Here is a 137,597-nt window from a genome sequence, read left to right on the forward strand (position 1 = left end):
TAATTACTAAAACCTTCATTTAAAAAGGTTTTAGTAATTAAGTATTGCTCGAAGTTTGATAATGAGAAAGATATTATCTTAGATAACATAACAAAATTGTTGTTGTTATTTAGGTAGTCGGTTAACGAAAGAAACGATTTTAGTCGCAATTTAAGAGATCGGATTTAGTAGAGAGCTACGCGAAAAATTGGCCCAACACAAACTAAGAACACGACATACCTTTGGAGCCACGCTCAGTAATCCATTCATGATTTCTTCTTAAGATGATCCAAGTTCGTATGGTTCTGTTTCTAGCATAAAGGGGCATCAATAATGAAGCGGAAATTTTTTGAAAGTACAATTTTTATTATGACGTGCTTTCTACACTGTATATACATTTTAAAACCTTGTGACAATTGCGATATTCTGCTACTTCTTCTCAGGTCGGTTTTTGGAGAAAATATATGTTGTTTTCAATTGTTATAAAGAAATATATTTCTTCTTCTTCTTCCTGCTGTGTATAGGCATCATTGCCTGTTTTTCTTCACATCATTGCCTCTGCTCAGTCACTCTTTCTTTTCCTAGGTCTTCCAAGGCTTCTTTGTCCTGCTGGTGATTTGTCCCTTGATATTTTCTCAATGTCCTCATTCCATTTTATATTTCTATCCAGTACCCAGACATTAATGTTGTCTATCCCGCATGTTCATCTTATGTTTTCACTTCTTTCTCTATCCATTAGTGTCCTTCCCGCTATTCTTCGAACTATTTTCATTTCTGTGGTCTTGTTTTCAAAATGTCAAGGTTGTTCATAACAATTGGAAAACTATTTTTAATCTAACTTGGTTTTATCACACTATCCTTTATTCATTATACTCTTAGCGATGTTTCATTATCGAAGAGATCACCTTGTAAGCGAACTAGCTACCTTTTATCTGCAAACGTGTTTTTAATGGAACACTTCGATATAAAAATCTCGTTTAGGAAAGTTTCACATCTTCTAATTACACGTCTAGCGAAAATATTCGTAAAAAAATAATTATTACTCCACCTAGGAAACATATATAAATCACAAGAAAACAATAACAAAAATGTTTGTTTTCAATATTTAGATATTGTACAGTTTGTAGCTGCTGGATTTCTATGTTTCAAATATATATTGATACGGTTTTCGGTATAGCGGTATTGCATTCTCTAATATGAACGATAATTCCATATATCTTGTAGAACTTATTGGTTTCCTATACCAAACAATTAAAATTTTAATATTTTCGTTTCTAATAAATTAGGTGTCACGAAAAGGTAAAGATTATTCAGCATTTTCTCTTTATATAGTAAATTCTATACGAGGGTCGAAACTTTTGAAGTAAAATAGCAAATTGTCAATTTCATTGTATGGAAAGGTTATAATTATCATATTCTTTAATGAAGAATAATTTAAAGGGTAAAACAGTTTCATTTATTCTAAAGGAGTCTTTAATATAATAATCATTGTTATAGTTATAAGAATTTCTCAAAATTTTAGTTAACCAAACAGTAAAAGGTTCAATTGGAGTGTAAATGCTACCTACTATTGGTCTAGCTGATAATGTAGGTTTATGAATACTTTATAAACAATAGAACTTAGCAGAAGTCCTGTTATAGTTTGTCAATTTATTTTAATTTTCAACAAAATCTTATAACAATAACAATGATTATTATATCAGACTAGCTATTACCCGCGGCTTCGCTCGCATCGACTCCATTAAATAAGTATCAAAAATCATTAACCGATTTAAGTGTTCAACAACTCAAAAGAAAGAGGGTGTTTCAGAGAGTGTTTTTAAACCAAAACGAACTGTGTAGCTATATTAGAACCTGAGATATAGATCTTTGAATGTAGAAAAATTGCACAAAAACCTACAAAAATCCATAACTCCACATATCCGCGCCTAGCTCCTCTCCAACTCAATCGATTTAAGTGTTCAAAAACTCAAAAGAAAGAAAGTGTTTCAGCGAGTGTTCTTAAACCAAAACGAATTCTGTAGCTATATTAGAACCTGAGATACAGATCTTTGAATGTAGAAAAATTGCTAAAAACCTACAAAAATCCATAACTCAACATTGAATGTCCGCGCCTAGCTCCTCTCCAACTCAACCGTTTTAGGTGTTCAAAACTCAAAAGAAAGAAGGTGTTTCAGAGAGTGTTCTTAAACCAAAACGAATTCTGTAGCTATATTAGAACCTGAGATACAGATCTTTGAATGTAGAAAAATTGCTAAAAAGCTACAAAAATCCATAACTCCACATATCCGCGCCTAGCTCCTCTCCAACTCAATCGATTCAAGTGTTCAAAAACTCAAAAGAAAGAAAGTGTTTCAGCGAGTGTTCTTAAACCAAAACGAATTCTGTAGCTATATTAGAACCTGAGATACAGATCTTTGAATGTAGAAAAATTGCTAAAAAGCTACAAAAATCCATAACTCCACATATCCGCGCCTAGCTCCTCTCCAACTCAATCGATTTAAGTGTTCAAAAACTCAAAAGAAAGAAAGTGTTTCAGCGAGTGTTCTTAAACCAAAACTAATTCTGTAGCTATATTAGAACCTGAGATATAGATCTTTGAATGTAAAAATATTGCCAAAAACCTACAAAAATCCATAACTCCACATATCCGCGCCTAGCTCCTCTCCAACTCAATCGATTTAAGTGTTCAAAAACTCAAAAGAAAGAAAGTGTTTCAGCGAGTGTTCTTAAACCAAAACTAATTCTGTAGCTATATTAGAACCTGAGATATAGATCTTTGAATGTAAAAATATTGCCAAAAACCTACAAAAATCCATAACTCCACATATCCGCGCCTAGCTCCTCTCCAACTCAATCGATTTAAGTGTTCAAAAACTCAAAAGAAAGAAGGTGTTTCAGCGAGTGTTTTTAAACAAAAAAAAAAGTCTCTATCTTGAATAGAACCTGAGATATTGAGGATAGAACGCGTGTATGTGAAAAACTCCCATAAGTAATGTACAGGGGGAAATCGCATTTGAGTATAACTTGAGAATGGTGAAAATTAGATGAAATCCGATGGTTGATGGCTGATCTGTGCATCAATACCTTTCATTGAAAAAAAAATTAAGCAAATCGGTTGGGTAGAACGCCTGAACGGACTCTGAATGGAAATCATCAATTTTTTTAATATATAAGATAGAGCGTAGAATTAAAAATATATTGATGCTATTTGGTATACTATAGTCTAAAAAATTTAATGTGAAATTAGCTGCATTATCATTACAAAAAATATTCGAATTCAGCGGCGGAAGAATCAAGAATCGCAAATATTAAAGTGTGTTATGAAGAAACCGCACTGTTTACTATTTATTGTTATTTTGATATTTGTGAAACAGCAAAATTTTATTCAAATATTGAAGGAATAATTAATCCCGTTTTCGTTAAGAAAAAAAAAGGTATGTAATTCAATAATACTGTCAAAAAAGCAAAATATATTATTTTACATTAGAATATTATACATAGTTTAGGTCTATCTGCCTCTGGTACAGGTGATGTAGCTAATTTCATTTATAGATTATTAGACTAAACGATGTTGCACCACAATCTCACTTCAAAGCAGAACCAGAGACGATTTAAGAAAAAACACCAACAACATACTACCCCTTTTACACTAAAGATAATATTAAAAACTTTTTTACTAGAAACGTCTCATCATGCAATTGATGGTAACACACGATTTGATCACGATTTGGAAAAGGTGTTAAAGAATTAAATTTCGATTATTGTTAATATAGAGTAAAAAATGATATCCATGAATTATCATTCAAGATCATTTTTATTTTAAATCAATCGATTTCCAACTAAATACTAAAATACGTTCTTAACTTCTCCGCTTCTTTGGACATTTCTTCTGATGACCTGAATAACTGAGCACCATCGGAATCATGTTTTGCTAATTCTAAATAAATATCATCGTTTCGATTGAAATCATTTTGTTTTCTGGGTAAAATGTGTACATGCACTTGAGGTATTGTTTGCCCTGCGTATTTGCCATCTTGAACACAAATTGTCGATGATTCGGCATTATGTTCAAGCTCCATCGCCTTTTGAATTTTGATTACTGTTTGAAATAAATCGGCAATTTCCTCTTGATTTAAATCTACGAGTCGCGGAACGCGTCTCAAAGTGGATACTAGAACATGACCTGGAACTACGCATCGAATATTTGTGAAGGCAAAACAGTACTGAGACTGGTAAAAAACAGTAGAACTAGGTATTAATTTATCTGCAAAATGATACGGTTTGCCGTCGTTCCACGTTTCAACTGTATTAGCCAATAAACTCAAATTGTAGATATCGTGTCTACGATGACTTTGTACAGGCATTTCTTGTTGTATTCTATTGATAGTTTCCAAATCTATTTCAGCTACAGCAACACTCTCATCTGTAGGAAACATTTCATTGTATTTTGGACATTGCGATATAATCTCTCCCCAAGGGTCTATAATCATTGATTGGCCATAAGATGTTCTTTTCTCATTATGTTGACCATATTGAGCGGCAGCAATTACGTAACATTGATTTTCAATTGCTCTTGCCCTTAACAGTATCTCCCAGTGGGCCGCACCTGTAAATTGTCAAATGTTAGAAGAATATAATCCGAAATGATTTGAAAATTTTATCGACAAAGGTATGTAATACACACAATATATTTATAACATAAATTAAAAAAATTTTTGGTGAGTAAACTATGACAAGGTTAATGGTAATTCTACGAAAAATTGGATAATATGACAACATCGATTGCCTGCTACACTTTGTCTACAGTGTATTTATTTACCCTAAAGCCTATTTCCACAGGTCCGTCGTATCACAGTTGCGGTCATAGTTGAAAATAATATTCTTATGGAAGGATTCTCATTAGTCAATGAGTCAAACCAGTTCAGTCATAGTTGAAATAGCAATAACGATATTTTCTCATTTCGAAAGTTGTCAGATTTGTCATTCAACCATGGAAAAAGAACGATTAATAGAATTTGTGAGAGATAAAAAACAAGTTTTATAGGATGTAACCCACCAAAAATACTGAAAACTACAAGAAATACGATAACTTGGCCGTGTGATTGAGCTAAGATGGAATACATTTGTGGCATCAATGGTAAAATACCATAAGCGTTTAATAAGAGTTTTAGAATGAATCTTTCCGATTTAAAATGTGTTTTATGGCTCTAAACTCGTCCTAATCCGAGGTGATTCTATCTACTTGACATAGAAATGGAAAAAAATAATGTTCACGATAATATTTCAATATTACTTGGATAGTTCATCCTGTATTTGGTTTGAGAGGTTCACGACAATGTATTATCCTGACGAATTAATGAATAAATGATAGACGTCTGCGTACTAGGACTTGCACAGTTTGAATTTTAGTTACAAATCCGATTATGACCCTGCCATACTGTTAGTACCAATATCAAAACCGTCAAGTAGTTTTACATTATGGCATTGAAACCGGAAACTAGTTGGCTTAAAGAGATATTCCAGATGCCAGATCAATCGTAAGTAATGTTGAAACAGTGAATAATTATAAAACGAGAGTATAGAAACGGATTCGAGTACAGATAAGGATTCTGATTCTGGTCTTGCAAATAAAACAAGACCAAGTTTAGAGGAAGGTTTGCAAAATCATGAGCAAAGGGAACAAGATTTACGCGAGAATTTTGAGTAAGAGTGTTACGTATGTGATGTCCATAACCATTTAAGTATACCTCATATTTTAATCTTTCATTGCCCTCTTGCAAAATGTACCTAATTATCATTTTTCCCAGAAAACATTTTACAAATCGTTTTCAAATTAACCTGTCTGGTATAGGTAATTTTATAAAGGGCGTGAAATATTTACCTGGCAACATCATTCCTTTCTTAAAATACCCCAAAGGAATTGTTTTGGCCGATAAGTAAACATAGTTGAAAATTTGAACTTGATGCAATAAATTTCTTAGAAAATAAATGTTGGATTCATTTGCTAAAGTTTGATAAAATAAAATAATAAATTGTTCTAAAATGTGACTACGGCTATGGTGGCCAGGAGAGGGATTGATTTATCACTACACTCTTTCCGAGTAGAGTATAGTAAACAAATGTCAAGTAAATTAACACAGCTAAAAAATGGAAAAACTCTATCACAAGACTTGTATGCTATTTCAATGAACAGAAGTGTACTTAAAATGATGAGAAATTATTTCTTCTTAGCAAAACAGACATGAATAGTCAAATAGAGTCAAAGTTGAATTATTATAGCCGATGAAAGTATATGCTCCCCATATAAAACGACCTTCACCGAGCTGGTAATGGAGGAAACATATTTATTATGTAATTTAATATATCAAAAAATATTTTGCATTTGGGTTGCCTAGTAAATTTCATTCCAGGATATTTTTAATTAATTTTAAATTTTTTTTTCAATTTCACCGGTTTGGTTAACAGATAAATTCTATGCCAATCGAAAGTATGCAACCCATAGTATATCCAAAAGTTAAGTTGCCCATTTTTTTCCTGTCACAACTCCTGGGTTGCCAGGTACGAACAGGTAAATCGATACTAGTAATTTGCACCGGTCTGGTTAATAAATGAAAGTTAAATAGAAATAAAGTTTATTTTATTACGAACACGTGCGTTTTACCTGCGAAAAATCAGTCCTGAATCCGGTTGCCGAATTTTAAGAGATTAAATTTTGCTCCGAGTGAATATTTGCGACTGAGAGGTGCTTACCAACCATCTCATGCGATAGAAGAGGACACAACATAACAGCTGTTTGTAGCCCGGCCTTTTTCTGAAATAGAGTACGCATGCTCTCTACTTTTGAAAACAAAAAGGATATCGATAGACGCGTACATGCTGAGCATCATTTTGGAGTAGATTGTTGCTGTAGTTGCATTGGAAAAAAGCTATTTGTTATTGAAAAAATGGCCAAAAAGTGTTTTGTACGTGATTCAGTCAATGGTGTCATAGACTTTAATGATGAAACTTTTAAAAACTGTCATTAATGTTATCTTTTCATAATAGATATTTACGACATAAGTGTCGTAACGATTCAAATTACGAAATGAGATGGGAAATTTGTCAAACGAAGCCGTTATAATTAATGGGTCGACGGTCCGATCGATCAAGTAGTCAAGATCCCACATTTTCGTTCTTTTTTTTATCAAATTATCTTAATTATTCAATACTTCTGGTGGTTAACCAGTCAATAATTTCTTGTTTTCTCCAAGATGAAGTTGGAGCCTTCTTTATGCGCCGAGAATGATAACTTGCATTATCCATAACTGCTACTGAATCAACCGTAAGATATTTTATCATTTCAACAAAATAGTCTTCAAAAACATCCGAATCCATGTCCTCCTGGTAATCTCCCATATGGCACGACTGAAAGGTTAGCAAACCTTCTTTTAAAAATACCTCTTCGCTTCCAATATGAATTATTAGTCTTTTCCCTTTACCTGAAGGTACCTTAATACCCATTGCCAGGCCTTCCATGAGAGCTTGACGACCACTGGTTATATTTTTGTCTTACCACATTTTTGGTACTGTATAACCTTCATTAATCCACGTCTCATCAAGATAAAAGATTTTCTTCTGCTCTGTTCGGTACTGCTTTATACTTCTTAAGTATTTTCGTCGCCAGCAAACAATTTCATTGCTTTCCAGTAAAAGTGCTTTACGGTTATGCTTTTCCTAGGCAAAATCTATATTTCTCAAAGCGGTCCATAAAAGTTTTTTAGTTATAAACGGAATACTGTCATTTTGGCCAAGTTCCATTAAAATCTGATCTAGAGTGGGTATTTCTTTTTTAAAATGAAAAGAGTGAACTTTTCTTCGAATTATACTTTTGGGGGCTTCATCAAGGACTTTTACTGGTCTGCCTCGACTTTTTTTTGGGAGGTTCCACTTGGCCTGCTATCTTTTTCCCCCGCAATAATTTAAAAATGGTGGACCTTCCCATTCCAGTAATTCGGGAATATCAGTCGATAGTTTCTTGTACATTAAATTTCGGGTAATTGTATTTTATGCAATTGTGTACATTTAAAATAATAATTTTTTCATTCACTGATAGTGGAGAATTATTGGAACATCTTTTCGTTGGTGTAAATGTCGCTTAACAGCAAATACTGATGCATTAATCTAAACAAATATACTTATAAAGGTCTAAAAATTTTGGGTAAGGCACCATTGCCCTTACGGCGCATGGTTAAGCCAAATATGAAATAGGGTTGGAATTAGGCAGAGGCACAAATAGAACTTTGAACTGTACCTGTTAAATGCAAAACTGTATCTTCTGTATATTCTACTACCTAAATAATCCCTACACAATATTTCAAGGCCTACACCTATGGCCGACACCGTAAATGAGGCGAACTGGGCGGAATTCCCCATTTTATTACTATATACCTTTCTGAAATAGACTATAGTAAAATATACATACAGAAAAATAAAATAATTAGTCCTATTTATAAAATTAGAGAAAAATTGAAAGCAATTGAATCAGAAAATTAATAAATTCATGAAAATTGAAATTGATTATATATATATATATATATATATATATATATATATATATATATATATATATATATATATATATAACATGAAGCAATAGAAATAATTAATTAAAATTAATTCATTAAAAAAATTTTGAGTATCTCAATACTTACCTGTTGAAGTTGTAAATGCTGAAGGATAAGTCAAAATATGTGCCCCCATTTTTCTTTGGATTAAACTAATTTCTGGAAATCGTACATCATAACATACTGACAATGCTAACATCCCAGCTGGTGTTTCAACTGGCGGAACAATTTCAAATCCAGGTGTACATGATTTGGATTCTTTCAAGTTAATATTTTTTTCTGGTATGCTAACATCAAATAAATGTATTTTCCTATAAACTGATTTGATATTTCCTGTATTATCTATCAAAATATGAGTGTTATACATCTTATTTTCCCCAATTTTTTCGTGGAAACCACCAACCGAAAGCCAAACGTTATATTTCTTAGCAACCGTTTTATATTCGCTTACCAGTTGGCCCTCCAAACTCTCTGCTAGTCGATGTGCTTCGCTTTTATCAGAGGTAATAAAGTCAGTTGCTTCTGGTAGAAAAATCATGTTAGCATTATTTTTTCTTGCTTCATCAATGAGTCTTTTAACAATTATAAGATTCGCGTCCTTACTTCTTGAAGCTGTAAATTGGCAAACAGCAACTGTACATAAACTGTTAGAATTCATTTTTTTAGATATAAATATTGAAAGTCTTTTAAAATTTTTACAAAATATAATCATAATAGCATTCTAGATACTTTTCGACTGGTTCTACCAGATTAGAGTGAGTATCAATTCAATATCTCATTTATTTTTAAAGACTATTAATGTTAATAAAAAATACGAAATTTGAATTGAAATACCAAAGAAGTATAATCTGAATGTAAAATTCTTCTTCTTATTTGCAGTGTACCTTTGTCTTGTGGCGCAAAATACATCCACTTGAAGCAGAACTGTCATTTATTTAGACCACGCTGTTAAACAGTTAAACAGTTTATATTTCAGAAGGTTTACAATCAATTATGAATTTCCACAAATTGTCTTAACTTAACTTAACTGTTTTACTAATACAAAATAATTGATGAATTATTTTATATATTTACATGGACAACTCGAGTTTTATGAAGGGTAATGAAATCATATGTCATATTACATATATGAATGAAATAGGTAAAAATTATTTCGTTTTAATAATTTCAACAGTTCAACATAGGTCAAAAGTTAGTAGTATCTAAGTAGAGTAAAAAAGTAAAAAATTACTTTCATTTATCTAAGATATGCTTACACTATGTTCACAAAATAACTGCAATGAAGCAATGATAAGTTAAAAAGCTGTTAACTTTCCATATTAGGTTTAAGTGAGCTGTAAATAGTCAATTTGTTTGCTTTTATGTCTATGACTTTTTTTAGTCACTTAAGTTGGCACTAAAATAGGTCACGTGACATCGCGTCTTTCCTCCCAACGCTTCGTTAAGGAATAACGATCAAACGTCATTCTCGTACCGCCAACGCCAAACTAACCTTGTCATCGTTTTCCATAATTTATAAATTATCTCTCTGGGTGGTTTTTGAATACAACTGCAACGTAGTAAGTACCTCATATTTGTTATTTATGTATGTATTAAATGTATTAAACTTTTTTCCCTCAACATTCTAGTAATATCAATAGTTGAATAATTCCACCAAAAATAAATAGGTGCCATTATGGTTTGTCATGAGCCGCTGTAAGTTTAAAGTTCGCTAATATTTGGAATATAGTCTCCCAGATTTCGATTATTCTTCAATTTATTAATTATTTCTATGTATCACTTAATTATTTTGTTTTTTTTTTCTGTGCTGTAAAGCCGGATATTAATTATGCCTAATAATTCCACCAAAGAATAGTCCGAAAAACGTGTTCTAAAGGAATTAATTGAATAATTAAATCAGTATGACATTTTTAAATGACCATTCTACCAAAAATAAAATAATTCTAATGCAATGTACACTATTAATTTTAAATAATATCTTTATCTACAATTGTCCCAACAAACAAAACTGATCACAAGTCTTATAATCAAAGAAACTGTTTCAATTATAAAAAGGTATTTAATATCTTATTCAACATATGATTTTACATATATTTTATTTGTATCCTAGCATCTTGTTATTTTATTTTTTGATTATATCTTTTATTTATGCAAATAGCTTGAAGATGAAGTATCATATCATATAAATACTACAAGTAGTGTGGCTTTCTTAAGGGATTCACTTCATTAATAATTTACAGGTTACTGTGGTCTAAATAGAATTGTCTATTTAATTAAATTCTTATAGATGGTTATATCTCTGAAATAATTGGAAAAGTAGCACTGATATTCCTTGACTTGTGTTTTTTGATTTCAGTACTATTAACAAGTAAATCAAAGAAGTAAGAAATATGAAAAGTAGAAAAAGTAAAGTGCACCATCAACTGTTTGGACACTTGTTTGGAAATTATTAGAAAATAAGTCAAGAAATAAATTTCTGCCACTAAGGATAGTATTATACTGTCAAGCTCAGAAAATCCTTAAAAAGTAAATAATTTTCTGAAAAGTTAATTTGAGATGAAGATAATTTCTTAAAAAAATAACAAGTCGTAAATTTTATGAATTAGGAAATATCCTTCCATTGCACAATTCTTAATCTTTCATATGCATTTACTTATCCCAGTTCTAACATTGTACAAGTTATTTAGAATATCTTCAAAGTTGATTATGATGTGCTGTCTGTGCTTATGTCATGAATATTTACAGCATTTCCAATGTTAAAAATTTCGTTTTTAGCATTTTTTCAGTTTTTTAGTTTTTTTATTAATACATTTTAGTGGATTTCTATATAACATTGATTTTTGGATTAAAAAAACAACATTAACAATGCAAACCTCCTAAGTCTACTTGCAAAATACACTACATGTAATAGTTATAACCATTTTATGTTAACAAGAAAACAATTTATAAACTTCAATTTCAACCAAATTGTTATATTTCTCTGTTTGTACTATTAAATGTCCATTTGATACTAGATAGTTAAACTTCCATATAGGAAAAATATAGATCATCTTTATTGATATATTTAGTTTCTACAGTGTGGAAAAGCTAATTGGATTAAATTCATCTTTTGGTTATGTATGTGATTATAAAAATTCCACAACATCAAATTCAAGTTAAAAAGTTACTTTGTCCTGTGTAAAAATGATTTTTTTAATTGGGATATGTGGATTTATGTTATATCATTTGAAAAGCCTTTTCATTCTCTCTTAAAAATATCATCAAAGTTTACATTTAACAAAAAATAATCAAATCATGTGATTCTTCAAGTACTTCACAATAAATTCATGTTAGTATTGTAAAAAATTCTCAATGAAATGTATATTCAAGATGACATCTATGAATATCTGCAACACCCTAGTGTATTATACTGAATTTAGGTAATCACATTTAAATTTTTTCTACAAACTCCCAATCCAAAATTATAACACTTAAAAAGCAAATAAAGAGTATATCACAAGTTATTTATAATTTAAATTTCACAAATTTTAAGCTTTTTATTTATATGTACAGTAATTGAATTAATGGATTTATTCTGTTTGGCTTTGCATTGAACAATTTCTTTTACATTGAGACCAATCGACAACTGTAGCATATATTCTACTTAACAATTTTTTGTTTAAATAATACAGAGCAAGTTATTATACAGAATATCTGGCTTATATGGGCTGATTAGAATAAATGTTTATTGGTATACTATATAACTTTTTCTCACTGCAAAAATTTTACTGCCAACATTTGTTTTCAAGTTTTTTTTGTTTATCATAAAGTTTTACTGTTTGTTATTTTTATGTACAGTTTCGAACATTACATTTTTCATCTCGAATGTTTCGAACATAATGTAGTAAATGACATCCTTTATGTATCATTGGTGCTATATTTGAAATATGTGTAGTTATTTGACCAAATGAAGGTGACTTAGCAGACCATTGCATGGATTAGGTGCTGAAAAGATCTAATATCTATAGTATTAGGATTTTTGTTTCTTTTCATTATGTATAATTTTAATGTTATTGCTTTAATTCCTTGGGGTAAATATGAATATGAAATCATTTAGAGTAATTTAGTTAAGGTAAGATATAGCATATCTATTTTGAGATATAGAGTAATTTGAGAAATTTTTCACTTTAATATTGGTATTGTAAAAATAGTTTTGTTTCCTTAAACTTAATAACCAAGATATTTTTCCAATAATATATTAGTCAATGATATTTTCATACATTAAATATTAATATAAAGTGAGATTATTTTCTATATAAAAAATGTCTCTGGTTTAGGGTTGGTTATATTTTGAATAGTTTTTCTCAAAAACTAATCTATTATTATAATAATATTGAAACAGTTCATGACTTTCTATGTATGGATGAATTGAAGAAGTGGTGTATGTTCAACAATTTCAAGTTTACAAAACTTCTAATATATTTCTAGAGTTTTCAACTTTGACTGGTCACTTACCAATTCTACAAATTGCAACTTTTGTAATTGCATTTCAATTTTGAAAAATTGAAGTTCTTAATATGTGAACAAAGACGCTATTAATTTAGAAAAGGCACTTATTTTTGCATCCCTAATAAACTATGAAACATAAAGTCTATAGAGAAGCTCAAAAAAAACAATAACTAATCTGCGATTTTACTGATTTGAAGAATCTTCGAATCAGTAAAAAATTGAACTGGGATAAATTTTACTGGCAAATAGATTTGTTTAGAAGATTGGTTAAAAGACTAGGATCCAGATGGAAACAACTAAAGATAAGAGGAAAGTTTTAATGGAGAAATACGACGTGAAAGCAAAAAGAATTGATTACTTAAGAAAGTTGAAAAAAAAAACAAAAAAGAGGAATAGCCAATTATATATACTGATGAAACATACATTCACAATTAGCATGTGGTTCCAAAAGCATGGGACAATGGCAAAAATGAATGTATAAAAGCACCAATGTAGGTCAGAGGCTCATTATCTTACATGCTGGAGGTGAAGCAGAATTCATACCTAAGGAGCTGAATAAATAAGCCATTTTGGGATTTAAAACAAAAATATTTCAAATTAATAAATGTTCTTCACATATAAACATTCCAGTTACAATTGTAAAAGATATATCAAAGAAAAATGGGACCAAATTCAAACAGACGGACATATATCTAAAGTTGAGTTTATGTAAGTTTGTAAAAACAATACACACTTTGAATTATTTTAAGTTTTAGGAGAAAATATATAAATTGTGTGTTATTGTAACATATTAAGTGTTAAGCGAAATATGCAATCAAAGATCTTGTACAAACTGAAGCAAATTTAACAAAAATATTTTATTCTTTTCTGCCAACTATTCAATTATCATCCTCAAAATCCAGACTAAACGTAATAATAAATTGATTTTTTCTGATATCACACAACACAGATTCAAAAATATGAAAACAGAGTGGTATACTATACCAATTTGGACTTGAAGGTATTTGAACTTCAATGATTTTCAATCAGACTCAAAAAACATTGGTGGATTCTGGATTCAATTGCACAGCTTTTGAAACAGCAAAAGCTGCAAAACGAGGAAACATTGTCTTGAAAAATCATAAAAAAATTCAAAACAATCAATTGAAAAATAGGACAGATAAACACTATCATTACTATATGTACACTATGTCAATAGTTATCAATATACTTAACCAAATTAATAACAAGTTTTAAAATATTTCAGTGGTCTGAAATTTAAAAATCTCATTTGCTGGGAAATAGATAATTTTTGGGGAATTATAAAAATTTCTAATTCTGTTTTATAAATTCTAATGTATCTAATAAGTAACAAGAATAACATTTTTAGATAAAACTTATACTGTCTATATTTTCCAAAATGAAATTATATTTTGAGTTGAATTGATGTTTATATAGTATATTAAAGCTACCAACAGAAAGAGCAATTTCGGAGTTTTTGAGGATTAGTTTATCGCAGTGTCAATTGCACTCGTAAGATCGCTCTTTTTGTAAAAATTATAAACATTTTTTACATGTTTGGGCTTCGGTTGTTTCAGGATTGCATACAGAAAACATACTTCAATTAAGATTAAGAATTTTTGCAAGTTTTAAGAATTAATGCAAGTTTATCCACATCGTTAAGAAATTAGTCAGAGTGTTTGTCTCCATTGTATGAAGTTCAGAAAAGCAACAGTAAATGGATCTCGACATGTCGTCTCATGTTCACTCAAGACTGTACAAAAAGACAAGCACTCTAGACGAACCATTCAAGACAAGTTATCATCTTTGAACGCGATCAAGAAATCTTAAAGGGTTGTTATAACATTGATAAACATTATTTTTGATAGTTTCAATTCTAAATATTGGTGAGTATTGCAATTGCAAGACTTTTTATGACCTTATGTTGATCCTCGTTTATTGTCATAATATAGTGAGAGATACGATATAAGCGAAATTTTGATGCAGTGTCCTGCTAAGTGATGAATATTAAATGAGGTGATTAAGTTGAAATATGCGGAACCGTTGACGATGGAGAACCCTACGCAAGGTGGTGGTTTCAAAACGCATATTTAAGTAACCATATTATCTTGTTTGACTTCCTCATTTTGTTTCAATTTTTATGTAACATTTTTACATTCTGGGTAGTAGAAAGGATATCCTCGCCTGAATCAGTACTGCAAATCATTTTAAAACTTCAATCACTGTAGTTGGGGGCTTTTATTTTTTGGTTTTATAATTTTCTATTTAGTTGATAATAAAGATGAGTACTTTGAAATAAACTTCTTCTGTTCGTTTTATCTGAAGTGTTCTGGAACCATTAATTGCGTTAATAAGGTTATTTTTTTGTACACCAAATAATGTAGTACGTTTATTTCCTTACAGGATGGATGGATTTCTGATTCGAATTAATAGTTTTTCAGGGCAGTTAACTTAGTTCTTATTCCTTATTTCTTCGGCATCAACCTTCTTTAGTTAAATTTGACATTTTAGTACACATTGATTAAAATTAAACCAACACCAAATTTCCTGTTATAATTTTTCTAATGTTTGAACAATTGTTTTAACATGAAGGATTAAGAAACTGGTGTTGGCTATTAATTTACAATATATTGTACTTATAGGAAAGTTAAAATTTGATAAGTCTTATTAAAAAAACTGTAGTTGGAAATCTGGTTTATGATTAATTTGTTGATCACTTAGCAGGCATCTGTTGAAAAATTTACTTATAACGTGATTCCGACTGTGTAAGCATATCAACAATTTGAACTGCTGCAAATATTCCATGATAGTTTCAACCCAGGGAGGAAATAATCTAAAATTTTGGGGCCGTAAAAACTCATTTTAAGACAAAAAAATTTTTGAAATTACATTGTTTAATTCCACGTTATTTTGGAGGTAGTAGAAAATGATCCCATTCACAAAAACACCGCTATTATAGTTTTTTGTCAATTTATATATATAAATGCATCTAAATGTTCTTGATTTTAGGTCTCTTCTGATTCAAAATTAATTTTTTTGATAGTTTTTAAAAGAAAGAAAAATTTTGACGTTTCGACTTTTCTTCAAGTCTTTATCAATATATGATACTGACACTGGCAATTTGCTTATTTATATTGATCTATGTCCTCTAGTATTATTCATATAGGATATAATACATTATCCAAATATTTCACTAAATTAAAATCTAAAACACCAAAAAACAAAAGAAGTAATATTATATATCAAGTGCCTTGTACTAATTGTGATGCTGTCTACATATGACAAACATCTCAGTATTTAGAAAATAGACTAAGAGGTCATCAATACGATAAAAAAAATAGAACTACATTAACGAACCATGCAATATCAAAAAAAGATTCAAAAATTCTTGAAACGGAATCTAATACACGAAAAAGAGAATTTTTAGAAATGGTTCACATTCATAAGAACGAAAAAGCTATAAAAGATAAAAAAGATCTAAATAATTTGAGTAAAATTTATAGCTCTATTTTGTAAATTCTAATAAATTTAATATATTTGAGATGTGGAAACCAAGGAAAAATTAATTTTTCTTATTGAATCAAAGTTGATTTTATCCTTATTTTGATATTTATGATGAAGGTGATCTATAGATCAATATAAATAAGCAAATTGTCAGTGTCAATATTTTGATAAAGTTTAAAGAAAAGTCGAAACGTCAAAATTCATCTTTCTTTTAAAAACTATCAAAAAAAAAAAACTAATTTTAAAACAGAAAAGACCTAAAATCAACATTTAGATGCATTAATATATCAAAAGGTCTAAGAAATAAGAAACTTATATTATTATATTTATTTATATAATATATTTATATATATATATATATATTTATATATATATATTTATATATATATATATATATATATATATATATATATATATATATTTATATATATATATATATATTTATATATATATATATATATATATATATATATATCATAAAATCCATAAAAAATTTATGTATTTTTTGTGTTTTCATTTTCTCACCATGTTTAAGATTTTGATGAAGACCATTGTATGGTGGTTGGAGTGAGTTTAAAATTGTTCACTGTAGTATGTGAGCGAGGTATTTTCTTTGAAATGAATGCAATTGGTTGCCAAACATCTTCAATTAGCGCTCGTGAAGGTTATTAAAAAAATGTTAGCTTTGATTCTGCTCCATTGCGGCACATAAGTGATAAAAGACAGGGGAGAGAAGGACACGACGAAGAAACAAGATATATTAGAAACATTATTAACAAGAAATTTGTCGGATGTTTTTAAGGAATTTGTTTCTCTCATTTTCCGAATAATTTACAAGGTTTGACGTACTTTAGCGTTTTGTTGACACTTTTTGTGATAAGTTGTTTGAGAATGAAAACGACGATGTGAGGCAGAAGCAGATATTTCATCAACTGTTTTTGCAAACTGGCAATAGCATTTAAACGACCACTTTCTGCAACTTTTATTAGGTCTGCATTTAAGCAGAAAGTAGTAAAGTCTATTTGAAATACGATGATGATGAAACTCCATTACTTTATGTGTGATATTACATGGAAACTATGCGTAACAAAATCGTGTGTCAAAAGAGATAATTTACCAGTAATCCGTTACACCGTCAGCCCGTCATGCCGACGACTGGAGACAGTAGTTGTTTGTTCAATGAAATATTTGTAAGTGCCCCGATTTGTTTAATAGTTTTTCGTTTTCCTCGCGTAGATTGGGAAGTTTAACTTTGTTACAAATCATTTTAAACATTACAAATTTCATTACGTTGTGTTTCAGTCAGAGTCATCGATATATGAATAATTGCTTGTAATATATCCTATTAACGATAAATCAGTTTCTTTTATTAACGATTATTGCTTGTCATGAATCCCTTCGACTTCATAATATAAATTGACAAATACAAATTGAAGAATAACTTCCTTCACTAAGCACACGAATTCCCTTAATAACACTTAACAAACCTAAACTAAGTTGCCATATACTACCAAATGAGAAAGTAACATGACCCATATGACCTTAAATGTAATTTTTATCCCTTCCGAGAATATGTAGAGATCATGGTGGTTTCTTAAGTACGATTTAGTAAATCATTTGTTGTGATTTCCTTAAATACCATACTTTTTCAAAACCTCAAAAGACAAAAAATCAAGTGGTATAAGATACGATGATAATGGTAGCCAGACGATTTCACCTTGACAATCCAAAAATCTGAGTTTTAACATATAAAAATGTTTTTTATTGCCCCTCAATTTAAGATTTTTCTTTCGCTGATTGCCCTGTCCCGAGATTCTTGCAAAACCCTGATTAATGATACTTTATCAAACACCACTTCAGTGGAAATTCCGGAGAGTATATAATTATAGATCACTACATGGCTATGATGCAATAATTTTTATTTAGAATTTGAATAGGTTGCCACAACTGAAACCAGAGTGATCATTTTTGAACAATTCATTTTTATCAATGTTAGTTTTTCGTTATTTGAAAAATAACTTCGTTGGTACTAGGTCACATCAAGAAAGGGTAGGGCGTAGAAACAAAAATCAACGCGCAATTAGTTTTTTACGGATTAAAATGAGTAGCTAGTGAAGTAAATATTCTGATTTTTCTTCTGCCTTTTCTTAGTCAATGAATTTTACAGGTATAGTGAGGAACTTTTAAGTTGTAGTATAAGACAAGTGCTGTATCGTTTTTCTTGGCCAATATTTATTAAAAATATGATTCAATTAATTCAAAATAATGATTAAAACGTTCTTCTGAGGCATCTACCATCTATTAACCAACACACTCAATATTGCATGTACGCGTGGCGTGGATTTACGCTTCAATGTTATTCTGGTATGAACGAAAGTCAGTCGATTATTATTTCCATTGTACCTGAGGATCAACGGAACTCTGCGCATGCCATTTGCCAAATTCACGATGGAAATATTTGTGTCAAATCATACATTCAGCTTTCAACGGAAATGTTCACTAATTTAGGGACAACTTAAGTATTTGAAATAAATTATTCAGACAGCATTTCTCACGGAAATTTGCGTTAGCTTAATTTTTCCTTCATGACTTTTTCATGCTTTTGGTCATACAGACTTTGGATCATCATCAAATTAACAAAGACTAGTATGAAATTCGTTATTGTGGAAAGTATGAATCTTTAACGCTTCAGACATGATACTTATAACGACAAGGATTCTAAGGTTTACTTTAAAAATTTGATTACACCATCTATATATCGAAATGTAATGTCATAACATTTACATTAATCATCACTATAAATCTACTCGATTAATAAATTGGTATTTTAAGTTTTGAAAACTAGCGAAATTATTCTATGAACATGGAACAACAATTTACTCTGCCTGGAGCAAAAAAGTATTTAGATGAAATAGATTATTTTGATCCCTTCGGGCTCGTTAATAAAAATATGAAATAAGAAATTACAAGATATTGATAGATGCAGATGGAATTCCCATAGAATCAAGAATTTTCTTAATTGGTGCTTGGCTGTCTTGAATGATTAGAAAAGGGAAATTCAACTTGATGTAAGTAATGATATAATATGCATTATCCTACTTAATTTTTATTTATCTAATATTTTATTAATCATAAAATATGTGGGTAGATTTCTTATGCCATGCCTGGTTTTCAACAAAATCTTTCTGGGCACATACATTTTACAATACTCAAACAAGACCAAACCTCGATATCTCTGAAGTTACAAAATAAATATAAAAGTGACAAAAACAAAGTAGTGGAAATTTGCTAGGTCTGTTTATTTTAATACTATCCTTTTCTGTCGTATTAGGAAGGACGATAAATATTTAGCTACTACATTGATTGCTCTTCGCGATAGTTTTCAGCAATTAACACAAATTACTACTTAGTGTTTAAGCTGGAATCTGAAGTTTGGTATGAAAATACAAATGCTAATCCCGTAGCTCCACCCCACACCCTCTTATAATAAAAAAATGGCAGAGATATTTTTATACGGTCTTCATTAAGGTTAATACATTTTTACATCCATGCTCTGCATTTCTAATGCGCCTCGAAAGAAATATCTTCAAACCTATGCAAACAATTGATTTACCGCCTAGATGATTCCTACACCTGGGGGAAAGAAATTTTTTTACCACGCAAGTGTTTGTTTTGAAAAACCTTGCAATTTCGAGCCATCGGGTAAGATGATATGGACAAAGAGGTTGATGACCATTACGCTCTTCGCATGAGATGTAATTGAATATTAGTCGAGGGGACTGTGGCAATCAAACACTCTTTAATGTATATTCCAAGCTTTCGAATACTTTGTATTCATCATGCTAGCAATTATTAATCGAGAATTGTGTCTTTAATTTCTAAATTCATATGACATTTTAAAAGGTATGAGCCAACTTAGTATGTTGTAGTTCAAATAATAAATATAGATCCTTACATATATTACCTAAACGTTGCATTAGTGTGATTTAGAAACTTAGTTTAGGTAAGTGTCTGGGTTTCAAACAGATAATTTCATAACAAGTATACAAAATTGAGATTGATAATTATTTAATTAAGAGGTCTAGGAAGTGAATGAAAAAATACTCTAGAATGATCCAAATGCTAAATAACTTAAAATAATAATTTCAATGTTTTCGTGTCCAATTATTCAGAAGTAAATATGCAAACACGTTCGATTTTACTGAATCGATCGTTAAAAACTTATAGAATTTGAACGTATTCCTGAACTCTTGGGATATCGTAGGAACTTGTTTTAATTTTTGTTTTGATCTTAATGTTAGTTCTACTAATGCAAACATATCTTATTTTGTTAGTAATAACGGAAATGGAGAGATAATCTATTTATTCCCCGTTCCAGCTTGGATTGTTACTAATATAGTGGATTATTTGTTTCAATTTCCTTTTAATGTATATTTACATTACATTGGCTGGAAATCGCGTTTGAGGTAAAAGCCTAGAAAAATTTTAGGGCTTTATTATTTTTAATGGGTATAGTCATTGAGGTTTTAATTTATAGCTTTTATTTACATTTCATCTTATCTATCAAGTCTTATCATTCTTGTGATGATTGTTTTATATATTAACAATTGTAATTTTTCATAAATTTGATTATTCTTTACGTGAGCTCTTCGTTACTCTTTTCAGAGACGCCACAGAAATTACCATAATTGAATATTTTTTAGTACATGTTCTCGTAGTTAAATGACAACTATTGTTAATTACAAAGAATGGAATCTTATTATTTAAATAATATATTTTATGCAATTAATCTTCATATATGTGATTGTATGATAAAGTAATGTTTTTCTCTGTGGCTGGAAATATACATCCTCGACAGAAAAAAATCTTCAAGTAACTCATAAGTATTTGTATAAGATATGGTGTACATTGCATTTTAATTTGTTGGGATTCTATTTAGTTTTCAATAAATTTCTGTTCGATAAAATTATAAAGTGAATCAATCATACTAAGTTCTAGACATTTTTTTTTTATATTTTAGGTGCCTAACGTGATATGAGCGACAGAGAAGGAAGTCGATCGCCAAAAGCAATGGCCGAACGTGAAGAGTCTCCCAGAAATCATAAGGAAAAAAGCTACTCTCGAAGTCCTAGTCGTAGTCGCAAAATTTACCGCGTCGGTGACAAAGATAGACGTAGAGATGATCGCGAAGATAGAGATAGAAGACACAAATCAAGAAGTCGTTCTCGCTCGAATAGACGTTATAAGTCATCAAAATATTCACGAAGTCGCTCACGCTCAGGAGGTTATGGGCGTAGATCTTACTCACACAGCCCTATGTCGAGTAGAAAACGTCATACTGGCACTAGAGACAATCCTAAACAATCGAGATGTTTGGGAGTATTCGGATTGAGTGTCTATACTACTGAGGACGAATTATATCATCTTATGTCAAAGTATGGTCCCGTAGAAAGGGTGCAAGTAGTAATTGATGCTAAAACCGGACGTTCAAGGGGATTCTCATTTGTGTATTTTGAAAACAGTGATGATGCAAAAGTAGCAAAGGAGCAGTGCACTGGCATGAAACTTAATGGAAAAAGCATCAGAGTTGATTATTCAATTACTGAAAGGGCTCATACGCCTACTCCTGGAATTTACATGGGAAAACCAACATATAAATATTCCGACCGGTACGACAGGCGCAGAAGTGACAGAGATGATTATTATAGAGGATCTCGATACAGTCACCGACGATCACCGTCTCCATATTATAGCAGCCGAAGAAAACGTTATTCAAGATCAAGAAGTTATTCCCCACGTCGTTATTGATTACCTTCTTTCTTTGAATGCACTGTGTCTGATTTAAAATTTAGTTTCCTAGTGTTAATTTTCTGAGTTTATTAATATAAACTCTAGTTTTATACATTTAAGGCATGAATAGCGGACTTGGTTGGAGATTCCACCAAACAAACTGATCACCTTATAGATGATAATATATTAATGCATCTAAAATGATAATATATATTTATAGAGCTAAAACGAATTTAAAATGCGTCTGGAAGTTCTAACAATTTCCTAAATTTGAAATATCTATGTAAAATACATAATTATGATGTTCTGAATATTACTTATCTTGATGAAATAGTGCCAAAACGTTTATTACTAAAAAGTTTTCATTTCATATTTTGGATAAAAAGTAATTGATGAATGCATGGGGAAAAGATAAGTCTCCAAACAATTCAGTTCTGAAAATAGTTTATTTAGAAAAACTATTGTATAACATACAAAAATACGTTTTTAAAATATAATTATTTATTTCTACTAAAATAGTTTTTTACAATAAATTATCAATTTATAATACAGAAGTACAAACTTTTAAGTGGTGTATTCTTTGGATTTGGGTATAGCTATTGGCCAATGATAAGTCAGAATTGAAAACAGAAAACTTTTAAGTAACGAAAGTCTCATTTTTGTTTTATGACACTAGTAGTCTCTACTATTATAGAATATGTGTATCATAAGGGGGTGATTTTCAGTTTCAGTTAATTCACTGACTGGTCTTGTAGGTTATCTACTAGCAATTTTCTCGTCTTGGAAAGGATTTGTTTTTTTTAAGTGATTCAAAATTCCAATCAATTTCCAAGGATAACGAGGTTATTAACCTGGTGAGATTTTTCTTCAAAGTTTATAGTGGATAGTATTCTATACCTGATATATTATCTTTTATTTTGGTACAAAATGGGCGGCGATCTTTTCCCCCTCTGTACATTTCTCAAACAACTTTTTCTATGATACTTCACACTTAAGTAATGTTTTGGATGATCTTTTCCTATTAATTGACTTATTATTTAACCATTTACGTATGAAAGTTTTTTTTTCAGATTATATTATTTATCAAATTGAAAATACTATGTATTAGCTGTCCAAAACGTTAAACAAATACAAGTTTGTGTTACCTTTCTTCTGATGGCACAATCCATTTTCTGAATTGAATTTTGTCGAAACGAATATCCCGTTATTTTGTATAAATTATGTGTCTAGCTAGGCTACTTTAATTTTTGTTTGATGATAACATTATGAAATGCAGAAAGAAATATATTTAATTATTTGAAGTTAATTAAAGTTTAAAATTAATTTATATGTTGGAAAACGAAGCATCATTGCTTGCATTAAATCAATAATTCGATCATTTTCTAGATTTTTTCTAAAATGAAATATTGGATAAGTTAAGGGTCTCCTCAGCCAGTCCGCTAATTGAATGCATTTTTCTTTGTAAAATACTAATTTAGACAGACAGAATTGATCCCATATAATATGTTAAGAATTTTTTAAGATGTGACTTTCAAGTAGTATCCAATAAATTATCGAAAAGTATTTCAAATTCTTAATCTTTTATAGCACAACTTGAAATTACGTGGAATCAATATTTATTAAAACTTGAAAATAGAGAATTGGACGTTAAAGAGGCTACGATCTATTTTTACTTGAAACTTATGTGCTTATTTTATAATAGAAGAGTGATTCCATGGTAGCACACAGCAGACCAGAAAATATTGAAACAATCACTATGTAGAGCACTGTTTCAACACATCCTTAAGTCTAAATTTTTTAATCCCGCATGAATGCCACTTTGGAACAACATCTAATCTAATCGCTGTTTTCAAGCTGGAATTGATTTTTGCCTTAAAGTTCAGCCTGAATTCTGGAGCTTACAGGCACGATATTCTCTTAATTATTTAATTTTAATTAATTTCCAACATGTGAATTTTGCCTCACCCATTCACTGTTGTTTCAATAAATAGAGCTGTTTCATAGTAATATTGAAATATATTAACAAATAATAAAACTTTGGGAGATGATTGATTTTTATTAAAATTTACTTGTATCATTACCATATGTAGGGAAGTTTCAATCTAGATAATAATATTACTTCAGGAGTGATTCTTGACAGGTTTTGGATATATTATGTATGTGAAGTTTTCTCAGGTTATTAGGTGATTCAGATAATGAGAACTGAACGGGACAAGGCACCATTTAACTATAATCTAATAAAAAAGTACTACTTTGTATGAATAATACCTAAAGATGGCAGAAATTTGTTGAAGTATCTGAATAACAATTAATTACTACTAAATTGTTTTAACTAATTATTGTATTACTACAGAAAATAACCTTTTAAATATGTGTAGTTAGAGTTAACAAACCATATATTTAAAATTACTTTTTCTTCTGCTTAGAACGAAACAAATTTTAGCAATTACATTTTGATACTTATGTATTAAGTGAGGTCAATGATAAATAATATAAATAATATTTTGAAAGAACTTTTTATTGAAATATAAATATTATGTGACTTATTTTGTTTTTATATTTTGCAGAAACGATGTCATCTTTATTATCTGCAGAAATATCAGCCACATGCAATGCATTGGGCTACTTCGATGAAAAAACAAATAAGTATTATGCAGACTCCAATACACTTGAAACTGTCAAAGATATAATTCGTTATTTAAGACGTGATGACGAAATGCATTCCATTCGAAGGCAACTCGGCGATACGAAAGTGTTAATAACGGATCTTTTGCCGTTATTGAAACATTATCACGAAGAGAATGATTTATTCGATGTTTTGCTTCGTCTTATTATGAATTTAACTACTCCCCCACTATTGTTATTCAATTTTGAAATACCTACAGATAAAGTTGTTAGGAACTATTACTTAGAAATGGAAGACCATTTGAAGTTTTACAAAGAAGCGTTTGTTGATGAAGCAATATGGGCTGTTTTTAGTACACATTTGAGTAAAGTACTCGAAGTAGATAATTCAGAACGAGCTGAAGAAAACAGTGTGAAAATAGAAAGAATTTTGGTTTTAATGAGAAATGTTCTATTCGTTTCTGATGATTCCATAGATAAAAGGCCTGACAACGACGCCAGTCTACATGATCAAGTTTTGTGGGCGCTTCATCACTCTGGACTATTGGATATTATCTTATATATAACCACAAACCCTGCAGAACAGGGATATTTTGTCTATATATTAGAAATTTTGTTTTTCATGTTAAGAAATCAACAACCCAACGAGCTTGCAAATGCTGCTTTACAAAGGAGTCAAAGGGAAAAAATCAGAGATGAAGCAGAACTAGTAAATATAAGACACTCCGAATTGAACATTAAACACAAGAAAACAAAGATTTACACTGGTACAAGACATTCCAGATTTGGTGGAACCTTTGTTGTACAATCCATGAAAAGTATCAACGATAATAATTTGTTGATTTCTCATAAACCCCTCAATAAATTAGATTCTATAAATTTTGATGCCGATAAAAAGTTGCAAAAGACTGCTAGAAATCGAACCCCACTACTAAGTAACCAAGTAGACCGTAGGTCCGCATTCACCATTCGATTATTTTTGAAAGAATTTTGTATTGAATTTTTAAATGGAGCATATAATAACGTAATGCAGTATATCAAAGGTTTAATAGCTAGACATTCTGGAGACAATCAAGATGAGTCTTATTATTTATGGGCCCTTGGTTTTTTTATGGCTTTTAATAGACATTATAAGTTTGAAGTAAAATTAATCAGTGAAACTTTATCAGTGCAAACTTTTCATTTCGTTCAACAACAGTGTGAAAATTATTTGGATTTAATGAAAACCGATAAAAAAAAGGTTTTAATCTGGTCAAAACGGCTACACACAGCGTTATTAAGCTATAAAGAATTGTTGCTGACTCTTTTTGTAATGGATAAATCAAAGGATGAAGTTGTAACTCAGTCTTCCAAAGTAATAAAAAGCAACATTTTTTACTTACCAGAATACAGAGAATTCATAATAACACTGTTAATAATGTATGATGAATTACAAATGACTGATCTGTACTTGAAAGATTTAATGGAAACCCAACATTTATTTTTAAAAATGTTTGAGGTGTATTGCAAAACTGAAGGTACAATTATTGTGAAGAAAAAATCTAAGTCGAAAATGAAAAATAAGACTGGATATAAAGTTAGAGTAATAGATTTGAACCTGGACGATATGTGGGATGAAGCGAGTCCTCAAATATCCGCAATTTTAGAATCTGGGGGGGAATTTTTAACGGATGTTCCATTTGATGCAGCTTCCGATGTACCACTGGATCAACAGAAGATCATTGCCATGGAAAAAATTCAACACAAGCTAAGACATTCAGAATATGAAAGTGCTATAGGAATAATGAGGGCTGCTAGAGAAGTGTGGCCTGAAAATAATTCATTTGGGAATGATAATTTGTCTTCTGAAGAAGAATTTCTTTGTATAAGAGAAATTTTTTATGCAGATTTAGGAAAAAATAAAGTGGAAAATACAGAACCGATCGAAGAAGATGAGTATGACGAATACGATGATGAAGAAGTAGATCAAGATTTCAGACAACAAGAAATCAGTTTGGATTTTAAAGATTTTGTTAAGAGGTTGGTACATCCAAAAATTGTTAGAGTTTGTGCTCTGGCATTAAAAAATTTTGATACAAACTCTATAAATACAAATCATTCTGTTTTGAAATTAATGCATAGAATTGCTTTTGACTGCAAATATTATGTAATGATGTTCCAACTCAGTTTATTTAGAACTTTTCAAAGGATGTTCACTGTTAAAGACTTGCCGCAATATAACGAGCTTATCAAATTTGCTAGATATGTATTGAGAAACTTTTTCAAATTCGCACAAACCAATCCAAAAGCTTTCATAGAAATTTTATTTTGGACATCCAGAAAAGAAGCATTTGAAATTGAACATGGAGATATACCCATCGATAAAGTTACTGCCAAGAAATGGTCGGAAGAAGAGGAAAATGAATTGCGTACATTGTTTGAAGAGCACAATAGTAAACAAATTAAGGAAGATGTCGTTGATTGGATATTAAGTAATCTTGTGAAACAAACTAGAACAAGACGAATGGTATTGGGAAAACTAAGAGAACTTGACTTAATAGATGATTATAAAAAAGGTAGAATATCGCGATCCACCAATTCTCAGTACTGGTCCGCAGATGAGGAAATTCGATTAAGAGAATTGTATTCAGAATTTAAAAATTCTCCAGACTTACTTAATAGCATAATGAATGGATTGATCACTCCCAAACCAAAAAACAAGGTTATTGAAAAAATGTTATCATTACATTTAATACAAGATAAAAATGAACTAGCGAAAAATAAACCATTGAGAAAGAAAGGAAAAAAGAACACTGACTTTGAATCTGATACAAATAGTTTGTCTATTCCCACTAAACATAGAAATACTCCAAATCAGAAAAATTTGACAATTTCTATTGCTACTAAAAATGATATAATAGAGATACTTCTGGAAAATATAAATGCAGGCAATAAGGAACCAGTTGATTGGTTAAATGAAAGTATTTTTGATGTTATAGAAGATTTTGAGGAAAATCATGGAGGAATTCCATTAGTACCGCTTTCAAATATGGTTGAGAATGCTATGGAAAATGATACTTTTCAAAAGCTGTTATCATCACTAGGGTTCGCAAAACCAGTCGATGAACAAGAAACTTATTGGCGAATACCTGGTTATATCACTCTGGATACTTTGAAAATGTTTCATGATTTAATAACAAAGGCATTAGAAAATAATTTAACTTGTGATGCAGGAACTAAAATTGACATAGACGTTTCTAATACAGGTTTAAGTTTAAGTGAGAATCAAACTGAGGTATTGAACCACGACAGTGATGAAGGCGATCAATTAAACGAGCAAACTACAAAAAGAAGTAGGTCATCATCTGCGGAGATTGATAGCCCTCCGAACAAACGACGTAAAAGTAAAAACGAGAACTGAAGAGATATGCATGAAAGATGTAGTATTTCTTGTATGAATGTTAATAGTAAATTTATTTTAATTTTACTCATTTTTTTATTATTAAATTACCTCATTTACCAAGTATTTTTCATAGTTCATATATCATATTAAATAAATCGCAAATTTTTTAGAGGAATAAATCAAAAATTTAATTCTTTTTAATGATGATACCACAAAAATTATTGCATTTTCTAGCCTCATAAAATAGACTATTTGCCGTGCATGCTCTTAGAACTAGTTCTGTTTGATTGGTACTTTGGCTAATAAAAATAAACGATGAATTATTCAATGAAAGGTGTCGTCAAGCGCGGATCCAGGGGGGCGTCATGACCCACCCTAAACCTTGATTAATTTACTTGGTTTTTTGTTTGAAAGTCAATGAGGAATTGAGGTTTAAAGTAAAAATTGCGTAAAACTCGTCATTATGCTGTTAAAAACAACGTAATTAACTTATATTTTGTGGGTAAAAGGCTTAAAATGCCATGTCTTTGGGGGAGGACTCGTCCTTATACTAATGACCCCTCCCCCTTTTTTGTCAAGAACCTGGATCCGCCCTTGCGTATCGTGTCGTGACCTTAATGTAAAGAGTGGTGTTGAAACGGTGCTTTGTTATTATACGAAAAATACGGCCTAGCTCATTACCATATTTCTTTCCCTATTAAACTCTGTTATATTGAATCGCTACTTTGAACTTTTTCAAATTTTTCCTACTACTTTCAAGGTTACTACGTTTCTACCATGACAGATTTAACAGTTTCTTTGACATGTTTTTTGTTTCATTCAAATTTATACAAAACTGTTACATTGTCCTTTATAATAAAAAAATAATCGAAACTGATTGCATATTTGAAAAATAAATCAGTTGGCTGTAGACCTGTGAAGAAATTAATAAGTTTCTGTTGCAAACTCCAGACGATCATTATCTCAGAATAAGATTTGTTTCTGCATTGTCAATTGTTAAAAATTCATTTTCAATAATTCTCCGTAGAACAAACTCGGATTTATTAATTGTAAATTGATTATGTGAAGGGGGTAAAGAAGTTGTTCCTGGAAAATCCTATCAATAGTTGTCGTTGATATGTTAAATTGTAGTGACATTTTGCATATGCTACTTATGGGATCAGCATTAGCTGCATCTAATGCATTTTGCTCTAAAGCTGTTGTTCGTCATTTTTTTTGGTAGGACATTTCCTAAAAGATCATTTTATAAAAAATGGAACTAATTTACTTAATTTATGTAGACAAGTGGATTCGTCGGGGAGGTCCATTTGTATGGTCACCACGTTCCCTTTAATTAAATACAATGGACTCATTATTTAGAAATATTTTCAAAGCTTGGTGTATGAAACAACGGTAAACGCAAAGATCAAAATGATTCATAGAATAAATTTCCATTGTAAGGCTATAAGGCAGAATCTTCAAATGCTTTTCCAAGTTCAAAGAAATATCCACCGTAGACTAAAGATGTATGTAAAGATGCAAGGTGTCCACTTCGAACATTTATTTTTGTTTTTATTTGATAAGTTGTAGGTTAACCAACTAAATTTTATCATAGAAAAATGAAAAAACAAATGTAAGAGTTATGTAACTGTAAAGTTTCTAAACAGAATACAATCAATAAGTGCAGACGAATTATGTCATCACCTTATATAGATTCCCATAAGAAGATGGTGATTGCATATATCCCACGATTTGACATCCATATATGTAATCCTCCTGTATGGAAAAAAAGTCCCTATATATTAATTTTCTCTCGTTCAAGACACTTTATCTGTACTGCGCGTGCTTGAGAATGGGCAGAACTGAGCTAAAGCTTCGGAGGATAGAGAAATCATTGCCATTCTGTCTTCCTTAGTCGGAACAGCTTCCACTTATAGAAACTGTCCATATAAAAGTATTACTTATATGTTGATATCTATGTACAAACATTTCTATATCCAGTGTTTAAACTATAAAAACTTAGCAAGATCGCCGATATTCCTAAAAGAAGCCAAGGACTCACTTTTCACCTATTTTTTGTACCATCAGAACATATATTATTATTGTCGTAAAATCTTATTAATCGTAATAATATTAGTTTGAAAAGCTATTTTGTGCTATAAAATTATTTCTGCAAGTTCTTAGAAGAGATTCAAATTTGTAATTTATCTCTGGGAATTATATTGTTCCTAAAAATTTTAGATGTTTGTCAGTCCGTAATGACAAGTGTCAATAAGTCAAACTGATATTGACAATTGACAAGTGTTTGAAGTTACATAAAGTTAATACATCTGCAATTTTTAAAATTTGGAATTAGTATTTGTTCCAAATATGTCTACTTTTGTCAGAGTGGGCTGGAATCGATTTAATCAAGGTGTAACTCGCAATCTGAATAAATCCCGAAATGTAACTTTAATTAGAACAATTACTAGTAAGTCCACAAGAAGCGGAGAAGACCACCCGACTAAGCCTGCACCTTGGCCCTATCAAGAAAAGGGTTTCAACTTATTTCATTATTTATATGACAAAACTACATCTAGGTTTGATGAGAACTCTAAGGTAAGTGGAGAGGGTTGCTCAAAAGAACCACTAAATACCGAGTAAAGTTTTGGACTAAGTGAAACTACTAACAAAATATGAAACATCTTTTTACAGAGACTTCCACCATTTATCAATTTTTTCCTTTTTTAGTGGCAGAACAAATTTATATATTATAGGGTGATTTATTTCCAAAAGATTTTTTTGGTGCTTAAGCAAAATATTAATCTGCATATAGAAAAAAAATTCTCCCCAAGTTTGAACTCTTAATATCAATTTTAGGTACTTACAATATAAATATAAAGTTTTACCATTTACAATGCATGTTAAAAAATTTCAAATTTCTAATACTTACTCTTTACAATAATGCAAATCAGTTTGATGGACCTTGTAGGGAATTTTATGCTCTTTGAAATTGTTTTAGAGTTTTTTTGAGAAACAATTTTTTAAAAAACTGTTCTTTAACGACTCCTATTTAGACTGTCCTTTACTTTTGATACCACCTAAGTATTTTGTCATTTTAGATTATTGTTGTTGAAGGTCTGCCCGCAACGGGCAAATCAAAATTTGCTAAAAAAATAGCAGAAGAATTTGAGATGCTTTATTTACCAGAAGCTAATTTAGATATGACTTATATCAATAGCTATGGTTTTGATTTAAGAAAGCTAGATGTTCAGTTACCAGATAGCTGCAAGAGTTGGGACGTTATGGATTTTTTAAGGAATCCCAATCACAGACATACTCTAAGATTTCAAATTCAGCAATATATTGTTAGGTGAGTAACTTTTCATAATATCATTAAGTATTACCTACCAATTTTTGCTAGTAGGAAAAATTTGATTTGGATATTTCACACTTGAACAAGTCTATTACAAATATTTCTAGTGTTAATGATCAGAGAATTGTTGAAATTTTGCAAAGTTATTCAAAAATTTTTATTTAGCATTCCCATGTATTCTTAAGTTTATTATGTTTCTGATCATTCATTTAATTATCATAATTTTTTTTTCAATTTTATAGTTAGAAGTAATAATTTATATCATTTCACCAGATTGATTATGTGATTATGTGCTTTCTTGGTTAAATGGTTACTACTTAATATTATTGCATGGAAGCTTTTCCATTGATTAATAAAAGTTAAAAATGATAACTAGTGGAAAATTTCACTGAGAAAATGAACTGTTTTCATTAAAAGGAAGGTTATATTTTTTGGCAGAATATTATATTGTATTCAATTAGTACAATGTATTAAAGCTATAGATTCTTTGGTAATTCTGTAGGTTATAAACTATAAAAACACATTTCTAGAGAGCAGTGTCTATTTAGAAGTTTAGAATATTGAATAGTTGACATTTTGGGTTGAAATTAAAAATAGGGATAACTTTTTTTTGTTTGATTCAATGATTGACCTAGAAATTGCTTAAAATTGTCGCTAATATGTTGACCAATAACTCTTTTTCATGAACGTATAGTTGTTATATTACTGTATTTTCTTCTTTCTTGCATTTTTCTATCATTGCATTAACATTGTGGGCACTAATTAAAGGTGAAATTGGTACCCTAATGTTTACCTCACATGTAACTCACTATTTGTTTGAATGACTTGAGGAACCTAAATCATATCTTTTTTAAGATTAAGAAGTATGTTTAAACTAAATTAAACTGTACCTTATTTCAAGTGCCATTGTACAAATAGTCTTTTATAGCCAATAATTCACTATGAGAAAACAATATTTTTTTTCAAACTAAAAATGTTTGTTATTATATTATATGTAAAATATCTATTTTAATGGTACCTGGTACCCAGGTGTTTGGTACCTTAGTTTTATAACGTTGTAACTGCAACACCAGTCAATAAGTTTTTCATATTTATATTTAATTTTTTATTTATTTATTTATAATATTTAAGGAAGCAAATACTACTATTGACATGTATGTAACTTTGTACATTTATACATTGACAAAACATAAATTCTTCTATAAACCAAACCGGTATAGTAATGTATATAAATTAAATTTTTGGGCTTTTATTTATTTTATTGTGTGATATTATGAACATCTATTTACTTTAACTAAGTGCAACTTGGTAATTTGACTTGCTCATATTCAAAATGTGAACTATTCTATTTCACTCAATGACAAAAAATATTGGCTAGTTATAAATGCAATGCTATTTGATAATAGGATCAAAACTAAAACATTGTCAATAAAGTAAAATCTTTATTTTACAGACTATCTCAATACGTCGATGCATTAGCTCATGTATTCAGCACAGGTCAGGGCGTAGTTTTAGACCGATGTGTCTATTCCGATTTTGTATTTGCTGAAGCTATGTATAGCCAGTGTTATATAAATAAATTGGGTGAGTATTTTTTTGTTCTATGAACAAATCCAATATTCTAGTTTTTTTATTTTTTAACAATCAAATGGTAATTAATAAAGAGAAAGAAGTAAAATATTGAGAGAAAAAAATTTAACATTCTGCAACATCATATCACAATGAAAAAGGTCATTGAAAAACGTGAGATTTATCTGAGAAAATGATGGTCATCATCTGAAGGAACTAGAAATTTATTGTGACAACCTTTATTCTACAATGAATTAGTAGAAATTTGTTCAATACTTCATTTTAAGTTCCAAATCTTGTTCACAAACATGGCCAAATGGAATGAATTCAACAAGTTACCTTAAGAATAATATTATTGAAAAACTTGTGGCAGATTGACAGGGTCTATTAAGAAAACTCATTGACTTGACTAAGATGCCTCACCCCAAAAGTAAATATTTTAGATATTTGTACATATAATTTCCAAAAATAAATTTTGTTATGGTAATATATTGAATAAATGTATTCATATGTTGACATTTAATACCAAATCATTATTTTTTATTGTTTTCACATCCACCCTTTCCCAAAGGTTTGACCTCTTGATGACTTAAAATATGTTAAAAAGTTTTTGATAAATTAATATTGGAATTGAAGCATTCTTGGATTGAAAAACCTAGGTAAACTATATGAATTTAGACAAACAAAAAAGCAGTCTGGTAAATGAACATATTATTCACTGGTATGTTCCTGAATGAATTCGAAATATTTTTCTGTAAGATAGAAATAAATCCAATACTTTCAGCACCAATCACCAAGAAATCAACAATTGATACTGGAATAACAAAACTTTTGTTCGAAAATGTGAACATTTTTTCATATCACTTTATTTTAGGTCGCAAAAAGTATTATGAATTCCGTGATTGCACTATTGGTGAACTTCTACGACCACATTTAGTAATATATTTGGATGTGCCGGTACCCAAAGTAATAGAGAATATAAAGAAACGTGCAATTAGTTATGAGAAAGATTCACCTGTTTTAACTACAAAGTATTTGGAAGTTATGGAAAAACAATACAAACAAAATTATTTAAGAGAAATTGGGTATGTAATATATATCCTTTGATTTTTAGCAAATTGATAGTGTGGGAAAATACTACTTTCTTGCTGATGCCTTGGCGAATATTAAATTAAATCTCCTAGGAAAGTGATGCTGATCGATTTTTCTATCAAAATCGTCATCTTAATAACTTTACGATAAAATACTTGAGCTAGAACAATCTCCCTATGAACCATTCCATGTTTTTTTTCTTTAAAGAATCAAATGAGTATTGTTTTTACCTTCGACTTGCTCCCGTGAACTTTTTTGGTTTTGGTTCATGTTACTGAAAAAATCAACTTTCACTACTCATAATAATGTGATCGAGTAACATTACTTTCTGTCTGTTCCAAACATTTTTTTGAGATTGACTTTTCAAGTTATTTTTCCTTCCATACTATTATTGATCGATTGATATTGATTCAATATTTGAATATTGAAGTCGAAACATCAAAATTAATAGGCAGTTGGCTGATGGCGCGCCACGCATGCTTCTCCCGGAGTATTAGCTAAAATATATATATATATATATATATATATATATATATATATATATATATATATATATATATATATATTTATATATATTGCTTTTAGGAACATTTTTTACAATTTAGCAAGGGTAGCTAAATGCTAAATAGTTATTTTTTGTCTACTTTTATTAATATTTTTTAAAAGTTTTTATTGCTATTTTAGTAAACATGCTGAGTTGTTAATATATGATTGGACTAATGAAGGAGATGTGGAAATAGTGGTTGAAGACATTGAAAGAATAGATTTCAATAAATATGATTCCCAAGACCCAAATTTGAAAGATTGGGTTTACAGATTGGAAGAAGAATGGGCATTATTGAGACATAAGTAAGAAAGAGAAAGTTATTGATAATGATATTTGAGGAATGTTTGACTTTTGGTAATTTAACTATCTACAGTTACTTATTTCTATGAATCAATATTCATAATAATTTTTTCATTCAATATTTTAGATATGCTGATAAGAAAGATAAAATTATGAATTATTGTAATATCCCTTGTTTCGAAATTCCGGAGTTATGCGTAGAAGCTTCAGAAGCAGACACTTATCATAAAGTCATGAGCGAGGTGAGTTACAGAAAAAATAAATTATATTATTTATCGTCTGTAAATAAAATATAATAAGAGATAAAATTAGATAGAAGAGTGCAACAACTTATTTCTCGGCATTATAAGAAATAAACAGTAACTATATGAAATTACTGAATTACTGAAAAGTGACTGTGTACAAGTGTACTATCTCTAATATATTTCCGCGCTTTCGATTCATTGTCTGGGACTGAAATTATAGTCAAGTACAATATAATAATATATATAAAATTATTACTTGTATTAATTATTTTCGGATTATTGATTGTTGATGAATTTTATTATATTTAATAATAAATTTCAAAAATCAATATTCAAATTGACTCTGACATCAATATTAAAATATTTATTCTGATCGCTATCCAAATTTGTAAGAATTTTCAGTGGTTAAATTATGACAGACATTGAATTTTTTTAGATAAGATTAGTTTAGGTCGTTATCAATGCAATTTATATATAAAATCAGTTACTCCTAAACTTTCTGGAATCTTACAACACAATATTAAGATAACTTACAGTCAATATATATATATATATATATATATATATATATATATATATATATAAATATCTTTAATTTCTTATTTCCTTTTGATATATTAAGGCATCTAAATGTTCTTGATTTTAGGTCTCTTCTGAACATTTAGATGCATTTATATATACATAATATATATGTCGCTGAAAACTCTTTTTCGAATCTGGACCTTAAAGCAAACATAAGATCGATGGGGATATTTCACCATTTCATTATAATGGTATTTCAAATATTTATTTAGAATTCAGCTTCTTGGGAATCCACGTAATATTTTATAAGATAACTTGACTAAGATAAACTGAAATTTGTAGTGTTGCCAGATCGAGTCCATATTAAATAGGCAAATGTAATTAAGCCTAGAATTATAATAAATTTTTGTATTATAATTATGCGAGCATACATTGTTTGCAAATAGGCATTTTACAATATTTTTGGAGAATATTAACTTGCAAATCAGGGTATAGTTGTGTACTTTTTATACTATTTATCTCTTGGTTTTCATCTAATTCATATTTTTTCTTTTTTTAAGGCTCCAGGTGAAAAATATGAAAAAGGTTACAACGTTAATGTAGGCGACGGGGGTCTTTTATTTAAAATCAAAAGTCCTCATCGAGAAACTTTACCCTTAACCGAGAGAAGGTAGGATACTGTTATAATAAAATTATAGAAAAAAGCGGATATCATTATATCTTCTTCAAAATACTTAGTTTTATCAAATCCATTATAAACTAATTATTGAATTTTAAAAAGTTTTGTCGATATTATAGTAAAGTTTAAAGATGATTGTGTTAACTATCATGTTTTTAAATCAAACATCAATATTACATAATAGTATGCAGGTAATTTATAAAGGTACAGTTACTGGTCATATTAATATATTGTTCCCATAACATAAATTCAAGAAATCTAGGAATTTCAAACTTCTATATTTTGATGATCATTTTGTATTTTTTGGCTCTAGCAGGTGCTTTTGTTTGAATATATATTACGGTTTAAAACAAAATAATTGATATAAAAAAATATAATATAACTATTAAAACTTGCAAACATATTGCAAATTGCTTAATAGTGTCAATGTTCACTGTACACTGACCTCTGTAATCTGTAATTATAAGCAAGTAAAAGATCACTTCTGCTTTTTACTATACTAAAAAATGGACATATGATAATTTGCTCGAAGAAAATAACAAATTGTAATGAAGATTGTAAATTAGATTTAAATAACTATTACATTGACCCTACCTGGATAGGATCCAATGAAACATTCAATCAAGAATGTCCTTGCCTCAAGGAATCATCGATATCAAGAATCTATACTTAGAAGATCAAAATGAGCTGCTACCTCACTTTTGAGAATCAAATTTGTTGACTGTAAAAGTTCATTAGAGCCAGAGTTTCATTTTAATACTTTTACTATTTCTACATCGGAGAGGGAGAAGTCATAAAATAATATTGCGGACATAACAGTTCCCACATACTTTAGAGTGTTTAACCACATTATCAGTAGACATGTGTTGATATCTCCTTTTATACTTCTTAGCATTCTTGTTCCACTTTATTTATTTTTTATTTAGTCTTTGTTCTATCTTCAACTGTTATAGTCATCAAGTTTAAAATTAAATGAAATAAAAATATTTTTTAAAAAGTAAATCTTTACTTTAGACAGTTTGATTGTGAATGTTGATATAATAGAAGCAGTAAACAGCGTGTTCAGTATTCCTCTGAAATATTCATACAATTTTTCTCCATAATTATGTTTACAGTTTTTAGTTTATAGTTAATTTTTAATATTTTTCGGGAAAGTGTTTGAAAAAAAGTTTATTGGAATAATAATCAAGAGAATTTTCGAGTAGTGAGGTATAACTAAATTTAATAATAGATTTTTACAATTGTTAAACGCCGAGATAAAATTCTGATCATATGTAACTTAAGCATTATTTTTTAGATATACGGTTAAACTACTAACAAAATGTAATTTCCCTTTGAGGTAATTTTTTATTTTACTTGTTTTAACTGGTTAAGAACCGGTAATTGTCAATACTGGGAGATATACAAAAGAAAAAGTGCAGTTATTGGATGATTAAAAAATAAAAATAAAAAATAATTAAGAATGGAATGCAACTACTGTTATCTTAATGCTAATTTTGGTCTCATTTGCTTTCGCCATCTACAACTAGTTCCACTTTTTGACGAACTCAATATTTGTGTCCGCTTCAACAAGATAAAATTCTTGCCTGATTTTCTTCTGCACACGCTTACAATGGCGAGACCTTCTAGAACTAAGTAACAGGAGTTCATCCTCCTCCCTATTTTATCACTGGGAAGTTTATTCTAAACTTATTCTCAATAGTCGCTCCTTGAGGTGGCAGTGCCCTGTAAAAAATCAATTTGGATCTATCGTCATCAAGGAATTGGAAATGTTCTTCCTCCTTCAGCAATTCATACGAGTAAGATATAAAAATAATCCAAGCTCACTAAACCAAAAGGGTGTGAAAATAGCTTTTTAAATTTAGGAATCAATTCAAAAGATATAGAGACGGTTACTTTATTATAAAACTTTTTATTATTTTTCATCATAATTCCTTTTAACTCTTCATTTTTATGTTTTAGGAAAGTTTAAGGGATTTCTTTGATTGTACCTATCACAAGCCTTTGCCAAGAAATTGCATCATTAGAATTTAACTCCAATTGTTCAGGTTGTAAACATTGTATAAAATATAAATAAAACAAAAGTACACCACTAAATGTTCTTTATTTATTTTCCATTATCAATTAAGTTTTAAATCTTTAATTAACAGCTATCGTCTTTTTCACCATCCCACAATCCATTTTTTGTGCAAGCCAAGATATAAGAAGAACCACTTGTGCAGGTGATTGTTACTTTATCTCCATACAAATATGATCGACCTTGTATTTCTGTTTCATCTGAAATATCTGGCTTACCACATGATTTTCCTAAAAACGTAAAAATACTTTCAATTATTTACAGAATACAATAAAATATTTAGTTTTAGCTTTTTCTATATACACAAATGGTTTAATGAATAATATGTATGATCAAAGAAATGTCAGAACTTAATTTATTTATCCAGCACTAATTGCCGTGAATACTCGGAACAAATATATGTAAATAATATATTTTTCTTTGTAGTTGAAAGTGATTGAAATTTCTCGGATTGGTGTAGTTAGGCATTCATCGACGTCAAATGCACTAGTATGCAACTTAGACTGATCTCTTTGAAATATAAACCAAAAGTTGGTTCCAAAAATCATAACGTAAAACTAGTGGTTAGATTCAACACATTTTCAACAGACTTACTTAAACATTTTCCTTGAATACGTGACCATTTCCCTGATGCCAAACACCGTATGGCAAGGTTTCCCAGCTTATCGTATCCATCGTCACATTTGAAATTTATCACATCACCATAATAATGCGTATTATTTCCTTCATATCCTACTATCATCATATTTTTAAATTTCGGTGTCGTGATACAAGTGATTGCTGAAAAATTTACATGTGGATATCAAATCAATTAGTTCATTTAACTTTCAATATGGCTACCATTATCATTTAGAAGGATATTTTATGATCTACATAAATTCAATTTCATAAAAAAATTATAAAACCGCAATTCCCCATTATATTCCCAGATAATTAATACATATATACATATAAAAAAAAAGAGTGAACTTTGGTATTTTATTGCCAAAGTTCTACAACTACTTCCGTCTTTATCAAAATATTTTAATAAATTTTTCTAATTTCTTATTTTTTATACCTTTTATGTATGTTTATGTTTTTAAATCGTCTAAATTATGCAACAATGAATAATTTGATTGATAGCTGCCACGTATTTTTGAAATGTAATATCAAAGAGAACACTAATTTTTCTTTTTAAAACAGTTTTCAAATTTGGTATATATTTAAGTTGTAAGTGATCTAATCATTAATATAGTTATACAAATTGGCAATGTTAAGTCATGTTTTGACAAAGACCGAAATAGGCGTCCAGACAAATTTTTACCAGATATTTTCTGATTTTCTGTTAACAGAAAACTTAAATCGAGATAAATCATCACGAAAAATGTAATTATGTAGACTAAAAACTAAATAAATAATTTCTTACGGTCACAAGTTATATTCGCCTCTGTCCAATATCCATCTAAGATACATGTTGTAGTTTTATCACCCAAAAGTCGGTAACCTACGTTACATTTGTATTCGATTAGTGTTGCATTGTTTTTTTTAACTGCGTTAAGAGAATCAACATCTATGTATCCATTGCCGGGAGCAGGAGGAATTTGTTCTATGGAACATCTTGTGTTTGGAGACGTCGTGGTTACTACTGCTGTGCATTTAGGAGGGTCAGAGTCCCATGTACCTGAAATTGATGAAAATCTTCATTCTCATTCATTTGTACATGTACGTTTACGAAAAAAGAATGTTATTTTTTTGCCCACATTTATAGTAAACATCCCACTCATGTGGACATATAGACATATTTAGAATGACGAGCTAATATTCTTTCAATATCAATTGCAAATTGATGAGAAAAAATTGAATAAAAGTGTACCATAAAAAAAAGTATACATTTGCAAAAGTTACGAATGAACATACTCTATAATTGCAATTGTCATTTACTTATAATTGCTTAAACTTGATCAAAATAGGTGTTACCATTAGGATCAATCACAGCATACTCAAAATATCTAAGTGCACTCTTGTTACCATAACGATATAATTTAATGTCTAAAAAGCAATATTTCACTTACCACTTTCAAGGCAGTTTATTGTGTTGTTACCAACCAGTTCATAATTTTCATCACAATGAAATTCAATTTGCGTTCCAATATCGAATTTCGTTTTGTTTTCCTTATAATCTTCGTAACTTTGATCTGCAATTACTGTTAAATTACTAAATTCTGGTTTTTCGAAAGATTGACACTGTTCCAATCCTAAAACAAGGGAAAATTTTAATTGGGATGAAATGGTCTAACAGAATATTACACTTCATGATAATGAAAAAAGGATAGTAGAAAAAAACGACACACATCGAAATTTATTATCAGATATTTATTCGAAGTTAAGAATAAAATAAACATAGAACATTCAATTCCCAGTCTTTCGTAGTGTGTAGGCCAACATGAAAAAATCATTATTCCAGTTACTGATCATATTTATGAAAAATCCCGAAAAACGTTAAATTTGAATATTAATATTATATATTAAATATTATTGACAGACTCCAATGTGAAAGTGCCACCCCTCCCTTCAACCGTTAACGATAAATTAATGAAACTTTTAAGATTTATTGTTAAATACCTATATTATTATAAAACATTAACGATATAAAATAATTTTTTTTTTCAAATTGTTAATCAACTTAAAATTAAACAAATGGAAATTTTATTAATTTCTCTGTACTTTCTCTTTAATATAATTGAAAATAACAATTAAAATATTATTATTCAATACATTTTATTATTATTACCATTATTGAGTATGAATATGAAACCAATAAAAACTTAAAATTGGCTATGGATATTTCAAACACAAAGATATACACAAATATACATCAAAATATCACACAAGAAACTATAAATCAGTAACAGATTACTCAATAACACAACGAGAAAGCCAACACATCACAACATCTAATACCTGCACTTGAATGGGTTCAGCACTATAAGGTCTAGGTGGGATTAATACTGCGCTAATAAAAAGTTTCAATTTGTGGACAAAAGCTAGTAAAAACTAAAAAAAAAACAGATAAAAATAACTAGATAAAATTTCAATATACAGAAGAAAACCACAATGAATAACAAAATTATAGATAATAATTAGTATACAAGTCCATAGCAAAAATTAAAGCAGTATGCAGCATATCCGGAATTAAATATTATTATTAGAATAGAAGTCGTTTATAGAGTAGAAGGCACTTTCCAGTAAATATGCCCCCAAATGATTGCGGAATGCGGGAAAAGATGATAGCGATTTGATTTCAATTGGCAAGTGATTTTTTTTATTTTTTTTGTATTGTAATATATTGAGCCCTTAAATAATTCTGAACGTGGAGTAGGTAGTTAAAGGTCGTGCAACGTTCTTAAATTGGAGAAGCGTGCTCACGAATTATACAAACGGACTCAAAGACGAATAAGGGAGGAACAGTCAGGATTTTTAATCTTTTAAAGAAGTCCCTGCAATGAGCCCTGCTGTTTATCCTAGTAAATATCTAACAGCTCTCTTTTGTAGTTTGAATTGAGTCGCACCACACGTACAAATAAACACTTCGAATTCTTAGTTGGTATATATACAAAATACATAAATGGTGAAAATATACTCAAATACTGGAAATAGATAAAAAGATAACAAACTAAAATGTAACATTAGAATCTTTAATTAATTTTTCCACATTTACTAATTAATATACTCTTATGAATAAAAACGGTTAAATTGTCATACAATCAACGACACGGAAACAATCGCGTCCTCTGAACGAAAGCCTTATTAGGGTCGATTTTATTGGGTCTAAATAGATCAGCAATGGATGTTGCTCCCACGATATTCTGGTCCATAATAGCGGAAAACGCTATCTGACCATTGTAAAGTCCCTTCAGTTAGGTTTTTTACTTCAAACACGACTTGTGATTTACCCCGTATTGGCTATGACGATGACCGATCTTATTCAATCACACACGAATAATCGACTCAAATTAGTTATCATAAATCCCACAATATATGGTCTACTGTCAACTAATATATTTCCGGCCGCTCCGGGCTAGAGATAGATCGGTAAACATTACATTTTTAATGTCTTAAAATATTAGTTCCAATTATTCAATCAATCTTAATTACATACTTTAAACGTTTTTACGTAATCAAGAATTTTTAACCTTATATGAATTACAACATGCATTGTTAATGTGAAATTCAATTTCTCAATCAATAGGAATTGATCCTAAAATTGAACGTCAGTCTACTTAAATATTATATATAAACAAACATGTTATATACATGGTTTGTTGAATATTCACCTATACACTGGGGTTTATTCGGAAACCACACTCCGTTTTCCTTACAGGTTATTATTGGACTACCAATCATGAAGAAGCCCTCATAACATTTGAAAAGGATTTTATCTTCATAGAAGTATCTGTTTCCTATTGTGTAACCATTCCTTATAGAAGCTGGATATCCGCAGTAGATTCCTATAAAATGAGTTTTGATGATTATTTTTACAAATAATTCTCTTTTTTAAAGTAAAGTTATATAGTAGTGTCAAATAAGCTTTTTGTTATCGAATGATTCCATTAATTCGTTATTATAGATGTAGGTTTGCGAAGAACGATGTAGGTATTAGCGCAGCCTAAAGCTTTAGTTGTATACAAACAATGGTATTAGTCTGTATCAACGGAAAAACTATTTTCAGTACTTTAAAAAATTATCTTCAGTTATAAATATGGAATATGTGCATTCAAAATGATAGGAATGGAAAATAATTTAATTGTTGAATCAGATGTTTTTTTTTAAATTCATGTGATTGATTTATTCTTATATCATATTTATTAGTTGCTGAGAAATTACGTTCAATTACGTTGTTTGTTCAATAATAATAATATTTTTTCTTCTTTTTAATATTTTTATTTATCATTTTATCCATATAATTGTTTCATTTTAGACAGTTTTTGCTTTTTCAATATTTATCCATCTTGACTTAGGAATTGAAAGCTCTATCAACCAAACTTAGTAAGTAATCTCTGATCTTTTTCCTAACAAAGATGACATGAGTATGAATAACAAGAGGTGCGAACGGTTTTTAATTTTTTTGCTAATTATAATGTGGTATCAAGAAAATTAATTATTTTGTTCAATATCCATTGTAAATTGTATTTTATAATAAGAATTTAATATTTGACTACTTCCAATTTCAATTTTTGGTATATCAGTAAAGCAATTATCCGCATAATTCTTGATACAATTGGTTGAAGAGGTATATCAGTTTTGGTAGACCAAATATTATAGGGGTGGGAGATATGTCACTGTGAATTTCCATTTTCTTTAGATGTTGAATTGCTGTTTTTTGATGGTGTTCTTTTTCTAGTTTGCTTCAACTACTAGGCTAGGGTTATTACTGAAGAAAGATACACATTCAATTACAGTACATTTTACAAATGAGCTAAAATTTACGATAATATATTGAAGCCGTCTCCTCTAAATATCCAATTATATTTTCTATATTCATGTTTTCACCTATAGTCTCCGTTACATTCACAGAAATGTACTTATTTCTTGTAGCTTCATATTGTTTGTATATTTTCCACACTAACATCTACATCTCAGCTCCGCATCTTGATAATTTAGTTGGTGTGATCAGATTTTTATGGGTTAAACTCTTATGACCTAGTCAAAAGCGCGATATTCTCACTTGGTCTATTTGGTGTTGTTAAGGCCAAGGATTTACTGATTTTTCAATTTCTTCCAGATTGTTTTGTCTTGCAATGCACATTAGATTCAATTTTACATTTCATGTCATGAGGATAAACTATTTAGATAATCCTAGTTCTTTGTTGCTTATTGGACAAGGAGGTATAATTCCTCATTTCCTCTGATACCAGACTGTGATGGTACAAACATAAATTTGACGGTGGCATCTTCATTTTTGAAGTACGCTATTTCTGCTTTGAACAGAAAGGCGATTTTATTTTTGGTATATAAGTGTTGCTTAGTTTAGTGTGCTAAGGGAATCTGTTAATATTACGGATAGGGATTTTTTAAATTCTTTAAAATGAATGAGTGTATTGCGTATAGTTCTTCAATGTAAGTAAAGTAACCGGATTGAAATTGCATTTTTAGGGTGTATATGTGGTAATGATGGGTGCTTCTACTTTATCTGATGATTTAGAAGCGCGGTTATTATATAGCGGTTTTGGTATCGTTTTATTTATATTTATAACCAATATAAACGTCGGAACTCAAAGAGAAACAGAATCTCATGCTACCGAATTAGGAGGCATATTTTTTAAGTAAGTACCGTTTTGCGATTCCGCCGCCGCAACCCCAAGGTCGGCGTTCCGCACATGCGCGCTGGCAATCTAAATCTCTTGTCTATGCACTGACGCCATTTCAGTCTGATTCTTCATTGTGTACGTTGTTTACTGAATGTTTAAGATGCCTCCGACAATCGTGATTCCCGCCGATTGTGAAGTACGGGCTGTTATACGATTTCTTAGTGCTAAAGGCGTAAAACCGATCGATATTCATCGTGAGATCTGTCAAGTTTAGGGACAAAACAATATGAGCGATGGAATGGTAAGGAAATGGGTGAGAGCATTTAAAGATGGCCGCACAAATGTGCATGATGAAGAACGGAGTAGGCGTCCTTCGGTCGTTAATGAAGATTTGGTGCAGAAAGTGGACGAAGAGGTGAGAGAAAACAGACGCTTTAAAATTTCATCATTGTGCGACTACGAAGAAAAACCTGGACGGTCAGCGTCTTCAAGATGATAACGAAGTCTAAAACAGTTGTGATACAGTGGTTAACAAGTCAGGTGGCAGAATTTTATGAACAGGGTATTCAAAAAATGGTGCCACGTTATGACATGTGCCTCAATATTCACGGAAATTATGTAGAAAAGTAGATTAAGGTACAGGCTTTCATGTAAAAATAAAATTATTGCGATATCTTTGCACTTCTTTTTTTAATTCCAAAACGGTACTTACTTAAAAAATATGCCTCGAAAATAAAATTGAGCTAGTCGTAGTAATAATCAAATGTCAATAATTAATATAATTTATAAGCATACAGGGGTTATATAAAACTGTATATGAATAATTACAAAAAAAACAATGAATATTATTATTATTATAGAGAAACTGGCAGATCTGTGCGGTAAGCTTTGCCAACTAATAACAACACAATGTTTCAACTGTTTTATTCAGTGGATCTGAATAATAACAATACCCTATTTATAATAAATAATCTCATCTACTCTAAATATTACACAAGTATCCTCTTCGACTAAAAAAAGCTTACGTTTGCAATATGGTTCGAATTGACCTTCCCAGTGAGATGCTTTAGTACATTTTCTTCCTTTCAAATAGCTTGGATTATTCAGAGTAAACCCAGGATAGCACGAATAAACAGCACTATTATTTTCAACTTCAATATAACCATTATATAGCGGTTTCGGCGCGTCACAGCTTCTGCAGAAAGTTGAATGTTCTATCTAGCAATGAAAAAACTTATTTATATTTTTTAATTAAAATTACTTCTATAATTGTTATAAATGTTGTTTGTTTAGAAGCTAAGAGTGTACAATTGTGTTAGTGTCGATTACATGTTAACTAGAAGGCGACATACAGAGTTGTCCGAAAAGGATGTTGTATTTATAAAATTAAAAATTGATCTAACTCGAATTATATGAGGCGATTCAAGTGCAATTCTATAGATTATTCCAATTCTACGTTTGCGTTCTAAATAATTCAATAGGTGGAATATACAGTGTGCCCCACGACGAGTTAAAACCAACTGTATATGGCAAAATATTTATTGCAAAATCATGAAAATTTCTAAGTTTGTGTTTTCGGATACGATCTTTTTAACTAAAATATTTTCAAAGATAACCGACTTCCAGTTCTACCAGAAGTCGACTGTAACTTTGTTATTTTAAATGGAACACCCTGGTTACTAATACATGTTTGAAATCTACGTACAATTTCAGTATACTTTTGTCTGAAAACTTGCAAACTTTTTGAGTTATTCATTTTTTTGTAAAAAATTTGACTGTTGCAGATCGTTATAAATTATTTTTTTTAAAGGATACCCTTAAAGATATGAAAATGGTTTCTGTTCGGTTGTTTTTAGCAAGGTTAGACGTATTTGATTCTATGTTAAAAAATTTTTCATTTTATACAGGGCGTTTCAGGGGTAAAAATTAAGGCAAATTCATGTATACTTTCCTATACCTAAACCTTACCGTTATCCAGATATTAAATGTTTTCTATAAATTTATAGAGATGCAGGTGTGGTCTAAAATTTTATTTTGACCCGTTGATACAAGCACTAAGAAATAAAAAAGTATTTTTCTTTATCTTGTCAAGATCTGTAAAAAAAATCAAATCAAATTGTATCTACTCATCCTATTCCAACATTTAGTCGTTTCCTGAGTTATTTGAGGTTTTATTATTGTATTTTTTAACAAGTTTTAATTTTTTATGTATACTTTTAGGCTTTGTAATAAATGACACTTATTCCATTGTCATTAGTCAATTATTTTGCCATATACAAATAGTTTAAACTCGTTGTGGGACACCCCTCCCTGTATTGTATAGAGAGAAAGATTTTATCGCATTTTTTCAATTTTTAAAAAAATTGTATTTGGTCAAAAATTTATCCGAGTACATGTACAAAAATATGATTATTGACAAAACTGCTGCAATTTCTTTTTGTTTATACCTTCTGTTAGCAGTGAAAAATAAAGACTTAAAGTTGAATTTATCATATCTGTATTATTTGAAATAATTACCTGAACTTCGCCTTGAACGAAATCTTGCATGATAGGCCAAGGATATAAATCACCAAAAAACGAACCATTACAGTCTTTCAAATGAATTAAAATTTCTTCATATGTTAAAAGACGTGCCCAAATATCCACGTAAGTTAGTTTTCCTACGAATGATTCACTTTGGCTGAAACCACCTCCTAAAATATCTTGATCTTGCCCCAAGATTAAATAGCCCATACCTTGAAATTGTATTCTGTCAATATGTATACAATGAGGTAGAAGGAGTTTTCAAGAAATTGCAAGTTTGAATGAAGGACTCAATAAAAGATTGTTTAGAACTGGAATTTAGCAACGATCGCGTACTGTCCACCGGGTTGATATAGTCAGGAAAGTACAAGTTTCTCTTCGGAAAACAGTTAAGAGATGTTTATAGAATTTCTTCAGATAAAACGAATGATTTTTGGAATCAGAAATTTTCACAACAATTAGGTTGTCTTTATCTTGAATGTCGTCGACAGTGATATTTACAAGCTCGGATCTGCGGAGAGCGCCAGCCAGTGCAAAAATGGTACTCACTTTAATCATCAGGTATACCTCATCGGGAGCTAGCATTACCCTGATAAAAACTTGCGCTTTCTGTGCTCGAAAACCAATATTTTTTGTTTAAGAAACGACGTTAGCTTATGGAAGTTTCATATATCCAAATTTTGTTTTATTTTTACAAAACTTTTTACCATAGAATAGCAGGACCATAATGTATTAGATTTCAAAACCTTACTTAGGTCTGAAAAATACGCCAGAAATATCTCTTTCTTATAAGTTTTGGCCCCTTCCTCCTTACACGTTGTAACAAAATGGTCGTATTGCTTCTCATACCATAGTCTGGATTTGGCAGGTAACAGCTCGGAATTAGCTTCATTTGCAGCCTTCAAAATGGCTTCGGGAAGTTCTTCGTCGGATGAATTTATTAATATTATTGTATCGGATTCGGTTTAATATGGTTTAATTTAGAAGAAGATTGCACTTATTCGGTCACTTCCAAGACGTTTCGAATAACTTTGACGTTTTGGTAACAATTACACGCCGTTATATAAAAAATATCTTTTATATTTACAAAAAGCTAGAAAAGGTTTATTTGATGGACTATTTCGTAAATATTTATTTACCTGTAGTAACAATAGTTATAATCTCAGAAGTAAAAAACTATCTAAAAATTTGCATAATTTTACTTTCCCACACTAGTGTTATTTTGGTTATATTAATGATTCAATAGTAAAATCAAAATATTGCATAAATTCTTCACGACAAATAGATTTATTGTGTATTATCTCTAGACATGTTAATAGGGTCTACATCGTTAGTACTAAAGTTACATGGATAATTCGACAATTCTAAATCTCTACTTATGTTAAATTCTATTGTTCTGTTCTGTTATAAAATACAGATAATGCTAAGATGCATTCCTGGAATCTTAATGTCATGGGATTAACTATCTTGTTGGTTATCCCTGGAGCTGCTCCAACAAGGATATTCAAGTCATATACGAACAATTCTCAATGGATTTTGTCAAGTTATTTATCATTTACCAAATATTAAAGTAATTATTCGATACATTAAAAAGTCTTTTTCACCTTCAATTTGTTTCTCAGTTGAAAGATTGACACCATATTTTCGTCTTTCTCCATCGACAAAAATTTCATAGCTGCCATTTATCTGACTCCATTTTACACACAAATGGTGCCACATTCCATCATTCAAATGTATGTCAGTCACAACATACTTGTTATTAACGTAGAGTACCAGTCTGGAACATGGTTAATTATTTGAGGGACAATTTCTCACTGTGTTATTATTATATCTTGGCTAATCAAACAATTTAACAATAAATTGAAAAAAGTAAATATAATGGAATATATCTAGCACTCCTATATTCAACTGATTTTATTTTAATACAAAAATTGGGCCATCAAAATAGCTCATATGGATATTTACAAGTAGGTATTCATTACATTGAGCATTTGAGCATTGATTTAAAGGCGCATACAAACCGATACAAACGCACGGGGGAAACGTCTTTATCGTGCATGGAAGTACTACTTTACCTTTACCCAAACTCAACAAATGGATGGGAGGTATGAAACTTTTTTACGAGGATATATTGAAAAATTCTTAGCCTAATATGGAACCAAACAAAATTTCAATGTCAAAATATTTCATTAGTCAACATATCCTCCTCTTATACATTTATTACAGCGAACCTGCAACGTCTCTAGACCTTTAAAACTAGACGTGCAACGGTTTCCTCTCTGTATTTCAGTTCAATAAGCTCATAATATTGATTCATCAAACAGATAACATTGTTACAAGTTAAATATATTAGTGATTTAATTGTATCGAAAATTTAGATATGATATGGTAAAATAGTATTTATGTATTACTTTTATTACCCAGTGTAGTCTGTTATTGTAAATGCATTATCGTTGTTTCTTGTAGCGTATGACAAAATAGTCCCATAGTTCACTTCATCTAATGTCTGTACCCATAGACAAACAGTTATCTGAAAAAATGAATTAAATTTCATTTTCTCATCCAAAAGCAATCCTTAGCAATATTTTGTATATAATCAATTATATAAGAAATAAGATTTTAATTTTAATTCTGTTGCATATACAATTCAAACTATCTGATAGTCTTTTTTTATTTATCTAATATATAAAATTCTCGAGTCGCGGTGTTTGTAATTGAACTCCTCCGAAACGGCTTGGAACGATTCTCAAGAAATTTTGTGTGCATATCGGGTAAGTCTGAGAAACGAATAAAATCTATTTTTCATCCCCCTAAATGATAAGGGTAGTCCACCCCTAATTTTTTTTAAAATTTTTTGTCCCCTATTTTTCCAGTGCGATTTTTTAATTTTTTAATTTTATCCACAGATCCGCAATAAGATTGAGAGGTGGCAATGGAATATAATAATTATAGTACGATAAATTCTTATTTATAATTTCAATTTCCTTTTTGTATCGATCGTAGAAGTGACTGTTATATGTACCATTTTGATTTTTCTGTGCTCTCATTTTAATTTTACTCTCATCGTGAATTTATCATCAAGTTCCAGTGCAATAATTATTTATTAATAACTGAAAAGGCAGCTTTTACTCTCATGTAAATAAACACGTGTTGTGAACTCCCGCTAACAACGGTCATTATCGTACCTGTACATATTGTACTTAACATTTTTTGCAAATAGTTTTAAATCAAAACCGAAATGTATACGTGTATGTATAAATATACATGTTCTTTTATTGTGGGTAAGTCAAATAATAAGCAAACGAATACAATATTGAGTCACAGTTTCTCACAAATAAGTATTTTAACATGATGTATTGACAAGTGATATGTACATTCAGTAATGTCAGCTTAAATAAAGCTCTTGTGGACTAGTGAAAAAAAAAATGCTGAAAAAATCACACACATCAGTTCAAACAAAAACGTTTCTGAACATCAAAACATCGAATTGATGGGTCATCCGCCGTATGTTTGGCACCCCAAATAATAGCTACTAATTGGAGTAACAAGTATACGATATAATTATTTTCAACAGTTGTTGCAAGTTTTTTATCTATTTTCTTACCTCGGTTAAATTTTGAGATAATGGCTTTAGTTTTATATAATTGGTTACACTATATTCGTTGAAATTGAAAGTATATTCAGTATTTCTTTTGAATTCACAATTTTTACCGAAGTATAAACTAGAACAGGTGCAAGAATAAGTTGTCAAATCATTGTTACAGGTTCCACCATTCAAGCAGGGATTTTTCAAGCAGTTATTTATTAATTCATCACAATTTTTGCCAGTGTAACCGTCTGGACAGACACACCTAAAAATATAAAAATTTCATCATCCATCATTGGATGATTTCGCGGAAAGAAATATAAACATTCAATAACAAATTTGTTTTTTAAGAATTTGTGCAACTAGTGGATCTATTTATTGTTGATGTGAAGGTTATCTTAGAAGCTAACTAAAAGTAATTTATTCAATAAACAAATTGTAATTGAAGTGATAGCTATTTGAAAACTTATGCCCTGATGATATATATTTATATTTATATATATATATATATATATATATATATATATATATATATATATATATACATGTATTTACGTCGAAATTTCAATAAAACGATATATTATTATACCAGGTAGATTGAAATAAACTAATTGTCAAATTATGGTAAATTTATGGCCAAATTGGTATGAGATATTAAAATAATTTGCTCAATTCATTTGTATCAAAATGACAAATTCTCCTAGGTATTCAGGTGAACATCACAAAATTGAATTTGCTTGTGTGGAATACTATTTGAAAAGCGACCGCAAATTTGACGTTGGATCAGTTAGACAATTGCAATTTTGCAAAATAACTGTGGTATTCTAGCAATTGGTTAGGTATTTATAATTAGAAATTTTGTTGAAAATAAAAGGAAAAACATTTGTCTATAAAAGTTGTAACAGAATTTATAAAAGTTAATAGAAATGAATTTTTCATAAATCAGGGAGAAACGGTATTTTGATAATTTACGAGGATGTATTGATATCTAGTTAGCCTAGACCAGTTCCATGCATAAACAAAATTTTGCGTTACCATAGAAACGAACAATAACTTATTAGAAGTGTCGGTGCAAAGTTTGACGTCAAAAAAGTGATCCAGAGTTACGCAATAAATTAAAAGAAAAAAGATGTTCACCGAAACTATGAAAATCTAATAATCGCAGTATCGAGCCATCATCAAGTACCTGTATTTGAAAGGGTTAAGAGGTAAGCAGATTTACGAAGATATGCTTAATACCCTTGGTGATCAATGTCCTTCGTATACGACCGTGCAAAATTGGACTGCAAGCTTTAAAAGAGGTAAATTTTACATTGAAGAAGATGACCGATCGGGAAGGCCAGTTTCTGTGTTAGTCATATAGTTCATGTCAATTTGGACATGAGAAAAATTGGTGCAAAATGGATCCCCAATTGTTTGAATGTTGACCAAAAGGGTAGAAGCATCGCGTTCGATTTGTGGTCGATTTGAAAACGATGTAGACTTCTTAAACCGAATTGTTACTATGGATGAGACTTGGGTATATTTCTACGATCCAGAAACAAAGCAACAATCGATGGCATGACGACACTCTGGTTCTCCAAGACCTAAGAAGTTTCGTGTCCAAAATTCAGCTGGAAAAGTTCTTGCTTCAGTTTTTTGGGATTGCCATGGAGTAATCATGATTGTTTTTTGGATAATGGTAGAACAATAACTGGAGATTACTATTCCGACATTATTGACCCCTCTACGGAAAAAAAATAAAGAGAAAAGTCGCGGAAAGCTATCCAAAGGTGTATTGTTTTTGCACGACAACGCTCCTGCACACAAATCTCATGTTGCCATGCAAAAAATTCGTGGTTTAGGGTTTGAATTAGTAGAAAACCCTATTTCACCAGATTTGGTTCCGTCCGACTATCATCTCTTTCCGCAACTGAAAAAAAGTTTAAAAGGTCGTAAATTTTCTTCGGTCACATTTTTTGAGGAAAATATTAAGTTTTTAAATATCAATTTGTGAGCTGTAGATGTGAAACAATAACTGAACGAGAAAAATTCAAACCGATGGATAGGATGCGATATATAACAATTTTACATTCCGTCCTCTGGGGACAAAGTCACACCAAAAGTTTACTGATCTTCGTACAAGAATGATAGGCAAGGAAAAAAATCCTTTTTTCTATTGCGAAGAAGTATGTATATATATATATATATATATATATATATATATATATATATATATATATATATATATATATATATTTCTTATTTCTTAGACCTTTTGATATATTAATGCATCTAAATGTTCTTGATTTAGGTCTCTTCTGTTTCAAAATTTTTTGAATCTGTTTTTTTTTGATAGTTTTTAAAAGAAAGATTTTGACTTTTCTTTAAGTCTTTATCGAAATATGATATTGATACTGACAATTTGCTTATTTATATTGATCTATAGATCACCTTCATCATGAATTTTTTTGATATTCATGATGAAGGTTATATATGTATATATATATATATATATATATTTCGAGAAGAAAACAAGCAAAATAACTAACAAAATACAGGATATTATTGCTTCCTTAGGTATGGCCTTACTATGTCATTGTCATGTTTTAAAATATAAACCAACTATTCGATATTTTGGTAGATTATGAAAAATGAAATGAAATCTACATACATATAACTATCTCTCGTAGCATTGTCCTCAGGAATATTGATGCACATTTTTGAATTTTCACAAGGTTTATAATCGCACGGCAATATATGACATCGTAATCCAATGAATCCACCGACACACTTACAGCGAAATTGATCAATTCGATTCAAACATGTTCCATTATTCTCACAATAGTTTATTTCGCAAAAATCAACTTCAATTTCACAGAAGTCTCCTGTAAATTCTGAAATTAAAATAGAACATTTATATACGACTGATTTGAAATACAAAGAAATGAAATAAAACTATGAAGGTGGAATGTCTGAACTATGTTAATAACGGGTAAAGTGGTGGAGCCTTACAGGATTTTAGAAGGCGAAAATCGAGAGATGAAAAAAAAAACAACATTATCAGGTTATTAACTCTAGAAACGTTTCAAAATAAGGGGTAGTTTATCAAATGATAAATTAGAATTCAGAATAATGAGTGAATTCAAAATAGATATATCGATAATAAATGCATACACATCAACTGAGAGTGTGTATTAGGAGGAGACGGATAATATAAGGAAACAATCTAAGAAGAAAAGGAGAAAACACTAAAAGAGATCAGAACAGATACGCCCGTGCTACTTCGAATCATCCAAATATTCCAAAACACCGTACACATATATTTGATGTATATCTGTTTTGGCCACATACATGCTTATTTTAGTAAATTTAAATATAAACTCACCGGGTGGGCATAAGCATGATTGAGTTCCATTATCTTCTAAATAACATACTGCATTATTTAAACAAGTTTTATCACATATTTCGATAGATTCTTCACAGTATTTTCCAGTATATCCATCTTTACAAGAACAATCGAATCCATCTGTTTTATCAATACAACTTCCATCATTATAGCATGGTTTAGATTGGCATGAATCAATACCCTTTTCACAATGTGTCCCTGGAAATTTAAAGTGTTGATCAATCTGATAGCCATTTGTCAATTTTGAAATGAAATCTCAATATTTCAGGAAGAAAATTATCATATAGTAGTGAGGATTAGGTATAAGTGAAAATTTAATCAGACTATATGGTGCATATTACTGTTATTTTCCTTCACTTTGTTTCTCATCTATATTTGAAGAAAAAAATATTTTTTACAGATTGCTACATATTGGTGAGTCTTATCTCTCATCAACAACAAAAAAAGTTGACATTGGAATGATCTGTTTTAAATATTATGTTTTTATAACTCCTTATATACGTGACAAAATGAATTTTTAATAAATTGATTACTTGGTACCTGCGTATCTTTGGATGTAATAATTTGACTTTGTCCAATGAGTTTCATTGTTATTTTAATATTAGGTCTCTCCTGTTTCAAAATTAGTTTCTTTTTTTATAATTTTTAAGAGATTAATAAAAAATATATATACATTAAGATGCATTCATATATTCGTATTTATTAGACCTTTTATATATGTTTATTCTTCTGAATGTTCTTGATTTTAGATATCTTCTGTTTTAAAATTAGTTTTTGCTTTTTGAATAGCTAAGCATCTAAATTCGGGATCTGATAGTTGGATACATCCATCAGCCAAACTTATTATCACTGATCTTTTTTATGACATGAATTAAAGTTCAAATATCTTGAGGACCAAGTTGGTTTGGTTAGGACATGTGATTTCAAAGAAAAAATTAACTAACGAATATGTATTCACTTCATTAAATTCAATTTCTTTGTATACAAACATTCCTATTACCATTGTGAAAAATATATTAATGAAAAAATGGGTCAAAATTAAAGAATATACAGAAATACCTCCAAACGAATTTATTAAAGCTATAGAACTCCTACTTACAACAACATATTTCAAATATGAAAATGAAATATACAAACAAATTGATGGTGGTGCTTTGGGACCTTCCATTTCAAGTATTATAGCACAATTGGTAATGGAAAATATTGAGGAATCTGTCCTAAGGAAACTTGATATAAATATTCCATTCTTTTTTTGACATATAGATGATTGGATTAGTGCCTTATCAAAGAATCAAATTGAAAACAGAAATAAAAAATTCAATTCTTATCTTCAATTCACAATCGACATCGAACATAACAATAAAATCAATTATCTTGTTGTGACATTATATAAAATTAACAATAATATAAGAACAGAAAGTTTTACGAAACCAACTTGGTCCTCAAGACATTTAAACTGCTATTCAAAAATTGCATTGAAAGAAAATAATTATACAGAAAAAGTTATGGACAACATGTTCAAGAAAAGGATAAACAGATACTACAATCAATTAAAAAGCAAAACAGAAACGAAACATCAGAACATAAAACATGTTTCCTTACCATATGTACAAGGACTTTCCCGACAACTATCGAATTATTTCAATAAATATGATATTAGTGTAAGTCATAGAGGACATAATACATTATCCAAATATTTCACTAAATCAAAATCCAAAACGCTAAAAAACAAAAGTGCCTTGTACTAATTGTGATGCTGTCTACATGGGGCAGACATCTCAGTATTTAGAAAATAGACTAAAAGATCATCAATGCGATAAAAAAAATAAAACTGCATTAACGAACCATGAAATATCAAAAACAAAAATTCAATTATAGAGATTAAAACATTCTTGGAACGGAATCTAGTACACGAAAAAGAGCGTGTATCAAAAGATGTCAGAAATTAAAGAAATATATAAACGTAAGTACTTAATCTTTAAAGCAATGTTCTTGTTATATCCATCAACTCTATGCTGACGTCAACAGTTAGCCTATAGTGAACTGGAAAATAGATACATGAAATTTCTCCTCTTTTATTATTATATTGACCAAACGGGCCACTTTGCAAAGCACTTCTTGTTGGGTTATGAAAAGTTCCCCTTGTGCAATACACTGTAATAAAAAGATAAATAACAACTTATTCCATTAAGAAGTGGAGTTTTCAAAGTATAAAGAATAAAAAGTGAAATTAAAAGGTTTCTTTTCAATTTTCTTTTTGTTAAATTTTACAAATCATATTATTTACGTATTTTGGATGGCTGATGTATTATTAGCTGTCCAATTACTATATTTTTCCCCTTAGGGTAGTAAGTTAATGACTTTTCCAATTACTCCTGCGTTCATCTGCTCTATTGTCAATGATTTTTTCAATTATTCCTAATTTAATCTGATGCTGTTGTATTGTTAGCCTCAAACTCAATTACCTATATAATCGCTGGAGCAATTACAAGTGTATTCGTAGTTATTAATTGTTAGACATGTTCCGTTGTTACAAATGTCGCTTTGACAAATTTTTTCTGCCGTTGGTATGCATTGCTCAATATTTGTTGCTCCTATACTTGTAGTGGTGTACCCATCCGGACATTGGATACATTTTAATTCTCCATAACCTGGTTGAAAGTACCCTATAATAAAAAAATATGCATATATTTTCAATGGTAAGTATCTTCTATACTCACCTACTCCACATTTTGTACAGAAGGGTTTTAATGTCGTTTTCTCAAACGTAGCATTATGAAAATGTTTATATGTTCTTTGAAGTTTTTTTCGTGCGTGTGTACCTGGTGGGCACATTTCTGAAAGGCAATGCAGTAAATATTCAATTATTCCTAATACTTAACGCAGCGCGGTATAATTGTTGTGGAAAACAGAATAAGGTGAAAATAATATACTTCGAGGTACATATACGACTAAGATAGTTTAAATTTTGAAAATTTTTCACTTTGATAAACACCAATAACAGCATATTTTACACAGTCAAATGAGATTCAGAAGTGAAAAGTGCTAAAACATTGCAATATATGTAGGCATTGTGTTCCACTATTATTAAAAGAATGAGTATTATTGGCACTCTCCATAGTGTGCAAAAATTCTATGTGAAATGTTGGAATAAATATGTATTTGTCATTGGAAATGACTTAGTCCACAAATAATCATTTAGGATGACTAGTTGGATGGGTATTAGGTATATAAAACTAAAAACAATTAGTAATGCTCTAACTCTACATAATTATCCTCACGCCGCCCCTGTGTTACGAAAACACCAGTGAAGACAAAAACACGTTTTTTGTCGAACTATATATAGAGACACAATAACAATCGTCCAGTAATTGAATAGTGGAATAACAGTTGTTCTTTAACAGACATTTTTATACATATCGTTATGATGTGTAAGTAAATAAATATTTAAAAAAAAAATACGGTTCACACATTATTTTTCACGGAGAAGTGATTACCATTAGCAACATAATCTACATTTGAAAGAGCGCCTGAGATTCTACTCTTCTAAATAGTATCCAAAGAAATTGAGGTATTTATCAAAGCGGTGGCCATGCATTGAAATTTTATGGACATATAATTTTGCCGCATGCAATTTCAGCCACTCGGAGGCATAGATCCGCGGCTCCTCTTTGTCATCAAAACGCTGAGTTACTAGCCAGTTCTTCATTGTTGTAAACAAGTGCAAGCACAACGTTGTAAAATAAGATGAAAAACTTTGAATTTGAATAAATTAAGAAGTTTTTGAGAGCAGTTTGCCATGTGAGGTCGGGTAGGTATTATCATGAGAAACCAAACTTTTGGACTTCAACTCTTCTCGGTGCTTATTTTGGACTGCATAAGTTTGACAGTACTACTTAGAGAAGAAGCACACCTTGCCTAGCCTTAATTTGCTTAGTAACTAGTCCATGAAATGCTCAGTAGTTTTGTGTCGAAAGTGACATGTCTTCTTAACGTCTCGTTACTACTTACAGTTCAATTCAGTAGGGGTCTAAAAAAGTCAAAGTTGCTCTCCGTCACTCACATTCATGGTCTGTGAGCAGCTTTGGCATACATAAAAAACAAAAAACTCTGCTATTCCAGAACGGAGCTTAACACGCATGTTTTCTTTTACTTTAGCGACCAGTTAGTTGATGATTACGGCCATTATTAGATTGATAGCACCATTTCAGGACTTCCATTCATTACGTTGTTTCCATACACTTCACACAATGATTCCCATAGTTTAAGAATCTCTGCTAATAACCGCATCACCAACCGATTCTCACAACTAGCATGATATTCACATATTCAGTTACATTGCCCATTTTAAATTTCATTATTGCTAAAACAGGGAGTATTGAAATGTCTTAGTGATAGCAGGACCTCGACCACGGTCAGTGAGCGTATTAGAATGAGACGTATCCCTATTTATGAATAGCCCTCGTATTTTACAGGCTATGTTTTTATTCTTCAGGAAATATGTCCAGATATTGGACCATTTTATATGATTTCCTGGAATTCAAGTTTTGTATATTCTCAAATAGTTCAGAGCTTGAAATATTCTCAGATTCCAATTCTTTTTAATGTTACTGGACAAGATTATAAATATTAACAAATACATTTGAATTATAATAATCATTGGACGAAATTTTATATAAATATGACATGCGAAATAATTATTCGCCAAACAAAAAATTTACCTTTACAGTCAGTAATTTTTTTTGAACGTTTTCTCCCAGTAGAATAATGCTCTGGACAATGGCTACATGACATCTCTCCAGTTTTATTATTATATTGACCAAAAGGACAAGACTGACAAGTACTTCTTGTTGCGTTATGAAATGTTCCCCTTGGACAATGTACTGTAAGAAAAATTACAATAACTTATTCCATTAAAAAGTAGAGTTTTCAAACTATAGATGATAAAACGATCGAATAAATATTGAATACTAAAAAGTTGAACTTATTTAGATAACATTTTAATTTTTGGGAAATTGATATTTTCCTTGAATGCTCTAGTTGGAGGGAATTTAATAAGTTGAACTCAATAATCAACCTAACTCTTCTGATGAGTTTTTTTTTCAAGTTAACATTGATAAAAACTAGTGAACCTAGTTGAGAGAGTTCTCAGTTTAAATGGTTTTTGTATATGTAACATCTGATTTTCGAATACTTATGTACTCATCATCAACAAATAAATAAAAGTTACTTACATTAATTAGTATCAAATTGCGGTGTTTGAAAATTTGTTATGTCTTTAAATTATTAAATTCATCAAATTCAAAAATCAATATTCAAATGAACGCTTGTTAGAAATTTTATTTATTGTGGTTGCTATTGACATAGTTGCTAATTTTCATTGTTAAAATATGAATGGCATTACATTTATTGCTTTTGCTTTTGGCTCTATCAGCCAAACTAATAATTAGTGATCTTTTTTGTTACATGCTAGGAAATATATTAGAAATAGTAAACTTTGTTGTTTAATTTAGCGACAATTCCACTACAAAAATGCTGATTATAAAAAATTGAAGTAACTTATAAAAGTTCGAAGTTTGTGGAGAAAATGAGAAATTTTTAATATTTCCTAGGTAATAGAAAGCAAGATAGAGAAAGATAATTGGAATGTTGGTTTGTCAAAACACTTTTTCAAATTACAGGGCCGGATTAAGATTTATAAGGCCCGGGGCTAAAATAATGACGGGGCCCCTTTAAGGAATTTGGAAACCCCGAAAAATTCACAAAATAGTGCCAATACTTTAGATTTGTGTCATCAACACATTAAAAAATACAGAATGATTTCCAAATGATGGGGCCCTCTTGGACCTGGGGCCCGGGGCTATAGACCCCCCCCCCCAACCCCCTAGCTTATTCCGGCCCTGTCAATTTATAATCTTTTACGCACCTAATAATAACTTGAGAGTACACTACACTACTGCTAACTTACCGCAACGTTTACCCCTCTGAATAGAACCATTGGAGCATATAAGTTTTGTCTGGTAATGAAGAGTAACTTGACGTCCGTTTTTAAATTCTACTTTTGAATCTGGGGATGGTTTTTTCTTTGTATGACCATATCCGTGCTTAAGTTGAAACTTCACTTTTACTCTTTTTTTATGTCTTTGTCGTTGATTATGCAAATTTTCGTCGTTTTGAATATATCTTTTTGTTTTTGCCATTTTCTGAATTTCGTTATAACATTCTACCTGTGTGTCTACAGTACAATTTTCAGTGCAAAATTTTTCGCTTAGAAATAACTTGACATCATTTTTGACCTATTGTTAATTAAATATATTAAAAAAATTGATTAAAATGATTGTTTGGTACACACTTAACTGTTTCAGTACTTTGTGTATCGCTACAGCTTTCATGATCTGAAAATACGACTTCACCAGTGTGTACTTCTTCTGGAATTTGAGTGACTAGAAACAATTATTATTATTTAAAATTAATTGTTAGTAAAATAATTTCTGCCACGGGATTTTGCGTAATATAAGAGTTGCTGAGATAAGATTAGAAATAATTAAATTGTCTCAATTAAGTCCCGGTACCTTCACTGCAGGTTATAAGTGTTTCTTGGTAATTAACACCTATAATGGCTATCCCATCACTATATGACCAATTTTCAACCCTCATTTATTGAAAAAAATGTTTTGTAGGCATTGGCCACCCACACCCAGCCACAAACTGACTATAGAAATACCAAATATCACTTATTGGACTAGCGATGAAAATATAATTCACTATATTGATTTATAAATATCAACCAGTTTAAAAATTCGTTTGAAAACTTTCTCACCTGAACATTCTGGGAAAAAGTCGTCTTGGCCATACCAAACCGGATTGAAATTGTTGCATAAAAATAACGTATCATTTCCTATCAAAAAAACGTTTAGTTAGTAAGAAAAAAGGTGTACAAGTATTTAAAGACATATGGGTCATGTAAGCGAGATAAAGTTAATTACTAGTTACACATAACGAATTCACGTTAAGAAAACTCGAATAAATGTGAACACACTATGTTATACTGCGGAAATGGATTGGGGAATAGAATTAAACAGAAATTGAAGCAGTCGACTATCAAATAAAATTTTCACCACCGATAAACTACTACTTCACAATTACCCCATATGACCCACGTATCGATAACTGATTTATCGTCTTCAGAGCCTGAAGGTGAATTGAAACTTATAAAAGTTTCCCGCCATCGAACGTCTTACTGCGAGGAACAATTCTATCTTTAAAATTGTTAATTGTTTCAAAATATTGCGGGAATTATTGACTAATTTCAAATCTACTCTGTTAACGATATTCACAAATCCTTTTGTTTAATCAAGATTGAAAGGTATCAAAGGAGTTTTATTTTGAAAACGATAACTTTGTTACCGAAATGCGCGTCAGATAGAATTGATGTAGTGTTAGCAATAAACAGTGTAAATATGCTCTGATTTTGACTATTATTGAAAGGCTCTTATTATTTTTCCTTAATGATTCTACCGCTCTGTTACCTTTCAGAATTCTTATATCTCTGCAAGCCATTTTTTTTGCTTTACCCACAAATTTTTGATCAGCATATGCAATACATTGGGCGTTATAGTGAGAAATGGCGCCTCCTTTTATATATCTGATATTTCTGTGTTATATATTTTACCCTGTAATTTCATTTCACAATATTTTATCATTTTTGCGGGAAATCCATTTTATTATTTCTCAGATCATTTATAATTCTGTATACTTCTTCTGTTGAAGTTTCTTTTCCATCATTTTGGTTTTCGTTATATCATCGCTCTTCTTGTGTACCTTCTTCGTCGGTGAAATATTTGTTTAAATTGCCCATTGTCCATCTGTCTAGTTCCATTTTTATGTCTCGTTGTTGCTGCCCCTTTTCGTCTCTACAATAATTCGTTCTTGTTGTCATATGATGTCTTGATTTCTTCACTTCCCAATACAAATTTTTACTTTCTTAATTATCATAGGGATCTTTTATTTGTTGTAAGTGTTTGTTCCAGCTGTTTCTTCGTTTTTGGCTGCAGATGGTTTTTGTAATTTTTCTCTTCTCTTCGCACTCTCTGTTTGTTTGTTGAGTTCTATGTTTGTCTCATCATTTTTGCTTTATTTCTTTCACTTGTTTCATTATCTAACCATTTCTCTTTTCTTTCTCTTTTTTTTCTAGACAAAGGGTCGCTATTCCTACCATCGTGTTCTAAATCTCTCCCCAATCAATCAATTTATGTGTTTTTCAGTTTCTTAGCGTCACATCTTTGTCTTTCTGACTGGATTTTATTGTGTTTTTGAGTTTTGCTACGACCAATCGGTAGTCAATTTCGTGTCTGCTCCTCTATAGCTTCTACAGTCTTTAATAGCTTCCAAATATTTCGATTCTATTAAAACGAGATTGATTTGATTTTTTTTCCTACTATCTGAAGATATCCATGTTATTTAATAAATGTCTTTATGGTCAAAGGCCGTGTTTGCTATTTTATTTTCGTTGTTACTTTTATGTAGACTTTTGCCTCCTGTAATATTGGGATATATCTCTTCTATTCCTATTTCCACATTTGGGTCTCATAATATGATTTCTTTTTATCTTGGGATGTATTTTATTACTTCATTTATAATGTTTATCTTTCTATATTACCCTATTAATTCTGATATCGCTTTAAAATGTATAATTCCTCTCTCATGATTCTACCTACTCCGTAATATCTGTTTTTCCTCCACTTCTAAATAATATGTGTCTCCTTAGGTCTACTTTTCAACTCCCCTTCTGCTACATTTCTTGGAAAGCTAGTACGTCTATGTTGTAGTTTGTCATTATTTCATCAAAGTTTCTGCTCCCAGTTTTTTCGCTTTCTCAATGTAAACTTTTATTTCTAAGCAAATTAGATATTCTTAGCATTAATATGTCTTGGTTCCCAGCAGCGCGTAACTTCAATTCGCTTATTACCACGTTTTTATTTCTTGTTTTTCTTTACAAAGCTTCTTTCGATTGCCTAAGGTCCATCATTTCTTTCGAATTTTCTTTCCTTGTGCTTTGGTTTTTCTTCATTGAATTAACTTTGCTTTTTCCCTATTTTTTGTATTTTTCGTTCTTTCTCTTTTTGTACAATCTTCATTTCCTGTAACATAGTTTGGGTTTTGGTTACCACTATCGTAGATTTAGAACTTTTCCCTACGTTGTTCGCTAGATTTTCATGGTATTTCCTTTTTCTACTTTCATCTATACTGTAATCATCGTCGCTTCACATTCTCCTATCCAGTTAGTCTACGAAATCCGTGATTTATGCCAAAGACTGACTAAATTAGAACTTTAGCCCACTCGGAGTTGACTGAATCCGTTTTTTTCCCGAATTTCATTACAGTTCTTAGCCGACCCCGTTTGCAGTTGAATCACTAAGAATATTTTAAATAATAGGGATACCCGTTCTTACGAGTTATTTTATATTTTCTGTAAAATTGCTTATCTATTTAGTATCTACTAATGAATGTTTATTTGGATAGAAATTATACCTTAATTAGTATTATATACCTATTCCTACTTGTTTTTTCCATACTGTACACACTTCAACACTTTATGATCCATTTTGTCTAGATTTTGAGTTGAATTGGGGAGCGTAATTAAAATTAAAATATGCCTCTATCCATTCCAAGTGACAAGATATAACAAAAGTTCTACATATTGAGAAATTCGTGAATCAAAACTGAGTGTGAACACTCATTATTTGGTAAATATTAGTTACCTTCCTAGCTTAACATAGATAAATGTACATACCTTTTTCAGCTATGTCCGAAATAGGTATACTGTAACCCTCTTCACATGTTATCACACATCGAATGCCTTCAATATGTTGTGTACATTTGCTTTGGCCATTTGGTGGATCTGGTAATGGCTCACATTTTGAAACTGTAATACAGTATCAGGATGTTTAAAACCTCTACTGTTAAATTGATAATGAAGACAATTTTATTTTGACAATACTGAGACATTGATAAATTCGATTTTTCAAAACTACAAAATTTGCCCTTTCATAAGTTTTCTGTTTATTGTTTCTCGATGATATAACAAAATTTTCTCAGACATTCCATCGATTCTAAATCTTTGTTTTATTTTTTTTTCAATCTGCATATACTATTTAATATCTAAAATTAGATGCGGATAACTAAAGTCACCATTTACACTTATATATTTCATATTAAAATTGTTTTTATACAGTGTTTGACAGTCAGCTTGAGGTTTCAATCGATAACACTGAATATAATACAGTTTTTAGTGACGATTTAAAAAGGGTTCATGAACATAAATTGATCATATAAAATTACCGAAGCTGAACTCACGCCAAATAAAAAAGAAATTTTTTTTATACAATAGTGAAGGAGTCAAACTAGTAATTAGTGTAGGGATTATCAAAATCCATATTGGTTTGTTACGAATGTCTTAAACAGGAGATAATCGTTTCGCATAATATATTTTTAATGTTGAATTACTATTCACCAAATTTGTGACAAATAAAAATTGAGAAATATTTCTAACAAACGAGTGTATTTTTCTCACACAAAGCACATCAATACTGTGAAATTTAGCTTACCTTCAACAGTAATATTCAATTTACATGAACTGGTGTTATTGGAATTATCAGAAGCTATATATGTTACAACTGTAGTACCAATTGGAAAGAATCCAAATTCGTGGGATCTGTTCATCTGAAAAAGATTCTTATTATCAATCAATCAATCATAATACATTATGTGTGATGAAGCATCTCTATATTTTTGCTAGAAACTATTCTGTCATACAAGTTGCTCATTACATTTTTATAATAAATTAGAGATTAGAGAATACACAATTCTTTGAACCACCAAGTCACTGTCTGGAAGATTCCTAATTTTTGATAATAATAACATTAGAACTATATTTTTTTAAGGTACTGAATAAGATGATCCATTGGGGTCAGAGGCTCTAGCTTTCCAATTGATATAAAACCGAAGGCAAAATGGACCATCCCATGAGAGTCTTAGGACTTTTCACCTCCATAAACTGGCCACCAAGACAGAGGTATAAATTCTGGCTTGTATATGTGTAACCGTGGCCCTAAAATTATACACAACGGCTGCTCTAGAGGTATTTCTAAATCTCCTACATCTCCACATAGTACTGGAGAATATGGCAGAAGAAACATAACTGTAATAGCAGTATAGAGGCCCAGAATAAAACACTTTGAAATACTGGGTAACACACCAAGCGTTTCTCAAGCAGAAATTTATGCTATTGAAAAATGTGTCGAGTTTAATCTGGAAAGGAACTATCGCAAGCAGCCATCAGGGCTTTGATCGCCAATATCATAAAATCCAAATTAGAAACATTAAACGAGCTATTAAAAAAAATAAAGTTACCCTACAATGAATTCCGGGACACGCCCCTCATAAGACCTGAACCCTTCTGCGGTATCAGCTACAACACAATAGAAAATGCACTGGAAAAGAAGGTAGATAGGAGCAAACCAATTACTGGGACACCCTAGAGAGGATGAGACAGACAAGGACTCACCTGGAAAACTATATCCAGAAATCTGCTGAACGTATCAACATGAGTGAGAAAAACCTACGAAGACTAACCGGAGTCTTATCTGGGCTCCGTCACCACAATGGACACCTGAAAACGCTAGACTAAGCATATAATGCAGCGTATAGATTCTGATGCATTGAAGATGGAGATAGAAAGATATAGAGTCACATGAGATTTCTATTACATCTTGCAGTTCATTAAATATATTCTCGATCATTGTTTCTAGCAGGTCTTTGAAAGACAAAAAAAATTCAATGATTTTTTGTGATAAAAATCGTTAATTTATATTAAAACTGTTCGTTATTGCAACAACATTTTTTTTTAAATTTACTGAAATGATGCAGTACTGCGGTTTCAGGGAAACACCTTTCGCTTGGTTTAACGAACATACGTAGATTGTAAGGGTTGATACAACGATGTGTTCTTGCAAGCCAATAGAATGTGGAGTGCCTCAAGGCTCAATACTATTTCGTTTCTTTTGTTTATCAACGACGTTGCTTATCTACACATCCGCCTGTAAAATTTATGTCTTTGAATAAGATACTAGTTTCTTTGTGAGCAACACTGATGTCACTGTACTTCATAGGACTACATCTAGTGATCTAATCACCTTTTGTTGTGATACTTAAATATAATGCTTCCCTTATACTTAAGAAAAAGAAGAAGAAGATTGTAAGAGGTTAAGTTGAAAGAAAAATGCACGTGTATGTAGTAGAATGTATTGTATGAGCTACGATGTAAAATATATATTATAAATATATCATCAAGACAAGAATAGTTTGATTTTCACGTAATAACAACACCTTTCAATCGTAGTGCGATTCTAATATTCTATGCCATATAAAAATACGTTGCAGCGTTTAGTTCTAAATAACACCACTATTGATGTCGTCGAATCTGTAAAATTCTCAGTGCTTGTTGTAGACAACTCTTTGAAATTGGAGTTACATATCCGCCGATTTATATGACAAATTAAGCTCTATTTTACGCTAACCTACCAAGGAACTGAATATCTCAACCCCTATAACAGTTTTTTATGTCCTTCTTTAATCGCAGGACTCACTGTCGGTACTTCTTTAGAAGATCCAAATTATTGACTCTTCCTTCCTTATTCATATTTGAATCCGTCTAATATATTTAATTTTATAATCTAGTTTATGCACATCATTGAATTTGATTTGTATTGATAATGTATACATGTAATGTATATTACATATAAACTTTGAAGAATCTACATTTCAAAAGGTGATATTGTTCTTTATTGTATTTTTCGTGTGTATACTTTAATATTTGGATTTTATTTTATATGTGTATTTATTTTTGACAATAAAGCATCTTTGTCTCTCGTATAAAAGCATTGTTGTATTATAGTTAGTATCAAGAATAGATATTCAGTCCTGACAATCGGCTACAACTACCTCGATTGTGATATACCGCCGAAAGAATAGAAAATACAGAAATTTCAAAAAATTCGTATCTATTTGGAAATTGAAGCTAAAATTGATTACTGTTATCATTAACTTGATCTTTGCTAACTTCTTAGAAATTAAATTCTAGAAGGGAGCTAGCATTTTTGTAGTATTATGAAACTCTTCATTGTACTTACCGATACAATTTGGGAATTATCAAATGCGATTGGCTCATCCCAACTTATATTAGCCCCATTTGTATCACCAGTAAGAAAAGTTGGAGGATCCACACAACTTTCAATAATTGGCGGTTCCATATCTAAAAAGTTACTGATTTAATAAAAATGATTTAAATATTTGAAATGTGGGAAATTCTTAATAAGTTGGGCGTAGAATCAGCCATTTGTACTATTCGAACTAGACTCCATGAAATTACTTATTGAATAAGATCAGCTCTCTTTCAATAGAGATAATAACCATTAATACACTATCTCATTCTCACTAATAATAATGAATATTCGTTTTCCTTAAAACACTTTCATTCAAGCCTTGAGTACAAAATATTCCATAATATTAAATTCTGATTGAATTTAAAATAGATATTAAAGAAGAATAGGATAAACTAAGAATGTGAATATAGGAAGAGGAATATGATACCCCAAGGAAACCAACTGACGATTACAGTTGATCGGAACGATTTTCATTCCCAAGATTCTAGAATCAATACAACTCCAAAGGATTTGTAAAAAATATATCAGTAAATTGGAACTTAACTTCCAAATGAACCTCTTCTATTTTAGAAAAATGAAATGTAGAATAAGCTTCTATTGTGATATTATAAGGCAGACCGCGATTCCAAGCTCAAAGAAATATCTGCTCACCACGAACATTTTTTATAGTTTTTTTTTGTTCTTATTTGATAAGTTGTAGTAAGTAACTAAGAAAACCTAACCTACAAATTTTTCATACTTTTCATATTTTTATTTATGTAATTAATTCGATGTTCGACAGTATGCAGTTTAATTAGAAATGCTTGATTATGTTTCATTAACTCCTGTTAGTATTTTCAATAAATAATGACAATTTTCTTCAGAACGTCCCTTGTAAAACGATCTAAAAATGTACATATCTTCTAAACCATAAATTCTATCAAAGAGTACCTTTTTGTTTTAAAATCGATTGAAAAAATTGATTTTTGCTATCTTAAGATTATATAGGTTGTCCTTATAAAAGTTACGGATTGTTAACCATTGAGCATGAGTGGCCACAAGGCTTCAGATATTAATGACGAATTATTTATTCTGTAAAACATACTACAAGAACATCCATTAAAAATTCATGATATTCGAATGTATAATTTAGAAAATATAAGTTCTAATTTCTCAAATTTACAGGCCTATAACTCAGAAACGAGAGGTCGTATGAGAAATTTTTACGTCATCTACTTACTCCCGAATGTTTTACATCAAGTCCCGGAGCATCCTGTATAATTAAAAAACAAACAGCTGCGCTCTACCTGTATCAACCTATACAATTGAATTTAGCACACTATCACTGAGGCAAGAATTTATGCCAATTAAAGGAATCACTTTTCATGGGACAGAACTTCGGATCACTTATATTCAATTTCCTTAGAGTGGTTTTTATTTTAGAAAACCTTACCAACGAAGTTAAGACAGATTAAGTACCTTCAGCTTAGATAAAAGGGGAACGATGTGGACAATTATACCAAAACCTTTTTGTGGTGTATCAACAGATTTACAAGCGCCAGAGAAGATCCCAATAATTTAATCTTATCTAATTTTTGATATCTCTCATGAATATCAAACATATTGGACATATACAAACAATATTATATAGTATACCTTTGATCGTAACTTCGAAAGAACAATTTGCTCTATTTTTAAAAGCATCCTGAGCAAAATATGTTATTCTGGTGGTACCAATTTCAAATTTGGCTTTTTTTATATCTGAAACTGCAGGACTCATCCAACTTGATACATTGAGTTTTGAATTATCTGAAATATATGAAGTACTTGATTAAATTCTATTAAAAAATAATGCTTTATGTACCTGTTACTGAAGGTGCCTCCCAAGAAATATGGCCATACTTTTTTCCTGGTAAAGAATTAACAATTACATTTTTTGGACAAACAATCACTGGTGGTGTGATATCTAAAATTTGTAAGCAATATGGTTGCTGTACAGTCAAAACACATTTATTTAATTAGCTAGCTAATTCAAGTTTAACATTATATTTACCTATACATGTTGTTGATTCAAACTTACTATCCCAGTTCCCATTTTCTGTAGAACAGTGTTTTTCTTCAGGGCCTTCAATTTTAAATCCTTCATCACATCTTATTCGACAAGTTTTACCCATTTCTTGTTTTCCAACTTTGCACGAAGCTGGTTCAATATCACCGAAACTAATTGGTATTAATTTTTTACACTTTATTGCTGGAAAAATATTGATCCAATATCAATCTATTGAGTAGAATGCCACAAAAAATAGATCCATAATTATAACAAACCATAAATGATTGAGAGTTCACAATCGTTATATAACGCTTGGTAGGTCGAATAAAAAAACGTGTATTTGAATTTGTGAAAGAGTTACCTAAGTAACCAAAATAAATTTATTAGTAATTTTCTAGATTTTCTTAATTCTTTTATTTTACTTGTGAAATAAATAACTTGAAGAGTAGACAACACAGAAGTTTCCGTTTAATATTCATCCTCAGATTCATTCGATGGACCGTCACTTACTATTTGCAATGTCCAGTAATTCTCTGGCTGCTAATGTTAGCTATGATATTCATGATAACAAGCGACTACGGTTTCAAAAGTGGAATAATACCTTCATTCCATTCTTCCGCTCATATTTCCTTTTTTATGTAAAAAATAGCTTAATAAAACGGCGTTTGAAAATATTAACGTCATCATACTAAACAACACAAATGAATATTACGTACCCACCAAACTTAACCATATTACACGGTTAATGAATATTATTATTTGCTACTCTTTTATTTTCTTCCATAAAAAATATTCTCAGTACACTCTATATATAATTGATCCCCAACTCTTAAGTCAACTTCTACACAATTCTACCGAGTCACATATGGGTAAAGTAAGATTGAGATATTGATTGAAATACACTCAGGCATTTATAGTTTCACTCTAGATCATGAGAGACAAGAATTTCTTGAAAATCTACTTATAAGAAGTCTTAAAAATCACATGTCTATTAGTCAACCGTACAAAAATAAAAAACTGAAATATATCAGTTAAGAAAATAGCTTAAAATATTCGCAATTGACCTAGATATAATTTTTTAGGGATAGATAACTTTTTTAATTAAAGTGTACATAAAATGTTTTCAATCAATGTCAAAACCTTTGTAAATTAAAATAAGTCCACGACGTGACAGCCCAGAAATATTTGAGTATACTTAAAGTAACAAATGCATATTTGGAGACATGTAATTCTGATTGTAATTAAGATAACCTATCGAATTTATTTAGTTTGATAATTATTATTGTAAAAGTATTTTACGTCTACAAAGTGTTCTTAGCCCGGACCATCTAGATATAGGTAAACATATTCGTTCCTTTGATCCAGTTAGAATATGCCCTTCATCACAAGAAAATTTGCAAGATGTGTCAACAGGAAGCTCTGTCATATTTTGATTAAATTCTTTCTGTGTGTCTGTTTGGAAACATTGCATTTTACCCCCTTTGGGAATATCCAACTGGTTACATGTTTTAACTGAAAAATAATAAATTATTTAGAATCTTAGTATTAAATAGTTTAAGACAATGTCAAAAGTTATACCTATTTGCGCATAATGCTTGTTACTCTCTTACCATTCTTTCGATTCATTTTTAAAAGAAACATTTGGTTTTCCCTAAAGATAGCTTTCGGAAGTAATAATTATTATAAGAGTCACCTTTAATAAGCGTTTTTCACAGCTTAATGGCATTAAAAGATAAGTAGTATGATTTCGAGTATAGTTCTGATATTAATTGCTCATTATTATCATCAAATTCACAGTTTCTTAAAACTTTCTTAAAACAAAATTTTCTGTACACCTATTCTATGCATATACGAGGTCAGTACGTCCGTTTCATTTTGAATCCCCCGCCCCATAAATGTCGTAGTTTAATTACTGACAAAATTGAAAAAAAAACTGCATCATTTTCCTTGTATTTGATATGCTTTAATAGCATACTTGTGATTTGAGGATATAGTGTATACTTTAAGCATTATTTGTCAAATTTCGTCGTGACCATACAAGCATAAAAGCTGTTTTTTGACAAACAAAAACAATTTGACATTGGTTTTAATTTTGGATACGACCCGTAATTGCTCACAATCGACCATACACGCGATCTTGTGACAAGTACGTAGGAATGTTTGATGTTGTTGGGGACGTAATTCTACTGTTTTGTAATCGTGAATCCACACACTAGATACTAAACAGCAGGCAGAACAGTAAATTCAATTTGGGATGATTTAGGCTACGATTTACTCCGTATTCTTCGCCTAGTGACTATCCTTTGTTGATTCCAACGACGAAATCACTCCATAAAATTCTTTTGATAGAAACAAAAAAAAATTGAGTATTTATTTTTAACGTGCAATACACGAGTAACAATACATAATCTAATTTTTGTACGAAGAAATAGTAAAATCAGTTTGAGGAATCATGAAATAAAATACAATTAATTTAAGTCTAATGACTTGATATTCTATTTTGGAAATAAGCGATTTTATACAAAACCGGTGACGTCTCATGGCGTAGTTTGGACACTCAGATAGAATATGTTTTACTGTCAGCTTCGTGTGACAATGTTAACAATTTGGCGGAGGAGATGCTGACATTAGATAACCAGGTGTGAGGCGAGTGTAGGTAATACGTAATCTGCAAATGTCAGACACATTTCGGCTGAATAAATCAAATTTGGTGGTTTTATTAACTATTGGTTGAATGTCACGTAGAACCGAAGTAACTTCATTACAATGATTTAGCCAGGTGTTACGATTTAGATTTTTCATGTAAGCTTTTACGTCTTCAGATATTTGGAGATTAGTGATGGAGGTGAGAGATGTTGCTTCTTTTGCGAGGCAATTTGCTTTTTTGTTACTTATAATACCATATAATCGTGATGGGGGTATTTCGATTTCTCAACGGTTAATTTATATCATCTATAGCTTGTGCTATCTGGTGTATGCATATTTGATGGAATTTATGGCAGATAAGGAATCTGTGCATATTGCTATGCGTGAATTTGTATGCTGTTGCGTATGTTTAAGCACTTGTAATATTGCAAGTAGTTTACCAGTATCAACACTACAGAAAGAGATCTTATAGAATCCAATGAGTTTCTCTAATGATGTTACATAACATCCAACTCCAACTTCGGTCTTTGAGGCATCCATGTTATACTGTTCACTACTCAACAATTGCTAACCATAAAACATATGCATTTCCTTATTGAATTTGCAGAGGGAAATATCAGATTAGGGTAGAGTTTTTAACCATGGTGGTATATTCGAAAGATATCTATTTGGGATAAATTTATATTTTTGTTTTAGGTTTGGACTAGCAAGGGAAGAGAATATCCGATCAAATTACATGGAGCAGAGGCTCGCATTTTGTTATGTGCATTGAATCACGGGTTAAGATAGTTGAGGTAGTTGGTATATCAAATCAAATAGCTCTTCTTCAGGTGAATTTATCTGGACAATATGCAGTTATAGCAATAGATTCGAACTCTGTATTCAAAGTAAGGTTGAATAAATATCATTGGAAGCACCGCCACTAGCTCTTATACACATTGACCTGATATAATGATAACCTTTGAAGGATTTGGGTCGCGTGAGATTAGCTGTTGAGGAATTTTGGTCTGTAAGCTGAAGTTAAATGCTGAATTTGATCTTAACGCGGATACTATCCGACGCAATGTTATAATTTATCTGTTAAAAAGTTGATAGCAGAAGTTATCCTAAGTAATAATATTAATAATATAGATCGTGATTGTCAGTATCTGAGGTCTTTTGAATTCCTAGATGTTAGACTTGCGAGCTCGGCAGTTCAGCTGGGATCTAATTTGGGTTTTAGTTTTTTCTGCAATCTAGTGATGCGGTTTTTAAGGGATCTGTCAGAGATAATTGAATATATTTGTGCAAGATCTTCAAAGAGGGCATTAATGTTGGTGGTGAAATTATAAGCTTCTTTAAAAGGATTATTATCACCTTTCCAGAAAAGATATCATATCCAGACTTAATATTGAAAACTTTCCTGGTGCAGAAGTGATTAACTTTCAAATGCTGAGCCGAGAAATGGGGCTGATTCCGTAAAGATTTATGTCATCAGTTTTGGATTTCTTTTTTAGGGTAGATATTTGTTTTAAGAAAGAGGCGGTGAAGGAGGAAAATGTCATTCAAAAGTTAGTTAAACAAGAGTTCCGTGTTGAGTAGTTGATCAACAAAATCATACTCAAAATTGAGAATTGTTTATTTTGTGAAATTTATATATGGGTCTCGTAATTTGTCATGTGAAAGTTCGTTTAATACTATTATCACCAATAGCGTAATTATTCTTTATATATAATCCTTTCTATTCAATGAGCCAAAATACATTTTATTTTTCAGTCCGAGAATTTGCAATAAGTTGTTGTTCTAAATTTAACGTGATTCATCCGGTACTTCAATAACAAGTGTTAACAGTCAGTAGAATTATTAAAAATATTTAGAATGCTGGATGTCAAATATTTATAATTGGATCTGGCTTTACTGTTTTTGAAAAAATTCTCCATTAAGATCAACACACATTTGCATGCATTTGAACCAATTGCCGAAAAATTTTTTCTTCAGGTGTAGAAAAATGTTGTACTCAGAATTTCTGATCTGCGGGAATAATCTTTTTACGAATACTTCTGGCAACCAAATGCTGGTGTATCATTCCGAATTGACCTTCCTTCGTTGCTCTAATGGAACTTTTATGACATGTCTAGTGATTCAACTATAACTTGAAAGACCCATACAGTCGATTGTTGCTTAGTTTCGAGTTTATATGCATATATCCATGATTCATTGGTTGTCACGATCTTATAGACGTCTTTTCAAGCACCGCGATTGATTTTTTTCAGCATTTGCACCAATCGACAAGAGCTTTTTTTAAGCGATTGTCCAATTATGCAGTATCCAACGCGAACAAATCTTTTTGGCAGCAATATCTTCATGTAGTATTGAATTATGCAAATGGGGCTAATGCCTCAATTTCACAGTATGTCACATAACGATTTCCCTTTATCAAATTACGTACAGCATAGATGTTTTCGGGCAAAACAGCCAATTTTGGACGAACTTAATTAAAGAATAACTAAACGTTGTAGTGCAAAGAATGAAGAAGAATAAAATAAGACACTATTAACAGTTATTATCTTGTGATTAGTGGTTTATATTTTTGTCTATACAAATTTTAACGTTTCTCTCGCTTGTTTTTCATATCAAAGACCAATCTGAATAGTTTCTCTGCTTCAGTTCTCACCTGATGCCACTTCTGTTTTATTAAATCTACTTATAGTAATAAAGAAGAATGATGTATGAATATGAATTGAGAAAAGTATAATTTTGTATTTACTTCACTTTCATACGGGTTAATATATATTTTTCGCGTTTTTAGTTTAGATTGTAATATGTGTTTAATTTCTCATTTTCGTGACTCTATAATTTTTTACATCGTTTTTTAAAAAAGATTAATTGATTGTACATATAGATACTAAATAAATATTTTACAAAATATGTCTTTTTTTCTCCGATAATCATATATCTTGTATATATTACAGAGGATATCTTCCTTTCATATAAATGAGTGATATTACTGTTATTTCATATCAAATATAATTAATGTAGTTCGCGGAATTTCTACTCAAACACATCAAACTTTGGTTTTCGTGCACACTTCAAAAATTGTTTTTCCCGTATATAATTTAAAACGTTTGAGAAAAATTGATTTTTACTATAACTTACTCTCACAGGAAGGATCCGTTCCACTCCATGTACCATTTTTTTGGCATAATCTCACACTGGTCCCTTTCAAATTATATCCAACTTCACATCTTATACCACATGCACTGAAAATAACATTTGGGCACATTCGGTTTTTTACGTAGTAACCATGCTCTGGAGCTATTATTTTCATACATTTCAATTCTGAAAAATACAATAAATAAAGAAGAGAAAACGTAAGATGTCTTTCACGAATACGATTATTGGAATACATTCTAATAGCTACAGGAACATAACTATTTCAACAATATCCAATATGAGAAATGATTTAAAAAACATTCGTCTTTTTTATTAATCAATAAATTTTGAAGGCAATCAGATTTGGTCCTCTAACTTATGGTTAATTGACCTATATATTGGCAAATGAACATATGAATTTGGATCTGCTTATTGACATTCATTTGTACCGAGGAATAAAAATGGTCAAAACAATAGGTAATTTTTCTAGCGATTTGGATACAATCACTCCAGTTTGATGAACAAAGAGATAAAAAAGTATTGTCAAATGACATTGTGGATATAAAAATGTTTTTTAAAAATGTTTTATTCACAATAACTACAATTTACTCAAACAGAAACAGAAATTTGGAAAAAAATCAATTACTTTTAATTAGGGTTAACAATGAAGTTGCAATTTAAAGCAATCAACCTATATTTATTTGATCCATGTTTTGGAATCCGCTGACTAGGTGCATATTGTTTTTGTTATTTGGAATCCACTGATACAAAATTAGATTTTGTATCAGTGGATTCCTTTCTCTAGTGCAGATTTCGTCCTCGAAGTCTCTGAGAAGAAATCTTGAATTATATGGTTTGGAGTGGATTGTGACAGTTACTGTTATTGGCATAGCCAAAGCAATCGAAATTACAATTGAATATAAGAACAATGCTAAGTCCTGCAGAAAATTTCGGCAAAGTGTTATTGGTTCAATGGGTTTAACTTATTTATATATCAATTGGCACGTTTGTCATTGAGTTACTACTTTTTATAATTTCTAGATTCTGAATTTTGGTTGGGCTGAACTTCTTTAACCAGTTTCTTGTGAAAAGTTCTCTATTGTGATTGACTTGGTGCAATTTTCTATATTTAGAATTTGGCACTGACATCTTATAGTTTTCGTACATATGCATAGTTTATTTATTGCCTAAGATGAATTTAATATTTCCTAGAAAATTTTGCTAGTTTATAAACGTTTTCGTAGTGGGAATGTGGCAAATCAAATGCCATTTGAAAGCTCAGATACATTTATATATATATATATATATATATATATATATATATATATATAAATATATATCTATTGAATTATGATTAAAATACAAAGTAAAAATATTTATATATGTATGAAAGTATAACAATATTAAAAGAATTACTCACATTAATCAATTGAGGATTCTGGCGTGTTGAAACTCTCTTCTAACAAACATGATATTCATAAGCTTCAAAATAAATATTAAAATTGACTCGTGATATAAATATGCAATCTATTGATCATGGTTGTGTTTTTTTTTAGCTAGATTATGGAACACGTCAAATTCGCATTGGTTGGATTAGGTTAGGTCGTTATGAAGTTGAATATTTATTGGTTAGATTATGAATGATATTAAGCGGGGGCAGACAAGCCCTTCGGGAACTGAACCCTTCTCTGGTATCAGCTACTAAACAATGGAAGAAGCACTGAATAAGAAGGTAGATAGGAACGAAACCCATTATTGAAATAACCTACAGGGCAGGCAAAGACTCTAATAGGAAACTATGATCAGAGAAGATCTTCTGAATGTATCAATCTAAGAACAATCTACGAATACTAACAGGAGTCCTATCGAGGCACTGTCGGCTTGATACACACTTGAAGACATTAGACATTAGTAGATAATGCAGATGTTATTGCATAGAGGACGAAACCTCTATTCATATTCTCTCGAAGTATGAAACACTACGTAACTTCAGAGCACTACACCTGGGAGCGGATGAAATAGAAGACGAGGATCTCCGGCAATTACATCCATCCCAAATTCCATACTTTTTAAAAGGAGTGTGATTAACAGATCAGCTGTAAACACTAAGTTCTCCAGTATCGCAGAAAGAAAGTGGGACACGATAGATCCTTAGAATTGCAGTTTATATGATACTCCAATATCCATACATACATACATACATGAATAACATTAAATTTTTAGAATAGAAGTTGGATTGTGTAATATTTTTCTTATTTATTTACACTCTTTCTATTCGTGGGGTGAATTTATAAACACGGTCTCTCACGGTCATTTAACTAACTTTTAATAAGCAACTTATCTCGAACACTAACTTTATAATATAATTTATTTAAATTCTTCGATCACTTTTCTATTTTGTTCTGTTCACTATGACTATTTATTATACACTAACTAAATGCGAGTTAGCAAGCTTTCAAAGAAATGTGCCCATATTTATTTATATAGGTGGTCTTCCTCTGTCTTTATCCTTTATTCCCTCGACATTACCTTTTTATACTCTATCAAAGGTAGTTTTTCCAAATTCTATTTATGGCGTTTGTACTAGTTATTTTCTGTCTTATTTTCGCCATGAAATGTTGGGAGCCCGCACATGCTCCTCCGTACGATCTGACAACTTTTACTGATGTGTGTTTTCTTCTATTCACCATCACGTTATGTATTTGTAAGCATGTTTTTTGATCTGGTGATACCCAGGTCATTCAGTGATTTTTATGGTGCCGAAATTTAGTACTTTTCACTGTTCTCAGTTGGGACGTACACATTTGATACTTAGAGAGACTTCAATTCTTAAGTATGCCAGCGTTTCATTTATTGGTCTGAATTCCAAGACTTTCTATCTTAATTCCCCAAAAACTATGAATATCAGCAGCTAAAATGTTTGATTTCTATAATTCCTCCTCCCGTCAATTTTCTTTCCTGTATGTAGTGCCGCGATATCTGTTTCATACTTTCTTAATCTGAATCCAATTTCTTGCATCTCTCCTGTTCTTAGCATTGTTCTAACGTTCTACGGGTTAGTAATTTATTAGCTTTCTTTGCTCAGTAATACGAAAAAAATCAACTGATGGTCTGTACAAATCATATTAATACCACATGAAAATAATACCTCGTATTTAACTCTCACCTTTACATTCTCCATTTCCGGTAGCTTTGTATCCTTCCTTGCAAATACAACTATCAATTCCATATGCCGGTGAAATTGTAGTATGGAACTGATCGGGACATGGCAAACATATATTTGGTCCATCTGAATATGTTCCTGGTTCACAAGCTGAAGATTAAAAATATTAAATGTTTACATTGACAACTCAAGGACTCACAGGAAAAATTATAAGTTTAGTTGTTTCACGAATGGATTTAGTATAATTTACTCACGGAAACAATTATTTTTGAGGCCCGATCCATAATAACCCGCCTTGCATACACAAGCATAATGTCCGGTACTTGTTCCGCATGTACACATAGCCTTCTCATCACAACAGTCCCCACTTTCTCTACATAATTCATTGCAAGCAAAATTGTATCCCACAGGAATGTAATCTCCATGTTTTAGATCTGCAAGAAATATTTTTAATTGTTAGACCGATATACATATGTGGGAGCCACATGAAAAACTTTTCTATTAGTGGTTTTATGAAAAAAAGTTATTTATTTATTTATAAAGTTATTTACTTATTATTTCTTGCAGGAATTGTTAAACTTAAGAATATTGTAATTTTTAGTCAAAGATTGCATCTTTTTCATTTTTTCATAGGAATAATATACATCTATGTCAACTAAAAACTTTTTTTAATGATATAGTGAAAAACTAAGCTTGGTTATCTTCTACTGTGTTATGTCAAGAGTTTTTGTCGAAATAACGAATGCCGTTTGAGAAGAATAACAAAAAAACAAACCTGAATGGAGAGCTCTTCTCGCTAAACTTTCAAATTCGTTGAAACTGTCTAACAAATAACTATAGAATTGTCCGGGTGTAGAAGAAATATCATATAACTCTTTATAATTGCCGTTTTTAATTCCAATTGTAAATATTATAACTGAATTTAATTTGAGCTCTGTTGCTACAGGAACAGGATCTCCACCATTGGAGTAACCATCAGTTATTAGAAAAATTACTTTCTTAGAATCTGTTCTGTTCGATGCATTTATAATTTCCTGAAACAAATCAATATAGTCCGTCGATATCAGTACTAACAGGAAAGGAATTATGAAACATCAACAGATTTTATAGACTTTGTGCGATATATTAGAGGAAACAATAAATTATCATTCAGTTGGAAATTTAAACAACATATCGATTGTCGACATATCGATCAGATGTAAGCTTGTGGTGGATAACAAAATAATACACCAGGAAATGAAATTTAAATATCTGGGAATCGAAATATCTGGACACGGGGACGTGGAGACGGAAGTAAGAAACCAAACTACAAGAGCCTCAAGAGCAGCAGCATACCTAAATGACACAATCTGGCGAAATAAATACATTCGAACTGAAGCAAAAGCCCGCATATACAAGACCGCAATCAGACCTATATTATCCTATGCAGCAGAGACCCGACCTGAGACCTCTAAAACGAAACGGATATTGGGGACTACAGAAATGAAAATAGTTCGAAGAATAGCGGGAAGAACACTACTGGATAGAGAAAGGAGTGAAAACATAAGACGAACATGCGGGATAGATAATATCAATGACTGGGTACTGGATAGAAAGATAAAATGGAATGAGCACATTGACCGCATGACGGAAGAACGAATTGTGAAAATATCAAGGGCCAAATCACCAGCAGGACAAAGAAGCCTTGGAAGACCTAGGAAAAGATGGAGTGACAACCTCCCAGGTGACTGAGCAGAGTCAATGATGTGAAGAAAAACAGGCAATGATGCCTTTACACAGCAGGAAGAAGAAGAAGAAGATATCGATTGTCCTAATTTTTGGAATCATCTACTCAGTAACCTGGAGAATTAATATACATGACGAGTTATGTCGACACGTACCGGATGTCACAATAAGACAGTCATATATCAGAAACCGTTTGAGGGCATAATTGAAGCAACAAAAATGATAAGAGTCAAAATTTATAAAATTAACCTGTTTCTTAGGCTCAATAAAAACTTTCAAGGCATTACTAAAATACTACTAAAATAAAGAGTGGGAGAGAAGAGAAGCATCATTGTGGAAAACACTAATAACGTCGATTCGCTCTTTCCAACTACCCTACTTATACAACATAATTTTGACCTTTGAAAATGTTAAACATTAGTATGTTGTTCTAATGAGGATTTATAAAAGTGGATCTACTCAACAGAAATCGCAAATCTTCCATCCAACTGTCAGGGTATATTTCATCTAAGAAATATCTTTGGAATAATGGGCTTGACACCCATTGGGTTGCAATACCATGAACTTACGAATTGATAGGAATATATTTCCTAGTAACAGAGGAAATTAACTTTGAAAGCTAGACTATGATTGATAAGTCTGAATATCAATTAACAGTAACTAATTGATTTTTGCTGCTGTGAATTCCTAAGATAGAACTTTATTTATTGTCCCAGTATTTTGTTGAAGTAAGCCTTCTATAGCTTCGAAAACTTCTATGCTCAAATTGTTTCCTGTGCTGGCATTAGTGTCATATTAGTCTTCATAGGCTCATCTGTATTATTGTCAAATGCTCTCATCACGAAACTATTATCCCCTGAAGTTATGCCTCCTCTAAGAGTAGCTTGTAACTTTTTTTTTGAGAATTATGATTCATGGGGTTCTTTGAGTTCTTTCAATATTGAATAGCCTGAATAGAATTTTTTGTGATAGAAGGGGGAGTTCACGATTGCAGTTTGAAAGTTGGTGAATACATAAGAGATGATGGTAACTCATGTTGATGGTTATTTCTCATATGCCTGCTAGTTGTTGGTTGGTTTACTACTGTTTACTGTTTTCTTCACTCCGTCACTTATATTTCCTAAGGTTATTTTTCTTTCTCGACTTTTCTTATGATTCTTTGAATTATTATTGGATTTTAATATAATTTACTTTTATTCTAACACTCTTTAATATTTCTCAAACATTCTTTATAGTTAAAGAGGATAACTAACCTAACCTAACCCAATATGCCTATGATTGGGCCAAATTAATGTTACTATCGCAAAGGTCACTTTTTAAAATGATACTTTATTGAGACTAAAAATACACTATTCAATGGCTAATTCATTCGAATTGAACAAGTTCATTCGATCATAGCTATCTTAATAATTTATTTCAAAACTTCAACGTCATACATTGTTGTATTAATTAAATTACTTGTTTATAATAACTGATATGGCTTTTCTTGATATAATTATCATCTTTGGCTTGAAGTATTTTTATTGACATAAAACTTCTAGGAGAGTGATGAGTTTTTATTTTGTAGGTAGTAGTATTTAATGACAACCTTTACAGAATGTCGTGTCATATGTAAATTTTCTAATCTCATGATATGATATTCGCTTTTCGCTTTTCACTTGTTCTGCCGAATCTATGTGATTGTTGATACTTTCGCGGGGCTAGGTTCAAACTGCTATGATTGTACTTCTAAGGAGATTTCCTTCATTTGATGCTCACGATACTTTTGTTCCCCGAAAACTACCGAAAATTGTTAAGGAATTCTTACATAACGACGATTCATAATCATAAATAATATCATTAGCTTTGTGACGCTATTTCAAAGTAAATCGCAAACTGGATTAATACGGCATCCTATTATCTAAAAGAACTTTTCGTTCACTTCCAAGCTGCGCTTTACTTTACTTGGTTGAAATGATTAGTGTCTTTTCCATTTCTACGGTTTGACTATTCAAATATTTGTCCACAACGTCTACATTTTTTCATTTTAACTTTTTTGGAATTACCATTTCTGTTGACGCATCGTACTCAGAGGATGAGTTTTCCTATCATTGGATATACATTAGAACAGTATATATAAGGATGGTCCCAGAAGTATCTGGTCCTGCAAAGAAAACTCGATAATTCTGGAAAAAAAATGTATTTATTTTTCAATATACACTCCTTTTAGGTCCATATACTTTTCCCAGCGATGTTCGATATCTTTTTATAATAATAATCCTCAAGTTCCTCAAAATAGCCATTAACTGTCGACATCACGGCAAATAGGGTACACGAGGTAGCAATTCAAACTTTATATTATTAATTTTGGCCATTGCAACAACGGATGTGTGAACTGGTGCATTGTCTTGATAAAACAACATTTTCTTCTTAGCCAAAAGCGGCCGATTTTGTTTGATCAAACGTTGCAATAAGTTCGCCGTTTCAATCACTCGAAACCTCCAGTCAGAATAGATTAATGAGAGATGGATAATGTTATACCGATGTTCTTTCTCTCTCTCTCTGCCTTTCTTGCTAAGGAGTCTTGATTATCGATAGAATCAGGCTTATTTAATAAGTTATCTGCCATTACTATTATATCCTTATCTGATTCCGAATACGGGCTCATTTCGTATTGCCAACCTTACGACCCGAAAAGATAGGAAGTAGGAGGGTTGAAAATAGTATATGCGTGATAAAAGTTGTTGAAGGTATTTCGACAGGTCAATCACAAAATTATTTTATTCTTGAATGGAGAGAAAAGTTTTATACAACAACGGATGATCAATACATTTTTGCAATTTAAAAATGGAATGTAATTATTCCATTAGAAGTAGTAGTAATAGAATTTGTTTTTCAAAATATAAATGATATGTGTAAACTGAGGTTATTTGAATCAGTTCTTTTATTAATATACGTAAATTGTCAGTGTCAAGTCATATTTTGACTTGACTGCAAGAGGTCGAAAAGTCAAATGTTTATCTGTCTTCAAGAAATTATAAAAAACTTATTTCAAACCAGAAGAGACCTAAAATCAAGGCGATTGAGTAATATAAACACATGATAAGGTCTACGATATAAGAAACTAAAGAAATGCTTTTAATTTTAGGTCTCTTCTATTTTAGAATTATTTTTTAAGAATTTTAAAACAGAAGTGACCTAAAATCAAGAGCATTCAGAAGAATAATTTTTTTTATGTTATCAAAATATTATTTACCTTAGCTTTTTGGAACGCTCCCAAAGTATAAGTTTCTCCTCCTCTATATTTCACCTCTTTCAAATGTCTATTTAATAAGACACATTTGTTGTAATTTTGAGCAACTCTTCCAATCTGATCGATATTCTTGTACTAAAAATTAAGAAAATTCAGAAATATATAGTTTTTTCTTTTTCTATATATATATATATATATATATATATATATATATATATATATATATATATATATATATATATATATATATATATACATAATACATTTTAAATCTAAAACACAAAGAAACAAAATAAGTAATATTATATATCAAACACCTTGTAATGATTGTGACGCTGTCTACATAGGACATACATCTCAGTATTTAGAAAATAGACTAAAAGGTTATCAATACGATAAAAAAAATAAAACTGCATTAAGGAACCGTGATATATCAAAGAAACATAAATTCAATTATAAAGATTGAAAAATTAGCTTTGAATAGCTAAGCATCTAAATTCAGGATCTGATAGTTGGATAGATCTATCAGCCAAACTTATTCTCATTGATCTTTTTTGTGACATAGGATAACATTCAAAGAAAAGTAGAAACGTCAAAATTTTTCTTTTTTTTTAAATTAAAAAAAACTAATTTTAAAACAGAAGAGACTTAAATGTTCGTGATTTTAGGTCTCTAAAATTAGTTTTTTTTTAATGTTTTTAAAAGAAAGATAAATCATATATATTAAAAAAAAAGATTAAAAAAAAAGACAAAAAAATCACATAATATGGTTTTTCGTTTGATTGCCAGTTTTTGGTATAATTTGCAACAGAATGAAAAAGTTGTCTGAAAGTAATCACAAAAAGTAAAGGTTAAAAGAAAAGAAAAAAGGAAGAAAGCTCAGCTTAGAATTTCAAATTTCTATTAAACTTTTTTTTATTTTGTTGTTAACATTAATACCTTCTAACGACAAATACTGTCAATACTTAAATAAATATTAACCTCAACTTTATAATAACAATATTGAACAATTCATCAAATACCAAAGTTTCTAAACCAAAACTGAACGTTCATTATCTGTATAAAACTTAATAAACTCTAATCATACTGTTGAAAAAGTATGGGACACTATTATAATCAGCAATCGGTAATCTTTCGTTGAATTGTAACATGTGATATTTATGATAACTTGTTACACATCAATATACACTTTCACAACTTCCTGTGCATTATTTTGTATGTTTTAAATTATCCTCATTTTGTTAATGTTTAATGTTTGTTAAATAGTTAAATGTGAATACCATAATAATTATTAATACTTACTATGTTAGTCGGTGAACTAAATGTTACCACGGCAACTCTTGTGTGATTATAATCAACTATCACATCACTGAGTAATTTTTTAACAAATTTCAATTCATTTTTAAAGTTATTTTCACCAACACTAGACGAAGCATCTATTAGAAAAATTATATCCAGCTTTGTGAAATTTTTAATGGAATCTGTTTGAATTTTCAATATATCTCCCAATATATCGATTTTTGATTTACTTTCACTATCTGAATTAATTTTATCAGAGCTGTATAATTTTTTTCTTCCAAAATTTAGAAACTCACTGTTGTTAGTAAAATCATCTATAAAATTTTCTGAAAATGCAGTTGTTATTACTATGATAAACGATATTAGAATTACTAAAATAATGTTATTTGTCATTATGTGAGTGTTTAGCTTAGGGTCAAACTCTAAAATAGATGTAGGTTCATTATACTGCTTTTGCTACATCTGTTAAAACATTTGTTATAGTCCAGTTCAGATATATATGAAAATCTTTGTTATTGTTCTGTCCGAAAGTCTCTAATATAACTTAGAGAGATGATACGCATTTTATACCTAAAATATTACGTCAATTCTTACTTTATATCAAAATATACGGATAACATGTAGGGAAAATTCTATGATAATATGATGAGGAAATGGAAAAATACCAAAATAAATTGTTATTTCATAAAAAACAAAAATTCAAAAATTATAAAGGTACATTTATAAAGTAGTGCACTTGTTTTTCTTTTCTAGTAACTTCAAAGCAATATACAACAAAATCGCAAGTGTAGAATTCGATTATTAAGACAAATCAACTTGAACCATATGAAATTTTTATTGAGTTTTGTTTTTCCCTTTGCTCAAGCTGTTGATGATTGTGTGCCATCCTTTTAGTTCTGAAATACCGTGTCAGGTGAAAGATTTTTACATTTTAGTTATTTGTTTAGTAGCACTCATCAATAATGTTCAATCCATCAAATAAAATCCAGACAAAATTATGTCTTTTATTAATCTGTATAGACTGGTATACCATTATATTTATCATTAATGCGACCACCATAAGAGTACTATCAGTCATTTTTTAATTCAGTCTCGATTATAACGATCGTGAAATAAAATGGATAAACAGAAGTCTTATGGCGCCAGCAATCTTATGTTTGTCTCAATGTCTGTAGGAGATAATGTGTGACGGTTTTGTGCTTCAACCACCAATACGATATATAATATTTCAACAAGAAGCCAATTTGAACATTTTTATGGAATAAAGATGATATGTATAGACAACAATTATTACACCCGGGTTATGGAAAATATTTCATCTATTGTAGAAAATGATAACGATAAAATCGTTCATACAGGTTGAATAATTAGTTATATTTAGAGTCCCAATTTTATTATAAATTATTTTGCTCTAAAACTCCGCTAGTATTACATTTATTTTTCTCACTTTAGACTAGTCCAAAATTGTGTTAGAAAACAAGTGTTATGTGTGGTTTCCTTATTTTATTGGCTTCAAAGTTTCACAATTCCAAAGCTGTCTTTTGAGTAGTTTTCGATATATGTATATATGTTACTGTGGATGTCCGAAATGCAGTATATGTTAAGATACTCTCTACAGGTTCTGTTGGGACAGAATTGGATGGAGTGGGTGGTGTAACAAGTGGAGTCTGTTACGGAATGGAAAGTGGTGTAGCCAGTGAATCTTGGAGGTAATTTCAAGAGGGTGTCAGTGATAGATAAAATTTTAATATTGTGGGAGCTTAATAGATGCTTCAATAGACGAAGCTTTCTGGCTAAACCTTGGCAATTAATGGTCCCTATTGTGAAGTTCATAGAACTTCACAATTCCTTGGGAGGTACTTGGCTTTTGGGTAAAAGCAAAATGAATGCAGTTACCCCCCGCTAGTCACGGTACAGTTGTATCCGTAAAAGGAGGGAATGAGGCGTTGTAGCGTTTTGGATACTCGCACGCGGGATGTGGAGATGACGGCGATTTTCTCGCCGCCAATGTCGTAATGGATTTTTCTCGCCAGTGTTTCGGGATGAAACGTGGAATGAATTTTCAGGAGGGCGGTACCGTCGGGGTTGGCTTTGAGGAAGCTCATTTGTGCCCTCAACAGCTCTTGAGTGTTGAGGAGATTCTAGAGCTCTCTCTGGGAAGTGTATTTTTGAGGAATATTCCTCAAATTAAGGGTGATTGAGTGGGTTGTGGTTTTTGGCGAGGAATATTTCTATTCCGATTTGGGATTGCGCTCAGATGAGTGTAATCTAGATGTAGGCTGAAACCATGGACGCAAAGGGTCTAGCAGAAAGTGCAGGAAATGAACTTTTGTTATTTTTGAGGGAATTTGTGAGATGTTTCGATGAATTGTAAGTCTTTTTAAAGTTTTTCTTCCGCAGAAGTTTCCTTTTTAATAAGGTTCTGTAAAATGTCAATGTAACTGACGATGTCCGTCGAGGTGATTAGTTTGTATTGAAGAGGAGAAAATTCCTCTATGAAGGTGGTGTAGAGAGACGGCTTGCTTAAGGTTTGAATTGAGGACCGGGCTAACCTGAGCATTTTGTGAACGAGGTGTTTTGAATGAAGAATAGAAAAAAATTAAAATTATGAGGGGACGGAAATCAGGAATTCGAGAATTGAATTCCGTATGCTAATCCCTAACGGAGATTTGGATATCAAAGCCAACAGCGGACTTACTGCTGGAGAGAGTTTCCTCCCCAGGTAAAGGTTTCCTGGCCCTTTCCATTGCCTGTTAGTAATAAATGGGAAAGAAAATATTATTCACCTGAACCTGTATAGTCTCCTTATTTGGGCACACACTTGACACGACACTAACAGTCATTTGACCCCGAAAAGGGGTTAATTCATTATAAAGTAGCCATAAAAAGGGCAGTTGAACAAAAAAAAGCCCCCAAAGGAGGCTCTTCTGGAACGCTTGATCTATAGAGCACTATTTCCGCTGGAAATACTTTATGTAAAAGCGAGAGTATATGAGGATATATTGAAAAATTCTTAGCCTATTATAGAACCAAACAAAATTTCAACGTCAAAATATTTTATTACTCAACATATTCTCCTCTTAATTGGATACATTTATTACAGCGAACCTGCAACGTCTCTAGACCTTTAAAAAAAATGTTTTTTCTTGCTTTGCAAATCAGACCTCCAAAGCTTTTATTACATCCTCGTTGGAAGAAAATTTACGACCTTTTTCAGTTGATAGAAGAGATCACAGTCGGACGGAGCCAGATTTGGTGAATAAGGGGGGTGTTCCAGTAATTCAAACCCTAAATCACGAATTTTTTGCATGGCAACATGAGATTTGAGTGCAGGGGCGTAGGGTCAGTAATGTATATCGTTCTAGGCGACCGTGCGTAATCGGTGTGTTTTCGAAAAAAATAGTGACCGAATATGCAGTAACGACCTTCTCGTAGCAACTGCTTGAAGAAACGGAAGAATGAAGTATTTATAAGGGGTAATATACAGCTTGAAGAATTAAGGGTATTAGCATGTAACTTTGTCATTATTGGGCGGATCATAATAGGTAAAAACGTGATTATGAAGAATCCGAAAGTGAAGTATGGATAAGGGTTAAATACAAGGTAATCATAAGGGTCTTAGCATGTAACTTTGTGAATAATGATCAGTTTGGCATCGGAAAACCGGCATTATGAAGGATGAAAAGGGTAAAATTGCTTGCATGAAGTATTTTAGTCGTAAAGTCGTTCGATATCAAAGATGTATTAAGACAAAAAAAATTATGATAGTCTTATTTGGAGTATAGCGTTCGATTTTAAAAGAATTCAAGAAAAAAATGTTCATACAAAGTCGTAGATGCATAAAATTTTTGGTAAAATTCGATATCATGAAAACTGACTTGTGTTGCGAGTAATGGATCACATCTTAAGAGAAAGGTACCCATTAAAAGGCATAACATTGGAGGTCCTTTCGAAATGATTATTTTAGATATCGCTGGACCATTTCAGACGACAGACAGTGGTTCAGGGCCGTAGTCAGAACCAAAATTTTAGCAGGGCTATTAGATTTTTTACCAGGGCCCATATTTTCACATTGAAATATACTGATATTTTAATTTTAAGGGATGATTTACGGACGAAACATACACCGCCATTAAATATGTTTTTTCCCTAAGAAATAAAGCTATAATAATAATAAACGTAAATCTTTACGCCGCCGCGTCTTAACCTACGCGGCACGCGGTGGTATGGTGGTCGGCATGGCACAGGACAGGACTCTACCCGTATAAAAAAAATATATACATATAGAAAATAAAACTTGTGAAGTCAAATGACTTGCCGAAATTTTTGACGCGTTCTTATAGTATTTTTTTTTACCTAGGCTCAAATTTTTTTTACCAGGGCTCTGCCCTGGCCAGCCCCCCTCTAGCTACGGCCCTGCAGTGGTTGTAAATACGTTCTATTCGTAATGGATTATTTTACAAAGTGTGTGGAAATTTATGCGACCCGAATCAATAGGCCACAACTATCGCGGAGGTAAGAACAGGATCATTGACAGATATCTGTTCAAAGTAGTTTCCAGCCACCTGAGAGATTGTGATCAGTATCTATCTTTATAGGGATCGTGCGTGAAACATAGAGGCAGCACTACTGTCTGGTGTTTCATTGGTGAACATAGTGGGATCAAAACAAATATTTAATAACATTAAAAAAAATTACAACAATGGAAAAAATACTAAAAAATTGATTTCAGCCTTTAGTCAATAATATAATCCATGGCTAGAACAATGAGAAAAGCAAAAAATTATTAAAATGCATGTGTACGGTGTTGTTGAAAAAACGGATAAAATTTTGGGGAAAATACAGGTTTAAAGCAGTTTTTTAATTGGTTTAGTAACTAAATGGATCCAAAATTAACGTTTATTTGTTTTCAAAATAAATTGTTTTAAAAAATATTAATCACTTTCTTCTTCTTCACTAGACGCCTCTTCTGCTTCTTGGAGCCATTCAGCAAATGGTTTAACTTGATTTCTAAACTTAGAAGACTGATCAAGATTATTAAACCAATCTAAGATTACATCTTCAGTTATATAATCTTTATTATACACATGTTGTAAGATTGCTATTATCCACTTTTCATTCACATTTTCGTTTGATGTTGCAACATCCTAAAAGTGTGAAAGTATGTTAAAACATAGTCATACAAAAATGACATGTTTATTAATATTTACTACAATAAATCAAAATGTTATGATTTTTATTAAACTAACAAATTTAATAGATCCTTTTAACATTAACATTCTAATTTTTTTTAATTTACAGAAATTAGATGCTTTATAATAAGAACATAATCATTTTCATTGTCATTATCTATAAGGAAATTTTTCGGTAAAATCAATATCATCATTCTAAGAAAACATGTTCCAAAGATATAGATTAGGTATTACATTGTATTGCAGAAGTAATGTGCATAATCAGAGATTAGTAATAAGAAAAGTATTTTGAAACTGCTGGCGTAATAAATCATTTTATATTAGTCTATTATTAAATTAAGAGGAATTTAGAGAATTACAGGATAATATGGCAATTAATAGGTTAATAAGTTCATTGTGTATGTAAAATTAATAAGTAAGTACCTATTGCGGTGGCAAATTGTGATTATCATTCTGTAAAGAGAAATGGGGATCGTTGTTCTGTTTAGGGAAAGCATACAGACATTTAAAAAAAACCACCGACTAAGTAGAAATTGTCTCGGAAGTTTGATTTGATACTGGTTCATTCTAATTTGGGCTATTATGATTTAGTACACCACGTACTTTCCGAATTAACTATGGTGTAGTTGGAGTGAAGAGTTAGACCTATGCTTTGAGAGCTTTCTCAATCAAAGCATTTTTTGAGTATGTTTGTATTAGCAAATCATCTTTCTCATAGAATCGTCACTAGTTTCTGCTAATCCTATAAGGTGCTATCTGAGGTATGGGTAACCTATAAGGAAGCTAGCATGATTTTACTGAGATATTGTTATGATAGGGAAATTCCATAACTCAACATCAATGTATAAAGTGAATATACATAAAACAATTATCATTACAAAAATTCTGGAATAAAAATTAAAAATATTTTATGAAAGTGCTTTAGTTTTTAACAAATTTATTAAGAAAAACAAAATACTGAAACTTTTTAAATTTATATGATGTGATTTACTGAGAACACATATTAAAAAGGCCTCACGGAACGAAAAATTTCATGACTAATTATTGGCACTTTGTTTATTTGGAACTTTCTGTGATTTGAGGATATTCTCTCATTTGGATTTGTATAAATCTATAAAAAACTCTATCTCCAGTTTTTTATAACTTCTTTATGTACTGAAAAAATATTTGTATACATTTTTCTACACATTATTCCAGTTCTGATGAGCTGTTGCTCAAATGCGAACTTTATCTTAATTTTCACTGCTTCCAACTCATGAGCTAGAACTACATCCTAAGACATATGAATCAAAATGGAGCAAGTTGCAAAAGCTCTATATATGTAAATTCAAGTAACAAGTGAAATTTGAATTGTTTAAAACAATGGAAATCACAGTAAAAAATACCTCAAGGGCTTGTAGACTATCCAACATTGCACTTTCATTACGTAGGTAGTTCTTTAGGACTGGAGCAAAGTATGACAATAAACGGGATAAGTGTGAGAAATATTGCACACCAATAGGCTCCTTCACAGAGATACAAAGTATAGCTTTTACCACGTTGAAGTTTACCTAAAAAATGAGTAAAGCATTAGAAATTCCTGAAAGAGATGCTTCATATACGAAATTTTCTAAATACAAGTGAATTTATATTCTAGTCAGATAGATGAAGTACCTGTTATCGTTTGCAAGAAGTCGTTATTGGTCTGTGCCTTGTGTTTTTATATATCTGATTTCAAAATTCAAAAACTCAGATACAACAAATATAAAAACTACATAGACAATTTTTTACACATAGACAAGACTTTCACTTTGTTCGCCAAGACCCCTTTCCTATTATTATTTTTTGCTTTCTAGTACAGTTATAAACCTTTATAAAGTGTAGTTTATAAAGGTTTTTTTGTAATATATTATTTACATTTTAGTTAACTTTTAAACCTTTATAAAGTGTGGTTTTTAAAACAGTTTTGTTAATAATATATTATTTTTTACTTTTTAGTCTTGTAATTGTATTAGTAAAATTTTATAAACAATATTTTAAATACTTCCCATGTTCTATTAATTGTTTAGTAATAAAATCAAATTGCATTAAGATAAACCTTAGGGCCTTTCCATATCAGCTAGCGCCTCGTTGTTGCATGGTTTCTTTCCCGTTAGCTTCAAGCAATACAGCAGTATTTATAATCTATCTATTGAGCTTACTACGCTCAAGCTCGACGTATACGTCCGCGCCAACAATGAATTATAATTACTTATGTTAAAAATAATTATTGAAAATATAACCGAAATTTGTATTTTAATTGTTAATATTAGTAACACCATCTATTGCAATATATATATAGAAAGTTACTAAATAGTTACTAGCGCCATATATTGATGAAATCATGAACAAATACATAATAAATATTACCCATTTAATTACCACTAATTCGTTAGTGGGAAGTTAGTTAAATATTGATTAAAAAAATTTTACCATACATACAAAACAGTGCGAGTTGAATAAAGTGTGGTGAAAAAAGCTAAATCAATTAATTTAGAAAAAAAATATATTCACCTCTTTGACAGTTACATTATATGCATATCGGGATGAATTAATTTCCAGAATCAGATTATCACATAACAGATTATCTTCGAAACCTCTTGTTAAACTATCAATGACTTCATTAAAAAATACTAAAAACAAATAGTTGATTATTAATATAAACAGTCATTCCGTTTAACTTGAACAATCTCCATTCTAAGAAAAATTGATAAAACAGTATTCATTAAGAAGGTTTTTTTATTAGAACAGCTATGAATATCTAAAAACTGAATTATCGAGCAATAGAAAAATTTTTCAATACTCTAGGAATAAATTTTTTACGTTGCATTTATATTGCATAATCTTAAGAAAACTACTTGTACTTTCTTCTAATGACACAATTATGATTGTAAAAATCCTCATTCTATAAGTATACTCATTACGAAAAAAAGCACAAGGGTAGCGAGTGCTTTTCATTTTCGCACTTACGCATTTGTATCATAAATTACTGTTATTTGATTTCACAAGCTTTTCCATTCTCATCACTTTCAACACTCACGTTATAAATAATTATTATAATGTAAATATTATAAACATAAAATAAAACTAAAATATTTATACGCAACATTTATAATTTCTGCATGTAAAACCAAACATGTTCAGGGATTTACCGATGCTTCAAATCAGGTCCGCCGAGAGAGGGCAAAGGGGGCAGATTGTCGCGAGAATCAGGCTCGGGAAGGCCTCATTTTTTTTATTATACATTTTCCCAGGCCAAATTTCGTACATAACTGTGTAACAAGTGATGTGTGAAGGCAATAAAGATTTGTATTTTTATTGAACACACAGACTACATTGCATTTTTTTTTTAGTTTTGTAATCCTATTAGCCTATTGGTATAAACATGTTTTAGAAAAGCTCAGCCCATGCCACGAGCTTATATGAAGTTTTAGACAGACTTTTGTAAAATGACACTTTGGGCCAGGTCAAAACAAGGTAACTTTCAATTCCCATTTTGTCCATGTTGTCTCAGGTGGGCTCATGTATATAATAAGGATGTACACCATTTAAACACAGCGGGAAGAAATCTAACGTGCCTAGTTCAAGGGTCAAATTACGAAAATGCCGTCAACATATCTTAACCAACATTTTGGTTAAAGGAAGGAGGAAGTTAGTGCTAAATTTTCTTAATATGGGTAAATAGGGAAACAATAACTAAGCTGTCAAGAATATTTGTGGAACAGAAATCGAAATACACTGAAGATTAGTCGTAGTGGAAGATGAGATTTGTATATTTTCGGATGACCATATATACGAGGAATATGAGATGATTTTTCTCGTAGTAATAAATATATCAATTGATTATTTACCTAAGACTGAGATATTGAAATAAAATCCATTTAAATCACAGTCAAGTTTTTCCAGTTAAAAATGGTTATAATCCTTTCATTATCCATAAGCATAATGATCTGTATAAAAAAAACTTTTTGAAAAAATAAGGTATAGGAGGTTTTTGCTTTTCGTTCGCTACTCAAGACCATTTTTATGATACCTGAATAAAACTTTATTCTCATATTCAATATTTTCGAATGACTAGATTTGAAGAAATTCACTCTAGCGTGTGTGTTAGTCTTTAGATGATCGCGAAATTATTACTCTTATCTCTGTAAAAAGGAGTGGTTTCATGAAGACAAAGTTTGCAAACATCAGTTAGATAGAAGTTATCGGTGTTTTTCATTGTTCTCACTTTCTTCTTTTAGTTTAGTAGTTGAACTAAATATACTCAGAATTTTTGGAAGAATGTGATCATTGTTTTTTTATACAATGAATTTTATAGAATAGAATTTTTTAATCAATTGCGCCTTCTAACACACATATAAACTCAAATTACATTCCAGTTTTTTCTTTTTTGGTATAGTTTTTCGTGTGCAACTGTACTTAAAGTGTTTCTGATATAAACCAAGAGCTATTCTCATGGAGCCACCCCTATACTGTAAGGCAATTTAGATATGTAATTGTAAAGGCTTTAAAAGGGAGGAAAGAATTTTTTTTTGTTTTATAAGTAATGAGTATTAAATTTCAAAACAATCTGTTAAAATAACTTACATTTTGTGTCATCGGGGACAGGTGACTGAGTATAAGACAATTCGTCTTCAGTATCGCTAAAATCATCGAAAACTTCATGTTCCTCATCGCTTTCGACATCGTTAATCCGCAATCGATATGTCTTTTTGTACAAAGCTGAGAGCAATACGTCTCTATCGTTTTCAGAAGATAATTTCAGTTGGTATGCTTTATTACCCAATTTAACAAATTCTTCACCTGTAATTTCAGAGAAATGCATTTAACAACCAAGTTAAAGAAGCTAACTAAAAAGCACTTTTTAAATCCTATTTATATAAAGAATACAATTAATTGAATTTATATTGAAAAATTAGTAGTGAGTTCTCATTTTTTATTGCTCGCACTTTTTCTTCCATTCATTTTACTAAATATTTTCAACTTTCCTTTCCTTCCTTTCTTAAGTATTAACAGTTCACGAAATTTCAATGTTGCTAAAAGTGATATCCTTTTCTCACTCATTTTTCAATAGATTACTATTGATTTTTACCGAATTTCCTGTTATTATAAAGTAATTCTCATCATACTTAAATTTTATTTATGAAGAAACATAAATTTTCAATTGTGAAGAGTCATCAAAGTTTCAAAAGTCAAAAGAACAATTTTCATGGCATATACACTTCTGAGACTAAATTGTTTATTTTATGAAAAATCATTCCACTTAAAAATCTACAGTATCATTGAAATGCAAATGTTAATAAGCACGGTTCGCTTCGTTTTTAACTGTTTTTATTAACGTACAGAATACTTCAGCTGTTTATTATATTCCTATGGAATAAAAAATGGTCTTGTTTTTACCCGCCGAAAAGTATTTTTTTTTAAACAGACTCTGTTGTTGCTTTAAAACGTCTTGTATTTAGAGCTTTTAAATGGTAGTTTATTTTCGATTCATCAAATATGTTGTACACTATTCCATAAATAGTGGATATTATTGAGTTTCATTTTAAAAATAAGGAAGTTGAAAAAAAAAACGTTCATTTAATCAATAAATGGTATAAAGATATTTCTAGTAAAATATTCATAAATTTATGTAGGATTCAGTTAACTGACTTTTCTCAACAAAAAGAAGCAGGGTGAAAATGTGATAATGAAAGTTGTAGAGATAGCAGTATTGAGGCAAAAATTGCATACCTGCCGTTAGTAGGCCGCATCTAATCCTGGAATGTTCTTTGAGATGCCAGGCAATACTATGTTGGCAACATTTATTTTCAATGAAGTAGTAGAAAATCTATTGCATATTTGATGGATGTAATCGTGTTAATATTTATTGAAATATTTATACTTTTCTTTACGTTTCGTTAGGCCACCTGTTACATAGACCTATTATGTACTTCAATATATTATTGATTAAAAAAAAGTTGTGAAAGTGAAATTTGGAAAATCCATGAAAGAATCAAAGGTTACTTATTGTTTTCAATTAAAATATTAAAAATTCGGAATGGCTTATCGCTAAATATGGACATAAAGTTATTTGTTCTATAGAACATAATAAATATGCATCAACCATGTTTCTAAGTTGAAATTACACTGCCCATTAAAATCGAGATCCCAAAAGTAAATTATACATATTTTCTCAGCTGTTCTTATATTTTGAATATTTATACCGAAAAAATAAATCATATCTCACCATTTTGGGGGATCTCGGCTTGAATCAAACTATTTTCTACTTCCACCCCGTTTTCTATTACAACACCTTTTCCTATAATACTTCCTGCAAATATTCTGCTATTAGCTTTTATTACACATTCTGGACCAATTACACTATGAAGAATAGAAACGTTGTCTTCTATTTTGGTATCAGAAAATATAAAACAATTATTCAGTGTTACGTTTTTACCAATTTTCACATTTGGGCCTAAAATAGTTTTATTAACATTCGATGATTCTGTAACCTGAGTCCCAGCTCCGATAACAACACCATTTTTGAAAATCTTGTTCCTAAAAAGATCTTTGAAAATATAGAGCGCCCGTTACATTAATCTAATTGAAATTTTATAGATGATAATAAGAAACACATGGTTCCAACACAAAAATATACACAAGTACACAAGGGAAGTGAAGGGCAGAGAGGAAAATCATAAGTGCAATATGCAAAACAAATACTAATACAAAACTGACTCCAAATAAAGGAAGAAAATACATATAAAAGCTGTATCTAGCAAACAATTAAAACTATGAAAAAGTAAAATACATGGTAGCCAAAGCAAAGAAAACGAGATGGACAGGTAACAAACTGGACAAACTGGAACGTAACAGCAAAGGAAACCAAAAATTGTTTTACAAAATAATTAAATCTTTAAGAAAAGGTAATAAACAAGAAGTCGTATTTTAAGCAACTACTGATGGAAACAGAAAATAATAATTTACAAAATAAAGAAATTAATAACATAAATAATTAATAGGACCACGATAAAAACGAAGAAGTGATAATGAAAGAAGTAGTTAGAGAAGTGATCAAATGGCTTAAAAAATGGATGCTACAAAACAACACCTGAAATGTTAAAAGCGTGGGAATGGGAGGCTTACGACTGATTCACAAAAATATACATTACTTGGAATATGGCAAAGAAACCAAAAGGTTGGAAGAAGCGTTGTTACTTACTTACTAATTTCTAAGTCTTTAAGTCAGGAGTTAGCAATCAATGAAAGAACTACAGAGAAATAACTTTACTGAGTACATCAATGGAAGTGTAACGAAACCAAAAGTAAAACACAATAAATGATGCGCAAAGAAGAAACTGAAAACTATAAGCATATATTGGTGATTATGAACAATACATACAATACAAATGAAACATATAGTAAAAGAACACCTCCAAAAATTTAAGCTGTGATGAACTTGTAAATTTTATGTACATGGGATAAAATACAGTATGGCTACTGAGTTGGAATGTCTGGAATCAGTGGTGACACACTTAGCACACTATTTATACCACTAAAACAACAATAACAATTAAACTTTTGCACGTTTTCATCTTCAGATTGAATGTGAACAAAATTGTCAGTGTTAATGGTAGTGAACAGTATGTTCAGTATAGTACAGGGTGCGGCAGCATAACTTCCTTTTTTAAAAAGTTCGCCATTTAGTCGGTAGATGTCGTAACGGAGTGCTAGTGGTCTCGTTCGAGAGGGGGGACTATAAAGTTTTGTCCCGGCACAGTTCAGTCGCCATCATGCGTTGGAACAGTGAGGAGCGTGCGTTTGTCGTTGAGGTTTACTTTTCGAGCGGATGTTCTGTGATCGCAACCCAGCGCGCCTTTCGGAATCGCTTTAATTTAGCCCCCTTGGCCCCTGTCCCGGACCGGAAATCAATTGTTACGTGGGTCACTACGTTCAGACAAACTGCAAGTGTGACAAGACGAAGAACTGGAGTCCCTCGGCCCATTAGATCACCGGAGAACATTGAGTTAGTTAGAACTTCAGTGTTGCGATCACCACGGCGTTCTGCGCGCAAACATGCGTCTGCCCTTGGACTTTCCGATCGTTCTGTGAGGAGAATACTTCATGATGATCTTCATTTTCATCCATACAAGATGGCAATTGTGCAGGAACTTTCTGAACGTGACTTCAATTCTCGGAGGAACGCGTGTGAGGTTTTTCTGGAAGTCGTTCCTGAGGACGCTATTTTTTTAGTGATGAAGCCCATTTTCATTTGTGTGGATCCGTAAACAAACAAAACATGCGCTACTGGGCTGATACCAATCCTCGACAATTGCATCAACGGCCTTTGCATTCACCTAAAGTCACAGTGTGGTGTGCAATTTACTCACGTGGAATTATTGGTCCCTGGTTCTTTGAGGAAAATGAAGTCACAGTGACAGTGAATTCGCACCGGTATGTAAACATGTTACAGGAATTTTTTTTCCCACGGCTAGATGAGTTGGACTTAGGGGACACTTGGTTCCAACAAGACGGAGCAACGGCACACACTTCAAGAACATCGATGGCTGTTTTGAGGGAACACTTCCCAGAGCGCCTTATCTCAATTAGGGGCGATTTGGAGTGGCAAGCCCGCTCTCCCGATTTGACCCCTTGTGATTATTTCCTACGGGGTTTTTTGAAAACCCGTGTGTATGTGAACCGTCCAAGGACCCTACAAGATTTGAAGACGAACATCCAGGAAGAAATTGCCAACATAACGCCTGCTATGCTGGCAAGAGTCATGACAAACGCCAGAAATCGGTTTACTCAGTGTATGGAGAATGGGGGACGTCACCTAACTGATTTGATCTTCAAAACTCAGTAAAACAAAACTTTATGTATGTGCCTGTATTATAAAAAACGAATAAAAATTTTCTGATTCATACAATAAGTTTTATTAACTTTTGAAAAAAGGAAGTTATGCTGCCGCACCCTGTATGACAATTCACGTCAACATGTTGGATGGAATATAGCAATAAACAATAAAGAAAAACAAGAGTATTAAGGTATTAAAGAACAAACGTTCCAAAAAATCAGATCGTGAGTCAAATATATTTTTACATGTAACTTACTTTTTTCGAGGTTGGTCCAGGGGGTGTATCCATTTTCTCATTAATTCTTTGCTGAAAATTGTAATTACAGTTTAATTATGGAATTAAACATACTGGTAGAAAAGAACTCAACAAAATATCAATTGTTTGTTAATTTTTACTATTTAATATTCTTGTTTAATTATTAATACAACTATTCTCTTCTCTTTTCCAGTTATTCTCACGAATTTTTAAATTTGTCCAAACACAGATAAATATTTCAAAAGAAATAATAATATTATAATACCTAATTGCTTGATACATTTTCCAGGAAGAAATAGCTCCTCCAAAATCACTACCTTGTAAAATGTGAGTGTAAATTGTTCCTTCCAAAATTTCTTCATTCATTAACAATCCTCTTATCAAATCATCCTTGGTTTGAAAATCAAAATTATCAGAATATAATGGAAGAACAGATGGAGAACATATAGCAATTCGAGTATCTTTTAAGTTATGTAGAAGGTTTACAGTTGAATTCTCCAAAAATATTTCCTGAAATAAATATTTTGATCAGTTCACTATTCAACTTTATACATGAATTATATTTTTATTATAAATAACTTATTTTAATTGTTGTGTTAAGATTACTAATATATTATTAAGTACAGTATTACAATCATATCAGTGTCTAGATTTATTATCCCTGTTTATTTACAACACCACGCCATAGAAAAGAGTATCATCCACATTTTACGTACTAGAAAATAAAGGCAACTAAAGAGTCTTATTCTTTCAACATTAATGTCGAGCCTTGTAGCATTTTTAAAAGATTGTTTCTTACTAATCTTAGAAACATGTTTGGAATCTATAAGTAAGATTGGAATCAACATAATCAATCACATTCTAAAAAATAGAAATATTCAAGTTCTATTTGTTTTATGCCGTAAAAATAATACTAATTAAATTGAAAATTTTATGAATAAATCTTAATATCTGTTTTGGTTCCTGCCATCCTGAACCTACTAATAATGTAATATTATGAGACGAAAATGTTCTTCAAAATAGAAAAATTAATGTGAAAAATATAACAACACTTTGATAAATGAAAAATTTCTGAAACATAGTTTTCAAAAACTTACTATAGGAAACTCTACTTTTCTGGTGTGGGATTTACCAAGTTGTTTGAAAAGCAGAATTCTATTGTGACAATCTGTAGCCAATAGAATATCTTCACTTGATTGCCATCCAATGTGTCCAATTCCAAATTCTTGTAAAATTATTGTCATAGCCGCATATTTGTCCTTCTTTACAGTTTCTCTGTAATTAATAGTTATTTTATAATCTGTAGGTCACAAATATTTATTATTTTTTCACCTTAATCAAATAGCACTGCAGGATTGCACCTAACCTAACCAAATCAAATATTTATGGCATATTGTTTAAAAAGCAAGTGTTCAGTGTTCAGCGTTCAGCTAATTTTTCCTCCAAACAAAGTATATCAAAATTGCCAAAAAGTACCAACCTGATGAACAGACAGCCACAAACATTGGTACGGAAAATAAATGGGAGGCCATTATAAACAAACAATGTTTAAGAAGTCCAGAGGAGATTAAATCCAGGAAACAAACAAGAATGAGTGATTACTGGCTGTAAAAACCACTTGAAACAAAAAACATGAAATGACCAACAAAACAATCCAAACTCAATCAATTACAGCAAAATTAATAAATTATATAATAATATAATATAATATAATATAATATAATATAATAAATTACAACCACAAACTCAACGCCATTTGATACAGTAAACTAAATCAGTTGTAGCATTGGACACTCACGAGAGTGATACTCCACAAGTCTTCAAATGCTAATTGCTAACTTGGCAGATTGCAGTTACAAAAAAATGATGTCTCCATTGGTTAACAATAAAAATGTATTCTTCTTCATTTATTTTTAAATGTTTTTCACAACATAGTTTCTTAGTTCAATCCAAATATGATCTATTAGCTTCGAGAGAAGTTTTAGTGGGAAACTTAAAGGAATGAGATATCAAATCAATTTGCATTGTAACCATCAACATATTTTATATAAACGGTGGTTCTATATTAAACGATACATTGGATTGTAATTTCAGATATAAAAAGTCCAAAAAAAAACAATTTCTCAAAATTAATTTAGGTTACCTCCATAAACATAATGGAAGTAGTGGAGTCTTGAATTCAAAAGACAACTAAAAATTGCTAATTTTATTGTCAAGCCACTAGTCACTTGAGTATTTGGTCACTAAAATACTTCCTGTCTGTTCACATCTACCTTACTCCACAGATTTAGAAGAATACGACTTTTGGCTCTTTCCAAAAATAAAATACGTACCAAAAGGGAAATGTTTTGACAACATTAAAAAGACTATAGCAGAGCAAATTTTTCCTATCATGGTTTAAAGATTGGAATAATTGCATTGCTAGCCATAGGAAACTAATCCAATTTTTGTAATGTTTCTACATAGTTTTCAATAAAATAATTCATCACATTTTTTTATCACAATTCATATATAATTTATAATCAAATCAAATTTCTTTTAAATTCGAATGGTTATTATCATGCTCAATTTAACTAAAATTGAAGTCCTTGTAATAGATTTTCTGTATATGGACTATTAAAGAGTATTTACCTGTGCTTCTCTAGAAGTGGTAGTAGTGGTATGTTGGATATTACTCCAGGTTCCAATAAAACGAAATCTCCACGAATCAATCCTTTTGCATCCAAATCTCTAAGACAATCACCAAAAGACTGGCATGATTCTGATACAATCACATTAACTTTCATAGTTAATATCCAACCATCTCTATTATTTATACACTTACTGAAATAAATCACAATGTAAAATACAATTGTTACATCTTAATGATCTATAGAGGGATTGTAATAAGTTTATTTAAGCTTTTTTAAAACTTAGAACAGAATGCCAAATGAAAATTACCATTTAAGCTTGTATCAGTATCAGGAAATAACTAAAATAGTGAAACACTTTTTTTGGTATTGTCATTACATGCTGTAAAGACCTTTTTATTCCTCCATCAATTAATATTTGCTTAATCTTGATAGTCTTCTTAACTAACTTCAACACTACTTTTGATTTTGTTCACAAATGCTACTTTGTGCGGAGAAAACATTTGATATTTCTCTCTGTGACGGGTAACAAAATACCATCTTGCTGTACAAATTTTGTGATAACTTTCTTAATAAATATATTTTGGATCAATGTAATATTTGATAATTCTGAGGGTTCAACCACATTTAAATAATATGGTATAGTATGTAATATGAATAGTTATAAGTCTAAAATTAATTTATAATAGTTGAAAATTTGCTAACATTCTCTTAAATTCATTGATTCATTTTACCCAAAAATTGATATTAAATTTCTAAACTCCGAAGATTGGTATTTTTTAAGAAGTGGTTGTTTGAGATAACTTAAGAATTATATCAATAGTTGCATTCTGCTTGTAGGAAGTGGGTGGTTTAAAAAAGAAATAACATTTAATAAAATGTAATTTCATTTCTGTTTTTTGTTTTATAAGTACAGTATTATAACCTAATTTTGCATTCAGGTTGTTGTTTCTTTACATTTCATAAAACTCTGGTCAATCTGTTGGAGACAATATAAACATAACTTGGTAATATTTCGATGCCAAATAGATAGCAAATGAAATTTTTCAATTCAAATAATTCAGGCTATCTGCTCAAGTGGATTATAAATAAATGTTTCTTCAAAATAACTCATCAATATATTTTTGAAACAGAACACCCCATATATATTTTCTATTTTTCATAATCTATTAAGTTACAAATTCAAATCACAAACAATTCTACATTCAATAGTCTCAAAATTAAAGTTGTTCACAATTAAAATTATTAAATTAGTGTTTCTGTTGAGAAAAAAGTCTGTAAAATTAAAAATAAGTCTTATTCTTATGAAGTAAAGGTAATACAATAACTATCTGAAGATAGTCATGACCAGAATGAAATTTTGTGAAACCAGTTCTTGGAATAAGAAATGCAGTTGGTAAGAATTATGAGAAATTTGGTTTCAGCAAAATGGTGCATCACCATAACTCATTGTTGCTATATGAAATTATTTAAATGATGTTAACCAAGACAAATGAATTGGTACAATAGAGTGGTAGAATATATTTACACACCTTTTCACTATCATCCCAATTTAAGAAACTAATTGGTTGTTTAACATAACTTATATATGTTGAACTATTATGAGTAAAGAAAGTAATGGGAATTTATAAATCTCACTTTTAACACAAGAAACAAACAGATAACATACTTGCTACTTTTGAAATAGTTTGCATACAAATACAAACCAAGAGAACTCTTAGTCAATATTACAAATAGCTACCTACTAAGTCAAGAAATTCTAATTAGGGGGTAAACAGCCACAATATTATGAATCCAAAAAAAAAACAATCTTGTCAATGAATCTTTATCTAAATATTGTTCTATATATCTAGTGCAATTCTCACCTAATATGTTGTTTAATTTCTTCAGCATGACTACAACAGAATAAGAACACTTCTTCTATTCCCCCAAGACATAAGAATTCTAAAGTATAGTCGATTAGCGGTTTGTTTAAAACTGGTAATAGGGCCTAAAAGTTAATTTAACAAATAAGTTGATAAATACATGTTCTCTATTTATATGTATATCATATGTGAAATTATAAAATAATTAAAAAAAGGTTAACCTAATCGTACGTATTACTGAAATGGTTTAAATATATGTCAATAATACAACTAAAACAGTATCAATTATAAATACAAATACTAACATGAGGAACAGCATTTGTTATAGGTAAGAACTCATCTGAAAATGTATCGGCTACCACTACTGCTTGAGTTGTTTTTTCTTTCTGAATTTCTTTTTTATTGCTCATTTTTTGAAAGAATATTAATTTTTCAATCCTAGAACAACGTAAATTATATTATACTTCTTCCAGCATAAAGGTTATCTATTGCTTCTACACTAAGCTTCTTGGCCTCCACCTTGACAATAATTGGACAACCTATATTTATTATTACACACATAATATCTGATTACAAAATAGTACATGTACAAATTAGACAAGTAAACTCAAACTATCTTGTATTCTAATAAATTTAAAAAATTTGTATAAATTTATTTTGTGCTGTATAGAGAGCAACAAGTTTGGTATTTTCAATTTATAATGAGTTTTTCATACAAATGAAAGTATGGCAATATATATTTATCGGGCAGAAAAATAAGCTACGCTGGAAAACATTAAATTACCCACATATACACACATATGTTTAGCCTTATTTATCAGTATATGGTTAAAAGCTTAATTATATTATTTTTAAATAGGAGGAACAGATCTGCCCTTTTAACATTAAATAGTTTTGCTGAGACTCTTCATTCCGTTTCCGCGATGATATAAACCAATTCCAGACAGACAGAGTAGATTTCTTTGCATAATTTCATATAATGCTGAAATAGTATTGTTTCGTTCTGATAACGTTAGGAAGGTTCGATCATTTAGTGACACGAAATCTACTTTTAATGATTCTTTTAAATTTTATCTTTATTACACGTTCAAATTTTCATAATAATGAAAGGTTTTGGCGGATTTGTTAATATATTGTTCAAACTATCTGCTAAGACCTATCTGGTACATATATATATATATATATATATATATATATATATATATATATATATATATATATATATATATATATATATACATATATATATATATAGAATATTGAAAAAATATTTACGGAAATGTGACAAAAGTTAAAGATGAATATATTGAAAGAGAACATATTATGGAAAACGAGGCAGATTTAACAAGGAGGATAGTGTGACAGCGAAAGTGGAATTTCACATAATGAAGACGATGACGATTTATATTGAAAACCGAAGTAGACAGTTATTTGTTTTTCTTCAATTTTAACTTAAATCATATTACTTCTGTTTCTAAATTAGTTTTTTTTCAATAATTTTGAAACAGAAGGGACCTAAAATCAAGAACATTTAGAAACATAAATATACCCGTGGTCTGCCTGGTTTATATCTTGGTGAACGATAGAGGTAGTGGAAAACGTCTTGAGTTAAAAATAGTTACGCAGAACTAAACGGCAACGTGAGAGAGAACAGGCCAGCTTTTAGACGATTAAAAGACAATTTTCTACGAAGGTATAAAATGTGCATTACGGTTGGAGGTGGCCACTTGAAAACTTACTTCAAATTTCATAAATAATTTTGTTTTATTTATATTATGATTGCCAAACCTTTTTCTTACCTAAAACTTTTCTTGACCAACCAACCTCTAAAGCTAGATTTTATTACTTTGCAGCATTTTCTATCATAACTTCATCAGAAAAATCATAAAATAGCAAGAATTTATTTTAAACCAATTGTTTGATTTTTTTCCACTTTGTTGTCTTTAAAGGCTAATTCTAACAAAAGTAGACTGTTAAGTAACATTTTTTTTTATTGATGATTCTGAAAGCTGAAAGTTGAGGGCACTTTATAAGCCTACTAAGAAATCATGAAGTAGCCTGTTTAGATTTTCAATTTAAATTTGAAAATTTAGGTCATCATTCATAATACGTGAATTTTTCTCTTCAGACCACGTTGACCAGGAATGTGACCTGCCATTAAGTTTTGGTGCGTGTTAATAAAAGCACGATGGTCTGGATAATACTCAGGCTGCGGCCCACCACGACGTTGAAGCTGTTCACGATATAGTCGCGCTGCTTAAAGGCCGTTCCCTCGTGCAACTCCGTAAAAATAATGCATTTCTGCATACTGACTTAACGTGTAACTCATCTTCTACACTTCCAAGCAAGCAAAGTCCAAATCAAAATGCGAAACAGTCCAGTAAACGAGCAAAAACGTCAAACAAGTTGGGTGAGCGAAGCGAAGTAGTTTAATCAAACACGCGTGTAGCAGTAAACACAAAGTGAGTACGACTGATTTAACTTGTTTATTATTATTTATTATCACTTATAAATATATTCATTAGAAACATTTAAGATCCGAAAAAATCAACAAAATAGACCGAATAGTCCTAGTGGATGAGATCTTTCTATTACGAAAATGAAGAAGATTTTTTGAAGTTTATAATAAATGAATTGTCAAAATATATTATACAGAAATATATAAAGAATTATAGCGAAGTTAAGGTTGGCATTTTTATGAATTTAATAAACTGGCATATCCGTTGAATATGAAAAATGAACACTTCCAATAACACTAGCAAAGACAATGATTCTAGTTTGGAACAACCTAATCAATTAAAAGCAATAAGATGTAACGCGACAAATTGTACTCTAGAAGAGAAAATAGTTGCTGCTGTGTGGTACCATGAAAGAGTATATACAGGAATGTCTGATGAACAGCTGGAACAAAACTATCTCATTAGATTTAAGAAGCAATTTCCAAAATGCGATACGCTCAGAAAATGGGAATGTCAGTTATTTGGAGATGGTCATTTATCCAGTAAACCAAGAAAAAATAGAAGTACTCTGGGTAGATTAGTTTATGTTCCTTATGTAAAAGAATCTTTAATTCGTTATCCAAATCTTACAGTACAAGCAAGAGCTAATTTGCTTGGTATATCTGTACATACTTTAGCTAAAATTTTCAGAAAAGACTTGAAAAAAGAAGTCTCACTTAATAGAGAAAAGTGTATTGATAATAATGAGGCAGATGTACAAACTGAAATGAGTGTGGATTTAGTAAGAAATGTAGAAAGTAAAGGACAATGACATTCTTTCAAATGAAGAATGCTACGAAATAAAAATTAATAATAAATTGTACATAAGCTAATATTATAGGAGTATCTAGCTGGTACTTGGTCAAACACAAGACAACAATGGATTTACCGTTTGAATATTGATTTCACGGAAACGTTTCTGTGACTGTTTTTTTGATATTGACATTCAATTTGTATGTGTAGTTGTTTTTAATTACACTGTCTAAAATTCTATTCCTTTTTTAATTTGAATTTAACCCAAGAGGATGGATGTGCCTTAATAATGTTTGTTTATTAACCTGGTATTTGATTTTGTGATAGTTGATCATGAGCACATCAGGATCAATTGATTTCAAGGCTTCTATTGAGAAAGTTGGAAAAGGCAAATCAATTTACTGCTGACACATCAAAAAGTTTTGGATGTCATAAATAGTTGACATTGGCCCAAAGATATTTGGGCCAAGTGAGTTCTGTGTATGAGCTGAGTTCAAAAAATTATATAGACTTCTAGAATCATTCTTTCTTTCAGAGGTTGCCAGAGGCTGAACTGTCCAAATTAATATTGATGTGACGGATCATGTTAACTCTCCCTCCCCCTTACTTTGAATTTAAAAGTGTCTGGGAGAGTGTTCCTATTCAAGACAGAACTCTCAATAGTCTAATGGAATATTGAAGCTAATTGAAATACGTCTGCTGAGCAAAAAATCAAGTGATGAAGTGGCACGTCTTGCCAAAATATCGCTAAAGTAAAAGAAGGGCCAATGAAACTTCACGTGCTTTGCAGCAAATTGGTTGATGGTCCAAGAGTTACAAGTGCCACTAGAAACACTATTGGGCTAGAGATTGTCACAAATGCCAAACGAATTAAGCAAAGAGTGAACAACCAGATGAAAACAAGGGACATGCTCTGAGCTGTGAACATATTTCAGCATATGGCTCAGACTGTTCTTTATAATGATATCAAGGCGTACGGAAAGGGAGAAGGATGATTTCTCTGAAGCCGAAGTCCAAGGTGGCTGTTTGCTTGGTTACATTCATCAATGAAGTAAAAATGCTACTTTGTTAAGGACAACAGCTCACCTTCTGATTTGGCTTTGAGAGAAATAGCTCTACTCATACTATTGAGATTTTATATTAAAATTATTATTTATGAACGTAACGTTTTAAAGACAAACTTTAAGCTTTATACCTATATGACCAGTACGACACGATGTCCTTAACATAACCTGTGGAAAAATAAAACATTTTAGAAAAAATTGCACTTGATTATTGCAAGGGATTTATTATGCAGTTCAAGTAATGAAATTTATTAAAATTAGTTCCAGTTATCTAATATGTTATATTTCAGTTGATATAGTTTCATTTGAAAATGTATATTTTGTTCCAATTTCATTTCACCTTATTAATAAATAGCAACATTTTTTTTTCAAGATATAACTAAATGATGATCACATATTACTATGATTATGATTTGAGTACATTTCCAGTGAGAAAAGAGATCTCTTACAATGACAACAACATTTTTATCCTGAAAACATTTCAACCAATGGATTTCCAAATTTATTTTTTTCATAATAGTTCTCAAAATCTTTTTGTTTGTTACACTACATCATAAACATTTGCAACTTTGGAAAGTTTCATGAGCAAAAGCATCAATTCGAACATTTATTAATTCTGAGGTAGCGTTATCAATTACCTTCAAATAAGTTAAATTACGGGCCTTCAATAAAATTCAAATTTACCAGTATTTTATAAAGGATGTCATCTTCTAATTCAGGCCACAGTCTTGTTCAGGCACAGAATTTATAATAGTATTAATTCTGTGGTTCAGGATCAGACTCTCAGTCGACTTCAATTTGGTAAAATGAATAATGTAAATATTGGTGATCTGTGGGTAGGTCCCGCAATCAGTTGGTAGGTGATTTCGAATTATAGTTTCCGAAAAGTCCTTTTCTGAATATCATTAAAGAAATTATAAGTATTCTGACATGATGTAACTTTGTGGTGGAGTTTTTGAGAAATGTGGAGCTGTTATACACCTGGTAATCTTATATGCCACATAACTTGTAGAGAAAGAAGAATATTAGAATCTAACCTATTTTTTATTCAAATGTCAAAGTATAAGGAAGTTTATTTATGATACCATATAAAAAAATAAGCAGATTCATTTGTAGTCAATAATGTCCGAAGAAGATAGGCATGTAAATAAACGAAGTACTGGAACAGTCCCTAAACAACGAAATAATCATTCTCGACCCTTTACCGGCGTTGAAAGATTAAGAAGTTTGTCAAATAGTGTAAGTTTCATTGTAATATCGTTTCAAGATGATAATAAATCAGATTTATGTGAAAATATGTTACTGTGAAATGTTTGTGTTTTTAGTCTAGTGACTGTTATCCATCTCGTGATTCATCTAAAGAATTTAAGATTCGACGAAGTAATCAATTTAATGAGTTAATTGTTGAGTCCACTCTTGAAGATCAAAATTTTTCATCACCACAAATCAGTTATACTGCATTAAACTCAATTGGTGAGTCTTTTTGTAGTTCTTATAATAGATAACTATTAGTTCTTTTAGTCATGTTATGAGAAATTTAATTGGACTACAACTGATGATAGTAGTAAAGTGAATATTTTGCAGAAGAAATTCTCGAGTCTATTTTTTTAACATTTCTAGAATAAGTATTATTGTATTGAATTTTACAAAACAACATCAATTCATGCAAATGTGGAACACATTATTGTGTACAAATCTTATGTGTACAATGGAAAAGTAACCACAATTTAAATATTTTTAACAAAAATTAACAATATTTGGTTTTTTCAAAAAGATCTTTTTTCAATTAATATGACCTATTAAATTTTCCCAAATGTACTACATACAAAAAATAAATTTGCATTAACCATGAAATAAGAAAAACAATATACATTCAATTATAAAAATTAAATTATTATTGAAAAGGAATCAAATACAATCAAGACAAATGATTATGATAAACGGATTAAATCTGCCAGTCTCAAGAACTAAAATAACTACAAAAAGCTTGATTTAATAACCCTACACATATCTTATAGATTTTGAACAAACACATTTTAAAAAATGCTTACAACTTTTAATTGAACAAATTTCAAATCCAAAAATTGAAGAAATCAACCAAATCTATTTATACTTGGAAAGGAGTAGAAAATAAAATTACTAAATACTTAGAAGATATACCTACTAAATCTTACTCTTTAAATCTTATGGTAGCTATTGTGATAGCATTTCTAAAGAGTATAAATATACAGGGTTCTAAATAATTGCAATGCAGGAATATATTAACATCTAATATAACATTTAATAATTTGATGTTAAAAGAAATTGAAACAAAATGAACTCTCATACAGGATCATCACATCCCAGTTCACCGAACTCAAGAAGAAATTCTTCGAGCTCCACTTTAAAATGTGATAATTTAAGGAAGTATCCAAATAAAAAGCAAATAGAAGACAAACTGAACCAAATTCATGAGTATTTAAAAGTGACGAACTCTTTGATGGAGAGTATGAAGAAAACAGATGAGGAGGTAAGTTAATTAAAATATATAACTATTAGAGATTTCTATTATCAGTGGTGTTTGGCCGGTTCATAGAATAAAATGTTTTTATGAAATTAGTTCCAAAACAAAACCTGTTCATTTTTGCTTAGCATGCGAAGATATGGAATGAGTAAAAATGTTGCTTTTGAGTGCATCAATCATTGAACATATTTTAGTTATTAAATTTTCGGGATTTTTGTATAATTCATTTAAGGATGTATTTTTTGTACTAAGGTAATCAATAGCCTATGTGATTCTAGCCATCCCAACCCAAGTATGTATGTTTGTACTAATATGGTTTGTGCCAGGTGTTCTCTTGCGGAAACAATTGTTATTTACAAAGATTATTGACAGTGATTCATATTTTCAACTGAACAGTAGAAATAAAACATGAAAAATAAAAAATACATATTCTACCAGTGGGTAAAATATTATTATTATATATTATCCTTGTTTAGGATACTTTCTTGTTATGACCCTAATTCGCCTGTACAACGGCGCTTCAATCAGCTAGGAATAAAATAGATTTTTAGTAGTCAGTAATTTTGTAATTTTCAAAGAATAAATACATATTAAGTTATTATATTCATTATAGTATTATTAAAATCTGTTTTTCTAAGTGGTCGCTATTCATTTAAAATCCAATCCATCGACATGGTCATTCTAAACTGATATTTGATTATTAAAAAGGGTTAGTAAGAATTCGAGCAGAACAGCTGAATATTGTTCATAAGGCTGCGACAGCGCGCATATCTCGTTTTCCATCAAATCATTAGAATAATACTTCATACTATATTTGTGTATGTAGAATAGATCAACCCATGGACCCTTTTGTGTATCTACGTATGTTTCTCTTGTAAAATAGATCGAAAGATTACAGAATTTTAATGATTGAATAGGCTTTCAAGGTTTTCCATGTTATATAGTCATTGTTTTGGAATTAATATTTTGAATTATTAAATAATATTTTAGCTCAATTTGTAAATCAGATTACAGGTAGTATTGATGATTATTCCATGGAGAGTGCTTTCTCATGTAGAAAAAATGAGGAAAATGCTAATTTGGATAATGCTGGTTATAATTTAGGAATTTTAAAAGAACGCCAACAGATGGGATATCCTCTTCGTAGAAAATCCGAAAACAAGCGATGTTTATCGAGTCACAATCAAAGCAATCTTCTACTAGAAGGTAATAAATACTCATTTAGATTGGAAATATAGAATGAAGTTATTTACAGGTTTTTACCACTTTTCATGTCAAATTTCTAGTATGAATTCCAATTTTTCAGAACTTATATGCTCTAGAACTTCTCTGTGGTTAGTTAAAAAATCTGTTGAATTCTATATTTCCAAATTTATTTTTTGGCTAATCTAACTTCAGTTTGATAATTTTTGAATTATTCAATTTTAATACTGTTAATTTCCATTTCACATCCTGTATAAAGTCCTAAAATAAAAGCTCCCTAAATTGGGAACCTGTCCTTGTTAGATCCGCCCTTTTGATTCACAACATATATTAAAATTTGGATTTGTAATTTTTCCATTTGAATAACTGACTGCTTGCACAAAGAAACGCTTTTGAAATAGTAAAGCATTTGGATTTTACATGGGGGGTCCCATCGGCATAAGTCTAAATTCCAAGTATACATTTTGGATTGAAAATTATGCCCTTGTAATCTCGTCTTCATGCATTTGAATTTGATAGAGTTCGCTAGCAAGGTCAGGAGTGCTAAAGTATTGACTTTATCCCTTCATCATGATATGTTACATTACGAGCACTTTGTATTTTGGGAATATCCTTTAGGAATTTGATTTGATTAAAATTGATAAGCCCAATCAGGTTTAATTAAATTACAGGGACTACCTGTACTGAGGAAAGTGTATATTAATTATTAAAATTATATACTACTACCCCACAGTATGTTAGTAATGCTCATACCTTAAATAGTTTTGTAGATAATTGTGGAATACTTATTTCTCAGTTTTACGATGCAACAATTACAAGTTTTATTGAGACCATAAAAATGAAACAATATCAATTTTGGTACGCGATGTCAGGAAGCACTGTACTAAGCTTAATAATGTGAAAATCATATTCTTAAACCATTTAGTACAAGAATAAATTATTCAAATTAAAAATTAGAACTATTTAGCACTTCAGAGGTTTAACTGGCCAATTACAAATAACATACTTGTATGAAATTCATATAGACTATAAGTAGCTATGTCTTATAGAAGAAGAGAACTTTATGTATAGTAGGTTGGGTAGCAGGCAACTGCCGCCTGGAATATTTAAAGGATAAAAACAGTTTTTCTTCATTTGTCGAGAAACGAGACTTCCTAGAGAAAAGTGTTTCATACTACAAAATTTGTAGATAACGAAAAAATCTAAAACTTCTATTGTATAATTTTTCAACATAACCTCCCTGGTCCCGCTTCCCTGGACTGGATTTTTGGAGTCAAAATAACACTGGGCTTGAGATCGTAAACAAACTGTAGATACGTACCAATGTCTTGAATGTAGTTGAACTGGCAATGCTACTGACCGCATCAATTGAATTTGTAGTCGACTTAAACTACTTAAAACATATATATATAATTCCCAACTGAGAAATGTTTTTGTGTATTGCTATAAATTCAGTAAATAATCATATCATGTCATTCATGTAGCAATTGCAGTCTTACTAAAAGGACGTTACAGTATTTGAAGCAGAAATTGTAGTCTTATAAAAAGGATATCACAGTCTCACAGGCAAATGTGATTTCAAGCTATCAGAAGTAATCAAAAGACTACTCAAAAGTTTTTTTTGTTGACACAAGTCTTTAAATACACTTTTGTCAAAATCTATCTTTATTGATCAGATCATTATTTGTGATGTTAATAAATGTATTTGCTTTAAGTTGATGGTATCATTGTAGTATTAACGAGTGTGTCTTTATGTTATTTGAATAGAATCTTTTTCAGTGTGTAATGATATTCACAGTCCATTAAAAAAAGATACTAGAAACTATATGGAATTTGATACTGTATCTAAAGATAGGTCCGAAAAATTAAAGAAACCATTACAATCTCCACGTACTTCTGTGGTATATAATCAAGATAAAGGATTTCCTAACTCAGATAGTCTACACAACCAAATTATGAATTTGCACACCAGTCATGATGAGAACGAACGTTTGCTTGACACATTGGATAATACAGATTCAGAACTTGCTAAGCAGCATGCTGAACTCCATAAAAAATTAATCGAATTACAGAGCAGAAAGTATCAAATAGATCATTTAGTCGCACAACTGCAAAGCTTTGGAGATAGCTATGACGATACAGGTAAGGCTAATAAATATTCTATTATAAATGTAAATAGTTAAAATCTATCAAGTTCGTATCTAAATTAGTCTTACAAAACCAGCAGGTTTTACAGTTTATCTTTACAATCCTTTACTTTTTATAAACCCCATAGAATAAATTTAGAGTTGTAAGATCTAGACATCATGAGGACACTGTAATGGTCTTCATTTACCAATTCAACTCTCATCTTTATATATTATCAAAATTGAAATTTCTATGCGTTGGGCTTCAGTCAAAGTAGCTACGTTTCATCTGTTAAAAAGTCACCTGATATTTCAATTGGCAAGTAGACAACATGATTTTTATTGATTACTAGCATCTTACTTTTTGAAAATTAATCGCTGTTGTGCTGTTGCGTATTTCTACCTAAAAGATTGATCTGAAACTAAATTGAAAATAGTTCTATTCCACGATTGTTGTTTAAAGTAAATTGTTTGCAAAATAATGAATATATTTCATAATTTAGCCATACTCTGTAAATAATACCAAATAAACCAAATCAGTTATCTGAAATGGGGTTAAAAAATTCTTATTTTGTCAGACTTAGACTAGGCGCTTAGACACAACTTTTAATTGTATTACTATTTAGCTGTTTGTCAAAAGTCTATAGAATCAAATGGGAGGGCGCATACAGCCAATACGACAGTTGTTTGACTAAAAAATCATAAAACCATTTATCTGCTTTTTGATTAAAAACCTGTACAACTATCGCTTGTCGAATCTATGTCCATAGCCTTGTATTCAAATGTGCATAGACACAATTAAATAGGCCATGTCCTATACAGGTCAGTTTTGTTTTGACGAACGAAGTTATTCGGATGCTCTCGAAATGGTGGGAAATGTCTTCATAGATGATGTCGAGTACTTCATTGAATGTATATAGAAGAGATCTTCGCTGTATCTGAAATTATTGAAAAAATATTTAGATGTCAATTTAAATAATGGGCAGACCCATTAGCGAAATGAAACTTCTTCACTCATTCTGTAAAAGCTGTAATATTTTTCAGGATGATTCTTCAAGTTACCATGTAACGTGTGGAATTTCTCATTTAGTAATAAGTTGCTGAAAATTGGATGAAGAGAGTATCTTTGTTTCCTTTTCATCTTCCAAATAAAGGAGAGCACTGGCCATAGCTCCTCAATTAATCATTTTGTACTATTAATTAGAGAGGACTGATCAAGATCTCATTGACTATTAATTATCTGGATGCGCACCCTTCATAATTGAATAGTTGAATTGAGAGAAAATCGATTATGCCCATCGAGTCAATAAATAATTGAGTCGATGGAAAGTTTCATGTATGTGATTCTAAAATGTAAAAAATGTAAATTCACAGCAAGGATTTGATTTCATCCTGCTGGGTTATATTTCACATGGACAATATGTTCCAATGTTTATTGCCAAACATCTTCCATTTGGTGGAGAATCAGTTATGTCACGGGGAATCATTTTTTTGACACACATACATATTTAGTATTGGACTAACTGTATTTAACAGAGGATTTGTACTGTTTGGATAGTTACTGAGTATCTCAATAATGTTGATATAACGTAATTCCTTTGGTTTACTTACAGTCGTCGATTTTGGCGAATGTTGTGAAATGAATGGCTTCCCTCATGGCAGATCTTAACACAGAATGGGTAATCAAAGTTTCTTGACGTCGTGTTCTGTTTTTGATGCAAATTTTAAAATTGTAATTCAACCCACAAAAACCATTTATCTTTATGGTTTTACTATGCCTAGACCTTTATTCAGTTGGATAATAAATTTGAATCATTATTATTGAGTAACTATCATCCAGCGATTCACATCACATACGTATTTTACGTACAAAAATGTTTGTGAACTTATTATTTAATTACCATATTTCAGATAATCAGTATAAAAATATATCTGCTGTGAAAGAGCAATTGAGCAAGTTGAAAGATATGCTGGAAGTTGTTAAGTTGCCAGATAATATATTACAAAATACAAATCACTCTTGTGACAGCAGAAAAATGAGTTGTTATTTATGCTCGGGAAGAGAACTCTTCTGTGAAAAAGATGTGAAAAATCCAAAATTTAATTCTAGAATTCACAATGATAGTAACACGTATATAAACGAAAATGTCACTACTCGCGACACAAAACCCAAGCAACTCAATAATAGTTCAAGAGATAGAGGTAACCACTTAAAAAAAGGGAACATGTTAAGTATAGTTCAGAAAATTGCTCTGCAATCTGAATTGGAATGCAAAAAACGTGAACTCGTGGAAATTATGGCAAAACATAAAGGTAATATTTTTTATGTTTTAATAACTATATCAGTTTTTTAATCTTTCTTATTTGAAGATAATATATTCATTTATAAATATCTGTAGTTCATAATATTGGTTGTAGAGGTGTAGAGACCTAACCAAAGATGTTTAGTTTAGACCTATTAGCTGCAGCAAAACGAGCGTTGTACTAAATAACTTTTAAACTTATATCTCATAACACATTCAGGTTGATCAAACCTTATTTTTCAATAATCTGAAAAACTAAATTATTTTAGTAATCGTTAAGGTACATGGTGAATCAAATAATACGTAGGCACAATAAGAATAATAATATTACACACAAAACACTACTATTTAACTCCGCATCTTACAATGAACGACTCGACAAATTGCGCGCTTGAGCTCTTCCACAAATACAACAGCCCTTGCGCTGTTCGCATAAGGATAGAAATGGTGTACAATATAAATGTATTAAATACTTCTCAACAGTAAATGATAAATCTTGGATTATCTACAAAATAAGTAGATTGCCACATTTAATTTATCTTACATTTTCAAATAAATCAATGTTGTATCACGCATTTTATAATCTGCTAGCATAAAGGTCAATTAGTCACGAATCCATATCTGTGACGCCAACATTGGCGAATTTTGTGAGCGAGCTTAGGTTGTCGGTGGGTGGGCATAATAGCCAGTAGGCCTTTGGAAATACGAGCTTGCATCACCAAGTATATGGAAAAACTGAGGAAGAAGATGGAAGGAATACATTTTCTTATGTGGATGACTGGAGACTACGAAGGTCCCGTATTATCGCAACGCTTTGCGGAAGGGACGTTAGTGTGGTTGCATAACCCAACTGGGAAGAAGGGTAAGTCACCGAAACTCCAAGCCAGATGGCAAATGTCGCCCCTGGTCACGCGCCTGAATGACGTCATCTATCGGATACAGCAAGATTCACAGAGCCCTGCAAGGTAGTGCATGTGAATACTATTAGTTTTGGAGTTAGAAATTTTGGCATTTTGTAATCAGCTTAAGAAATCACCATCCTTCTAGCACTCTCTATTTTGACAGTTAGAGCTGAAAACAGTAATCGAGATTGTTCTAAACGAAAATTCCAGATAAGACGATTACCTATATGACACTGTGTAGTGGCAACTCGATGTCAGGTTATCAGTTAGTCTTGATATGGTGTAAAATTTAAGAAGTTTGGACATTGTTGTCTGTGGTGTAGAGTTTGAGAAGTTGATGCATTGTTGTAAATATTTGTGTGTACGTTGGCGTGGTGTGTGTATGTGTAAAAACGAGAACATTTTAATGTTGCTTCATTTTCTATTTGCTCAGATCTTAATGTATCACCTTCTATTAGAATCCATTATGAGTAATTCATTAAACTAATTAAAACTTGTGCAATATTTATTGGCGAAGGTCATATAGGCATATCAACTTCCGTTAGTTTTTTATCCTTCCAAAAATATATTGTACTGTCTATTAAGCTTTTACGATGACGACACTTTAAATTACCACAAACAATATATATGTATATATATATATATATATATATATATATATATATATATATATATATATATATATATATATATATATATATATATATATATGTTCGCAATTTTTTGTAGTTGTTGGTATTTTAAGGTCTTTTAGATAAACTCTACAAATCTAAATTTTAGAGTTATGGTTTTTAAGAACTGTCTTTGAAAAAGAAGTCTTTTCGGATGAAGTTACTACACCGTCAAAACCATGAAGGCCTGTAAAAAATAATACCTGTTTAATTAATTTTTAATGATATGTAAGGTATTTTTTAATTGATGCTGGATAGTATTCTCTTGACATCGATTTATGACCGTTTTGTTCACAATATACACAAAATCACTCACATTCGGTACCGTTTTTAACATAGTGTATTTGTCCACATTTTATACACTTTTGCAAGATATACTTTTCGTTAAAACTCTCTAAGTACACCATTTTAATGGTTGAAAGGATCGGAATGCCTTTCTTTAGTCCATGTTCCATAATTGATTTCGTTAATTTTTCTTTAGTTTTATTATCAATTGGGTTTTTGTTGAATTTTTACTATTATTATTTGTACTAAGAGTGGAATCATTCGCAAGCTTTTTTATGATATATTATTGTCAATCAGCTAACTCGATACATCTTAGTTTTTAAGCATGCATACCAATTTATTATTTAGTTTAGTTTATTTAGTTAATTAGATTTTTAATTATTAGCATTTTTAGGCAATGCTTCAAATTTAAATCAGGATATTGGTATCGATACAAAATCAGAAATAAGTTCTGCTAATGGTTTCAACGAACCTTGGACATCAATTATATCTCAAGAAAGTGACTCCGAAAGATTTTCCAGGTGAAGTAATGAAAATAATATTCTTTTTTTTAAATTATGTATTATGTGCAAGTAGTATAACGAGCCTCTGAACAATAATCATTAACCCTAAACATATTAATCAAACCAAATTAATCTGCTTCACTCCGTTTGCCAACCTATTTATAGTTTGAAGTAACATTGATATAATTTTTAGTGATGATTGCCAGGACGAAGTTAATAATTATCAAGAGCTCAAACATAATTTTTTATCACTTCCATCTTTAAATTATTCACCATCAAGTATAACAAATTACCAGTCGGAAAATTCTCATCGCAATTGTGAACAGTCAAATGGATTTCAGCCCATAATTGTACCTACTTATGAACCTGAAATAAATTTTAGAAGTAATTCCGTAGGAGAGACAACCTGTTTGAAACGATCTAGTAGGTGTAATGCAGAAGATCCCATTTCAAATCAGGTAGAGACATTATTTTGTATAATTTGTTAATTTATCCCAGTATATACCAGAAACCGTTTATATTACAGAACCGGGAAAAAAGTTACAAGTATAGCGTTGAGAAAAATCTTGAAATAATTACTAAGTTGTATACCACAGCTAGAGGGCTTAATTGACTAAAAAAATTTTAAAAGCTAAATTTTATTAAATTACCCCTACATTTAATCTCAATATTGAAAAGTTTTCCAAAATATTATAATGCTAATAATTCCTGTTTTTTAAATGAATTTAAAATAAATACCGGAAATAAAACTAACTTAGGTGCTCCAATTTCAAAAATTATTTCAGATTGTTTTTGGTTTATTGGATCGGATTTATATGATAAATATTTTTTATAAAATCATTTGTTTGACTGCGAGCCGGTAGAGTGATTCACAATTGAATCTACTGACGTTGTATTTTCGAGAAAAATCATTCAATATTTCGTCGTGGCATATATTTCTTGGAAATAAGCTGCGATCAGTTTCCAAAAACTGAACTTATCTACCTCTTTGGCAGTTTATTATGCCCTTATTGAGTTTAAGCACGGTTCTCCAATTTCAGAAAGATCGTGGCACTTAGGAACGCCTTTATCTACCTACTCCACGTTCAGAATTAGTTAAGTGCTCAATATTTTACAATGCAAAAGAATGCTCAATAACATGCCAATTGAAATCAAATCGATATCATCTTTTTTCGCATTCCACACTAATTTGAGTTAAAGTTAAAAAATAAAAAATTCAAATAATTAAAACTTCATTATTGTTTTAGGTTCAAGAACAGTTACAAATGATAAAAAGTATGTGCGATTCAATGTTAGAACTACAAATTAGTCAGGAACATACTTCTAATGCGCAGCAGCTGAGAAATAATCTGATACCGTCACCGCAGAGACGACAAGCACTACATTCACAACGTTCCAATTCGAATACAGCCAATCCAAGTTCAGAAGCACTGCCACAATCGTTTGCTTCAAACACGGGTAATAATATGAGTAATGACATCGGTAGTTACTACAACTGGCTTACTAATAATACAATTCAAACACAGTCGTTTGTCTTGAATACTTTGAATCAGTGTTATCAGATGCTCTGGTTACAACAAAGGGAACTAGCTACCATGAAAAGTAATTTGTTAATAGTAAGTATTGAATATAGTAAATGTTTATTATTATTAGTTCCTAAATTTTTTAAAAATCAAATCAATAGAAAAATTAGGGAATCATAAAAAGAAGCACGGAAAATATTTCAATTTTTCATGTATCTCTTAGAAAATGGATTCATATTGAATGATCCATTTATTCAACCACACTTTCCAGTCCATTTTCTGGAAAAAATATCATTCACTATTGTTCACTAGGTTGGAATTTATGAAAACATTGGTTAGGTTAGGTTACCTCTACTTTACGGCCTCTCGGAGTTCTCTGATCGAAGTCTGTCACTTTGAAGCTTTTTTTAACAGTACTTTATACCGCTGCCTTTTTATTTGATAATTGATGGATTTCTTCTAGCTATTTGAGCAAGTTTTTCTGCATCAAATAATTCTGGAGATTACTCTTCTACTTGCTGAGTATTAATATATCAGAACAATTGTATTTAGCTATAGAAATTAGCTCATATATCAATAAATGCGTGTTGGAGACAGAAAAGGAAACCACATACTCCACACCATGAACTAGAATATATATAGAAGTGATTTACATTGAAATAGCAACGACAAATATTAATCTGCCGAAATAATTCTTTGAATCCTTTTATAGAAGGGATAAATTCGCTAAAATCTTCTCATTCTGGTTACCACAACTCACAATACCAAAAGCCAATTTTTTATACCTCATATTCAAACGTAAAAATTGAAAGTAATGAACGTAAAACCTAGTATAAGTATGTATAGAAGTACGCACAAACCCGACGAGTCCTTTAAAAAACAATTGCAGCAAACACTAAAATGTAGATGTGCAAAATTCTTACTGAATAATCAATCATAAAAAATATTTACTGTTGTTTGAAGCTACTGGAAAGAGTACCAACAGTTTGGAACTACCTTACAATGCTTTAAATACAATAAATCTGTTAAAAAGCGAGATAATTTTTATGGCAGCATTTGTCAGAAGCAGATTGGCAGGCGGAGCAATTGCAAATCCTATTTAACAGCTTTTTCCACCAAATTATCGAGAAAGGCTGAGAGAGATCTTATTTATTGCGTAATAGTTATGAATTTAGTTCTTTTGTAGATCTTATTACCAAACATATGAAGATTAGAATTCTGATTATGACAAATTTGACTGAGGATTAGATATTTGATAGAAATTATCAATTATTAGTTCAGCACATTTACTAATTTTGTTATATGATTAAAGAGATTTAACAGTCACAAACTGAGTAATTATGAACAAGTATTGGATGTTGGAATTGTTTAAACTATAATTATTGTTATAAATATTGGCATTTGACTTTAGGTTTGTTATTCAAAAGTAAAAAGCTCTTTGAAGAGAAACTTGAACTAAGTTTGAAAAGTTCCGGACCCAAGTTGATTGTGGGTCCCATATGTCCTGGTTCATTTAATATAGCCTAAATTTGATTAGTATTAATATTTGCTAATACAGCTAATCCATAAACATCGCCGAAAAAATATAAACTGGCTTTACCTGTATATATATTTGGGAGATTAAGGAGTGACGTCATGTTTTTCTGATTGGTGTTCAATGTCACGTGATTAAACGCCTTATTTTCTTATCTTCTATTATTTTTGTAGAAAATTTGTTTTTTTTATTTACTAATTATCATGGTTAATCATTAGAAACTCAAAACCATCCGATTTATTCTTAGTGGAAACAAGCCTATTCTCTTATCGCCACTGAACTCCAGACAACTGTTCTATTTAAAACAACTGAAGTTTGGATAAACTTAAATAGATTTTTTTGGTTGATATTTGATTATTTTATACCTTAATTACAAAACAATACTTTTTGTTATACATGTTCTTAATTTATATAATTTTATTTTGAGTGAGTCACTTATTAATTTGTGCATTCAGTCTTCATATGACTACAAAATTTATTATAAATACTTGAGCCACCATTTGTTCTTATTAAGCTTTCTATTGTTGTAACACTATTTTTATTTTTTTTTTATTTTGTTTTTAGCTACAAGAACGATTAAATAGTATGGGACCCTCTGATAAATATTCTCCGCCATCACTTCAAACTAATCCACAGGTTTCACCAAATCGTCGAATGCATCAAACCGAAGTAGATGTCAATAAAATGAATCAACATGGAAGTTTTACAGTTCCTGTGCCTGAGCCATTTGATTGCTCTCTACCAAATATGTCACTTAATTGTCTTAATAACAACAGTCAGTTGTTAGATTCCTGTTTAAACAACATTAATGCAAATCGAGTAAACATGCAACAGAATTCAGCAGCACCTAATATGCCAACTGCAATTGGGCATTCTTTACCAAATCACATTTGGTCAGGACAAGCTCTTAATAACCAAGTGGTTCCCGGAAATAGAGCCAATAACTATTGGGATAATTTTAGAAGGTATTTTTCAGTGATATTTTAATCTCAGTACTTTCCTGAACTCTCCACACACGCTGGTGTGTAGAAATGGGACTCCCTTTTTAACAACAATATTCATGTTCATTCTGAACACACTGTTTATGTTACTACTACACCACCACTCACATCTACGCTTTTACCTTCTCTGAGAACGATAACCTGATTATTGTAATCCGCCTTAGACATTGAAATTGTGAGTAGGCTTAGTGGTAGCATAAACATTGTGTTCTCTACTTTATCACACTTATATTAAAGAGACTTTCACTCTTATTATATACTAGTATATATTTACTCGGATGAAAGATGTTAGAAAAAAAATTTGTACGTTTGTTGAACTTTTTATCTTATTGTTAGTTGATAAACAATGTAACAATGTGTGTTAACAACGATTTTTCGACCTTCCAACTCTATAGCAAGTGATTCATATTCACGAAAAGGATTAATATATACTTTGAGGTGTTTCTACTGAATTTTAGATATAAAAATTTTACTGACGCAGCAATATATTAAATCATATTCAAATTCTGATGGTTTTCCAAATTAGAAAAAAAACCACTTTCTTAGTTACTTTCAGAGACAAATATTGAAACACACTACTTTATCCATTTAAATTTATTGTATTATTATGAAAATAGAAAGTAAACCAATCAGTTTAAAATGTTCGAAACTGTTTTAATCACAAAACCTTTGTTGCTCAAATCCAGTGCAGTGAGATTTTGGGATATGCTTACATAGTTCAAATGATGGTAATATGATAAATTCTTTCTCTAATATCTACTTTCTAATTTTATTTCAGTTATTCTCGACAAAATCTTTTGTCATCCAAAAATAACGAAGTTTTACAAAACCTACCATCAGTCATTGATCGTTCGAATTTTACCAATCAATCTGTCGATCCTTTCACATTCATATCTTTTTCAAAAAGTAATTCTGAACAAGATTCTACAAGTACATTTCAAGAAAATACTCCACACGGAATGGCTACTAAAGAAACTGGGTAAGTGAAAATTATGTTTATTAATTTTTCTAGGACTATAAACAAAATATAATCGCACTATAATAATTAAATATTATGGTTGAAATTATGTTCAACAATGTAAAGTTTACGTCGAAAATTTGATATTCGATCAATAATATAATTAACTTCCCTCATACACTATCTCTATGTTGTATGAGATAACATAAAATCAAATTTATTGTGGTTTGTAAGAATTTTTATTCTAATAAATTTAATAATAATAATTGTCTGATACCGTGATATCACAGATATTTTCATATTCTTTTTTTATTTCAAATAATTGCTTTGATTATATGTGTATTTAAGTAAATAATGTATTTTTTATAGAAATTATTTTTGCTGTTTCAACCTGATATTGACAATTCTTATATAAAATGGGGGCTACTGCGTTTGAATTTTTGCCGATGTAAATTGAGGTCTCTGAAATGTCACATCAAATATCACTGTCTGTGATATGTTTTTTTTGTAAATATTGAAATAGGTATAGTTGCCTCTGCGAAATTTATTATGATTCCCCCCAAAATGTTACTGCCCAGCAATGTACTGTTTACTCAACAGCACTTTTAGGTCAGGACGAAATGATTTATATTTAAACTCTGTTTTCGCCCACTGGTGGGTATTAAGATGGTAGCCCTCATTGTCCAAATTTGGGCTTTTATATATAAAAAGCAGAAATCATCACATTATTTACAGTTACTTTGAAATTTATAATACATTTTTCTGAAATGGCTTAGGATTTTATTTTATAATTAAGAGATTTCTCTTTTTTTTAATATAAGATCATTTTTCTTATTTTTTGATGTTTTAGAATTTGGACTAATCAAAAATATTTCACTTCTTATTTCATAGTTACTGAAATAAATTGGTAGTTTCGTAATAATTGTTTGAAAGACGTTTTTTTGATCATTTTTCAAATAAATTATTTAAATGCTAAAAGTGAAATGTTCAATAAATATGTTTATTATTTCTCCGTAGGGTCCTATCAAGTGAAATTCTGAGTATTAATAATCCAATGAGAAACGACGATATCACAGAATCGCCATCGAGGGATATAATTAATAAAGATGATAGTGATGTATATTTTGGACTACCCAGTCATTTAAATGATGTGTCCGCACAAAATTCAACTATTTCTGCTACTCGCATTTTTCCTAAGTCCAAAGAACCCAATGAAAGAATTGAAAATCTTACCGATGTCTCACATAATTCAAAGTAAGTTGCTTTGAGTAGTTATTTTATACTCATTAATTCAGAGAGGTTTGGGGAAAATGACATTAATTTTCAATTTTTATATATTTTCTTATTTTCTCAAACTACGTTGTCATTTTTGGTCCAGTATTATATTTAAATACTAAGTAGCCAACTACTTCGTATTTCATTTCATATAATTGAAATCGCTTGACCATGAAGTGTCATGAATCTATACTTTTACCAATCCATGGATACTGATAATGTTCAGTCTAATGTCTATGTGGGGGTTGCCACTTCTAGGTAGATTGTGTATACTACTTAATTTTGTTACCAAAGTTACCCCTCATTACAGTATATACAGTACATAAAATATAACGTATGTTGGTAATGGTCAACGTTCACATAAAACAAAGTCGTTGTATGCTAATTAAATATAGAAAAGCAGGAGACAAAATTGCGCATTCCCTTTTTTGTATCATCAGCTAAAAATGTGACCATATCTGTTGAAAAATTATTGAAGATTATCCTAAGAAAAATTTTCACATATTCCATTAAATAACCTTTAGCAATTGAAGAAAGTTTACTAATTACACTCAGATAAGAAACTGGTTACTAGAACTGTGTGTTATAAACAGTTTGGTATGATATGGTTCGATAAACTTCATTTTCATTATGAACTCACTATTCCAGATCTACTCTCTCTACAATATTCAACTCGGTTTGTAAAGTTATTTCATTGGAAAACAAAATAATAACTTTAAATAATTTCATTACATTAATAGTACTATTTCGCAAATCAATCTGGATATTCGAAACCTAATTACAATTTTGTTTTGTATATATATATATATATATATATATATATATATATATATATATATATATATATATATATATATATATATAATTCAATAACCTTTTAAAGCATCACATCCTTGTTCGAAGAAATGCGGGAGAGTATTTATAAAGAAGTGGCAACATTAATATCAGCAAATGAAAATAGACCGGAGTTCCTAATACAGTTATTTAGAGATTTACAAATGGTTGATTCTGATAATGGAAGGTATAATATATTACAGTCTATTGGAAGAAATATAACTTTATCCAGGGTTTTCACACCAACTGTTAATAAAAATGTAAGTAATAAGTATTTTCAGGAAACATTCTATTATAAATTATTGCATAGACCGAGAGGATTTTATTTCAAATTTTTTAGGACCATATAAGTCGAACATTCACATCGCAAGATTTAAAGACATTATCCAGTTCCTCTACTAATACCGTAAGTAAGATATGAGTTTATACTGTATTTCATATTTAGAATAGTTTAGAAATATCTTATCACTAAAATATGGTTGATCTTGACAAATTTGTTAATGTTAAGGAAAAAAATAAATCAACTGCTTTGAAGTTGATTAAAGGGACATTAACTGGAACAACTTACTGGTATTTTCTACCAAAAATTTTAAAAACTAAAATAAGGCAACTTTTTCTGGACACTACTAATCTTGCAGACCATGACAGAATGCGGTGGATTATTCTTTAGGTTATTCGAAAAAAAAAAATAATGACGGCAATAGGTAAATTACATCAAATAAGAGACAAAAATTGATTAAAGAAAGGGCAAAAATCTTAGAGCACAGCACGTATTGTTCAACTCAAGATGTTATTTTTATCAAGAAATGGATGGAGTTCTGGTTAAATTTATGATTAGGACTGTTTTCAATTATTGTAAATAATGTTAAGTGTTTTGAACTTTATTTCTTATAATTAACTATACAAATTAAACAATTGAGAATTGATGAAATTGGAATTTCGTCATTGTTAGTTTAATTTAAACTGATACACTGTTTATGATCACCACACTAACACTCATAATTATACTATCTGCCACGTTTTTCAATATATTTTCCAAACAAAAATTTAGTTAATTTAAATGGAATAATCACATATAAATTATATCCAATTAACTATAAAATAGGGTGTAAACAATAGGTCCTTTGTTTCTATTGTACACTGTTTAAAGTACGACTATACCAACACTTACAAATACAATGTCTGATGCACGTTTCGATAACCCAGTTACCGTCCTCATAGAAGTGTAATTGTGATTGGTGGTGACGTAGTAGCTTAACCGTTTGTTTAATATAAATATCGCCAATGCTGCCAGAAATTCCAACTTAGTTATTTGTCCATAGAACAATTTCTACACTTTCGGGTGTATACAACAATAAATTGCTTGCTTTGATATTAATAATACTTTGGTTTTAAGGAATATGTAACCTATACGGACGTTTGTGAAGGAGTGCAACTTTTCTTAGAAGAATATGAAGACGTTATTATTCAAGATGAATTTGTAACTGCATTAAAACGGTTTATATTTGGTTTAGAATCCTTCAAGTTGTTGATCAATGATCCAAGATTTATGGAACATTTGAATCAGTCACTCATCACCGAATTGGAAAAGTATTATGGAAAACAGTAAGAACTTAAAACAAATATGATCCTAAAGAGTAGAAAAATGAAATTTTTGCATGGCAAATAATTAGTAATTTTTTTGTTCGAATTTAAAAAACATAGTTAATCATTTGTTCATCTAATGGCAAAGTTATTTAACAGTGTTGTAGACTATATAAGAATAAAGTGTCTTCTTTTTAGGTCTCTTTTACTTATCATGTTTTAATAGAAATTACTCTTGATGTTTCGACCATTATGAAAATATAATTTAACATTGATAATCAAATGTCATTAATCTCACAATAAAGTCTGTCTTAACCATACTAAAATGTCTTATGTCCTCCAAGACTTATTCTAATATATTGAAAAAATTGTACATATGGTAAAAAAGATGTTCTACATTTTGATGTTTAAGATCTGTTTTGTTTCTTAAATGGTTATAGTATTTTTCTGTCCTTGTCTTTTGAAATATAATAATGATGCTGCATACACTTATTTCTCTGAAGATAGGTTACACAGAAAAGCATGTAAAATAATATGTCTGATTTTGTTATATAAAACCATGTAAAATGAAATAAACTCTCAATATGCCAGTTCAGTTAAACATAATCTAAGATTGTGAATTTTTTCGTTCGTTCTATGTGATGTATATATGTATGTATATGTAGATATTGGGTATTGTATACACTGCGACCCAAAGGATCTATTGTGTCTCCCTATCTTGCTGCGAAACTGGAGAACCCAGTGTTTACAACTGATCTGTTAATCCCACTTCTTTTAGAAAGTCCAGAATGTGGGATGGCTGTAGCTGCCAAAGATATTCTATTTCATACTTTCCCAGATGTAGTGCTTTGGAGTTCATAGATTGTTCTTACTTAGTACATTCAGCAATTTTCTCGGATTATTTTCCCAAGAGAGTCTTTGCCTTTCTCAATCCCTGTAAGTTGTCCCAATAATTGGTTTTGCTCTTATCTACATTCTTTTCCAATGCTTTTTCTATTTCTTCTAATAATTCTAGGCAATCCCAAACTAGTTTGGATTTTATAATATTTGAGCTTAAAGCTCTGATGGCTGTCTGGTTATCTGGTTCTCCTGTTTGTCTATAGATTGAACTGGACACATTTTTCAATTGCATATATTTCTACTTGCAAAATGCTTGGTATGTTGCCCAGGATTTCAGTTCTATGTGATAAAGAGGTTTTATTTTTTCAATAATTTCAAATTCTACGTTGGTGCTAGTTCTATTCTCGTATTGACATTTGGTAGAAACTCCAAAAACTTTATGGTAAGAACATATCGTTTGGTATGATTCTATCATTATCTACAATTATCAACGAGATCAATCTGTTGTGCTCATTTGATGTAATTTTTTCTAATAACTATCAATTTTTCTAAAATATTGAAGATTTACATATACTTTTTTAAGATGATAATATATGTAAATTATGTTGATAAGAATTATTACTTTTTTTAGGTTGAGTGAAGTTAAAATAGAGCTTTTAGAAACTACAAATGGTATTATCATAGAACATTTAGGAATTACTCGATGTGATGAAAATTTCGTTGATATAAGAAATTCTAATCAAGAAATTTCGAATTCTGTAACAACTACTGCAGGAGTAAGTAATTAAATTCTTGAAAAATTCTAACATTTTGGAAATTATTGTTCCATACCCCACTATTTGTTTCTATATATTTCCACATTAACTACCATCATACAATTTATCTGTTACAGTAACAGTGATATTGAAAGAATTGAAATCATTATGAATAAAATAGAAAAAATTAACTATAAAAGTCCAAAATTATTAATTTGAGAGGAAAATGCTTAAAATTTACAAGTTTCTTTAGATATAATATAGGAAAACTATCATACAATGTTCGCTTTTCAGTTGCTATTTTTATCTACTTTAGTATCTTAACATTTTCTAAAGAAAACTTTCCTGAAAAAAAATAAATGTTTCATAATCATCTCTCCCTCCAGCTTCAACCTCCAAGTAAGTAATTTCGTATTTTCCAAATAACTGTTTTTGTTAGACCAAATTATGGTGACATTTTGGTATTAGTACTGACTTAATAAATGATCTCTTCTGGTTCAGTATTGCTTTGTTGTGAAAAACGATTCCGCGATGGTATACAAGTATGTAAAAAAATAAGGTATTGGTATTTTTTTTCTAAACTTGAATAATAAAGAAGATTTCCTACAAATATCTGCTCATGTTTGTTAATTTCTAAAGTATTTTAAAAATAAAGGTACTTTCCCATGTACCCTTCCAAAACTGAATAATAAGGAAGTTGAATCCTTTTGATAAATGAATCGAAAACCATTTTTTTCTATACATCTACCAAATGAACAAAAGTATGCACCGTGAGTTTTTATTATTAATATCATCATCTCTTCGGAGCGTTTTTTTAAATTGCTCATTCTTTTTTATAAAAATATTTGTATTCATTCTTCTTCTTCTATATTTTCTATAGGCAATTCTGTTTCTTTCTTTTGTGGTGCTTTTAAGTTATATTATCGCTCCATCTTTTCCAGGGTCGACAGACACTTCTCCTCCCGTCCTTGTCTCTTGCGATCTTTACTACCATATCATATGTCTTTCTACTTATATGGTTGTTCCATTCTTTTTTTCTATTCAAGTGTGTTCCCCGTGATTCTCCTCAGTATTCTCATCTCAGCTGTTTCCAATTCTTTGTGTTTTGGATGTATCTGGTCGCGTTTCTGCTGTGTATATCATTATTGGTCTTACAACAACTTTGTAAATTGTAGTCTTGGTTTCCGTTCTAATATGTTTGTTTCTCCATATTGTATTATTGAGGCATTCTGCTGCTCTATTGGCTTTCTGTATTTGTTTTTTTACTTTTGATTCTACATCTCCATAGTTGGATAGTGTGAGGCCTAAGTAGTTAGTTTCCATAATCTGTTCAATGTTGGTACCATCAATTTCTCTCTTACATTTAATAGGTTCTTTTCTAATGATCAGTGTTTTTGTTTTTTTGGATGAAATTACCATGTTTAGCTTCTTTGCTACTATGTTAAACTTGTGGACCAATCTTTGTAGGTCATCTTCACTTTCTGCTATGAGAATAGCATCATCTGCATAGCAGAGGATTTTTATTTCTCTATAGCCTTTCCTCTTTTTCTTTTAATCTACAATGTCAAAGATTTTTGTCAAGTCAATTAAGCAAATGAACGCCGGTCGATTATATTCTAGAGCTTTCTCTGTGATTTGTCTAGTTACAAATACTGCGTCTGTACATGATCTCCCACTTCTAAAACCTTGTTGTTCGTCCTCAAAAGATATTCTTTGATTTATTAGTTGGATTAAAATTTTGGTTGTCATTTTTAGAGTGGTGTTTAAAAGATTTATTCCTCTATAATTTTCCAGTTCTTTTCTGTCACCTTTTTTGAACAGTTGAATTAGTATACTTGTTTTCCATTCTTCAGGTACTTTTTTCAAAATTTCATTTGCTAATCCATCACTGCCTGTAGCTTTTCGGTTTTTTAGTTTTCTCTGAGCTTCCTCCACTTCCTTTGTACTTATTCTGGTTTCTTCATCAGTTGTGATTTCTGGTGTTTCCGGTTCTTCTGTTGTGGGTTGGTTTTGTGAGTACAATCTATCCAGGTTTTTATTCCTATATGTTTTACTTCTACTATTTCTTCCATTTCTTGCCTCTGTCCTCTTATAAATCCCCACATTTCCTTTTGTAATCCGGAGAAGTCATGTTCTATATCTTTTGAGAAGCGTGCCCAGTGGTTATTTATAGTCATATATTCCAGGTACGCTTTTTTCTTTTCTTTACATTGTTCTATTATTTCCCTACAGAAACATGGTGTTTTCTTTTTGAGTTCTTTATTTTTGTCCACTGTTTTCTCGCCGAGAGATTCCTTTGCGGCTTTTAGAATGTTAGTTTTTATTTTTAGCCAGCTATTATCTATTCCTTCATCATCCGTGATTCGATTGCTCTCGATTGTTTCCTAAAGTCTGCTTTCATATAGGTACTTTGTTGAATTATCTTGTAGGCTTTCAACTCGTATTTTTGTGATATATTGTGATGTGTTCTTATTGTAAATTGATTTTAACATTCTTATTTTTACCATGATTAATTTGTGGTCACTCCCTACTTCTGCCGAAGTTAGTGCTCTTACGTCTAAAATTTTCGATGGGTGTATTTCTCTATTAGTTAGTATATAATCAATCATGGATCAATGTCCTCTTGTGTTTTCAGAGGTATTTGTATTAATTCTATGCTATATTTTTAAAGCCTGTTGAGGATGGTGATCTTGCAGAAGCTGATCAAAGTCGACTTATTAACGAAGATATTGCAGAAGAAGGTGCTGTTGGTGGCATTTTAGATCCCACTACATATACAACAATGAATGCTTTTGAAGTAAGTATACAATTTGATAGACATACATTCACTTACTATATCCCAAAATACTTCTGCAATCATTAATAGTATTTACTCATTTTTAATTTTGGAATAAATAAGTAAAAAATTTAGAAACAAGAGGTTAATTTTTAGTATATTCAATACCAATAAATCTTTCATTTTTTAACTAGTTGCAATAAATATCATATCCTCATTCCGCTTACCAAGTGCCTTAATAGACAATTTGTTTAAAATCCAAAAGCAAAAACCAAAAATTTGTCATATTTAGCTGTAGAAGTTACATAGAATAATATGGCCATTAAAAGCTCAAATTTAAAACTTTTTGAGAAGTCAATGTGAACCTATATGCAGAATATTTAGTCATCATTAATGTCAGATAAAGTTTCATAAATTACGAGATCCGTTTAATACATTGTATGACTCCTGTCTCTGTTTCGATAAAATATTTTGAAAAAAAAATCTATTTTGTCGATATGAACAATTTTGTAGTGGTCATCATCCCTTTAGTTGATGTTCATTACACAAACATTCTCTTTGATAATTCACTTTTTTTGATACTATCTAAGTAAAAATATTTATATTCAAGATTCTATATTTCATTTAAATGAAAATTTTTATTTTTGTACTGAAGTTTATATGAAAATACCCGAGTTAAAGTGGAAAAATAACATGTATTTTTATTACTTTAAAATATGAACAATAAGCAACTTAATATCCATTCTCTATCCTATCTTACATTACCTGTTTCACTAATTGATGAATATAAAGGGATCAAATTTTTAACGTACCATATTTGGTCATTCATTGCAGAACTCTTTTAAAATTGCATTAAAAATTCTAGAATGTCAATGAATAATCATTCATTATACCATAAACTTTTTGTCCTTCTATGCATGTAAAATATATTAACCAATGTGTTTATTACAGGTAGCAAATTTATCAGTATCGGTAGATCTCCCCAGATCTCAATCAACAACTCCAACTAAAGGTATGTGTGTTATAACTCTATATGATCCATTTTTAACTCCATTATTTTCAGATCAACCAAGTGTCAATTCTGAACAATTATAATGATAAGTGCATTTTACAAAGAAAAAATATTCGATACATATGTATCACTAGATTATTTTGAATCTATTCACACCTGGAATATAAATATAATTTGGTGTAGAAAGTACCAGAATCAATAATTCTCTACACTTTTAGGGCATCTCGAAGACATATTTTGTTTGGCTTCCTGAATCTATAATCTATTATGGTTAATACTGATTTTATTTTGGGTTAAGGAACCCTGAGATATTTTTAAGCATATACAATATTAACACTGTCATTTTTATTTATTTTAAAATGTTTTAAATTCGTTATTTAATATAAACTATTTCATACTGTACAAATAATGAATTATTTCTACAGCTAATGTTTCTCATGATTATTTTTTATTTCAGCTAACAAAAAGTTTTTTTATATTCGTTGTTATGTTATACATTAGTTTTATGAAAAAGAAATAGTAATAAACTATAATTTATTCCATATTTGTATTGTGTTCTATTTTTATTGTTGCTGAATAAATGGTGATCTTAGTAAATGTCTACACTTATATTTTAATCTAATTAACCTACTTATAAATTCTAAACAGCTGAAGATGAAAAAATGCCGGTCTTTATCTGACTGTGCCCGTACCGTGCCCGCCAGTGAGAACACTATCATTGAGATCCTGAGGCAGCGATCTTAACTTGACTGTCTCTGATCGTGACCTGATCTGACTGTGCCCATTGGTGTGAATCCGCTATTATATTACTCCCAAATAATATTTAACATGACCAAATGAAATTAAATATATTTTCCAATTTTTTGATTTGATTGAATCTCTCCTCAAATGCTTGTTTTATTTAACTGAGGAAAATATTTCGTGGCTTTCAATTCCAAATATTTGTTAAATAAATGAAGTTTCGTCATAAATATTTTAATAATTTCAAACATCATTAAAACAATTATTCCATTCCCTTGAAGTATTTTATTCAGTTCATTAAAATGCTGGGCGATGTCGCACAAAATCATTAAATTATTTAACCAATGTATATTTGAAAGCTAAATTTCTTCCAATAATGTTACAAAGCGATTAAGGACTTTTCCACAATTAAGCCATAACACGTTGTTGTATATTAAGATCCCTGAACACTGACATTCAATTTCTTCTAAGAATTTTGCAAATAGTATTAATTGAGAGCTCTTGCGTTTATAAAATTATAACTTTTATTATAATTAACATTACATTGGAAAATGTTTTTAAACCGCACATAAGACTTGCTGGTGTATTATACAATGAAATTCAATTAGAGAATGTGAGATATTTTGCTTAAGATACTGAATAAATCTTGATTTTTGAGTTTAGGTATCATTTTGGTTGGTGGTTAGATGCTTTTAATTATGAATCCAATTCTTTCCACTGATCTTCCATTCCAATTCAAAAGAGTTTTGTTTCCCGTCAAGCTTAGCTCTACTGTTACTATAAACAAAGCATTATAAATGTGAATGTAAGTTGTTTGTTACGCTTTCACGCGTAAACTACTTAATCGATCATCATGAAACTTTGTACACATATTCTTGGAGGTATTAGAAGTAACATAGAATACTTTTTATGAAAAAAAAATTGTAAAAATTGTCGAAACTATTACTAAAATGATCGAGGTCCTTCATATTGATGTTTCACTCTGTAAATAGCTCATAACTACACAAGTAGGGAAAAAACTTTTTTAATATAAAATAATGGGTATAACTAATTTCAAATAATACATTATTAATAACACATAGCAAAAAAGTGAAGTTTTATAATTACAAATACAAAAAATAAATGAAGTTGTTTTTTTTTTTAAATATTTTTTTTCACTTTTGAAGTGTACTTATACAGTTAAATGTTCCACTTCCATACAATTTCTTTGGTCTCTAAAGTTATACTTATATTGAATTAATAATAAATAATTGGTAAAAGTACTAATAATTTTTTCCTCCTATGTTCTATATATATTCACATTTTATGAATTTTTATTAGAATTATTGTTTTATTACATCTGAAAAGTACAACTAAATGTAAATTTTGAATCTTTTCCTGTTATTATATTCACATTTTTAATTTAATTTTAAGTTTCTAATTTAATCCTTCAGCATTTGCAATTTCATTAAAAAATACTTTTTTGCAACATGAAATAATACAAAAATATTTAATGCTATATTTAATATTTATTGGTCCTTCACTTTATCAGCTTCTGAATAAGCTTTTAATATATACATTCCTACTGCTATGTGCAATACCACTACAGCTAAAACTGCAGATGAAATATTTGTTGTGACAGGAGATGTGCCCAAAATACCTGCAAGAAAGTAAACATCAAGTTAGTAGTTATCAAGAATAAAAAACTTTTTGCAGCCAATTGATACATTAAATCAAATTGAGCAATATTCAAATAAATGAGTACTAGTCAATGCACAAGAAACATTTTGTGATTACACTGACAGATCTAGCATATTTTATCACCACTCAAGGAACATTATGCAGGACAAGTCATAAGTTATATGTTACTACAATAAAAGTACAGAAACAAATCAATAGAACACCAAATATATATCATAAACCTCCAAGTTGTTCCCTTCATATTTAATAGACTTTACTAATTGAAAAATCCATTCACCAGTTTCCAGTTTTAAGGAAACAAAGTCAACACTTGTTAAGTTTCTTTCATGCATTCCATGTGATGAAACAGGTGCAAATATGAAGAACTAGTAGTTTGAGTTTTGGACAGAGAAAATAGTAAGTCGACACCATATGCCCTATAAAAAGGCATTTATCTACATTTAAACACTTACTTGGAAACAAAATTAAACTCAACAATGACATTTCTTTCTATTTTGGGACCTCTAGATATATGATGAATTAACAAATTTATAGTATTTAACATTAATTTACTTTTTGAACTAGTTAATTAAATCAATTTTAATTAAAAATTATAATCTAATAAGCCAAATATGAGGGTTGTCTTATGAGGATCGAACTCATTTTCAAATTATTATGTCAAAACTTCTGAGCAATCTCTGTGGGGCAAAGATTTCACCATGATGCAGTGGCCATAGCTGTAGACAAGTGGAGATTGGCTGCTTCTCCAGGATAGCAGAAATATTTTATAATGAATCAAATTGTATAGCTTTGCCAACATCCTTACAGTGACATTTGGGTTCTTTTCCAGATTACAACTACCTCAGGTCATAAGTTAAATATGTCATATTTCAAAGAAAACAAAAAGCTTTGGTTAGGACAGAAGAAATATTACTTTCATTTATCAATATTGAGTGAGATTTTAACAAGGGAAATTAAATTGGTTACTTGTCATCTCAATATCCCAAGATTGTCACAGAAAAATATAAACCTGGTATATTTGTATATGTACTTAACTCAATGTAATGCTTGGTGTTCAAACTAGAACATTTTTTTAGAAATAAAGTCGATAATTGGGGAGAGTTCTTAGAAACTATGCTTTCAAATTTTATATGTTCAGTTGTAATATGAGCATAAAAGTTCACTAATGGAGTTGACCTAATTTAGAACGTATAGTATCAATATAAATGGTAGACATGTTTCATTTTGGGGACAACACTATATTTGCTTACCTTCGAAAATAATTTTTGAAACAAAAAACGTAATTATGGGCGAAGCCAAGATAAAAACACTATAACTTAAAATCGTTTTAAAAATTGTATAAGGTGTTGTATTCGTTTCCATTATAATATCTACTTTATAATTACTAGACAGAAGATGAAAACTATTATTATTATTTTCTTTATACACTATTCTTTATTTTATATTTCAGAAAACATAACCTTTTTAAAATGTTAAGTCAGGTGACCTGATATATCAACTGATAATGACATTTCTTCTTGTTTATATATTTCTCACATGGGCAAAACAGCTGCAAACAAATGAGATGGCTGGAGAACCAATAATTTTCGTCAACTTTTCACCTCTTAGACCATTTTATAAGTTTTTCGTCATGATTTGTCTTAATTATGTCTCTTTTCATAAAAACAGTTTAAAATAGCAGTTAAAATTTGACTTCGGTCTTTATCAAAATAAATCAAGTCATCACGATAAACCGATAACTTGAAAACAGATGTAGGCAGTTTAGAAGGACTTTTCGGAAACTATAATCATATTATTGCATCATTTCTTCCCTAGTCCATCGGAAATACCCAGACTGAATAATGATTGATTTCATAGAAAAATTGCACATGGTCAGCTTCGTTTTTAATTGTAGTACCAGATTTCTACTATTCACCTCTGAAATACTTTCGAAATTCAATATTTCGAAAATGTATTCTGTCGTTTGATATATTTTATAGACCTCATTTACCATCGGAATCTATATTATCGGCGACCATGCTAGATTAATTCTCACCTGACCTGTGGTTCGCAGTTGGAAGTGAGAATGGCGCTAGTTAGCGTTCGCTTTGCTAGCTTCGCCAGCTAGATTATGTGGCGTTTTTTTATTGGGAATGTTGCAATGAAACACCAAATGAGACACATTTTAATATATTTCCCGAGCTTTCGAATACTTATGTATTCATCGTCTGAGACTGAAATGATGTTCAACTACAATATAAAAATATGTATAAATGTAGGTATGTATAAAGATAATAAAATACATACGGGTATATCGGAAACAGCTATAACCGCTTTGCATCAGATCATCCACAAAATTTTGTATCGTTGTTAAAACCCGCTTTTCCAACTTTTTAAAACACTTACCTACCTACACTAAACAACTAATTAGTAATTCTTCAAGAAGGCATTTCGCAACAGAACTGAAAATAATGACATCCAAAAACCAACAAATAATTTAACAAAGCAAATAACTCTGCACA

The 137,597-nt window shown here is 30.5% G+C and overlaps 7 protein-coding genes across 15 annotated transcripts; 3 read left to right on the top strand and 4 right to left on the bottom strand.

Moving 5' to 3' along the window:
• Positions 1-3,772: 3,772 nt before the first annotated feature.
• Positions 3,773-9,480, bottom strand: LOC130896167 (nitrilase and fragile histidine triad fusion protein NitFhit). Its single transcript, XM_057804072.1, has 2 exons — positions 8,673-9,480; positions 3,773-4,588 (listed from the first exon to the last, which is right to left on the bottom strand). Exons 1-2 carry the CDS (start codon positions 9,295-9,297, stop codon positions 3,822-3,824), a joined length of 1,392 nt encoding a protein of 463 aa, XP_057660055.1. The 5' UTR covers positions 9,298-9,480; the 3' UTR covers positions 3,773-3,821.
• Positions 9,481-9,993: 513 nt separating this feature from the next.
• On the top strand, positions 9,994-28,458 carry LOC130896511 (protein timeless homolog). Of its 6 annotated transcripts, none has more exons than XM_057804670.1 (4): positions 10,004-10,144; positions 10,942-11,111; positions 14,651-14,959; positions 24,935-28,458. In XM_057804670.1, exon 4 carries the CDS (start codon positions 24,940-24,942, stop codon positions 28,390-28,392), a length of 3,453 nt encoding a protein of 1,150 aa, XP_057660653.1. In that variant the 5' UTR covers positions 10,004-10,144; positions 10,942-11,111; positions 14,651-14,959; positions 24,935-24,939; the 3' UTR covers positions 28,393-28,458. The 6 variants fall into 6 exon arrangements, 4 of the variants coding, with proteins under 4 accessions (XP_057660654.1, XP_057660653.1, XP_057660656.1 ...); XR_009059585.1 differs by lacking the exon at positions 24,935-28,458 and adding an exon at positions 23,955-24,913 and having other exon boundaries at positions 10,006-10,144; XM_057804671.1 differs by lacking the exon at positions 10,942-11,111 and having other exon boundaries at positions 9,994-10,144.
• A 1,792-nt stretch (positions 28,459-30,250) lies between these two features.
• Positions 30,251-38,759, top strand: LOC130896514 (NADH dehydrogenase [ubiquinone] 1 alpha subcomplex subunit 10, mitochondrial). The gene is made up of 8 exons (XM_057804677.1): positions 30,251-30,951; positions 31,455-31,705; positions 33,162-33,292; positions 34,152-34,362; positions 35,054-35,218; positions 35,344-35,458; positions 36,544-36,653; positions 38,625-38,759. Exons 1-8 carry the CDS (start codon positions 30,724-30,726, stop codon positions 38,632-38,634), a joined length of 1,221 nt encoding a protein of 406 aa, XP_057660660.1. The 5' UTR covers positions 30,251-30,723; the 3' UTR covers positions 38,635-38,759.
• On the bottom strand, positions 38,750-85,418 carry LOC130896512 (sushi, von Willebrand factor type A, EGF and pentraxin domain-containing protein 1-like). Of its 3 annotated transcripts, none has more exons than XM_057804675.1 (31): positions 84,976-85,418; positions 83,677-83,808; positions 79,492-79,750; positions 78,971-79,150; positions 78,720-78,866; positions 75,557-75,739; positions 71,075-71,287; positions 69,779-69,976; positions 69,590-69,691; positions 69,382-69,534; positions 67,714-67,835; positions 65,131-65,245; positions 64,317-64,448; positions 61,344-61,421; positions 60,881-60,966; positions 60,492-60,819; positions 59,245-59,406; positions 57,244-57,360; positions 56,989-57,189; positions 54,503-54,721; positions 53,789-54,011; positions 51,154-51,400; positions 49,970-50,079; positions 49,154-49,326; positions 47,544-47,761; positions 46,052-46,244; positions 43,053-43,226; positions 40,791-40,973; positions 40,145-40,399; positions 39,334-39,519; positions 38,750-38,969 (listed from the first exon to the last, which is right to left on the bottom strand). In XM_057804675.1, the coding sequence occupies exons 1-31, from the start codon at positions 85,363-85,365 to the stop codon at positions 38,806-38,808; spliced, it is 5,643 nt and encodes a 1,880-aa protein (XP_057660658.1). In that variant the 5' UTR covers positions 85,366-85,418; the 3' UTR covers positions 38,750-38,805. The 3 variants fall into 3 exon arrangements, 2 of the variants coding, with proteins under 2 accessions (XP_057660658.1, XP_057660659.1); XM_057804676.1 differs by lacking the exons at positions 83,677-83,808; positions 84,976-85,418 and adding exons at positions 82,487-82,584; positions 82,640-83,320; XR_009059587.1 differs by lacking the exons at positions 38,750-38,969; positions 39,334-39,519; positions 40,145-40,399; positions 40,791-40,973 and having other exon boundaries at positions 43,052-43,226; positions 46,052-46,240; positions 84,976-85,386.
• A 4,422-nt stretch (positions 85,419-89,840) lies between these two features.
• Positions 89,841-104,450, bottom strand: LOC130896106 (translation initiation factor eIF-2B subunit epsilon). The gene is made up of 11 exons (XM_057803896.1): positions 104,078-104,450; positions 103,773-103,897; positions 101,909-102,100; positions 100,375-100,552; positions 99,543-99,787; positions 99,278-99,328; positions 96,412-96,722; positions 94,770-94,985; positions 92,697-92,815; positions 91,550-91,714; positions 89,841-90,119 (listed from the first exon to the last, which is right to left on the bottom strand). The coding sequence occupies exons 1-11, from the start codon at positions 104,180-104,182 to the stop codon at positions 89,907-89,909; spliced, it is 1,920 nt and encodes a 639-aa protein (XP_057659879.1). The 5' UTR covers positions 104,183-104,450; the 3' UTR covers positions 89,841-89,906.
• Positions 104,451-108,557: 4,107 nt separating this feature from the next.
• On the top strand, positions 108,558-133,276 carry LOC130896107 (pericentriolar material 1 protein). Of its 2 annotated transcripts, XM_057803898.1 has the most exons (19): positions 108,558-109,326; positions 109,413-109,560; positions 110,418-110,596; positions 111,598-111,796; positions 113,573-113,935; positions 115,831-116,232; positions 118,475-118,601; positions 118,777-119,041; positions 119,831-120,199; positions 122,205-122,605; positions 123,420-123,620; positions 124,617-124,853; positions 125,758-125,968; positions 126,049-126,114; positions 127,105-127,313; positions 128,764-128,908; positions 131,559-131,684; positions 132,615-132,675; positions 132,727-133,276. In XM_057803898.1, exons 1-19 carry the CDS (start codon positions 109,210-109,212, stop codon positions 132,756-132,758), a joined length of 3,858 nt encoding a protein of 1,285 aa, XP_057659881.1. In that variant the 5' UTR covers positions 108,558-109,209; the 3' UTR covers positions 132,759-133,276. The 2 variants fall into 2 exon arrangements, with proteins under 2 accessions (XP_057659881.1, XP_057659880.1); XM_057803897.1 differs by having other exon boundaries at positions 132,615-133,276.
• A 1,148-nt stretch (positions 133,277-134,424) lies between these two features.
• LOC130896108 (vacuolar ATPase assembly integral membrane protein VMA21 homolog) lies at positions 134,425-136,597 on the bottom strand. The gene is made up of 2 exons (XM_057803899.1): positions 136,347-136,597; positions 134,425-135,055 (listed from the first exon to the last, which is right to left on the bottom strand). Exons 1-2 carry the CDS (start codon positions 136,456-136,458, stop codon positions 134,925-134,927), a joined length of 243 nt encoding a protein of 80 aa, XP_057659882.1. The 5' UTR covers positions 136,459-136,597; the 3' UTR covers positions 134,425-134,924.
• Positions 136,598-137,597: the final 1,000 nt, after the last annotated feature.

This window comes from Diorhabda carinulata, chromosome 7 (genome assembly GCF_026250575.1).
Source record: "Diorhabda carinulata isolate Delta chromosome 7, icDioCari1.1, whole genome shotgun sequence".
Classification (NCBI taxonomy): Eukaryota; Metazoa; Arthropoda; class Insecta; order Coleoptera; family Chrysomelidae; genus Diorhabda; species Diorhabda carinulata.

Bases quoted from the DNA above. Each gene is read 5' to 3' on its own strand.
- LOC130896108 (XM_057803899.1), bottom strand. From the start codon at position 136,458: ATGGAAACGAATACAACACCTTATACAATTTTTAAAACGATTTTAAGT. The intron at 135,056-136,346 runs GTAAGCAAATAT...ACTTTCTTGCAG, and splicing joins TTCAAAAATTATTTTCGAAG to GTATTTTGGGCACATCTCCT.
- LOC130896512 (XM_057804675.1), bottom strand. From the start codon at position 85,365: ATGACAAATAACATTATTTTAGTAATTCTAATATCGTTTATCATAGTA. The intron at 78,867-78,970 runs GTGAGTAAATTA...TTTAATCTTCAG, and splicing joins CCTCAAAAATAATTGTTTCC to CTTGTGAACCAGGAACATAT. The intron at 57,190-57,243 runs GTGAGTATAGAA...TTTTTATTATAG, and splicing joins CTGTACAAAATGTGGAGTAG to GGTACTTTCAACCAGGTTAT.
- LOC130896107 (XM_057803897.1), top strand. From the start codon at position 109,210: ATGTCCGAAGAAGATAGGCATGTAAATAAACGAAGTACTGGAACAGTC. The intron at 128,909-131,558 runs GTAAGTAATTAA...ATATTTTTAAAG, and splicing joins CTGTAACAACTACTGCAGGA to CCTGTTGAGGATGGTGATCT. The intron at 131,685-132,614 runs GTAAGTATACAA...TGTTTATTACAG, and splicing joins CAACAATGAATGCTTTTGAA to GTAGCAAATTTATCAGTATC.
- LOC130896511 (XM_057804671.1), top strand. From the start codon at position 24,940: ATGTCATCTTTATTATCTGCAGAAATATCAGCCACATGCAATGCATTG.
- LOC130896106 (XM_057803896.1), bottom strand. From the start codon at position 104,182: ATGAGCAATAAAAAAGAAATTCAGAAAGAAAAAACAACTCAAGCAGTA. The intron at 102,101-103,772 runs GTGAGAATTGCA...GATTTATTTCAG, and splicing joins GAAATTAAACAACATATTAG to TAAGTGTATAAATAATAGAG. The intron at 91,715-92,696 runs GTGAATATATTT...CTCATTTTTTAG, and splicing joins ATAATGTAACTGTCAAAGAG to GTAAACTTCAACGTGGTAAA.
- LOC130896514 (XM_057804677.1), top strand. From the start codon at position 30,724: ATGTCTACTTTTGTCAGAGTGGGCTGGAATCGATTTAATCAAGGTGTA. The intron at 31,706-33,161 runs GTGAGTAACTTT...TTTATTTTACAG, and splicing joins ATTCAGCAATATATTGTTAG to ACTATCTCAATACGTCGATG. The intron at 34,363-35,053 runs GTATGTAATATA...TTGCTATTTTAG, and splicing joins AATTATTTAAGAGAAATTGG to TAAACATGCTGAGTTGTTAA.
- LOC130896167 (XM_057804072.1), bottom strand. From the start codon at position 9,297: ATGATTATATTTTGTAAAAATTTTAAAAGACTTTCAATATTTATATCT. The intron at 4,589-8,672 runs GTAAGTATTGAG...GACAATTTACAG, and splicing joins AGCATTTACAACTTCAACAG to GTGCGGCCCACTGGGAGATA.